The sequence below is a fragment of the Microtus pennsylvanicus genome, chromosome 4, assembly GCF_037038515.1.
Source record: "Microtus pennsylvanicus isolate mMicPen1 chromosome 4, mMicPen1.hap1, whole genome shotgun sequence".
Lineage (NCBI taxonomy): Eukaryota > Metazoa > Chordata > Mammalia > Rodentia > Cricetidae > Microtus > Microtus pennsylvanicus.
In genome coordinates, this window is record NC_134582.1 from 23617522 (window position 1) to 23739153 (window position 121632).

The following is a 121632-nucleotide window of genomic DNA, read 5'->3' on the forward strand; positions in this document are numbered from 1 at the left end:
CTGGCTGGACCCCAGCTCCTTCCTTCTGCTACAAGAGCGACCATCAGCAGGAGCTCCACATACATACAAGACCTCAGCAGAATACTGCAATGGGGACTTTTGCCTGAAGCTCCCCACGTGGTCACCCCTAATTCTCTGATCTCAAGGCCAGCCCTTTGTTCCCCCCTAGAAGCCTTGCAAACATCTTGGAAACTACTTTGATTTTTTTTCAACATTTCTCTACAAAACAATATAAGGAACAAGCGGAAAAGCTTAGCTGTTCCAGCCAGAACAACAGGGCCAAGGCCTGCCAATTCCACATAGGTTTAGGTATCTCCTGGGGTGGGTGGAAGAGGACGAGACTGGGGGAGGGGCCCTACACAGGGCTAGGAAGCAATAGACAGAACACAGTCTCCTGAAGGGGTTATCTGCCCAGGGCCTGGGTCTCAGCATGAACCAGTAGTGCCCTAGGGGATTAAAGACCTCCCACGTGACCTTAAAAATGGTCAAATATGCCTAACTCCAACCGAGGACTCTCCACTAAGTATCCACCAATACTCAGAACCAATATCAGGACTCAGGAACCCTTTGGTACACTCCTCCTGTTATAAATATGGAGACTTGGGTCAGTGAGTTTCACCTAAGGCGACTTCTAGGTTGCCATGAGTAATAAGCAGCTACTGGTGACTGACTCGGGACCAAGCTGTGTTTCTTTTGTTACTTGGATGCCCACAGCGAGGTAAGTCTTGCTGGAATCTTTATGCGTGAGAAATCTATGGGTTTGAAGTTTGGCCTAAGGCCACATAGTGGACAGAACTGGCTTCCAGACATCTTATCCCACTGTCTCTACATTCGTGACCTTCAGCATAAAGACTGAACCACAGTCTCTAGCTTCCCACACCAATAGAACCACATGGATACCAGGCCCCTTAGTCCAGAGACTGGGGCTCAACACAACCATCTATATTCTTGTTGGTTTTTCCACATGAAGCCCTTAGGACCATCAAGGTGTCCAGTTTTGTCTTCCCTCTGGTCTGTGGTCTTTGACTCTGGGTGGTTTGAAGAAAAATGGCGCCACAGGCCTATAGGGAGTGGCACTATTAGGAGGTGTGGCCATGTTGGAGTAGGTGTGACCTTACTGGAGGAAGTGTGTCACTGGGGGGGGGGCTTTGATGTTTCAGAAGCTCAAGCCAGGCCTAGTGGTTCACTGCCTCTTCCTGCTGCCTGCGGATCCCGGTGTAGAACTCTCAGGGACCTCTCCAGCACCGTGTCTGCCTGTGTGCTGCTGTGAGTCCCGATAATAACAGACTGAACTTCTGAAACTGTAAGCTACCCTAGGTAAGGTTTTCCTTTATAAGAGTTGCTGCGGTCATGGTGTCTCTTCACAGCAATGGAACACCGACTGAGCCCGCCTCCTTAGCTCTATGTACTTTACCTCCCTCCCACTCCAGTCACCTCAGACTGCCCTTTCTCCTTTCGCCTCCGAGTCACCTGACTGGGATGCTGCTCCTCGCTTGCCTTCGACAGTGATCATATTGTCACCCATCAACATGCTGTCTTTTCCCCTTTGACTCCGCAGCACGGTGCCTCCTGACAGAATAGATGCTCAGCTAAAGGCTGCTAAATAAATGAATTAAAACCAGTGCCTTCCAAAATCTCTCCTGTGTGGTGCTTATACAAATAATTTTATTAAACCTCCATATTCCAGAAATGTTCACCCAGGGACTGGTGGTTGGGAATGCATCCCACCTGGACCTTTTTTATGCATGACAGACACACAGCTACACAGTTGCCACTCAGTATCAACAGGGAATGGGTTTAATAGTGCCCAAAACCTTGCCTGCACAAGCCCTTTATATACAACGGCACAATGTGTATGTATAAGTGACACAATGTGTATATACAAGGCACAATGTGTACATATTAGCCTTGCACTCCATTCATTGTGCTTTCGGTAATCTTTAGGTCACCTATAATGCCCAATACAGACCAAGGCTCTACAAGGAGTTTTACACGTGAGAAGCAGTGACAAGAAAAGTCTAGACATATTCAACAAGAACACAACATACTTTTCCAAATATTTCCAACATATTTTCAAATCTTCAGAAGTCAGCTGAATCTCAGGTGGAGAATGCCAGCGGCATGTGCATGTGGTATCTCCATAGGATCCATTTGTGGGGTGATAACATAATCACCTCATGTGCTATATTATGTGTATTATATATCTTAGTCTAATATATATTTCCACATGTATGGTGTGTGTGACTGCAAATATTCCAGATACATTTTTCTCTAGTTTTCTTTTCTCATTTAATCTCATACTTCCAAACCAAGGCCCCTTTGTTCTACATGTTACTACACATTATTTTTCAAAAGTAAGAATAGAATTTCTTGCCCTTAGTGAAGCGCTCCCATAAGCAGAGTGGGGCAGTTGTTAGACTATGATCAGCCCTCCTGTGTTTCCATGCTGGCATCAAGGTCAGGGTGAATGAACACGCATTCACCAATGTACAGCAACGGCACCAGAACAGGAGGTGAGGAGCAGGCAGATACGACAGAGAAGAGTGTGAGATGTTTCAGGATGGGGATGGAGGAGAAAGATGGATACAAAAGAAAGGGCTTCAGCACTGTGTTACTTAATAGCAATGCATGGAGAGGAGGTGTGGGCAGAAGGTGATACAGGAGAGCTAGACACCACTCTGGTCAGGTCCAGGAGGTCAAGAGAGATGAGCACCTGTGAAGAGAAGCCATGGCACAGGCAGCCCCACCACAGCCTCAGCAGCCAAGGCGATGGCCATTAAAGCTTGCCCCAACTGGTATCCTCTTCCTCAGAGGCCAAGGCGATGGCCATTAAAGCTTGCCCAACTGGTACCCTCTTCCCTGTAATGAAGGCAGAAAAACTGTCTCCCAGTGATTTTTGTCATAGGGCTTTCCAACAAGTGGGAGCCTGTTTCCAAGTAGAACTTGTTTATGTCCATCTGGATCCTCAACGTTCAAAACAAACTTGCAAACAAAGGGCTCCCTGCCCTATAGCTGTCACCCCTGTGCTCTGGCCCAGAGGGAGCCATGGCTCTGCTTTGCTGATGACTTCCACAGCCGCAGATCACCACCCCCACTTCCCCCTGTGTCTTTCCTGCTGCCTCCGATTGTTGTGGACATCCTCCTAGGAACAGCTTTGGGACCTTTTGAAAGAAAAAAAAAAAAACCTTTCTTCCTAGATTTAGAACCATGAAGAGAAAATAATATTATTGCCCTCATAGAAGCTTCTTGGATTTTTTAGAGGGGTCCATGGTCCAGAGATCTCTTCTAAGGACTGAATTTGACAGCTTCCGTCAGGATATGTTGTTGAAAGAATCCCAGAGTAGGAGAACCAGCAGTTGAACTGCATGTCGCTAGAAAAGGCTAAGGTGTGAAAAGGTTCGACAGGGAGCTGTCTAGGAATGACAGGGCTGTCACTGAGCACAGGGGCAAGTGAAGGATGGCGCTAGTGATTAGTCTACATCACACCTCCATGCATCCCACTGTTTTATACAGTAATTCAAAAGGTAGCTTCTGTCATTGTACCCATTTCACAGATGAAGATTTGACACTCTTAGAGGCTGAGTCTCTTGTCTGAAGTCACGCAGCTAGGAAGTGATGGGCTAAAGACAGCTTGTAGGCTCCTAACAAGGCCACCATGTTTGTTGTTGTTACATTTTAATAAGCATAAATTAGGCTGAGAGAGTCAGCAGCCATAGGAATGTAAAGAGCCCCACCCTATTTCGGTCAGTTGTCACTCAAAAAATATTTGAAAACTAGCCATGAGAACTAATTGCTAAAAAATAACTTGAGGAACAGCTAGTCGACTGTGCAGAAGCTGAAGTGGCCTTATGTCACCAGGTCACGTACCTGCTGCCTTCCTCAGACATGAGAGAGCTTCAGGGTGAAGGTGCCTCGACCTTCCACAATTAGGGTTGTGTCAATTAGGTTGTGTCATAAGTCAACGGTCATTTTGTCAACAAATATTTGCTGACACCTATTTGCCAGGCCGTGGTGGTGGGAGTCTACTGAGAAGACCCCTTTTTTTTCCCCATAAAGTGAACATTTCTAGTGAGACAGAGGAGGTAAGCGATTATAACAAATTAATCTAGTGATCTCGGGAATCAAGAGAGTAATGGGTGGAGCAGGCACGAGTTGAAAGGATAAAGGGATCCCCGGCGTCTCATTCACTGGTCCGACCGCCCCATGCTCCAGTTCAGTAGGGATCTGCCCCAAACCATAGTGCACCCAGCTTGTCCTGAGCTAAGGAAGCGCTCTCCTCCCGCAAAGCCAGTTTCTCCTTCTAAGTCCCTTCCAATGATAACTTTCTTTTCCTGTATCGGTTCACCCTTTAGACTCAAGTCTACCACCCCGTATTGGCCCCAGGACATCAGAGTCCTATTTTTTTTCCGCCCACCACCCCCAGCACCCAAGCAGAAGCCCTGCAGGGCGGAGCCTCAGACACGCGCCGGCGCGTCCAGCAGGTGGCAGCAGCGAGCGGCCGCGCCCCCCGCGCTGCCAAGCCGCGAGCCCACATCATGGATGGCGAGCTCTCAGGTTTCGCCTGGCTCGCCCTGGCATCCCAGAACCCAGACGACCAGCGGGATTCATGAGCCGCTCTCAGGGGCCGGGGCAGGGGCCTCTGGCTCCCAAAGCTGGCCAAGAGGTGGGTCCCGGGGCGGGTCGCTGCTCCCGAGGCCGGGCGGGGACACTCTGCCCCCGCCCTGCCTCCCTGTGGTCCACACCCCCTTCGGGCTCCGCAGCCTGCCGGCTGGGATAACACGGGGTGCACGCGAGCCGGCGCTGCCAGCCCCTCTACTGCCCAGGGTTCGGGTCCCAGGTGCCGGGGACCGGGCACCCGAGTCCTCCTGGCCTGCCCCTCCTCCCTATTCACCTGCCCTACTCGTCCACTAGCCTTCAAGGCCAGCGACTCCAGCCCAGACGGCGAGGGACCAGCAGGGGGAGAGCGCACCTGAGGATATACAGCTGGTCCTGCTCTGCCTTTTCACCCCTAGGTGATGAGTGAGGCCAGAAGAACGCAAGATTTAAAAAGCAACCGGGGCCTCCGTATTGAATGAAAGACCCACAGCGAAGGCATCACCATGAACACGAGCAGTAAGTGGATCCTCCTCTCCTTTGCCATGGGAACAGGGGTGGGGGCGGGAGGTTCAGGAGCCTGCGCCCCGGCTGCCTGGAAAGAGGAAGGAAGCCGGTATCAGCGGGGACACCTGACCCCGGACTCTGTCCTTCGGGTGCTTTCAGAGCTCCTTGGCACAGGGAGAGAGCTTTGGGGGTCTGCCTTTTCCTGATGATTTTTGCTAATGTTTAATCGGCGGCGCCACTTGCCTCTGTCGGGAAAACTGCTGTCTCTTAGCTATGCCTGGAAAGGCCTAGGAAGCAGCAGTGTGGCCATTGTCTGACTGTGGTGGGCTCCCAGGAGACCTCCATGCCCACATCTGGAAATCCGTGGAGGCCCTACTTGTCCCGGGGAGAGCGGGGAAGCAGTGGGCGGGCCTGGGCGGACCTGGGATAGCAAAGAGCAATTTGATAAACAAATCCTCATGAAGTCACCTTTGAGTCTGGAAGAAAGATCCAGCTTCGGTTCCCTCAGTGGTCCAGGCTGACTGCCCACCTGCCTGGAGGCTGCTTAGCCTCCAGGAGAATGAGAGGAAGTGACAAGCCCTTTGAGGACCAGCTCTAGTAATTGCAGAGGTAATAACTGCCCTGCAGAGGCTGGACCAGACATTTTGCTCCTGGTTTGGGCCCTCGCTACTATGAAATGCTCTCAGCAACCCAGCAAGGGACAATCTACCTCCAATAACGTTCGCTCTAACCATGGGCTCTGGTTGAGTTAATGCGACCTGGGCAATACCTTAGGAGGATATAACTGAGCTCAAATGTCACTGTCCTGCTCTCTTGTCAACTTGCTTGCTGGGTTCATCCCAGCACCAAATACGACTATTCAAGGGAGGATTTCGGCATGCATTCCCAGTGGGGGGCTATGACTTTTGGGAATAGTCCCGACTCTACCTCTCAGAGTGCTCAGCTGCAAGACCGGGAGGGTTGAATCAGAGACCCCTCTGATCTAAGGACTGACAAGTTCTACAAAAGCAGTAAGGGGCAAGCAGGGGGAGTGGGTCAGCTCCTGAGTGAGACTATGTCCAGCCTAGACCCCTGTTTCCTGACCCTCCCTCCATTTCAAGGCCTTGGCACCGAGACGAGGAAAACAAAGCAGAGAGACTGGGATGGAAATGAAATGTATTTATTTACTACGTATTTGTGTGACTCACGTCTCCGCCGTCTTCCTTTGTGTATTACATAGCTGTGTTAGGCAAGTGAGCGAGGCTGGGCTCCCTTTCCCTCTTATAGCCAAAGAATTTTCCTCTTAGCTGACAGTCTGAAATGATGGCTTTGGCTTTGTACCAGATTTGGGGAGGGGGTGGGGGCAAGTCCTGTCTAACCTGTCACTATTGGAGGGCTATATGTTTGCATCTGTGTACTTCCAGAAAAATTAAGGTGTGGATTGCCTGCCACTCCTTCCTCTGTCTAGGGGGGAGTTTTATGTATGGGAGTCTTTCCCAGTAACTGATAGACAAGAAGGATGGATCATCTGTTTTCCCAGGAACTAAGAAAGGCAATAGAAACTGGCTCTGCCTTTTCCCTGTCTAGAATCCTGAGATGCTTGTTCTGTTAGCAGCTCTATTTCAGACTGGAAAAACAAAATACAAAACAGATTTTTCCCTCATTCTGTCCTTCCCTCCTTCAAAATAATGATCTACATAGTTAAATGCCATTTTTCTAATCAGGGAGTGTTAAGCTGGCAGAGGTCCTGGGACATAGGCAATAAAATGACCAGGACAGCCTTGGAAGCCCCAAGCACCCTATAGGGAGTAATGCTTAGTAGCTGGAGAACCCTGTGGGGAGACTCAGGGCCTGAGAACTGGACTTCATCATTGAACTCCATCCCAATAAAGAGAACCTACAGATGGAGAGAATATAAATAGACCTCATAGGAGTGACAGGGCCATAGGGCCACAGAGGCAGCGTGTTGGCAGGAGGCCCTGGGCTAGTCTGATGCGATCAAAAATGTTCCCCTTTGCGATGTGAAATAGCCTAATTCACACCGCTCCCAGAGTGTATCACTTCCAGTTAAAGGGGTCCTCACCCCCGTTACTAAACTGGGCCCTTCTCCTGCTGGCTCCACACCAACTCTCCCATGGAGGCTGGGAGATTGCTCCAGCTTTGTAGATGACATTTTGCTATTAATATCAGGCAATTCCAAGTCATTTAGTTAATGGTTGGATTCTGAAAGGTCCTGGATGTGAACTGTATTTGACAGTCAGTGGTTCAGGTGCCAACATCGAAGTTCGGGCAAACCATAACTTATTGCTCAACTCCTAAGCAATTCATCTGGAGAACGATCCTACAGGGCTGCGGCTTGGAGGCAACCAGAAGATCAGCTAGAGCCAGGTATTGTGGTGCCCGGCCTATAATCCCAGATTTATGGTGGCTGAGGCGGGAGGACTTCCCTAAATTCAAAGCTAGCCTGGGCTACCTGGCAAGTTCCAAGTCAGCCTGAATTACAAAGTGAGAAGGAGAGAGGAAATTGGTCAAGCACAGTCTGTACCAGTTCGGTTTGTCTTTTTTCCCTTAGGAACTATGTGATATTCAGCATGTTGTTTCATCTGAAAAAAAAAATTAGACTGGAATGGAGACTACATGGGAAAATTTTGTGTAAAATACTTTATGGAGGACTTTCCTGTGGGCACAGCTGTCATCATGTCAGCAAGAGGTGATCAGCCTGTCCTCTTTCTTCTGATCATCATTGGGATTGTTGTCACCACTAAATTGACTTTGGGACATTAGCGAGCAGATCACTTAGTCCCTCATACTTTTATCAGGAGCTGAGAAGCATAGCTGGAGGGTAAATCTGCAGGATGGCATGGACTGACAAGGAGATGCTTTATAAACGGGCATACATTGTGTTTATTAATAAGACAGTTGTTTCTCACGTGACACAACAGGACAGTGCCCAGCCAGTCATTACTCAGTGTGGATTTCAGCATTATCCGGATCCTTGCTTCTGACATGGTGATCAGCATTGGCAAGGCATTTGGAAGAAAAGTGATTCTGGGCTGGGGGATAGACCAAGGGGGTGCGTGCAACAGGTGGGCTCTGCCCTTAGAGCCAGTGAGGAAGAGGAAGGGGCTGCCTAGAGCTTTTCCACTCACAGTCCCTTTTCACCCAGGAAGCATTGCCTAGCTTCCAGGTGATTAGGTATGTGAAAGAGATAGAAAAATCAAGAAATCGGGGCTGAAGAGATGGCTCAGCAGTCGCTGCTTCTGCGGATTTGATTCCCCGCACCCACGTGGTGGCTCACATTCTCTGAGGATATGACACCCTCTTCTAGCTCTGTGGGCACTAGGTATTCACATGCTGTATATACATACATAAAAGCAAAACGCTCACACAATACAACAATAATATATTTATTATAAAATAAATTAAAAGTGATTTTTCCAAAGAAGTCAAATTTTCACTGCTAATAAATTATAAATAAATTTATTTTGAAACAATTCCTTGATATATAAATACTATAAATTTACCACATATTGAAGACTAAAATAAGTTTTCCTACTGCCATGATATGATTATTTATTTTCACACAATTAATTAAATCTTGGTTGACTATTTAATACAGCAGGGCATAAAATATCTTTAGCATTTTCAGAGTTTATCATGTATCAGTTTTATAATCATCAATTCTGAAAACGCCATCCCACATAAATATACAATACTAAATGACAGAAATATGTTTAGGGCCATCTCAGAAATTGCTGTAAATTCTGTCCTAATCCCAAGCCAAAATTTTATTTAACAATTTTTCATGAAAGTAAAGTCAATAAACCAAACAAACAAACAAAAAGAAAGTAAAGTCAGCAACACAAATAGCCCTTTTTAAAAGCAAATGTTCTACTGGGCAGTGGTGGTGAATGCAGGAGTATCTCTGTGAGTTTGAGGCCAGCCTGGTCTACAAAGTGAGTTCCAGGACAGCCAGGTCTACACAGAGAAACCCTGTCTCAAAAACAAACAAACAAAAAAAAAAAACCAAGTAACCAAGTGTTTTAACATAATGCAATCAAAAAATATACTAATTTGATACTTGCCTCCTGAGGAATGATAGTAAAATAGTATAAAAACTTTTGTTTCACATAATTAAACTATTATGTTTCTATAAGAGCAAAAAAAAAAACAAAGTCGGTAAGCACAGTGAAAACACTGCCGTGATAAACATGCAATGGTTCCAAAGCCCAGCTAAGGTGTTCCGGACAGTGTTCTTGGCACCATGTGGTGTGTTAGCACTCTCAGTGAAGAGACGGCACAGTGCGGTCACGTGACACAGCACAGCCTAGACCTGCCAGAAATGCCAAGTTCATTACCTGTTTGACTTTAGATTCTTCTGTGTCCGTTGAGTATTCAGGAACCTTTCACTACTGCCAAAGTTTTCACAACCCCGGCATTGTTCCCCAGCCCCATATAAATTGTAACCCACAGCTGAAACCCTCTATCCTAGGAGAGAGGCTTTGGCTTCTAGGGCTGGCTCCCTCGTCCAGCTCTCTTTCCTCCTACCCACGGCCAATCTAATTCCAGGGACCACTTGTCTTCTGCCCAACTGAGGCATCTCCTAATTGGTCTGTCCCACCCCCTCAGTCATTCCCCCATATTAACTGTCTGCAGCACCTTCTGCAGCATGGCACGGCATGCAATCGAGCCCACCCCTTCTCCACTACACCATTCTTTTGAGAGGGGGTGGTTTTTGGTGTTTGGTTTTTTTTGTTTTGGTTTGGTTTTTGTTGTTGTTGTTGTTGTTTTTGAGACAGGGTTTCTCTTTGTAGCCCTGGCTATCCTAGAACTTGCTTTGTAGACCAGGTTGGCCTTAAACTCAGAGAGATCCTCCTCTACCTCCTGAATGCTGGGATTAAGGGTGTGCACCACCACCACCCGGCTCTGTGTCCTTCTTATGCTTGCCTCTTTCATCCCTCTGAGAGCCCACTCTGTGACCCTCAGTGTCCAGTAAGTCCTCTCCACACCACACCAACCTCTCTGCCCGCTCCCATGCGTCACCCATCTGGCCTCTCCACCCTCCAAAGCTGCCAGGTTCTCCCTGGATCCCTCTGTGACCATGAAGGATGGTCAGTCTCAGAACCTGTTCTGTGTGCTTGCATGTGGTCCCTGCATGAGGCCCAGCTCTGCAAATACCTAATTCCACATGGGCTGTGGCATGCAGCCTGTGGCAGTGACACACTCTGGGGTTTCCATGAACCCAGAGCAATTGCTGTCACTGTCTACAGTCGTGGAGACCATCCATCAACGGTGCATGCTCAGGCAGCAGTAATCTGTTTTTCTCTGTTGAAGTTCTTGTGCTGATACCAGGAGTTCCCAAACTAGAAGAGACTGTGTTGACCCCAGCGTTCTTAAAGACCTGATCACCAGAGTCAGTTCCGTGCCCCATAAAATGCCATCTCGCTCACTGAGTGAGAGCTCTCGGAGCCCTTCTATGCCAAACGTAGGCATGGGTCACACTTAAGATGGAATGAGCCTCCTGCACACCACAGACAAAGCCCTCCATGCTCCTTCTCGGGGCCTGGCAGGCTACCAAAGTCACTTTTTCTCAGCAGTCTTTCTTTTGTTGGAAAGGGTATTCAGAAATTATTAACCCCACAAGAGTGTTACCGGCAAGAAGAAATTGAGCTTTGACATATAGATTCTTGGGTTCAAAGTCAGGATTATCATGTACTGGGTGATCTCAGACATAAGAGATTATGTCTAGAATGTGATTGGTAAGATACAAACGATTGGGGTTCTTGAGAGAACCAAATGAAATGCTCGTGAGTGTTGGGTCTCCGCGAACAGAGGTGAATCGGAAATTGGCCGTTGGGTAAAGCAAGGTTCTGAACTGATGGTGCCATAGTAGCCAGGCTCTTAGATTGGCATCAGATTATTTCATCATTACAATCACTAGTATGGGGTTTTGTATATAAATGAGCCATAACCTGCAGAAAGATTATTAACCTGGCATTGTACTGGGCTTAAGCTATAAAAGGCAGATAGGAAGTAAAAATCCTATGCAGTTGACACACATTGTCCTGGTTCGTGCGGGTTACAAGATAGAAGAAGTAGGAGAGAGATCTGTTGGAAACAATAACAAACAAACAAACAAAAAAGCAGCTGGGCTCTCAGCTTGGCTTCTGGCAGGGGATGGGGGCAATGTATAGTGAGTTTGAGAAAAAGCTTCTTCACAAATGTGTGGGAAACATGCAGAAAAATAAAAGACTCAGCAATGGCCTGGAGCTGAGAGGTTAGTTACAAGAGCCATTCCACAACCCCATCATGATGGCACCTGGCCTGAAGGGCAGAAGGAGCCAGAAGGTTCTGCTTGGTGCTGGGTGTGACTACTTAACAGGGCCTGCAACCCTTGGTTCCAAGAGAGCAACCACCCCAGTTCTAGAGAAGTAGCCAGGGGAACCAACACCATTCTGTCCTCTCTTGGGTTCACCCCAGTGGCCCAGTCCCACTAGAAGCCACAGGGAAAGAAAGATAACTGACAGACGTATAATAGCTACCCTCCCATAGCCACACAGGGCTCAAAGCCAGCTAAGAAGAGAGGCAGGAGACAAGAGCAGTCAGTGTGCAGACACCAGCACAGGGAGCAAGATATCCTTCCTCTGCCAATGCCACTGCTTGCACCAAAGAAAAGGAGCCATTCCCAACACAAATGCGGTAAGATGCCACTCAAGAAATTCCAAACCTAGAAAGAAAAATGTTCCCCAATCATGAAGCATTTGTTGATAATGATTACCTGAGGGGGCCTAGAGGAATAATGTAAATAAACCATTTTTTAAATCGTTCAAAATAACAGCACACATCTCTGAAAATCACAGTGTGGTTTCAAGAGCACTTGGCTTGTATAAAGGAGGTGATATCCGTTCTGGATCCCGACTTCCCTGTCTGGCAAATGTTTCATCTTGCTGAGATAGCATCTGCTCTAGTGAATGGTCAACCCCTGGCTCTCACCCAGCGTTCACCAGATTCCATTGTAAATGACCAGAAAACACCCAGAAGCCTGTAAGCACCTCCAGCTCTGGGTAGTTCGCTGATTAAATTGTCATCCTGCAGTTCTTAAGGGAACGCTGAACTGGAATTGTTGAGTTTAAATCCATCCCTACCCCTTACTTGCTGTGCGTGTCTATAAGTAAAATGCCTGCTTTCTACCCTAATTTCCCTTCTATGATGATAATCAAGAGGGCGTGGAGTATTAATAAGACTTCTCATGGCGTTGTTGGGAATTGTCAGTCTGGGGGTTAGAGTGATGGCTCAGCGAAGAAGGGCTCTTGTTGCTCTCAGGAGGATCTGGGTTCAGTTCCCAGCACCCGTGTGGTGGTTCAGAACCATCCTTAACTCCAGTTCTAGAGGATCTGATGCTTTCTTCTGGCCTCTGAGGACACTGGACACTCACATTGTGCATATACATACATGCAGGCAAGATACTCATATGCATCACATAAATAAATCTTTTTTTAAAGTAATAAATCCATCTGTAGTTGCAAATTGCTTGAAGTAATGTCCAGCACATACCAAGTAATTATAAAAAGAGTAAAAAGAGCCTATTAACTCGCTAGGGTTTTCATAGCCAAGTATATTACCTGCTGGGTGTTTTGAACAACAGAGACGTATTGTTTTACAGTTCTTGAGGCTGTGAGTCCAAAGTAAAGGTTTTACCACAGCAAGTTCCCTCTGATGATCTGAGACTCCAGATGTCTCCTGGCCTGTGCCTAGCTGTCTTCTTGTTCCTCTTCAGATCTTCCAAGTGAGTGTGTGTGTGTGTGTGTGTGTGTGTGTGTGTGTGTGTCCATGTATCCGTGTGCAGATTGCTCCTTCTGGTAAGAAGACAAGACACGCTGAATTAGGACCACCTTTGTGGCCTTATTTTAACTTGGTTATCTATATGAAGGCTATCTACAAATCGGACTGTGTTCTAAGAAACCACGTCTTGAGATCTTCAAGTCTGAATCAGGACGGAGGACACAAGTCAATCCCAGTGCCATGACTGTTGGGGCAAAGCCCCTCAAAAGGAAATATTCCCTGTGGGTATGTCTCCAAACTCCAAGCCCCCAGAGCTGGCACAGGATGCTGACAGTAATAAGAAATACTAGTGTTGCCTAAGTTATCTCTCCAGTTTTGATGTTTAAACACTCACTTTGCCGTTCCTGACCAGAAAGGGAGTCATCATGGGCTAGAAATAGTGCTCAGTTGGCAGTGCGTGTGTACATAGTGATGCTGTACACAGCAGGCTCTGGCTTGGATCCCTGTATAACCTGGGGGTGGAGGCCTGCGCCTTAATCACAACTCTCAGGAGGAGGAGGAGGAGGAAGGAAGATCAGAGGTTCGAGATCATCCTCAGCTACACAGCCACCAAGGCCAGCCTGAGCTACCTGTGATTCTGTCTTAGGAAAGAAAGAGGAGTGGGTACCTCATACAAGGGAGGACCAGAGGTGGCTGAGCATGCTCACACTCAGTTTGCTGCACACACATGACACACCCACTCAGGACATTATTCATCTTTGTTACTCCATAGTGTAAGGGAATTGACAGGCATGGTCTTGGTTTCCAGTTTGCGTAGCTCCTGGTAATGCCCAAAAGGAAATCAAAACTCAAAAGATATTTGTTAAAAGCTAGGTCTGCACCAAGCATGATTCTGGTAACCGACAATATATAAAGCCAGTGTGGCTCACTTTCATGGACTTTACAGTGAGGCCCCTGGCCGCCAACATGCAGTTTGCCCTGTACTGAGTGTTTAATAAATTTGAATTATTAGGTAACTCAAAATTGGGATTTCTAGTTTATCTTTAAAACAAAAGTAGAGCTGAGTGGTGGTGATGCACACTTCTAATCCCAGTGCTCAGGAGGCAGAGACATGGATATCTCTGAGTTCAAGGCCAGCAAAAAAAAAAGCCTAGAAGATTCCAATCCCTGTCCCCCACTCTGCAGCATGACCACAGTCAGTAGGATTTATACTGTAAGTATGCTGTATGTATATGAGTTTCTTTAGCCGCAGTCATCCCCAATCCCTAGAGTTGCCCCCGCTTCCTATTACTTAACAAAAATTTCTATGTTATGTTGCCACTATGGCACTTGAATTATAGCCCAGTCTAGTAAATTGGTCCATATAGCATCATAAGTGGAGAAGCACATCTTTGCTTGTAAAGTCACAGCTTCTCCATGAGGCTTATGGGAGGGTGTCCTGCCTGGAGTTGGTAGCCGATCATCCTGTCTCCTACTACCAGGTATTAAAGACCTTGAAGGGAACAGACCCCACTGTGGTCTTTATTTCCCTTGCTGACCTGTCCCAGGGGGTGGATTTCTTATCCCGTTAGATACATTTGAGGGAAGGCAGGGTACCCTGTCTCCTGGAGGTCAGATTTTGCTTCCAGGGAACGTGGTAGTGGAAAATAGAACCCAGAGCAAAGGAGACTATTTTGGATCAATGGTCCCCAGCGCTTGAAACAAGGTATCCTTCAAGTCTCGTTTCATGGCCGGTCCATTTTTGTTGTGACATAGAAAACATGCCTGGTCCATCTGAGGACAATCCTGTCGCAGTACGAGCTCTGTGTCAGCTCAGGAGGACACTGCCGGGAGCAAGTGCTGGGAGAGACAGGGATCTCCCATAGCTATCCAGAGCCTTTCTAGAATGCAACTTCCTCCCACCCCTCTGGGGAAGATCACAGAAAGCTAAGCACAGTGCCTGTTAGACACAGCAGCTCGAAAGACATCTAAGGAATGAATTGGTTAATGGAAAGCCCATGTTCTCTGCAAAACCCTTCAATAAAGATACACGACTGTGTCCTTTCTTAGTTGAATTCTCCCATCCTCAACCACCGAAATGCCCCTATCAAGGAAGGAGAGGCATCGAGGGGGGCTGGCCTCGGGCTCAGGGGGAGGCACAGAGCACTGTGGGCTGCTGGCGTATGTGTTCCAGGCTGTGTGGACTCCAAGAGATGAGAGCCATGCTCTGCGGAACCCTGGTTAGGCTCTGCCTCCAGACACATCATATTCAGCAAGGACAGTGATAACCATGTGCTCAGGAAGAAGTGGCCAAAAAGTGGAGGATGCAAAACCTGCTAGGGAGTAGGAAGACCTAGGCTCAGCATCGCATATCGGTCTGTGTCTACCTGAGAGTGCAGTTAACCCCTCAGATATCTCAGTGGAGCACCCGCCAGACAAAGGGCACACACAGGCAGGCCCCCTTCCCATTGCTGTGGGTTGCTGGGGCAGGATCCTGCTTCTGCGGCGGTGACCAGCTCCAGCCCCTCCTACCACCCCCCACTCCACCCTGGCAGAATCTTCCAGAGCTGCTTCCTTGGATCTGCTTGATTTTTGTGCAAAGCGAAGGTCTTTCTCCATGGGCTGCCATCACTTGCCCTCAGCGGCAGAGCCAATGAGGTGACTGCTTTGAGTAGTCTAATGACACAGTTGATCTATTTTAAGCACCTGAAGCGTACTCCACCAAGTGCCAATCTTCCTGCTGCGAGCCACTCTCAGCATGCAGGAGGGGGGGTGAGGGGGGGAGGGCTTGAGGTCTGCTCCTGCATTTTAAGATCCAGGAAACCGCCTAGGAATCCTGGCCCTGCTGTCCAAAGGGAGACGAAGGCATCCAGTGAATTATGGTATTTTCACAGTCAAAATGGAAGCCTTGCCTCTGATGTTGGGATTATGTGGCACTGGCACCTCAGGTGACCGTAAATCCCCCTTTCAAAGGGCACACACAGCCCCGGGACTGCCACACACATAAGAGGAGACCTAGGAGGCAGCTTTTCTGGAACAATGAGAAGCCCAACCTCCATCAGAGATGCCTCCTCCTCCCTCTCCTCCCCCTCCTCCCAACGAAGAGGTCTTCTTTCCTAACTGCAGCCTGAGTATTTTCTTCATGTTACTTTATTGAATCCTTACAACGCTGCCCTGAGTTCTGTCTCTAAGACAGGTCCCACGTTATGATGTATTCTGGCCATTCTGCACAGACAGACCTAGCACAATCTATAATGGTTATGTTCATTAGCTCACTGACTTCCTTTCTGTCTCTGGTCCCCTTGGAGAACTCCCATGATAGCTGGGTGACAGACCTCGCCGGCTTTGTTCTGCTTGCTCCTTGCCCCTAATTCAGTCTTAGAAGAGTACTGCTTGTACCAGCATATGTAGGACACAGGTTCATGGCTTCTCCTATGCTAACCCCCCGGGCCCTCGCAAAAATCCTGCATGGTAGATAACGTATATTATACTTAATTCACAGAAAGAGAAACTGGCTCAGACAATGAACAGCTGGCTCCAAACTCAGGCTTGAAACGGGCCACAGAGACTTGAGAAAAGATCAATTTAATATCCTTATTTTACATAAAAACGAAACTGAAGTTCACAAATAAAATCACCTGGACAAGGTTCCACAAGCTAGGAGGCAACCGTGCAGGTGTCAAGCCATGTCCATCTGGCTGAGGCCACCTTTCCTGCCTTCCTGTCCATCCTCTGCACCATCTTTCCCTGTTTTCTGTGATGCAAACCCCAGGGAATGCATGGATTGGAGGTCAGTCTTGCAGTTGGCTGTCCCGGGACTATTTGCTCCTTCACTCAGACAATAAACAAATCCCCAACCTATATGGCAACGATGTTTCAGGCAGCTGAGATACCCAGGACAGAGATCCCAACCAAAGATCATTTTCACCCTGCGTCTCCAAGGCACAGGCACTGGGGACTGTGCTGTCAGGGAACCCTTCAGGTGCAGAGAAACGAGAGATGTGAAGGCAAACCCAAGTCCCCTGAAAGGCTTTGGAGGGTAACATTCAATCTAGACTTTAAGGAGATGAACAAATTTGTGTTAGATCATGGGGAAGGAACAACATGGCTTATTTAGTTATTCCAATTGGCAAGAATCCCACAACCCCTTATTGCACAGCTCCTGAGTCCTGGGCCTTTGACTGGAATCTGGGCTGTAGGACAACATCAAAGGCCATGAGCATCTGGGGAAGGGTCAGGGGCACCAGCTGCTGTGTGCATGCAGTAGGAAACCTGAGTTGATACATAGGGTGAAATAAGGCTGGAGGGCTGGTAAGGCTCGGGTCCTTGAGAGTTTCGGGTGCCAGTTAAGGAGTATGTGTTACAGTTTACAGTCAGGGCGGAGACACAAGAGGGTTTGAGCTGAGTAGTGACAGGTCGGAGGCTGTGCATTATTTAAGAAGAACTCGTGGCAACACCTAACCGATAACACTGCAGAGCCCAGGGGGTTGGCAACATGCAGTGGTACAGCAGCTTCTGAGAGGGCGAGCTTGGAACTGTAGAGAGGTCGTGGCGCAGTCCCTCACCAGGCATTACTGTCTGCATCACGACTCTCGTGCCCAGCAGTGGATCTGATATCTGATTCTGCTGTCTGACACTGTGCAAATTGAGAAACTTTAAAAACTAGGTCACCGACCCAGTCGCCAAAGCTCGGTGGTAGTGAGTGCTTGAGCTACACCATTAGACAGGTAGCTCGGGTTCAGATTCCAGCGGCACTCTGCTTGAGGGCCACGTCACCTGCCCTGGCTCGCTTTATCTCTCCCTGCCCACACGTCAGTTTCCTCTCTAGAGAGGAGCAAGATGGGAGTGAAAGAACGGGTGTGAGATGCTTAGCATAGTGCCCGGCGTGTGGAAAACACTCCAAAAGATAGATAGTGAGAAAGTGATGAAATACAGTTGAATGTGTTGGGAGAAGTCCCGTTAAATATAAGAAGTAATCATCACATTGGACGAGCTATTGTGACACTGTCATGCCTTCATCATTCACTTTCTTGGGAAAGGGGATCAGGAGCATGTATTAATAACACAGGACTTAATTGTTAGCTAGTATCTAGGGACTTGGCTGTGGGAACTCCTTCAGCCAATAGCCTTTAAGATACCGGCCCACTTTGGGCGTGGTCTCTGCAGAGGAAAAGCAAGCGCTGGGAACTGGAGCGGAATCCAGCAGCCAAGGGGTTCCAGTTGCCAGTGCATGAGGATAGCAGATCGCTACCCTTACTGTGAGTTTATCCCCAGATAAATAAACCTTTGTTACACTCCATTTTGGGCTATTGTGGAACTCTTTTGTGCGCCAACAGGACTTTATTACATGTTAGATCCCATTCTGAACACTCCCCATAAATAGGCAGTTTTGTTTTTTTAATTGCAGCTATGAGTCAGTGGTCACATTGTATTTTGGGGGGAGGGATCAGTTTTGGTTTTTGAAGATTGGTTTTGGTTTGGTTTTCTCTGTGTGTACCCCTGGCTGTCCTGGGTAGACCAGGCTAGCCTTGAACTCACGAGATCTGCTTGCCTTTGCCCTCCTGAGTGCATATGCCACGACCACTTAGCGTCACAATGATTTTTAAGGTGAATTATTCATTTCATTAAGATTACTAAATTGAGATGATATAGGGACACCAGTGGCCATTTTATCTAGCAAAAGCAGGAAAAATGAAATCATAGCTGCGATCATATAGAAAAATCTATGAGTCCATCCATACCTCCCACCCCAGACCTCCCTGCTGTAAGAACCATCGAATTCTATTTTTGCTTCAGTTGCTTTCAGCTGGGTTCCTGTAGTCTACACCTGCGCAGACTCCAAACAAGGGAAGGGGGTTATAAGCCAGGTGCTTCACTCTTACAGACTTTCTTGTTCATCGCGCTCCTAGCCATCTTTAGGATAAAACCCTCTTCCATACAAACCCTGCTCGTGCCCACCCTTCTGAAGTGACTTTTTGCTTTCTGCTAACGTCTATTTCATTTGAATACTTTGATTCAGACATCTTTCTGGCTGCAACTCATTTTCTGTAGGTCAGTGTGGTTTGCCAGTGCATTCCTTCGCGTCCCCCTTGAATCCAAAGCTCCTCGAGGACAGGAGGCATGTGTTGCTCAGCTGTGCTTACACTTGCTCCCCATCTGCAGCCCTAGACCATGGGGGGACCAGGGAATCGCTTCCAGAGCTTGAGAGAACGCCTGTGCATGCTGGACTTCAGACACATGGCATCTGCTACCAGCATATCCGACATAGATAAGAGTGCTGGCACAGAGGGATTCAGAAATGGTTTTGACACTAAAAAGGAGGTCTCAGGTAACCTGCATGTGGCTGCATAGATGTGTGCGGTTGGATATTTGAAACTTGTATGCACGATATCCACAATAAAAAGTTTTTTTAAAAAACTGGATATGTATGCTGGCACACGCCTTTAATCTTAGCATTTGGGAGCAGAGGCAGGTGGAACTCTGTAAATTAGAGGCCAACCTGAACTACATAGTGAGTTCCTTGACAGCCAGAGTTACATGAGGCCCCGTTTCTTAGTCACTGTTCTATTGCTGCAAAGAGACACCATGACCAAGGCAAATATTATAAAAGAAGCATACAATTGGGGGCTTGCTTACAATTTCAGAGGTTTAATCCTTTGTCATCATGACAGGGAACATGGCAGCACACAGGCAGGTGCTGGAGCAGGAACTGAGAGCTACATCCTACTCCATAAGCAAGAGAGGAAGATCTGGGATTAGCATGGGCTTTTGAAACCTCAAAGTCCACCCCCCACGGCACACTTCCTCCAACAAGGCCACACCTCCCAACCTTCTAATCCTACCAAAAAGTTCCACTCCCTGGTGACTAAGCATTCAAATATATGAGCTGTTGTGGGGGATTATTCTTATTCAAACCACCACACCCCGTCTTAAAATAAATGTTAAAAATAAAATTAGAGGATATGAGAGACACAAAGACTGAAAGTTAAAAAACAAAATTAAATTCAAGGAGTCCTTCCAGCTGACAAGTCCGTCCATCCATCCCTGCTGCTATTATTACACAACCTCTGTTAACCAATGTGTAAAGATTAATTGAAAATATACCACAGACCTAAAGAAGATAAAATCTAAAATCATAAGACGTCTCAAGAAAGTATAGGTTAAGTATCTTATGACTCTGAAGTAGGCAGTGACTTCCTTGACCACTAAAATGAGTAAAAACAGGTAATAACCCACACAACAGATCCCAAAAGAATAAAGATAAGTGGCCAGCAGACCCTAAAAGGGAACTCAACATCATTGGTTTCTGGTGAAATACAGTTTAAAAGGTCCGTGTCCACCCACCCAGGCGGCTGGCATCTCTCATATGTTACTGGTGGAAATGCAAATAACAATCACTGTAGAGGATGGCATGAGGGTGTCATAAAAATTCAGACCACACCTACCTGTGATCCAGCAACACCTTTCTTAGCTGTGGGCTCATGAGAGATGAAAACACAGATCTGCAGGAAGATTTATGCAAGAATGTTCCTGGCATCTCCTTCGTAATAGCCCAAAGCTAAAAGCAACCCAAACGTTTGTCTGCACACAGTTAGATAAGCAGATCGGGATCCATTTATACAATAGATTATCACTTGCTAAGAAAAAGTCACAACCTGCTGATACAAGCCGCAACATGAATTAGTGGTAGAAACCGGTGAATAGGGAAGTCAGATATAAAAGTATAAATTGTCTGATTCCATTTATGTGAAGTTCAGGAGCAGACAGAATGCATCGTGGTAGGCAGAAATCATAACCTGGGAACCGGCAAGATTAATCAACACAGGCAGAAATCATAACAGAGATGTCACAATCAGTAAAAGGCTTGCCACGCAGCCTGAAGACTTGAGTTGAGAGATCAGCACTCGTGTTTTTAAAAAGAAAGAAAAGCCAGACACCACTGTATACACAGTTCTAATCCTGGCATTGGGCAGGCAGAGATAGGAGGATCCCTGGGACTCAATGAACAGCCAGTCCAGTCAAATGGGTGAGCTCTGGCCATGGTGGATAGCAATAGAGGAAGACACCAACCTCAACTTTTGACCTTTGCACTCTTGTGTACACATATGCGCATGTTTGCCTGCGTGCGTATGCGTGCACATCTATGAATACATGCCCGCAAAACAACATGCACATAAAGAAATCATAACAGAGTTTGCTTTTGATAAGGAAAAGAGTGACTGATTGCAAAAGGTCCCACAACAAATTATCAGGAGAGACGGAAATGCCCCTTACCTTGATCACGACTTTGCGTATTTACCAAAACTCTTGGTAAGATCTATGTGTTTAGAAATAATAAACTGTGCACAGTTTCAGTGTGGCACATGGTTATCCTCTTAGAATCTGATCCTAAAAACAGAACTGACTTCCCATCTCAGCTGTCCTGCTGAGCCTATCGGCGTGCTTGTCCTAAAGGGCTAGTTCAGCCAGAACACCTGTAGAAGTATTAGTGGTTGATATGCAAACCTTGAAGCATTATATATTTCAAGAGCCAATATATCTCCATGGCTCTGACACCCTAACCACACTGGTCTCCTAGACGTGAGCATGTCCCCTCCAGCCCCAGGTCCCTTGCGTGTGACTTTCCTCCAGCTGACGTGTTCCAGCCCCTGGCCTACAGCTGACTCCCTCCCATCTCTGTAGTCAGGCTGGAGTTCTTCCCCTCCCCCATTCCTCATTTCCTTCATTCCACTCCCCTCATTTTGTAAACCGTCTGCCTAATTACTTACTGTAGCTCTTTCTCATGTAATCATCAACTCCCTGTGCCCAGGAAACACAAGCGTTTCCCCAGTTCCCAGCACATAGAAATCGCCCAGTAAGTACTGATAAGTAATGACTTTCGTCAGTGTGCCTGACCCTTAGCGCATGGACTGTGGGATCTAACTGTGCTCAGAACTTCCTGCTTGGGGACCTCACTGGGGTTCCGTGGGTACCAGGAAAAGTGACACCAGAATAAATGTCACTTGAGGAAAGCTTTTCGTGTCTGCCAGGGGACTCTGAGAAATCTTTAGGACACCTTGACCTTGGGAAGGCTGAGACACTTTCCACGGACGACTGTGCTATATGTCTCCTCTATTGGCCTATGGCCTGAGAGTCCTTCATGTGGCCACAGGTGAAGAATCTAAAACACAAAGAGTCTGGCCATGTATGACTCGGGGAGGGTCCCCATCTTTAGTCCCTCTTCATCCCAATCCTGGTAATGGGCCAGGAGGAGTAAGTGGCAGTGGCAGGAGTCTATGTCCATATTCATGTTTTTACCCAGGACCTTTTGTTTTCTTTTCTTTTCTTTTCTTTTTTTTTGTACAAGGTTTCTCTGTGTTATAGCCCTAACTGTCCTGGAATTAGAATTCACTCTGTAGACCAGGCTGGCCTCGAACTCACAGAGATCCACCTGCCTCTGCCTCCCAAGTGCTGGGATTAAAGGCATGCACCACCACCGGCTGGTTATCCAGGACCTCTGGCCAATCGTGGGGCTCACCACCCTCATCTCTTCACGCCATGTATCTGTGTTGTCTGGATCTGACGCCACCGCCCTCCCTGAGCCTCTTTCTCCCCTTGACAAAACACAGGCCCAGAGAGTACCTTCAAAGCCAGAGCAGCTGGGCATCGAGCACAGCTAACCTGCCCAGGATGCCCTCAGATGCCTTCAGTCCTGCAGCTCAAATGAGCGTGTTGTTTTAGATGACCTCAGCATGTGTGACATCAGCACTATGGGGAAAATACTCCGTGGCTGGTAGCAAAGTCCACAGTGGATGTGAACATCAATAATGCTTTAGAGAACCTCCAAGGGCTTTGGACTAGGGGAGCGCCTCACCCTCTTTCCACCCACCTGCCCCGTAGCCACAATTCCGCTTGTCTTCGTGGCTGTCTCCCCTGAAATGAATATTCTTCCCAACACTTATGGTCAATAAACTGTTTTGTGAGTGTAATTTGGGACTTCTCTGTTACTCTTCTGAGAGTCTGTCCTGTGACAGTGAGTTTGGGCCTCTGGACTACATGTTAATTATTGTACCAGAACTTCTGGAGTTGACCCAGGACAGAATGCCTCTTTGGCTAGCAGGGAGGCTTTTGCTTTGGCTATGAATCTAGCTTAGAGAGGCAGAGCAAGTGAATGTATTTGGATGCTTTAGTGATGTGATCCCCTTTCTTGTCTGAACAATCCACTTAGCTGGGGTTTGAGAAGCAAGTGGCAATGAATTTCTTGGGCTTTGTTGACCTTAATATTGCCAATAATCAGCTTTGCTACCAATAGTGCCAGGAAAATTCTCCAACATTTTACAGGGCAGGATGACAGGAAGAGATCAATCTAAATGTATATTTTATGTAGGAATGTTGCTGGTTAAATGTACGAGGGCTGGGCTGGCATCAGGCACATTGCTTCAGTACCCTACACCTCAGCCTGCTCAGCCATGAAATGGGTGGGACAATCATCTCCTTACTGCTCTTTGGGCCAGAGACAATCACATGGCACAAAACATAAAGCCTTGAGTTGACCTTTGCTAGATATTAAGCAGATATTTTCTTCCCTTGACTGCTTGAGAAAGAGACAGAGGTCAGCAAAGATCTGAATTGATTTTATTAGTTCTGGTTATTGGTAGTGTTTCTCTTACCCATTAAAGTCTAGAACAACTCTGCCCACAAGCAAACAAAGCAAACCCAGTTTTATATTTGGGTTACAGGTGAATGAACCAAGTGGAGAAGAATCAGTCCACTGTGGATCTAATGTCATTACATACCACTGCCCTCATTGCAGGATTTCATAGTATTTCTGGGCCATGCGGCTGCTCACACATCCCAGTGTCTCCTTTGGAAAGTATGGTGTCTCTAACGAACTGATAACAAAATAGTCTCAGGATGGTACCCGTAGGGTGGAGGCTTAGCTGCTTCCCTTTGCGTCTCGAAGGGCAGCGAGTGAGCCAGACCAAAAAGAAAGAGCCCTTTCATCATGTCTGTCAGAGCAGGTGACTTGTCTTGGCAGGCAGGCTCAGAATGTCACCCTTCCGCTCCTTTTACAGCTCCCAGGTGAACGGTGTTGTCCCCAGGACTCACCGGCATTCGCATGGGGAAGAACATGCTGTGGCCCTGTCGGGAGAACTCGCGTGTTTTAGTTTTACTTTCCCTCTTGCTTGTGCTCTTGGTTCTCAGCAGCTGCTCCTGAGACCACTGTCTACTGACGGCAGTTGAGTGGGTTAGGTATGGCCTCCACCTGCGGAAAGCCGTCAGCCTCTGTGTGTTCCCCTGAATGTGGATCCGGGTAACCCAGAAGCACCTCCGTCATGCCTCTTTGGGCGTGAGGATCTGCCAGTGTGCAGAGGAAGCCAGATGCAATGAAAGGAAAGAAGGAAGTCCAGGGTGGGTGGCGGATGAAACCTGTCTGGGATGAAGATAAGGAGGCCAACCAGAGCCAGGAGTCGGATCAACATGGCCTTTAGGCTATGGCAAGGTGTCTCTAGCTGGGTCTCAGGGTAGAGTGAAGCCCCTGGATGAGAGTCTGAGGTGAGTATCATTGGATTTGGATTTTGAATGCCTCAGTTTGGCTGCTGTGCAGAGAATGAGTTGGGAGGGGCCAGTTAGGACCTGGGATCCCCCAGGCTAGGATGGGGCTGAAGGTAATGGGGTAAGTGCCTCCTATTCCAGAGCCATTGAACGGCTTGTTCCCTGCTAGCCTTTTTTTTTAAGATTTTACTTATCTTTATTTTGTGTGTGAGAGTGTTTTGTCAATGTGTGTGTTTGTGTATTTATTTTGTCAATGTGTGTGTGTGTGCGCGTGTGCTTGCTTGCACCTGTTGCTTAGTGAAATCAGAAGAGGGCATTGGATTCCCTAAAACTGTAGTTACAGTTGGGTTGTAAGGTTGTAAGTACTCTGTGCTGTGAGGCTCCGAACTGAAGCCAGGTCCTCTGCCACAGCCATCCGTCCAGCCCACCCTAGCAGCTTTGGTACCATCCATTTAAGATGATGATTTAGTCTGTATTAAATCGTTTACGAGCGCCGTCATAGTACACTACTGTATCCTGGGCGGCGCAAACAACTGAAGGTTATTTCCTCACAAACGTTGACACAGAAGTCCAAGGACGGGGTCAGGCAGGGATGGCTGCTATTGAGACCCTCTCTGTGACCTGCCAGGTGACTGCTGTCACATGTGTGCTCACAATCCTTTGTGAAGCCTGTGTCTTCACCTCCTCTAGTAAGGACACCGGTCATGTTGGATTAGAGTCTATGTCATGACTTCATTTTTGCTTACTCTTCTCCTTAAAAGTCTGAGATGCTGGTGGTTAGGAATTCAGTCTCTGAATGGGGTTGGGGTCGTGAGTCAGCCCACTGGCAGTTCCTCCTGATGGAGATAACCTTTAGTATTTCTGTTCTCCCTCCCCGTCCCACGCCGGTAACCACACCTGCAAAGTGAAGGTCCTATAACACTTTGATGGATTTCATTTGGGTTTTGGTCTTCCACCCGAATGGTGGTATGATTATTATAACCACGGGGATTTCCTGTGCTGGTTACTTCTTGGGAACAAATCTGTTGCATTTTACGTTTTCTGTGGCCTCAAGAAGCACCTGCTATCGGAAGCAGCTGTCAAGTTCATCCTGAGGGGGGAAAGAAATCTTTACCTCCTCATCTCACCTGTGACTTGTTTGGTGTATGACCAAGGAACACTCCAGGTCTACACACATTGCCTCCTCCAATGACTTAGAATCAGATGGTAAGATGAAACGCACGCACAAGCCACGGGCCTCTGTGTGAGCTGTGTCGGGGGTTTCAAAGCGTAATCTTCAGAGTCACCAAGTAATATTGTAGAGGGATTGGCTAGAGAAAGGCAGGTTCTCAGCCCTCATCGTAGAACAGCTGAACCAGAAACCCAGGGTGGAGCCCAGCAATCCGAGTTTTGACAAGACAGCTAGGAGTTTAGATGCCTGCTCAAGTCTGACGGCACAGCTTAGCCCGGAGAAACCCATGCCATGAGATTTCAAAGAAAAGTAGCTCATATGTGGAGTGGGGAATGAAAGGAAAACCAGAGACTATTTCTAGAAATATGGTACATATGAGAAAGGCCTCGAAGAGTGGGTAGGATTTTTATATTTATATGTAGAAGATCATATTTACTACAGCTGCCATCTGCATGTTTATGTATTTCTTTTTACAAAAGTAATTAGCAGCCTGGACTCTAACGGGAAAGATCTGCTAGCTGTCCCTTCCCTGCATTTTTACTGGCTCACTATGAATGGAGGCTTCCACCAGCATATGCTCCGTGACGGAAGTGGCGGTTGCAGTTGGGGGCACTTGGCTGGAGGCTTGCCAAGTTCCAAACACAGCTTGAACTGGGGGTAGGGACTCTAGCCCTATATCTGAGACAAAGTAATTCAAAGCATCTTTGAATCTCACAATGGGAAGGAGCTGCCAATGCTGTCTAGTCATTTAACCCAGCTAAATAACCTCTGAGTTGGCCTTGAAGGATGGGTGGAGCCAGGACACAGTATAGACGCATAACTATTTTACCAGACCACTGAATGACTCTGTAGAACAGTGGACAAACTCTGGCCTGCAGACCAGGTTCTCATCTCCCTCCTGTTTTTGCAGGCACTGTTTGCTTGGAATACAGTCACGTCTGCCCACTGATACTTTGGGCCATGCTGTTTTGTCCTATAACAGTACAAGTTCTTAATACTCTCTAAGTAACCAAAAACCCAGTTCAGACTACTTCAAGTGTCCATTGGTTTCTATATCTTTGAAGTTCAGAGAAGTCCAGTATGGAAAGCTGTGGGTTGGGATCCTCTGTGAGACAACTGCTGGGTCATGTCTATACTGTCATGTCTATACTGGGTCATGCCCATACTGGGTCATGTCTATACTGGGTCATGTCCATACTGGGTCATGTCTATACTGGGTCATGTCCATACTGGGTCATGTCCATACTGGGTCATGTCTATACTAGGTCATGTCCATACTGGGTCATGTCTATACTGGGTCATGTCCGTACTGGGTCATGTCTATACTGTCATGTCTATACTGGGTCATGTCCATACTGGGTCATGTCTGTACTGGGTCATGTCCATACTGGGTCATGTCTATACTGGGTCATGTCCATACTGGGTCATGTCTATACTGGGTCATGTCCATACTGGGTCATGTCCATACTGGGTCATGTCTATACTAGGTTATGTCCATACTGGGTCATGTCTATACTGGGTCATGTCCGTACTAGGGTCATGTCCGTACTGGGTCATGTCCATACTGGGTCATGTCCATACTGGGTCATGTCTATACTGTCTGTCTATACTGGGTCATGTCCATACTGGGTCATGTCCATACTGGGTCATGTCCGTACTGGGTCATGTCCATACTGGGTCATGTCCGTACTGGGTCATGTCCATACTGGGTCATGTCCATACTGGGTCATGTCCATACTGGGTCATGTCTATACTGTGTCATGTCCATACTTGGTCATGTCTGTACTGTGTCATGTCCATACTTGGTCATGTCCGTACGGGGTCATGTCTATAATGGGTGATGTCTATACTGGCTCCTGTCTATACTGGGTGATGTCTATACTGGCTCCTGTCTATACTGGCTCATGTCTATACTTCCTACTGTGAGGCTCCCTGGTCACTCACACAGCTTAACTCTCCAGACTTCACCACCCATGTCCTTTCTACTCCACCCAGTCCTCCCTGCAGAGAGCAGGTGTCTGTCTCCAACTGTCTTGTGAACACTAGACTTGAAGTCAAAAGTCCTGAGTTTGCCTCTAAACAGAGAAAATATGAGATGACGGGATACTGTGGAAATCAAAACAGAATTCTGAATGAATATAAGGGGTTGCTTTTATCCTCTTAGAATCAAAGCGTATTTAAGCTGGCAGAGGGCCATCTGTCATCCCATCCTCATACTGTAAGAAAAAAAAATCCATAAACCTGTTTTAGTTGGCTCATACTATATTCTTTTTTATTTTTGTTTGTTTGGTATTTGAGCCAAAATTTAAAAAAAAAAAAGAAGTAGCTAGGATTTTTACTTTAAAATCCAAGTTTCCAATTTCACTGAGCTGTGTCCCTAAAGGGCAGGAACCAGTTGAAACCTAGTAGGGACATGCCTTTAGGACAACAACCTGCTTCCCTTTATCTTGTCCTAGCCACATCACTCATGTGTCCCCGTTAGCCCTGAGTTCACGCTTCTTGGCTTGATGGAATCATGCATCTGATTCCCGACAATCTGGCTTCTCACCCTGTCAACGTTATAGTCCCCCAGCCTCAACCACATGTAGGAAGCACACAGCCCTGAGAGGCCTCCCATGTCTTCACAGGGCATCTCTGTCTTGGGGTCAGTTTCCTCTCTATGACCAAGTTACTTAGTGTGCAAAATAGCTAAGTGACTTACCACAGTTCTTTTGAACACTGAAGGGTTGGAAACAAAGCACTCAAGATGTCTATCTTTTTGCCCTCCCCTAATGGGAGTATGTTTGTTCCCACTTCCCTTCTTTACCCATGAACCCGCAACTTGATTTAAGATGGAGCTCATTTTTAAAGGGTTTTGACATCAAGCTGGAATCTCAACTGCCACATTCTCTTTTATTTTTCTTTCATTTTATTTTGGCTTTGTTTTTTGTTTGAGGGGGCTTTTGTTGGTTTTCAGTTTGTTTTAATTTGTGTTTGTTTGTTTGTTTGTCTGGTTGTTTGTTTTGAGACAGGGTTTCACTATATAGCTCTGCCATTCTGGAACTCACTATGAAGACCAGGCTGGCCTCAAACTTACAGAGATCTGCCTCCCTCTGCCTCCCAAGTGCTGAGACTAAAGGCGTGTGTCACTATACCCAGCTAACTTTCACATTCTAAAGAGAATAAGCACACTTTTCTATAGTGAGCTATATGATAAATACCTTGGACTTTGCAGATCACATGGTCCCTGCTCCTATTGTAATCTGAAAGCCACCATAAACGATGCACCAGTGAGTAGATGTGGTTATTGTGACACTTCATCTTAAGGTCAATTTTATTGGACTTAGAGAAGCCTGGATTAATAAAACACACCACTGGGTATGTTTGTAAGAGGATTTCCAGAGAGGGTTAAGTAAAAGTGAAAGACCCACCCTGACTGTGAGCCACACCATCCGATAGATGGGACGAAGAAGCCAGACACATGTTGCTTCCTGACTACCAGGAGGCAATCAGCTTCCTCCGCCACAGGCTTTGGCTTCCATAATCATCTACCTCACTACAAGCACACATAGCAATGGACTGAGCAAACCATGCACTCAAACCTCTGAAATAATAAGCCCCAAACAAGCCCTTCCTTCCTTAAGGTGTGTTAGGCAGTGTTTTGCATAAGCAATGACTGGTCTGATTTGTGTAGCTGTGTCCCATGAAACTGCTCACAAAGACAGACAGAGTTGACTTCATGCTGTGGAATCATTCAGTAGGCCCACAAAGTACAGGTTTGGGGCAGTCTCCCAATGCAACCCAGCTTCTATGGATTAAAGGATAAACTTGGACGGAGCATTTCCAAATAGCTTGCCATGGTTTCTTTGTGGGATTTTATCCCTCTAGCATCAAGACTCATATAGTGTTACCCTTTCTAAGATGTTGCAGGATCCCTGAGAGTCCCTGAGACCCTCTGCGAAGTCCAGAAAATCGGCATGATTTGTAAACTGACCTTAAGTTATTTTCTTCCCCATAGTAGAGGTTTCCAGAGGCAATGGTGTGGTGTGATCACCATTCTGGCAGCCAGTGGAATCTGTGCTTCTGCACTTCTGGTTTTTTTTTTCATTCCTCAGGTATGATTACTCACATGATAAGTATTTATATATACAGCTGATACAGACAAATGCTCTTTGGCATTGATGGGAAAGTTTAATTGTACAGAGAAGTCCAGGAACCTAAACTTCCCAGAACTGCTGCCATGGTAGGATTCCCACTACACTTTCGCTAGGCTTCAAAGCTCCACTCCATGTATGGTGTGATCTTCCAGATGCCCTCAACAAGAGCATCACCTTCTCCTGGGCAGGAACTAGGCTGATCACTGTGTTTCATGTTTGCACATGGTCGTGTACTAAGTAGGCTTGTCTTAATTTTTAAATCTTTATTGTACGTTACCATGTTCCAGATTTTATACTTGGCATGGAGACTAGAGAGCCAAGCTCAAAAGTTCCCTCTGCTTTTGGTATTAGAGAAGAGTCTTCTGGGAGACCTAGAGAGCAAACAAATAATCATCCGAGTACCTGCTGAGAATATCATCAAGAGAGAGTGCCTAGGACTATGAGAACCAATGGCACCGTTTACCTTGCTGAGGGGAGCCGGTGGACAGCATTGTCCCTGAGAATTGTGGGATGGAGTTCTATCTAAAACAGGATTTATTAACTTTGACCCTTACGGACATCTTAGACCAGATGGTTCCATGTTGAGAGGAGAAGGAGGAATTGCCTGTGCATTATGGATGGTTGCTAGTGCTAGGTGTCAATAACATACTGGCACACATCACAGTTTTGATAACCAAACATGTCTCCTGGCATTGCCAAATAACCCTGGCTGGGGGTTGTCCCTAGTTGAGAACTGGTGATCTAGAAGGGAGTGATGCCAGGAAGGTCACTGTGGTGAGTGATGCTCACAGCTGACATGGAGCTAGCAGCAATGGAGAGGAGGCTGATCCGGAGGTTGTCTATCTGCATGCAACTTGATAGTGGATAGACAATGGGGTAGACCAGGAAGTGTAAGGGATGACTTTTGTTTGCATAATGACACTAACAGGCTGACTGTGGGGCCTCAAGGTCCAGGACATGGCAGTGAGGGGAGCCACTTTGCTCTTCTCGCTACCAGCATAACGACCTGAGTTGTTCATCTTTGCCTGGTAAGGGGTGGCTACAATCACGAACCCAAAATACTCTTCTTTAAAGAAATGATAGCTTTATGGGTATAGGGATAAGTCATTAGAAGTCAGCTTAATACCATATCAATTTAGCAAAGTAATAGTAGTAGATTCTCCCTTTGAACCTTGAACCCGTCTAGACCCAGGTTCTCAGTGCATCTCTCAACCTTCATCAGAAAAGCTTCCTTTAGCAGATGGAGACCAACACAGAGACCTGCAACTGGTCGAGAATAAGACAAAGAATAAGACTGTGGCTTTCTGAGCCCTCAGTAGGACATCCATATTACACCCCTCACTTCCAGGGCTCGAAGGTCACTGCAGAAGAGGGGAAGGAAAGAGTCGTGGAGCCAGAGGCAGTGTATGAGTGTAAGGAAGCTCTGTTCTTACCAAACACAAGGGGGAGGTCGCCCAGACGAACTCACAGCAGTGTGACAGCAGGCACAAGACACCCAAAAGCTCAGACCAGACAAGAGACGGGAGGCAACCATGAAGTTTCACCTCTAGCAGAGGAGTCATTGACAGCTGATAGAAAAGTAAGAAAAAGTTAGTTTTCTTTAAGGATGTAAGTCAACCACACTGCAGTAGAAGGCCACATATCCCAGAGTGTATGGGTAGCACAAACTGGGCTCAATGGTTTGTTTTTAAATACCATATAAAGTTGGGTAGGTATGGAATGAAGAGATAGATCTTGTAGGAGTTGGGGGAGGGAATAAATATGCTCAAAATACGATGTATGAAGTTCTCAATGAATTAATAAAAATAATTTAAAACAGAAAAAGAAAGGATAACTTTAGAGAAGAAAAGCCATCTGCCGTGACTGAGAGAATGAAGTGTGTGTTTAATCTAGCATCAGTGGGACAGTATTTCAATGCCAGTTGAATTTTTTCAAACATTCATGGAAGTTGGCAAACATACTGCAGAAATATACTTTGTAATACCCAGGAGGAGGCTGGCACATTATCTGATAATGCTATTTGTGTCCTCGCCTTAGCGCCGAGGAATGCTTAGCTTTTCCTTCCAGTTACTAACTCAAGGGTTCTCATCCTCGGGTGAGCAAAGGGATGTCCAGAGAAGGCTTTTAGAATTGTGAAATCTTAGGTGGAGACCCATAATTGGTGATTTAACAATCCCCAGCATACCAGAAAATTCCACCGCAGGCGTTCGGCTGATCACTTCAGGAAATAATGTCTCGCAGTAAAAAGTGCCTTGGAAGAAACTGTTGTGGTTCCTATCCATCCTTGCCCTCTGTTCCAGGACACGTTTATCTCTTCCAGCTCTCCGGTTTCTATCCAGAACTGTTCTGACAAACGTTCCCCCATTGTTTAGATGCTCCCAGATCAGAGTCTTTTCAGGTTCTGTATTGTGCTTGCGGCAACAGATGCTGGGTCCTAGCTAGACTGGTCTTGACCACATAGACACATTTATTTCTATCACAGAAAGCAAATAGAGGGCCAAGGCGAGCTCATTGGAGGTTCTATCAATAAGGTTTCTGTCTGAAGTGGCTCGGAATTCAGCATGAACACACAGCTCCACCATTGCATATGGATAACACTATCCACTGGAGAAAACCTTCCCAGGGTCCAGTTCTATCCACCCAGCCTCCAAAAGACTCCTCTGGTGTCTCATTGGCCAGCAGCGCATCACCTGTCTTAGATCATTGGCAAAAGAAGTAAATTACTAGGATCCATTTTTCTCCGGTCAGGATTCCCTCCCCAAGATGAAAAGGTTGTCACCTTCTCTGAAAGCCATGTCAGCTCTGAGAAGGGTCCACGAAGAAAGAAGTTTACCAAGCGAAGGGGAGAAATGATGGCTGAGAAGGCAGCTGCTGGTCCCCTTTCTCTCTTCCAGAACCTTCTCCATCCTCCCCCACACTAGAGCCAGAGTTGAAGGCAAGTGGGAGTCGAGTCTATTTGGACCATCCCTGTGTCCTCACTTAAGCTGTGGGTCATGTTGCATCATGCACTCCAACATGAAGTGGCCCTAAAGTACCTACTCAGTTTAAATCGGTGACAAGTTATAGTTTGGATGGAAAACTAAATATTAGGACATAGTTAGCTAGTGCAGGGGACAAAACCCTGACTCAAACTCTCATCTTTCTATAGCGGGGGAAAAGGGCAGAGTGTACTGTATTGGTTTGTGTAATCAGAAAGTTAAGACACACAAGAGCTCCAGGTCCATAAAGATCCACAGACTCAAATAAAACACTCAGAAACCTGTTCACACTCAGTTCTGAGGCTGTCTCCAAGAGGAAACCTAACTCAGATGACAGCAAAAACCCTCACGACTGTCCCCTACTACTGCAACTAGGCAGGTGTCTCCCTTAAGAGCTCCTACAAGAAGAAAAAGTCAGAAGGGTTAGGTCATGTGCCTGTCATTAGGCTGGAAAGGGGCTAGCACCCTCTGCATGGGCGAGGTCCAGACCATTTGACCACTGTGTCTTGGGACAGGGTTGGTCCTACCCATATTCCATGAAATGGCTTCTTACAGGAAAGAGATTCCTTTGCCAGAAGAAGCTGAGAACAGATGCTGAGCAGGCAAAACAACAGATGTCCACTGTACTTTTGGGTGAAAAAAAAAGCTGTTTGCCGGGCATTATACCCAGAGTAAGCCACCACTGAGAGCCTCTCGCTCACACACAGAGAGATCAAACACTTCCTCCTGCCCCTCCATATTGCAAAAATTAAACTTGAAAATTGAAATGATCATTTGTTGCCCAGATTAAAATGGGAATTTTTGTCTGCTGGTGCAGTAAAACCTTCCTATTGTTTTCCTCATAAATGATATCTAAAAGAGTTTTCTCTTTTGTCTATTGCCTTTTGATCTTTGCCTTCTTTTTCTTGGCTGCTTATCATGTCTTGACTTCTTGGTCCCACAATCAAGGACCAGAAGTCTATTAATAACTATAAAAATGCCATTTCTTTCTGAGGGTCTGCAAAATGGCTCAACAGGGATGGGAGCTTGCCCTGCAAGTGTGGTGACCTGAGTTCGATCCTCAGCACCCATGTAAAGGCAGAAATAAGGAAACAGGAAACAACACCATAAAGTTGTCCTCTGACCATCATGTGCTCTCTGTGACGCCTGTGCCTTGGGACGCATGGGTGCACACACACACACACACACACACACACACACACACACAAATTAGTCAGATACTAATGCCATTTCTCCATGACAGTTTCCCCAGTTTTTCTCTTTCTCCTTCCTTCCCTTCCCAGTTAGAAATAATTAATAATCCTATCATGCCACATAGGTACAAGGCTCTACCTTAGAGGGTAGCTACTAGTGATGTGTCTTAGTCATTCAGATGATGAATACGACAGGAGTGCCTGCTATAGCAGGTAGTATGTCTGGTTCTCAGCCTTCCTAATGCTGTGACCCTTTAATGCTTCACGTTATGGTGACCCCCAACCATAAAATAATACTTCAGAACTATAATTTTGCCACTGTTATGAATTGTAATGTAAATATCTGACATGCAGGATATGACCTGTGAAAAGGTCATTTGACACTAAAAGAGGTTGAGAACTGCTGAACTAGATGACCCATTAGAGACAAAATCACCACCACTACCACCATAACATCATCACCATCACCACCACCACCATCATCACCACTACTATCATACCATCATCATTATCATCATCATTACCACCACCACCACCACTATCATCACCACCACCACCACCATCACCATCACCACAACCACCACCATCACCACCACCACCACCATCACCACCATCACCACCATCACCATCATCACCACCATCACCACTACTATCATACCATCATCATTATCATCATCATTACCACCACCACCACCACTATCATCACCACCACCACCACCATCACCATCACCACAACCACCACCATCACCACCACCACCACCATCACCACCATCACCACCATCACCATCATCACCACCATCACCACTACTATCATACCATCATCATTATCATCATCATTACCACCACCACCACCACTATCATCACCACCATTACCATCATCACCATCACCACAACCACCACCATCACCACCATCACCATCATCACCACCATCACCACCATCACCACTACTATCATACCATCATCATTATCACCATCATTACCACCAGCACTATCATCACCATCACCACCACCACCATCATCATCACCACCACCACCATCACCACCACCACCACCATCACCACCATCACCACCATCACCATCATCACCACCACCACCATCACCACCACTATCATACCATCATCATTACCACCACCATCACCATCATCACCACCATTACCATCATCACCACCATCACCACCATCACCACTACTATCATACCATCATCATTATCACCATCATTACCACCAGCACTATCATCACCATCACCACCATCACCACCACTATCATACCATCATCATTACCACCACCACCACCATCATCACCACCACCACCACCATCACCACCACCACCACCATCACCACCATCACCACCACCACCATCATCACCACCAACCACCACCATCACCACCATCACCACCATCATCACCACCACCACCATCATCACCACCAACCACCACCACCACCATCATCACGGCCATCATCACCACCACCATCACCACCATCACCACTACTATCATACCATCATCATTATCACCATCATTACCACCAGCACTATCATCACCATCACCACCACCACCATCACCACCACCACCATCACCACCATCACCACTACTATCATACCATCATCACCACCACCACCATCACCACCATCATCACCACCACTATCACCACTACCACTATCATCACTAACATCATACCACCATCATCACTGCCATCATCATCACCACCATCACCACCATCACCACCATCACCACCACCACCATCACCATCATCACCACCACTATCACCACTACCACTATCATCACTAACATCATACCGCCATCATCACCACCATCATCACTGCCATCATCATCACCACCATCATTATCACCACCATCATCACCATCATCATCACCACCATCACCAACCATCATATAATCACCACCATCATCATCACCACCATCAACAACACCACAATCACTATCACCATTACCATCACCACCATCATTATCATATACACCTTACTGTAGCCTGGAACTTCCTTTGGGGTAAAAAGTGTGTCCATATTTTATAGTTCCTCGATGTTTAACTTTTAGTAGTAGTGTCATCATTATGATTGTGTCAAGCTTTGGTTGCTATGGACATACTGCTTTCTGAGTCTTTCAAAAATTCTGAAAAGCAATACTATTATTCCACCTTACAGAAGTAGAAACTAAGGCTCAGGAACATGAAGCCCCTGGCTCACACTCACAACCTGGAAGAGACAAAGCCTAGATATGAGCCCTGGTTTGACAGGTTCTGTAGCCCAGTCTCTCTCCACACTTGCCCAGTAGGGAATGGAAACTGGCTTCTGTTTTTCTGCAAAGGCTGAGGTTTGTATCCACTACCTTGCATGCTAAACATAGGCTTCAGACGGGGATCTGTGACCATGTGAGCAAGGATGAACCTTCAAGGCCTATTCCTTGTGTCGACTGCTCCTAACCACGGGCAGATATCCTTGAGGCTTCAATTAGTTCCAATTCCATGGACTCCAGTCTCATAACCCTCTCGAAGGACCTTGGATGTCAGGCTCTTTGTTGGCAACATTATGAAGCTAGCTCTAAACCAGATGTCGAATAGAACAGCATAGACTGAAGAAAACATTCTATTTCTGTATTGTCCAGGATAGCAGCTTAGGAGTCTGTGTAGTTATGGAGCACTTGAACTGTCCAGTATAACTCAGAATTGAATGTTCATCTTCTTTGTCTTTTTTGCTTATTTATTATTTATTCATTTATTTATTTATTGGTTTTTGAGACAGGGTTTCTCTGTGTAACAGCCCTGGCTGTCTGTAACTCACTCTGTAGACCTGGCTGGCCTCGAACTCAGAGATCCACCTATTGTGCTTTTTGAGTCCTGGGATTAAAAGTGTGCTCCACCATTGCCTGGCTTGAATGTTAAATCTTAATGAATTGTCATTTAAATAGTCACATGGCCAAGGCTACCTACCACATTGGACAGCCTACCATCAGCTAGAATCATCTGGCTGTCTTCCAGCCTCTGACAACCCCTTAGCAGAGCTCAAAATCAATTTATTTGGTAGCAGACAGCATTTGAAATAAAATGGAATAAAATAGTGGGATAGAATTATTTTCTTTTTCAGAAAAGAAAAAGGAAATGTGAGCATGTATTATGTGTGCTAGGCTTTGATAGTGACACCTTGTTTCACAGATTTATATCCGGGGTCATGGCCCAAAAGAGTTTAAAAACAGCTTCCTGCCCCAGAGTAAAGTCACGGAAACCTTGATAGTAACAAGCTTATACGGTGATTCCTTCTCTAGCCTGGAGCTCTGCGAGACCTCATTGCAGAAATACTCTGTCCCTCTAGGTCCTACAGGCCTGGGAACAGCATGTGGCTTGTCTCAGACAGTAATAGAAAGTGACTTTGTGGTCATCTGCCTATATAGATGCAGAGACCCAAAATGATGGCCTACAGACAGAATATAGTTTCTGACCACAGTCCCTGGGACTCAGTAGTTTTATTTTTTCCTGCTTTAGATAGCTCGTCTCTTCAGTTGGGGTACCTTGGTTCAGTTTTGCCATCCCCATCAAACACCCCTAAAGGAACTGCATGTTGCAACCTGTACTTGCTATACATTCAATTATATAGAATGTGATAGGAAGCTGGGAGATCCCATGATGCAGCTGTTAACTTTATAGGTAGGCAAACAAGCCCCAGAAACGGGAAGGGAAATGCTGAGACTTCCCAGAGAAGCAGCAAAGGAACAGTTATCTGATGCAGAAGACAGAGGAATGATGGAGAGAGTGGAGAATGTTAGAGGATAGGAGGGGATGAGAAAGAAGGGGCTGGAAGAGGAGTTGGAAAGATGGTTAATACCCTCATAGCCAAGGCCTACAGCTAGGTTGGGCTTCTGTGGAGTAGGTGATGAGATTCTAGTGAACATCATGAAGGTCGTGAGGGGAGCATTGCAGGACTCCAAGCGTTTGGCCCAGGGTTTTGCCCACTGAAGAGAGCCTCAAAAAACACAGACATCTGAGAGTGGAGAGAGCTTAAAGTAGCTTCCATGATTCCAAAACTTGTGCCCTGCCCTCCGATGAAACATCCCTGGCCTGAAATTTAGTATTTTCCCCAAGTGGCCAGCGCAATGAGGACCATGGGCAACTTCTTCCCTTCTTGGAGGCTCATGGTTATATTTGTAAAGGGAGAGAATGTGGGTAGGGTGAGGCAGGAGCAGACTGGGGGGTGGGGGTAGAGGAACAGTGATCTGTTTTGACTGTCCTGGTTCTGAGTTCATCTACCTGGCTTCTCAGCTAGGGTCCGAACCCTGAGCCTTTGAGTGCCGACATTTCCAGAGGGTGGCTGGTGGTGGGGAGCCATGGTGATCTGGAAGACCTTAAACACAAACACCAGGCCACCAAATAAAGCATGTCTGGGGAGGCACGTCCAAGCCAAACAACAACTGGTCCAGGGAAATTCCCTGGATAACAACCAGGACAAAATCTATTTGCATTCTATGTGGGGGAGGAGGGAGGAACTTAGAAACTTCTAGGTATTTCTAGAAGATTCGATGTTTCTAGGCCCCTCCACTCTAATGAGAAAACCTTTAAGTCCAGGGGAACCAGTTTGCTAGCCGATATCCCCTAGGTTTCCCTACAGTGTATGGGAGTTTGATGGGCTGCCAGGGTCTCAGGAAGCAAACATTGTATAAATATTGAAGCCTTTGGCTCAGGGGCCAGGGAACTGAGTCACTCAGCACAAAGACAATTGCCAATTTCCTGAGGGCCTCCATTTTCCAACATGGTTCCCAGGGCCCCAGACAAAACCCAAATGGTATTTTTCAGATAAGCTGTGAAGTGAGCAGGCAGCTGGAAAAGGGGCTGCCAGGTTGAGACAACCACATTCTCCCCATTGAGAATGTCCAGGCAGGTCCAAAGTCCCGGTGACTCAGCAGGGAGAAGAGCATGACCCTTTCTTTTAGGGTGCCCTGGACAGGAGGTACTGCTGAGAACACCCCACCAAAGAGGGAGGGCAAAAGAGAAGAGTGGGCCTCTCTCTCCTGGACCTACAGATGCTGAGCGCACTCAGCTGCGGCCTTTGGGTGGTGGTTTCGGTCACATTAATCATCTGCTCTGGGCCTGGGAATTCCCTGTAGTGTCTGTCTCCTGGGTGGTTGTGAGAATTAAATGATACGATGCCGATGAAGGTTTAGCGATGATGATGGCACAATTAATGTTAGCCGCTTTATACAGACTTCTCTACTAACTAACTGTTACTGGGTGTTTGTGGAGGAGATGAGGGATAAGAGAGCTGGCATTGACTGATGGGAGCCTGCTCCAAAATGAAAAAAAAAAAAATCCCAAGGCTAGCAGAGACTTAGTACAGTCTCCCTTTCTCCATCCATCTTCCTTGCCTGTTCCCAGCCATTCTTACCCAGCTTTGGAGAGTTTGACCAAGATGGCCAAACAATATTTTTGAAGCACGGAGGGTTGGCACCTCCCTCCCCACCCCTATTCAGTGAACAAGGCCTCAGGGTCAGGAAGGGCTTCAGAAAGCAGAGCTGACAGAGATGTTTCCTGGCTTTAGAATTTCCAGAGCCTGTGCCTTCAGAAGAACAGAAGGGCTTTACTGCAAATTCAAATGTTCAACACAAAGCGTAAATTAGGGAGGACAGAAAGAGCTCCTATCTCAGAGTTAACAAGATTATTCCTCTGCCTGGGGGCCGGGAGGGGGCTCTCTGGGCAAGAAAGGAAAAGGCGCATCTAAACTGAGTCCTTAGAAGGAAACCCAGTGCCAGCCCTCTGGATAGAGCCCATGCTCACAGGCACCGCCGACAGCAGACAGGGAGGGGAGGCAGGAAGGGGCAAAGTAACTCAAATAGGCTTTCCACTTATGGCAAAAGAGACATAGATATTTATAGATAGATAGATAGATAGATAGATAGATAGATAGATAGATAGATAGATAGATAGATAGATAGATAGAGATAGACCTAATTCAAGTAGAGCCAAGGGGAATTGTGAGAAGTCACTGTGTCTCTGAGTGTGTGGCGGCCACTTGTGCCTCCTCACTCATGATGCTCACTGCCATGAAGCCCATTTCATGTCAGACACATGCTGACATGTGTCCTTCTGCTGTAACTGGCTGTGGCAGCAGCTGTCAGGGGCAGCCCGTCTGGCCAAGAGCTTGCCGCTCTGACATATGTACCGACAACACTCTCTGGAAGAAGGCAGTCACAGCTGTGAGGCATGCTGGCGAGCCTGGCAGCAGGGCTGCAGAGGGCATTCTGTTGCCTTTAAAGAGGCCTCACGTGTATCAGACTGTGCTCCCAACCTGCTGATCTGGGAAACTACGGCCAGGCCAGGACCATCTGTGGGGAGACCTGGGGAATTGAGAAGACTCGTGCCTCCACCCTGTTACAGAAGCCAGCACCTACAGGGTTCATCTTTCTCGAGGGCCAGCATGCACTCCTGCCAAGCTCTCTCAGCCTGAGCCAGGGAAACTCAGGACCGACATGCTCTGGCCTGAGAACGGCTGTCATGGCTGCTTCCTCCTCGGTTAAGGGTGCTGAATTACAGGAGTCTTACTCTATACCCTAGGATCCTCCAGTCGTTGTTTCTGGATTCTTTCTAAATGGCTTTTTAAGAGATTAAATAGCTGCTGTCAGAGGAAGTTAGACACCCTTTTAGCTGTTCATCCCCAGGGCTCCTGCAGAGAAGCCCCTGCCAGCAGACCATGGCTGCGGTCAGAGCCTGAGTTCCAGTTAGAGCCATACAGACTGGTCTTCTATTAACTGTGTGACGTTGGGCACGTAGCCCCAATTCTCTGGATCTCAGTTTCCTCATCCATACAATACGGGGAGTGGCATTCTTCCTTGAGTGAAGGAAACTCATTAGGAGGACCCGTGTAGCTTGGTGAGCACACTTCCTGACAGAGAGGAACCCCTCTGTGTTTTATCTGTTGCCCTGGCAAAGTTGACTTCTGCGTTTACCCTCCTGCTTCACCCTAGGCCTCTAAATCTTGGAAACTGGCCTGGTCACCTATGCCACACTAGACCTCAGCATGGCCATTAGCTTAGGATAAGTTCACCCTTTCTAAACTCTCTGACCAGCTTTCTAGAACCTGGGCTCTGGGCCAGCCGAGCTGACCTCTGGGTTTGCCTACTACGGTCCAGTTGTTCTAAAACGGACACTTCTTGCACCCTGAGGCAAGCCTCCATGGTTTGTGCAAAATTGACAAACCCCTCTCCCCTGGGCGGGCCTCAGCTTATTCATTTGCTCAGTGGTTCCATGAATCAGTTTGGTCTTTCTTCTATTCATTCATCAAATGAGATGATGAATCATCAAGATGGTGCTCATCATCAAGATGAGCATGTACTACACGCTCAGTGCTGCAAGGAAACTGGTAGACAAAAGCATGGCACTCGCCCCATGGGGCTCCCAAGGGCTCCCAAACCAGTGCATATGTGCGACCTCTCAGCCCCTTTTTGCACAAAAGGTCTGAGCGTTCTTCTCATGACACACACATGGCCTTCCGAGGTGATAAGAACACATCACTCACTTATTCTAAATAAGCACACACTACAAAGCCCAGGCTCTCTCTTCGGAGACAACAGACGTGCTCAAAATACGTTGCACAGGCAGATCTCGTCTCAGTCTCACAGCAGGAAGTGCCCGGTTCCTCATTCTTCTGTGGCCCACAGAGAGCCTTAGACGGAAGGCTCCGGGGAGGAGCTAGCGGTCAGCAACCAACAGCTTTATTTTGACAGCCATCAGGAAGGGACAGAAAGGAACCCTTGCTGGCTTTGTCGAGCAGGGGATTTAAGAACAATCTGAGCCAGGGTCAGTGGCTAGCTGATATGGGTAAATTTGGAAGAACAGATTCAAAGTAAGGATACAGGACTTGAGAGGACTTTGAAATTAGTTATTGCTTTTTGAGCCTAAGTAATTTGTCAAAGAGTACTCTGAGCACAGTCTAAGTTACTTAATACAAATGCTGAGTTCGTCCCATTCTAAAGATAGGAAAGTGAAGGCTCAACTTTGCAACTGACTGCAATCCAGAGCCCACCCTAGTCCACCCACACCCCAGCATCCAAACGTGCCCTGTGCTTTTCCTCTTTCAATGCAGAGATTAGTGCCTCTGTGACCTCATCTTAGGAAGTTAGATCATGCCCACAGGACTGTTTCAACTCTGAAATCAAACCCAATATCCCATTGTGAGTTACCAGATCCATTCCTATGCAAACCTCCTTCACCTTTCACACAGCCACTCAGCAACAAAGTGCGGGCTTCCACACTTGGGTCTCCTTGGTACTTAACTAGTACTTGAGAACACACTCAGGGTACTTTGGGTTCTAATGAAGTCAGCACGCTGCATGTGGCAGCTGCTGCATCCTGCACCCCGTCTAGGTGTGCATTTCTCTGGGCCCCAGGCCATCGCCAGCTCATTGCTGAAGCAGTGGGTTCTCTGCTTGATGCTTCACCTTGCAACCAGAAACTCAGCTGTTTTTATTACACTTTGAGCCAATTAGTCAAGCTGTTAGGCTGTCTCCAAGTCAATTTTGTTGCTCTTTTAATTATACTCCAGCATAGCAGAGGTGCCTCTAGTTTTTAAAGAGCATTCTAAAGACACTCTATTAAAATGTGAGAACATTTTTATCTCCAAGGTCAGGTGACCCTTGGGGAGAAGGAAGAAGAGATGGCACAGGTGGCCCATGGGTAGAAAGAACATAACTTCAGCTACAATGCTTATGAGGGAGACTGGGCCATTATCTGCTTTTAAAGAGACTAATAAATCTGATCACATAAAACAGAGTCTAGTTTAAATGTAAGACCATTTCGTGGAGAGGATGAAGTGTGGAAGAAGAGAAGCCCAGAAGCAGACCACAAAGGCAAAACCATTTGTTAATTAGAGCGAGCCTTATAAATCATGTTGTCTAAGATGCATGGTGGCCAAGAACAAGGCTGAGGCTGGAGAAGTCATATGATTGATCCAAAATTAGAAAGAAAGGGAAACAGAACCCGGGTCACTACCAGCCTGCTCAGAGAAAGGTGCAGAAAGGCATAAAAAGATAGCCAGGGAGGAAACACAGGTGCAGAATCCGATGCTGAATCCGGACTCACTGGAAACAAGCAGATGCTGATGAGAATAGAGTTGGGGACCCTCGTACACAGTTGGTGGGGATGTAAATTCCCTATACTCATCAGGGTGGAGGGTTCTCGAGAGTTAAAATTAGACTTGTTATATGACCCAGCAATACTTCTTATCAGTATATACTTGAAGGGATGTAAGTAGACATACAACAGACATGTCTGCACACTGCTGATCATCAGATAACTTTTCACTAGAGCCAAGTCAAAGAATCATTAACAGGTTAATGGATAAAGAAAATGTGATAGATAGATAGATGATAGATAGATAGATAGATAGATAGATAGATAGATAGATAGATAGATATAGATGTGTGTGTATATATATACAATGGCAGTTATTTCATTTCAACCATAAAAGAGAAGAAAATTGTGTCATCTGCATATATATGTATATATAATTTTTAATGTGTATGCCCCTCAATACATTTCTGTATACCACGTGCATGGAGTGCTCCTGGAGGTCAGAAGAGGGCATCAGATTCTGTGGAACTGGAGTTACAGATGGTTGTGAGCTACCTACAGTTGCTAGAAATGGAACCCTGGTCCTCTGGAAGAGCAGCCAGTGCTCTTAACCACTGAGCTGTCTCTCCAGGCCAAGAAAATCAGTGCTTTTTACACAGCTCAGAACCTATCATTTCCATATCAAATTCAGGGTGTGGGGGGGGGGCGCGCGCACGTGTAATTAGTCCCAATTACAAATTGTTTTTTTAATACAATTTTAAAACTTTTGGGGATAAAAAATGAATAATTTATATCAGGTGTGAGAGTGTACACCTTTAATCCCAGCACTCAGGAGACAGAGGCAAGAGGATCTCTGTGAGTTCTAGGCTAACCTCCAAACTTCATAGGAAGACTCTCTCTCTCTCTCTCAAAAAAAGAGAGAGAGAGTTTATGTCAAAGGTAGTATCTGTAAGATAATTTATATGAGCTGTTTTTGTATTGCCAGAACTCAACCAGGCTTAATTTCTTCTGCCTCACGTTGCATTTTTGGGTTTTTTTGTTTGTTTGGTTGGTTGGTTGTTTTTTTTTTTTTCGAGACAGGGTTTCTCTGTGATTTTGGAGCCTGTCCTGGAACTAGCTCTTGTAGACCAGGCTGGTCTCGAACTCACAAAGATCCGCCTGCCTCTGCCTCCCAAGTGCTGGGATTAAAGGCATGCACCACCACTGCCCGGCTTTCACATTGCATTTTTGAAACTGTTACTTGTACTGTCCAGTATGTTAGCCACTGGCCACCCATGGCTACTTATATGTAAGCTTATATTAATTAAAATTAACACAAAACTCAGTCATGCTAGCCACATTTCAGATGTCCAGCAGCTACATACAGCTGGCAACTAGTGTACTAGACAATGCAGATATCGGCTGTTGTCTGCCAGCCTGGCATACACCACTAGATAGCACTTTTTGAGGGCTGGCAACAGTGGTGACTGTCACCTAAATAATTCTAAAAGAAGTCAGAGGTTCCTAGAAGTATGTTGAGGGCATATCACATAATCTACATTGCCTAAACCTGGCAATGCCAGGGATTATATCACAAGCAAACAGAACTACTTTCCCAAAGGTTTGTCACCACCCTTAAATGATGCTCTCAAGGACAGGTTCCTTACGCCTGAGGTAGTTTGGGAATCTGTATGTAAATCAACTTGGAATCTAAAAGACCTTTACCCATAAAATCAATGTAATAAATCCTGTAAGTGCACCTCCCTACTTTATAGGTTTGAAAAGGTGGGGTGAGAGAATGACCAGGAGAAAATCAGCAAGTCAGATCCCATCGTTTGGGGGATGGGGAAGGTCAGTGACTGAACTTGTTGAGCGCATGCGTGCAAAGCGCCAGGTTCTGTCTGCTGGCATCACGATGAAAATCCAAATAAATCAGCGTTTGACAGGAGCTTCAGATGGGGGGGCGGGGTGTTCTCCACATGTCCCTATACACACCTACACAAAGAATATTGTTAGGTTCATTTCCTAATCTAATTAGCCAAAAAATACAAAATCTCACTGGAAATGAGATCGCTGCCAAGGCAGGGGCATCTGCGGCCTATCTCAGCCCAGCATCCCTGACCCCAGAGGTCTGTTGACCCTCCCTCGTATTGAAAAAAAGATCAAGTCACAGCACCCTTTTATAATCAGCCTCTATCGGCAACCTGGAAGAGCTCTCCCAGGGGTGCCTGGATTTCTGCTAATGATGTACTTAGAGACATCACACACTCTTAGAGCTTTGACCGTGCCCATCATCCCAGCAGCATCCAATCCTGGAGGTGGGGACAGAGGGACAGAGTGAAGTTCCAGCTTACAGTGGCCTGTTCTCCTCCTCCACCCCCTCTAATTTTCTCTCTTTTCATCAGGCTCAAGACTGAATTCTGGAGGACCAAGCTCACAAAGACACTTTTCTAAATTAGAAAAAAATGAATTGCTCTTGAATGGCGGTCCTTGAACTAGAAAAGAGATTAGATCAGAAGTCATAGATGAACACGTGTGCTGTGGGTCTGGCGGGGATTTGAGAGCCTTCCAAGCTTTCCTCACTCGTGGGGATGGCTGTACTATTTGTTCTTATTTCATTTTTCAGGCTCACAGCTTTGCTTCTCTTGGCAGGGGTATACCACCATGCTGCTCATATGAGTAGGATTTATATTTTCTCACGAGCCAGAGAGGAGGGGGGAGTGTAATATTTTCTAGGGGACTCTGAGCAGAAGTTAGAAAAGAAAGAGAAGGGCTTGGACTCAAGGGAATGTTTCATGAAATGTTCTAGGCGAGGAGAATTGTTTTGAGCTGTGGAGAGACGGTGGCCATGATTCCAGTCCATGTTTCCAGGACACACACACACCTGGGTGCATGCATGTGTGCACACAGACCGGAAGAAGGTGTCAAGCTCTCTGCAGCTGGAGCTACAGGAGGTTGAGAGCTGCATGCCGTGGGTGAAGTACTCCTAACCACTGAGTCATTTCTCAGCCTTTGGCAGGGCAGCAAATGCATTTTTTCCATGTTAACTCATTCAAATTTAGTTAATGATTTCTTTACCTGGCTAATGAATGCATTTCTTTGATTTATCAACTGAAGACAGAAAAGAAAAAATGAGTAATGGAGAGAGGCATTATGAAATTGAGCCAGGCATCTTGGTGATGCCTATAATCTTAGCACTTGAGAGGCAGAGGCAGAAAAATGATGAGTTCAAGGCCAGTGAAACTGTCTCTTTTTTTTAACAAAAAAAAATGATTTTTTTTTTCTTCCACCCTAGTTACCAAACCTCTGAGAGTCCAGTTTCAGGGTTAAGCAGCCAGGTCCTTGTTCTACAGCACACTTGTAATTCAGGACACTTGTAATTAGGAAAGACAGAGACCCTGTTCTCTTGTCATTAAAAAGAGAAGAGTGGATGAGATGAGTTGAAGAGATTATAGACCTCCTGATTATGAAACTAGCTTGAGGGTGGTGTGGGTAACACCAAATTTAGTTAGGGAAAATAACAGGTGCCAGATGCACCAGATAGAAACTGTCTTGGTTGTGCTGCCGTAACAAAGTCTTGGAGGCCATGACAACCATGATTTGTTCTTGCTCATGAGGGATGCATATGCATGGATCCAGACTCCAACATCTTGGACACCATCAACACCTCCTCCACTTATAGCCAGGTGAAGAGATCAGCAATATGCAAATCAAGTACTCTCCCCTCGAAGGAACACACACAATCTCCATGGAGATTCCATTGCCACAGTCACCATGTGCACTCTTCATGTGCCTAGAAGGCATCCAGACTCCAGTGGACAGACTACAACTGCACTTCCAAGAACCTTGGAAGGATGTGGTCTTTAGATCCCCTCTGTAGTTCAAGAGTCCAGGCAAACTGTAAGTTATAAACCCATGAAGTCTACGTGCATAAGTGGTATTTTCAGAACAAGGCTGAGCCTTCTAACAGAGTATGAGCAGATGGTTTTGAACTATGTCTCCAACTTTGGGTGGAAATAAAGGAACTGAATGATGTTTCATCAAAGACCACTAAGGCCACCTATAAGAGAGACTGGATTTCTCAAAGGCAAAGTTCTTTATCAGGTTACATCAGATGGCTGCAAATGGCATTTCAACCTGAGGTCTTATGGTCTAGGCAGGTACCTATTACGCAATTTCCAAGACTTTGGGGTGGTTAAATCAACTACATCTCATGGGAAGTAGATCTCAAAAGTAATCATGAGTAGGTCTAAACAGAAGATTAACTAACAGTGAGGAGATCTCTCCAGCACTACCCAGGGTTAGTAGTGGCACTTTGCAGAAATATGTTATATAAAACGGCTAAAGTGTTGTTACAACCATTTAGAAATCATTGGAAATTCTGCCTCAATCTATAGTCAAAATTGACTTAACAGTTTCTTTATGGAAGTTTTTTAAATGTTCTAACACCGTATAACCCAAAGATACTACTTACGTGCTCGGGCCTGACTGTTGGAAAGAAGCAGAAGTCTTTGCTTTCTGTAATTAAACTATTATGTTTCTATGAGAGGAGAAAGCCTTGTAGATCTGTAAAACCACTATAGTGCAAAGCATACCATGGTCTCAAATCTGAGCCAAGGTGTTTGAGGCAGCGTTCATTAGCACTGCAGAGAGGGAGGGCATGCGCAGGGGAAGTGCCCCTAGCATCTTTCCAAACCAAGCCTGCGGGAAAGTCCCACAGGGCAACACAGGTGAGCGCTGCCAGGAACAGCTAGATTCACAACACATCTGAGTTTGGATTAATTTTCTTTTCTTTGCTTCATGTTCAGAAGTCTTTTACTGTTGTCAGATTTTTTTTTCAACCCTCTCTGGCTCAGTTATCTGACCACATCTCAGGCTTTGATCCACAGTTTAAGGAGCTTGGCTGTACAGTAACAATAAAATATATAGTATAGCGAACACAGTCATTAGTATCATTGTCAAATATTCTGTACCGTACATGATCGTGTGCACTTTCCGGGGCTGGCAGTGCAGTGGGTCTGTTTACAGCAGTATCACACGCATGACTAACGCCTTGCTCTGAAGCGTCACTCCACCAGAGCATCATGGGGCAATAGGGCCTTTCCAGCTCCATCCTGATGCCAAGGGTCCCCTGTCAGGGATCTGACCTTGGCCCAGACTTTATGCAGCACGTGAGCACACTCTTTCCTCTTCTGTGTCTCTTCATTCAACAGTTGGGGTTCTATTGTCGCAAGGAAAGGCTATGTGCACGCCTGAGTCTTTGCCTGTTGGAGGGGGCTCAGGGACTCATCTCAGAGGCACTCAGTCCGGCATATACCATGTGCTGGGGACTTTTTTCCATCCGTCCTACTTCTTATTCTCCTAGTTAAGATTATGATGACTAATGACTGACTTTTCCAAGAATTAGAACCTCCTAGACTGTGATCTCTCCTTTCCTTTTCCAGTTCCTTACCAGCAGACTCCTTACAGTCCCCGGGGCAGCTCCAACGTCATCCAGTGCTACCGCTGCGGAGACACCTGCAAAGGAGAAGTGGTCCGCGTCCACAACAACCACTTCCACATCAGATGCTTCACCTGTCAAGGTAGGAGGCCCTGGCTCAGCTCCCTTGGCAGATTCTTGGCCCTTCCCTACCAGCCCATGCTTAGGGACGGGAATATAACAAGCTGTTGAGATAGCTGTAAAGGCCAACACTTTCCGCTGGGAATTCGCTCTTAAGTGGTGTGGAGCCCAAGGGGACGCTTGAGTGAGATTAGAGCTGGGTGGGTGGGTGGGTGGGTGGGTGTGAGGAGGTCCTGGCCTTCTCAGAGAAACAGAGGCCGGCCAGGAAAAAAAGACAATCCTTAGAGCTAACATCTGCATCTGAGAAGACTGCTGCTTGAGACTCTCAATCAGCTAGAGAGTGAATGAGAGGTTTAGCTACAGTGGATAAACCCAGTCTGGCTTTGAGATGTACAGCTATTCTATGACAGTATGGCGGTCCTCAGCAGAGAAGTCTAACGAAAAAAAAAAAAAGATTTGCCATTTGGAAACAGATGTTCTGTTGCTACCGCTTACCCACATAAAGCTGACTCACAGTGTCCTGCATCCTACGCCAAGGCTCGCTCAGCATTCCCAAACAGAGAGGATCACTGTAGCAGGAAGGGAGCGGGCTCATCTGAAAGAGAGTCCTGTCGCCCACAAGCCATGCTCCTCTCCAGGGGGCTGACAAACACCTCTCCTGAGGCACCTCCCATCTCTGCCTCCAGGCTGCCAAGTTCACAAAGCAGCCATGGCCCTGGCAGACCGCTTGCGAGCTTGACCCGGAACCTGGGACTTGCACCTGGTGATCCCAGGTTTATGTGCTGAAAGTTCAATGTGTGCTTTTTGTTCTCTGTCCTCTGTGACCGCACTTCAGATACTCGTAGCCAGGTCTTCCCATGACAAATTATATCACAGGTCCTCAAGCTGAGCCTCATCTGCAATGACTCCCTCCTGTGTCGTTATCGTGAGGCTTCCTCTTTGATCCACTCTAGGTCGTCAATGTTATTCTTAAATCATGATCCCCAGAATGCATCACAGTTCTCCAGGTCAGACAAATATAACAAGCACTGTGTTTCTGTCAATGGGACTCATACCGGCTTGATTTCTTAAGGACTTAATTCTTACCAGTAACTTATATGGAATATATGGTCAATGGAAACTTCCAGATCTCCCCTTATCAATAATTACCTCAGCCTCATGTATCCAACTGGGCTTTGTATTGAGATATATATATTTCATATTCTCCAATGTGTTTGTAGAGGCATATAGAGAATATGTCTTAATTTGTGCAATTTAAATTTTATACTTATATTGAGAACTGGCAAAGTCTTTAGTGCAGTTGAGCCATACAGTATTTTGGTGAGTGACTACTTTTACATCTCAGAAATTAGGGGCAGGACAGAAATTCAAAACAACAAAGATGTCCTAAGGGAGGGATGTGTCATGTGTCTCTGCAATGGATGTTCTGAAGAGAGTGTGAGCAGTTACCTTTTGCTCCTAACAAAATGTAACCGCGGACCGGACCAGTGCCTGCACATGGCTTCTCGCTTCCAGCAGGCTGGCCTGGCCTCCTTCATGTGGTGGTGTCAGATCTCCAAGCACAAGAGGATACACTTCAGTCATCAAGACCTTTCACACCCCAGCTTGGGCCATGCTTGTTAATGTCCTACTGTTGACAAAAACAAGCCAATAGCCAAGCCAGACTCAAGCTCCTGGAGAAACTTTGCCTCTTGTGGGGAAATCTGAAGCCTCAGATCTCAAGGGTGTGAATGCAGAGAAGGGACTCATTTGACCACATCCACAATCCCCAAAAGGCGGTATAGAGTCTCCTTTGACGAAGATTTCAAGGAGGAAAATAGACCATTATTTTTTCTGAATATTTCTAGGTCAGCTGCTTGGAGGTAAAACAAATGACAGGATTTGGGTTTCCTTCCCTAACAAGTAAGGAGATTCGCTGCCTTCAATAGGCAATTCTGAAATGTCTACCTAGTCCCCTTGCAACTCTCCCAACACGTTGTACTGTGCTGAGATAAAAGGAAGGAACCGGCAGAGGTCAGAAGCAGTCAGTGGAGCTGGTGGTGGAAGAGCCAGGGCCAGATTCCATCCCGACGATGGTTTGTGCAAAGCCTTGGGGACATCAAGCTTCAGTGGATCATAGAGAGAAACAGACCATGCTAGAGACACCAAAGCTGGGATATAATAGGAAACCATACAGCAGAGGTCCTGCCGAGGGCCTGCTCGCAGTGCATCATGGGAAAATGGCTCTCAAACAACAGCAAAGAGGATAGCAAGGAAGCTTGCCTACTGGATACAAGGGACTGAAATGTCTATGCAGCTGTTGAGAATCCATCCTTTACATGATTCATGGATGATACTCATACTGTATATACATTTTATCACTCAAAGTATATTTTTAGTTTCTATAAATAATTTTATTTTCAGTATGCCTTGGATAGAAATGAAAGCCCAACAGGTCCCTACAAAGCAAATTGAAAAGTGTTAATAAACACACAGAAACACACCAGAAAACTAACTCTAAGGCAAGGTGGTGCATGAAACTTCACAGGAGAGGGGCTTGACTAAAAGTAAGATGAATGCTAAGCGAGGAAAAAAAAGATCTAATAATGGGGGGAAAAATCTAAACAACCAAAAATCTCACCAACAGTTGAGCAGCCTAGCACCTGAGAGGTGGAGGCTTCAGATATCAGGCCAGAAACAAAACAACTACAAAATAAAACAAAAATCCAAAAGGAGAGGGTGAAGGCAAAGGACCAGGAGTTGGAGGTCATCTCGGCTACATTAAGTCTGGGGCCAGCTTCAGGGATATGAACCCTCTCAGAAGAGAACACTGAAAGCTGCAGCCAGGCACCTGTCAGTGAGGGTCTGCAGAAGGCCTCCTCTAGAGATTCAGGAATCCTTGGAGATTAGTGACATACCAATTCCGCCTTGTTACTCAGATGCCGAGCCTCCTTAACATTCCCAGAACTTCCAGGAGCCAGGGGGTATGGTTGTCGCGGGAAGACTCCCACCTGGACCCACACTCAGGCCCCATTAAAAGCAACTGTGTTCACTCGCCAGCAAGGAGACCTTCTTGGGTGGATGGAGAGGGCCCCGGTTCTCCATCCTTGTAGGCACTGGCAGTAAAATGACTAGTAAAAGGTAGAGCCAGAGGCTGAGCTGGGTAGGGTAGGAGGAGGGCTCAATTGTGAGCTAGCAGAGCCAGGCTGACCAGAATAAGATAGAACGCATGCTCCGTGGTGCCCTTCTGCTTCTATTTGTGCTCGCATCATTAGAACTAAGTCTCAACTTGCTCCTCCAGGTTGAGTCTGGTGGCCAGGACCTTGCAAGCCTCCCAGTCAGAGTAGGGGCGCACGCTGAAGAGTTTCTTCAGTAACTGGTCCTGCTCAAAGGTAGTATTGATGGCTTAGTATAGGAGAGGGCAGGGAATGCCGAGGTGCCTCCATCTTGACGGTAGATCAGTTCAGATGAATTCAGGTGTTTTCCAGGGTCAGAAATTTAAAACAAAGTTTCACACTTGACAAACAGGAAAAGCAAATAATAATCCTTTCAGAAGAAGCTCAGCTTTATGCCAGACCTCAAAGAATTAACATAGAAACATGAGTAACTCGGAGACAAAACTGCGAATCGTGGAGGAGAGAAATGAGAGAAACGGTGGAGACTAGACTGTTACATATTAGAATAGACATTATCTATGGCAGTCTAACAAAACTCCGCAGGGAAATATGAAAGATGCAGCCTACACGCATCAGAATGAAACCTCAGATCATCAAACATAAAGCGGTAATCCCAAAAGTAACCAGAAATCAGAGACGGATCATCTGCATCTGAATGGCGGATAGGGTGACAGTTGATGCTCTCATATCAACAAGCAAGCCGGAAAACAGTAGGATGTTCTTTCATGGAGTGGAAGAAAAAAATCATCAAAGTAGGGTAATGTATTCATAGAAACCATTGTTTTAGAACAAAGGCAGCCCAACATATAATGTCATACTTGCTGGTGGAAGACTAAAATTTTCCCTATATGATAAAAAACAAGATGGGAATGTCTGATCTCACCACTAATGCTCAATGAAATACTGGGTTAGGCAAAAAAAAATTAAATTCAAAAGGCATATAAATTGAGAAGAAAGGAGCTGGGGTGGTGGTTGCACAAGCCTTTAATCCCAGCACTTAGGAGGCAGAGGCAGGAGGATCTCTGTGAGTTTGAGGCCAGCCTGGTCTACAAGTGAGTTCCAGAATAGCCAGGATTGTTACATAGAGAAACCCTGTCTCAAAAACCAGAGAGAGAGAGAGAGAGAGAGAGAGAGAGAGAGAGAGAGAGAGAAGAAAGGATTGAAGGGGCATAAACGACCGGCAAATAGGATTTATCAGGATAGCTTTAATATCAGCTTTATTAAGGGGAAGAAGGGGAGAACTTACAAAACCAGGGTTTCAGTGACAAGCAGGAAATAAAAAGGGAAGGCGGGGAGCACACCCACCAGATTTATAGGTAAACATTCGCCTAAGGGGTACCCGCCCTTCAAAGAAGGTGATTGGCTGGGGCTTCCCCTACAAAGGATGAAAATGGTTTCTATTGCAGATAACATGATCTCATGTATAGCCAAACCTATGTGATGCATGAAAAAAAATTATTAGAAGTGATAAATAAAATGTTTCAGCACACCAGATCAATATTGCAAACCATTTGTGTGTCTATGCACTGGCAATGGATAATCTGAAAGTAAATTTGAGAGAGGTAGAGATGTAATAGCTCAGCAGTAGAGCGCTTGCCTAGCATGAGTTCAATTCCCGGCACTGCTAAAAACAAAATAAAGCTGAGGAAACAATTCAGACTGGTGAAATGTCCCAGTGGGCAAAGGCACTTGCCAACAGACCTGCCAATCTGAGTTCAATCCCTGGAACCCACATGGTGGAAGGAGAGCTGATTCCCATAAGGCGTTCTCTGACCTCCACACATGCACTGTGTCATGCATATGCACGCACATGCAACACACAATAAATACAGTTTTTAAAAATTCTGCTTACAATAGCAAATAGATACAAACAAATATAACAAAAAAATAAAAATTATGACAGCTTGAAAATGCGGAAGCACACAGAAAGCCATTCCGTCTTCATGAATTGGACTACAATGCTGCTAAGATAGCTCGAGTTCACCTGGGTCAACATAATAGAATGTCTAGTCCCCTCCAGTTGTCACAACAATACATTGACTGGGTGACTTAAAAACAGACATTTATTTTTTGACATTTCTGAAAAATTATTAGTATAAAATCAGGACATGTTGGGTTCTAATGAGGACTCCTCTTGACTTGGTAGCCACCATAGTAAGTCTCTCTGCATGGTAGAGAGAAGGTGGAAGGAGGGAGGGGAGAGAGCTCTTTATACAGGGACTAATACCACTGCTTACACAGGGCTCTACTCTCAAGGCCCCATCAAAACTAAACCTAATTATCCTACGGCAACTACACCCCCAGATGCCATCAGGGCAGAGGGTAAAGCTTCCGCATATGCACTTCGAGACAGCACAAATCAGTCCATAAAATTCACATCAATTTACAAAGAGCAAACAATGAAAATGAACACTGAGGACCCGCACTTCTCACTTTTCAAACTTGCCACGAATAAAGCTAATAACCGTGCAGTGTGGTGATAGCACAGGGCTTGGCATACCAATCGATAGAATAGAATCACGTGTCCAGAAATAAACCTTCATATGTATGGCCAGTTTATTTTCAACAAGGGTGCTAAAATAATTCAATAGAGAAAAACGGGTCTTTCTATAAACGGTTCCAGGAAAACTGAATATTCACAGACAAAAAAAAAGACAGAAAATAGACTGTTTCATACAAACATATAAAAATTAACTCAAAATTATTCAAAGACAAACATATGGGCTAAACTGTAAAATTTTAAAGAGATAATAGATGAATAAATCGTTGTGACCTTGAGCAGGGTACCAGCTTCTCAGACAATATAAAAAGGAGACTCAGCAGAGAAAAAAACAGGCAAATTAAACATCATCAAAGCTTAGTTTTATGCTCCAAAATACACCCCTGGTTTTTTTCTTTTTTGAGACAAGGTCTCATTTTGTAGCCCTGGCTATAACTCGCTATCTAGATAAAGCTGACCTCGAACTCACAGATATCCACCTGCCTCTGCCTCTCAAGAGCTGGGATTAAGGAGTAAGCAACCATGCCTGACTTAAGTACACCCTTAAGAATGTGAACAGATAATGCTGCTAAAATAGCTTGAATTTCAATTGGATCAACCTAATACAATGTCAAGTCACCTCCAGTTGTCACAACAATACCATTGACTGAGTTACTTAAAAACAGAAATTTTTTTTGACATTTCTGAAAAAATTAATAGTACAAAATCAGGACATGTTGGGCTTTAATGGGAACTCCTCCTGGCTTGCAGGAAGCCACCATATTAAGTCTCTCTGCATCGTAGAGAAAAGGTGGATAGGAAGGGAAGGAGAGAGAGCTCTTTATACAGGGACTAATACCACTCCTTACAGGGCCCAAATGGAAGAAAATAATTACTTATTAGATATCTACTCAAACACTTTGCTCAAGCTATGTAAGGAATTTTTATAATGTAATGATAAAAATGTTAACCCAGTGTCAAAATGGACCAAGGAAATGACATTTCTCCATAGAAGTTATACAAATATCCCATAAAAATGCCCAAGATCAGTAGAATCCAAAGGCAGCAAATCAAACCACAGTGCACACAAGTTCCCATACAAAGGATGGCTAAAATCAGACAATCCCAATACAAGTGTTGAGGAGGATGCAGAGACACTGTGACCCTTGGTACTGTTGGTGGGAATAGAAACAACTGTGCTGTCTTAGAGACTGTCTGACAGTTCCTCAGAAGGTTAAGTCAAGCCTAGAATTCAAAATTCCACTCCTGGGTGATTTTCATTTTAAGGAAAAATGAAAGCAGAGTCTGAGGAAATGATTGCCAAGAGTGAAGACGGGATCCCCCAACCCCATGTAAAATGCAGCTACTCCAAGTGGTGGCGAGATGGGAAGGGGAGACAGGTGGACTGCTAGGAGCTCATGCACCAGCTAGCCTGCCTTGTGCAGGCCAAACAAAAGCTAGAAGACAATTAAGGAGCAACAGCCAAGGTTGTGCTTTGACCACCACACCCGTGCCATACACACAGGGACTGATGTCCCCCACATACACAAACACATACACATGCGCACATACAAAAACAGGCGAAAATGTTTTCACTCAAAGTATTAGACATGATGTTCATAGCAGTACTACTCGTAGTGGTTGAACAAAAAAGGGACTATCAAATATCCATCAGCTGACGAACTCATAAATAAAATACATTTTGCCTATACAATAAGATATTACTCAGCAATAAAAAAAGGAATGAAATACATTCTCCAACCTTTGGAACATGCAGGAAAGACTACACAAATACATATTTCAATCTGCATATATGAAATAGTCAGAATAAGCAAGATTACTGAGTGGAAGCAGTTGAAGAAATGTAAGTACTGATTTTAATGGGTGTATGGAGTATTTTGGATGTGAAGAAAATACCAAATATACTAAAGTATACTAAATATGACTGAGTTATACATTTTAAATAGCTGAATTTTATAGTATGGAATTGTGTGTCATTAAGACTGCTCAAGGAACAGTTTTTGGCAAAAACTGGATTTGGTTTCAACAGATCCTCATGAACTGAAATTTTGGAGTGTGTTCTGTAGGCAGAAGGGAAGGGACCCTGAGATGGAAGAAAAGAGAGATGCAAGATGCAAAGCTTAGCAAAATCTTGATGGAAAATAGAAAATACTTTGCAGTGATAAGAGGAAAAGATATGATGTATAAAATACTTATGGTAGAAAGTGTTAAGTGGCAAAAGATAACAGCAATAGCCTTAAATAATCATAACAGGAAAAGAAATTTGAACATTAGTGAGCCAAATACCCCACTCTAAAAGTGAGAATGAGGGAAACAGCAGGAAGGAAGGAAGGAGTAGACAGAAAGCACAGGTGAAGAAAGCCGAAGTGAGTTCTCTACAAAAACAAGTTAAATAGACAACATGACTGAAAAGTCACTAATGTAGGAAGGAGAAATAGGCACATGTTAAAGTCAAGCACTAAGATGCTGTGTGTGCTGCCATAGTGGAAACACAATGTGCTCCCGACAGTTCAGAACAACAGATTGCAAAACCTGGGTTAAAAAACTGATCCTGTCAAAGCAAAACTTACTAAAAGTTACTTTAAAACAATGTTTAAAACTGAGTGATTCTGTAGCTCCCTAAGATACTGAACCACTGGAGCTGTAGTTAAAACCTCTTTGCAAAAGAAAAGGAGGGTCAGTAGCAAAGAACTGGATAAGTGGACTATCTTAAGTTTGCAAAGCTCTGACGAAGAGATGTATCAAGACAGTGGTAGTCAATGGTCAATTCTATCCCCACCCCAAACCATAAAAGTGCAATGAACCAAGCATCTATTGGCTCTTCTAGACTTAACTATCAAGCCACAGAAGTATAAAGAGGGGAACAGGTTAATCAGAGCCACAAGGTACAGCCACCAAAACCCAAACTTTAGCGACCTTCAGAGGACAGGTGACCCACTGGAAAGATGGCTCAGTGGTTTAGAGCACTAGTTGCTCTTGCAGACCAGAATTTGGTTCCCAGCACCTATACAACCATCTGTAACTCTAGTTCTGGAGGATCTGATGCCTCTTTTCACCTCTGAGGACACCAGGCATGCACGTGGTACACAGACATACATGCAAGCAGACCCATACATACAAAATAACATAAATGCATCAAAAAATAAATAAATTTAAGATGACAGTGCCATACTGGATAAATTATCAATATAAAGCAATTCTAGTATATTACATAAAGTTTTCGATGGAAATTAAGAGTCTGTTAAAATTGAATTCTTGGCAAAAGGTCTGTGATTGCCCACATCCCACCAGCCTTCACCATTTATTGTTAGTGTGTACGTTACTGACACACGGGGTCGTGGTCTAAGGACCCGTAGATAGGCCAGCAGAACTGAATATAGAACCAGAACAAAGCACACAAGGAAACAGGTCTGTTGCTGATCACTGGAGAACAATTAGGCTGCTTCATAAACAACACAGGCGTGATTAACTCTCCATGTGGGGGGAAACTGAATCCCTACCGTATAGCCCTCACTAATGTCGATCCCAGATGCGTGGACTGCAGCCATATGGAGAGCACAACCAAACTTCTGGAAATCAACATCGAGGCATCCTTTTAGGGCTTCGGAGTAGGGAAGCATTTCTTAAATGGGATACAGAGCGTTCAAGCCATAAAGAAAACAATGGGGAATTGACAGAGTAAAAACTGAGCTTGTGTGCCAGAGTCTCCTTGATAAAGCTCATGGCTGAGCATCTTCAGGACACATGTTGCTCTGGGTAATTTTAACAGTTAATTTGTTACAATATAGGATCACCTTAGAGGGGGTCACAGTGAGGATCTGTCTAGATCAGCTTGACCTGAGGCTATGTCTATGGGGTTTGTCTTGATTGTTAACTGACATGGATAGACCTACCCAGCATGTGGGAGACACCAATTCTTGGGTGGACCCTGTATAAGAGTGAAGAAAACTCACGGGCTACTTAGTCCTGGGTACTAAGCACAGGCAAGCTGGGAAAGGTGGGTGCATTTTGTTCTCTCTGCTCTTGGCTGTGGATGTGATTATGTTTGTGATGCTGCCTGAGTACCTGACTTGACTCCTCCACAGTGATGGACCATAACCTGGGGTTATAAGCTAAATAAACTCTTTCTCACACACACACAGCCCCGGGGGAAAAAAAATCTGAGGATGTGACTTCATCTGAAGACATAAAGTGAGAAGACCGGCACTACAGGTGTCAACGGTGGCAAATTGAAAGGGATTCATTTCTGAGCTAAAACACCGCTTAAAGCTTCAGTGGGTGAAAGATTTTAGCCTTTTTACCATGCAAGAAACACAAACGGCCCATAAACATAGGAAGGCATTCTCGAATTCACTAATCATCAGGAAAATGAAATTTAAAGTCACACTCTGATACCATTTCACATATGTTATGTTGAAAACTCAGGTCTCCCCAAGTATCTATTGGTAAAAATGAGGATCTATGGGATCTGCTGGTGGGAACATCGATTAGGAAAAAGAAGGGAAAACTAGAAGGCAGATAGCGAGGCTCCTAGCAGCAGTGTCGTAGGAGCAGCACTTGCCAAAGCTGGTTCTCAGCCATGCGACAGCCTCTGCAGCTGCATCCACCCTACGTGACTTCTACACAGCCCCCAGAGACTGAGCAGGCACAGGATACACGCAAAAGGGTCCAGCAGTGACAACATCAGACACAGGCTGTACTAAGTGACCTGTTATGTGTGGATAGATCATAAATGGTAGCCTACAAAGTAAAGGGTTAATAAAAACCCAATCAGTGACCTGCGGAAAGGGGGCGCTATCGGGGGATGGGGGGGCTACAGACAGGTTTCTCAGGTGCCAAGAATGTCCTAGTTCAGAAACTTGGGACAGGCGTGTGGGTACAAACTTGAATTATTCCTTAAACTGTACAGATGTATTTCTCCTCTGTGTTACATATTTCACAATTAAAATGTTTTAAATATTGAATTAAATTGCCCTCCAGGCCCTTCTAACTCTAATCTTGAAATTTCAGAAAATCTAGTCTTGACCGTCTTGATTTCTCTGTCAGAGTCCTAGACCCAGCATCTCCCTAGTAACAAGCTAATCCCTCACCTCACAAAGGAGCTACAGAAGAGGGAGGGACCTTAAAACTATGCAACACCTGAGAGGTACATTTCTCTTGGGCATCTGCTGTGGCTGTGCGTGAGAGAGACTTCCAGGCAGTGTGTCCACAGATAACATTCATGTGCATTTTCCACAAGCATTTTTAACTGGGTCATCTGCCTTTCTTACTGCCCAGCCATATGATCTGCTTTGATTTTGTGTTTATCTTTGAGTGGAGGAGAAAAAACAGAGTGTGTGAATCTCCCCAAGTAGAGGTCAGAGGTCATTTTCTACCTTGTTCATACATACTCCAGGCCAGCTGTCTATACCTCCCATTTCCCTGTAAGAGTGCTGGGGTTACAGATCCGCTCCATTGGGCTAGCTTCACATGAGTTCTGAGTATCCAAACTCAGGTCCTCCTGCCTGGGGAGCAGTAGCTTTACCCAGAGTCATCTCCCCAGACCCAAGTAGTTGTCTTTTTTTTTTTAAATCATCAGACTTTTACATGTGGTGTGTGTGTGTGTGTGCATGCGCATGCACACATAATGACTATCCAGGTGTACTCATTCTCACGTAGCCCGTGCCATGTGTGAGGCTCCACCTGGCCTCATCCGTACCTGCTGTGCCGCTCCTTTTTGCTCCTTGCCCCCCATCCCTACTCCCTACTGTATTTCCAGGAGTCCCTAAGATTCTTATCAACTTTTACATCCTTCCTACCAGAAACTTCCTCCTCAAGCTCCTTGGAGGAAATGAAGGAACTGATTGTTCCGAGTTTTCTCATGGCCTCCTGGTTTTCTCCACTGGGAGAGATGACTCTGGAGGTGGAGCTGGCAGAGAAAACAAAGGAGAAAAAAAAAAGAAGGGAAAAACAGGAGCTGTTTCCAATGAGGTAGTAAGCCATGACCCAACTAATTCCATGAAGCAATTGATCTACCACCTGCGTGCCCAGAACAGCCTGTGCTCTGCTTCTGCCTGCTCCCAAGGCCAGGTATTGTTTGAGAGGACGAATTTTCACGGTGCCTGAAAATTGAGCCCTTCCTGGCTTCCTGTCACCACTGTCTCCACCATCCGCCCAGCAAGACTTCAGACTAAATTCAAAATGCTCAGACACACAGCAAGCCCCAAGTCTTTCTCGTGGGCCCACAGGAGGTCAGTTCTAAATTGTCAGCCTTTTCAGTTGGCACAGAAATAAACTGAGGCCCCAGGAAGGAGAAGGCCAAGTTCATGGTCATCCAGAGACTTAGTGGCAAGGATGAGACTAGGGCCTGGTGATCTGATTCCCGGGTGAGCCCATCCCCCACTGTCTGTTAAGCCTGCTGCCAGCCTACAGAAGCAAGCAAACACTTGCGAGGCATGTTTGCTCACCTCTGAAAGGCTCTCCCATTTCCAGCCCGGCTCCTTTTGCAGAACTCTCAGTAATGAAATAGTGTTTGCTGAGGTGATGTCACCCATGAAAAGCTGGCTCCGCAGATCGACGGGCTTGGAAACTATTCTGTTAGTTTCCCTACCACTGGCCAGGCTTGAGAGAGCCGCCTTTTAGCCACCCAAATCCTCAGGGAACGGGTGCCAAAAGCCAGAGTACCTGCCGGGTACTATACAGAGAACTGTAACTCTTTAGGCTAGCTGTGTTGTCAAGGCCTTTTCCACCCAATGGCAGCCCATGTGGAAACCCAGGCTACCAGACAGTCTTCAGATAGGTGCAGACAAGGGGAACTAGACACGGGACCCAGGGGCCTGTCCAGTTACCTTCCTATGATTCCTGACTGACCCATTCTGCTTTTGGCTGAACTGGCATCTTCTTCTGCTTGCTATGGTTTCATTGTCTCTGAGACTCTTTCGTTTCCATGGAAGAAACAGCCTCTTTCCATAGCTTATCACGTTCGTTTCATAAATGAACTTCCTATTGAGGAATCTTATTCCCACACAGCAGATTCCTTTGATGGGGCTTGCTCCCCCATAAATTTGGTTGTTCGGATACCTATGCATCCACATGTTTTTCTCCTACCTAACTGCTCTTTATTTCCATACAGTGCCAGGCAGGAGAACACTTCCCAGTCAATATCGACTTGATTTCTCTGAGTCCCATGACCAAAGTGTGCGTTGTTTTCAGCAATAGGATGAGCCATCGAGTTCTGGTGGCTGACCAAGAGCAATGGCAAAAGCCAGCATTGTTTTGTGGCCTCTGGGATATCTCGCCTCACCCCTAGTACTCCCAACCCAGGAGCTATCCCACATATGCAGAATCTGAACTTCTTAAATGGGACTGTTGCCTTCCTCCCAGTGGGCTGAAACCATCTTTTCCTGTGTGCCTTCCCTTCACTCCCTCAGACTCTGCTGTGTCCCAGTCCCACCGGGTACATCTGTGCCTGGCGGCTTCCTGCGTCTGTGCTCTGTTGTATTTCATGTTGTCCGTGCTTCACGTGGACGCCACCTGAGCCAAGGGTCTTCTCATAGTTCCTCCCTCCACACTGACCCGGTTTCTTCCTTTTCCCCACTGTCCCTACCTACGCAATGGCCACATCACCCATAATGCATGGCACTGTCTCTCTGGAGACACATTTGCCTCTTTGCAGTTCAGGGATTGGGTATTTTGCATCCACGCCTAGAAACAAACCAACCCTGCTATTGTCTGCAGCAAGAACCAACCAGACACCTCACATTTGCCATCCCATTGCCAACCCAATTATCTCCTGTTAAGGATTTGGAGCTCTGGCAGTCTCCACATTGCTCTTGACCTGGTTGAGAGTCAGGCATATAGCAGTCTCCCAGAGGATTTTTTTTTTCAATGAGTGTTGCTTTCTCAGATTCATGATACCACCAGCTCCATGGCATGTTGAGAGTCCCAAGGCCTTGAAATTCAGTGTGTTGAAAAGACTGTACAATAGCCATGATCCCCAAGGAATATACATCAGTAGCAACTGAGTTGTGTGCAAACCCAGGCCTGGGAGTCCAAACCAGACTCACACATCTACCTCTGAAGAGCGCTATATGATCTGATACAGATGACCCAAAGGCCCGTGAGCTCTGACATGTCACCACCCTATGGCTCCTGATGATAAAGTCAGACACCAGCCTTTCCCCCAGGAAGGACCTTCTGCCTACTGATTCTCCCAGACTCAACCTGCACTGTTTCTTCCTTTGTTCCTCCAAGTGTGTGGTTGCGGCCTGGCCCAGTCGGGTTTCTTCTTCAAGAACCAGGAGTACATCTGCACCCAGGACTACCAGCAGCTCTACGGTACCCGCTGTGATAGCTGCCGGGACTTCATCACGGGTGAGGTCATCTCCGCGCTGGGCCGCACCTACCACCCTAAGTGCTTCGTGTGCAGCTTGTGCAGGTGAGTACCCCAGGGGACCAGGGATACTGGGTAGGCCCCAGAGGAGAGGAAGACATGGCCATCTCCAGGCAACTCAGGAGCATATAGGCCTTATACTAGGCCCTGGGTTTCTGGAAACTTGAGGATGGACTGCTCTGGTAGGGCCGCGGGTTTCAAAACGTCCGGCAGCTAGATGCCATCTTGTCTGATGTAAAGCACTGGTTTGACCTATGATGACAGCAGGAAAAGGATCCAAACACCATGATCAGCAGCATTTCATTTCCAAAAAAAAAAAAAAAAAACCCACCACCAAGGACCTTATCCCTCAGAAATTAGTCTGGAAGCCAAAAAGCTATCTGGCCCAGGCTTCTACACTCTCATCCTCAGGCAGCACAAGGGTGTCTGCCGATAGCCTTCCTCCATCCTCCCAACACTATCTCTGGCTGAAAGAATGACCCAGTATCTGGCCTCATCTGTGTAAGCCTCAGTAGTGGAGGTCAAATCCACTGCAGCCTCGTTGGTTTTGTGAAGATGACAGATAGGGTGTGTGCAGAACCTGTGGCCGGTGACCGGCCTGCGCTGTGCCTGCTTTTCCCACTGTGACAGCCTTCCAACCACTCTCAGGATGGCTCCTCTCTGCCCACTTCCCTGCCAGACAGCTCAACCACGTGTTAATTTAGCAATGCACACCAAGGCCCTGCCGCATGCCAAGCACCACATTAAGGAGATGGAAACAAAATGAAGGCAACCTCAGCCCTGCCCACAAATGTGTTAAAATTTAATGGCCATCTCTGATTAAGTCATAAGCAAAATATGATTTGAGTACATGTGTATTTTTATTTGGGAAAAGAAAGTATTGATTAATTATTTTCCCCTGTAAAATCATCACTGGTTAGTTGCCAAATAGAGTAACCAGTTAGAATTTCTGACTAATGGCTGTGTAAAAATCATAACAAATCAGAACAGTGAGGATATAATTACCCTAATTCCCACCCCAGATTTCGCTCCAAGTGTCCCAAGTTGTGGATAAAAAGACAAGTGGGGCCACTTGCTAGGACCTAAACTCAGAGCGCACACATGTGACAGGTACCCCACGCCTTATAAGCAAAAGCAGCCACTCAACTTCGTTGGCGGTACTGGAGATCTGTGAGTCCTTTGTCATTGGCTGGGCAGACAGATGTATGAGCTTGAGACCCCCTGCCTGGAGAAACTGAACAAACACAGAGGAGGAGGCGGGAGTGGTGTGTGGAGAATGATAATCTTCTCATTAGGAAGAGTGTTTTAAGAACTGTCCATATAGCGAAAAGGAGGAATTGGCAACTTTGGGGCCCACATGGTCTCTTGATACATAGAGACAGGACAAACACTTTGAGCAGGGGAGTTGCCTCTCCATTACAGCTGGGGAGCATGTGCTCACAGCCACAGTATGACTTACCGCTGTCACGTGATATAAATAGCCTAACGCATCATCCGGTTCTGGCCCCCTAGATCCTGAGTGCTTTAGCCAGACTGTCGTTCTGAATGGCACTTGCCATGCTGGATGCTTTAGAAAGCAAGCTACACATCTTAGAGAATACCCAAGCCCAGGCTTTGCCAGTCAGCAGTAGCCACCGGAACTTCAGGCAGGAGAAACCGACTCTCTTCCTCATTTCCTTGCAGGAAGCCTTTCCCGATTGGAGACAAGGTGACCTTCAGTGGTAAAGAATGTGTCTGCCAGACGTGCTCCCAGTCCATGACCAGCAGTAAGCCCATCAAGATCCGCGGACCAAGCCGTGAGTCCTCCCCACAGGCACCTGTCTATGAGCGCTGTCCTCCCAAGGACTCTGTCCTGAAGGGAAGCAGGGAAGGGTCCCACCCTCCATGGATACTGAAGCATGACCCAGTTAACATACAGCCCAGACACAGGCTCCACAGCACAACTCGGGGAAGACGGGTTACTTTGCTATATGTTGTGATGCCTGAGCCACCGGCCAGCTACTTGAGTAGCTCTTTTCCAGGACGAGCTGGGTTCGGTCGATCAGGTGTTTTGTTACCAGTAGTTCTTAATTTTTAGAAGCTCCATTAAGCAGTTGCAGTTAAAGCTCATGAAAGAAGTCAGGAATGCCCTGGAAATAAACCCTACAGGCCGTGCTGGTGCCTCGCGGAGTATGATTCCAAGACCACTGTGTCAGCCTTGTGGATCATCAGCTTGTGAAAAGACAGATTTCTGGGCTCATCTTGAACCTGAGAGAATGGAATCTGGTGCTATCATTCTGCGTGAGCTTTGTGGGTGATTCCTCAGCTGTTCCTAAGGTTGAGAATAACATCTTGTCATGAGAAAGGCATCCACCATGCCCACATAATGGTATATTTTATCCAGCCACAGATTTGAAGGGGAAGTATAGATTGAGAGTTGAGAGTGTGTCTTAGAGCAGTTCTACGCTACGCTGCACAGTCCACCCATTCAAGTGTGTGTAGTGGCCAGATGTTTACATCACTGTTCCTAGATGCCCTTAGAGAGCTGTGGACTGCCTGCCTGCACCCACAAGCACACACAGACCCAGCCCCCTGGTTCTCCTAAGCCACACTGAGCTCCAGTGATCTTTCATGTTATATGACACCCTGGCTGGCCCCATCAAGAGAATCAATGAAAACCCATTAGCCTCCTGTGCTGCATTACTGTGTGGGAACAGAGGCAGCCAGCCATGGCACCAGCACAGTCAGCATGCTGCAGATGCATCACACCAAGGAGGGTGAGCCAAGAAGCCTCCGCATCAGCAGCCCTCAGCTCCCAGGGGCTCCATTACAGTCCGCCTAGCCATAGCGGGCTGATGGGAGAGGCAAGGAATGGGCTCCCTCCCGTGCCTGCCCTTCCTTTCAGTGGAGTCAGATCCTTTCCTGGGATGTGATGCTCAGGGCTCTTCCTCCAGTGTCCTTGATGATACTCAAGAACGATCTATTGCGCTGGCCAGGTTTTCTCTTGAGGCGGCTGAGTGTGCACTCAGGTAGCCTTCATAACTCTTTGAAATAACGTTCCCATGCCAAAAAGACTGAAGCTTGGGGTAAGGGCTGTGGCTCTGTGGCTTGTCTTCTTTGGAGTCCAGAGGCCAGCGGTCCCAAGTGTGGAGTACAGAGGGAAGCAAGCTTGAGTTGTGAGGCTGCCAACCTTCTGCAGGAGACGAATGGTCTGGTAGCCTCCCTCAGACTTGATTTCCCCAGCTATGAAATAATAATGGGCTGCTTTACCATCCTCGCAGGGTGTTGTGCAAAGTGCTGTGTTCCTGCACAGGGATCAAGCTAACATAACTGTTTAGATGCCCCTTAGCATGACTACAAATCAGAGGGTTAATTAAAGGGGGAGATTCACCCTGAGTGTGGGCAGCAGCACCCTTTATGCTGGTGAATCCTTTAGGATGTCATCCTTTGAGATGACAAATGGCCCACCGTAACCAGGCTGAAACAACTCAAAACCACCAGCCAAAAGGACTCTTTTCTCCCTTAAATTGTTTTTCTCTGGTATTCGCTTACAGCAAGTAGAAAGGCTGGCTTCCTCCAAGTTTAATGTAGAAAACACATCAAAGGAGCATTGAGAATAAGATTCTTAGGTCCAGTGTCAATTCTCTCATGTGCACTGTGTGTTTCTGTGTGTGTGCACTGTGTGTGCACTGGGGTCTCGGACAAGAAACAGGCTTTCTCAACTGAGCGAACGTCTAATATGGGAACATTCTAAAAGAGATTTCTAACAAAGAGATCCTGAAATGTCTCCTCTATAATTTTGCAGATTGGGATAGTGAGAAAAATGCGGGAAAGTTAGGGAATAAAAAGAAAAAACAAGTGAGCACATGGGCAGCTTCCAGGGGAACCAAGGTCTTTGGCTTATCGCAGAAATAAAGGCCTTCACCCATGGATCCACAGAGATTTCCTTGAAGTATTTTCTCCCACGATAAATCACTGACTGTGCTACAAATGCATGGAATCCCTGACCAGAGGGCACAGAGAATGTCTCCTGAGCACCCAAGGAATAGAGAGAACTAAAGCCAGATCTGAACGATGGAGAAAAACAAACCAGGGGAAGGGAAATGGACAAAGAACTTAGTCTTTTCTCAAGCTATACGAGCGTGTGAAGTTTCATCTCTGCAGGGTGGATATGTTCTAGAAAAGCAAGAATAATGTTTACTCTGAGGAATATAGTCATGAACTGTCAAGAGGGAAAAATCAAGTTATCATATGGAAAAATAAAACCACCTCCTCATAGATCTCATAAAGAAGAATCGCTAGCAGGAGAAGCACCAGCACCAACATCCTCACAACCGCCATCAGCACCATCAGCACCACAGTCACCACATCACCATCACGGTCATTGTCATCATTAGCACAGGTACCATCACCAACAACTCCTCCATTACCACTATCCACCATCATCACTGCTGCTATTTCACCATCCCCACTTCCAGCCTTTATTCTATTGCCAGGCATTGTAATAAAGGAACAGTTAATATCTCATTTAGTCATTACACGTCCCTGAAGGCAGTAAGAGTAATTGTTTTAAAAGTAAGAAAACAGAGACTTGAAGATCATAAATGGCTTTTCTGAAGGAGCACCAGTGTGAAGGCATAAGATCTGGCTCTGAGACTATTCAAGACCCTCTAGCAAGAGTGTGTCTTTCTAAATGGAAAGCCCCTGTGTTCCTAGACAGGTTGCCTAAAGCAGGATGAGCAATTCCCGGTGACTCACGAGCCCACTTACTTTTGCTGACCTAAATGGATGATGATGTAGGCAACCAGACTAAAAATGGCTGCCCGGCATCTCTAGAGGCTTGGACACTAAAGTGAGAGATCTGAGAGGAACAGGTGGAGGCACTGTGCTTTCTGCCAGCTGAAGGCTGTAATTTTGGAATAGAGAGGAGTGGGCATCTGGCTCAGCAAAATCACCAAGGATAGGGAGTGACTCTCCCAACCCTGCTTATGGCTCCCAGAGAGGAATACCCATCAGTGGACAAGACTGAAAGAATGAAAAGGGAGAAAAAAAAAATCTCAGGAAACAGGAAGCCCTACAAGGGAAGACCAGCAGAGTAATAGAGAAAAAAAACCACAAATAAAGGGCATCCAAGAATCCTTAAAAGGAAGAAGCAGGGCTTCCCTTCAAAGGAGAATTACTCGGGCTTCAGATCAGAGATTTGGTAACACACAGGATGTGGGTGAAAAACACAAGAACTAGAACGACCTGTTACATGAGGCCTGCATTAGTTCTACTGACCTGGTCGTAGGGAAGACACTGAGAAGAGTAGGGCTGGAGAAGACTCTTGCCTGAGCTAGCTGCTCAACACCCGCTCCACCGGCTCTCAGCTCAGCCTCCAGCCACTCCCCTCCACATTGGATGTACCTTAGAGTGCTAAATTCATCTCAGGTGTGTCCCTATCGCTCAGATGGTACTTTTACTGGAATGTGGCCATTTCTGCAAACAGACAATTGTCAAGGACATCTTATTGAAGAGTCAGAGAGTTTTATTAATGGCTAACACAATGTCTATCACATAGCGTTCCCAAGTGACTGTGGATGACCATAGCAAGTGAAACAGAAGCCTGAAGGGTGAGGGAGAGACAGGCCATGTTTGCATTTTGTTATTTGAAGGAACCGTCATGGAGGAAAAGAGAAGAGTGTTCCTGGATATATATAAGTGACAGGGTCAAGCCCTAGCTCCATGGAAGGGAGACATCCTTGACAGCCATGCCTGCCCAAACTGACTCAAGAAGGGCTGAGTCTTCGGTGTGTAATAAAGCGTAAAATAAGCACCACCTGTCAAAGATAGATTCCTGACCTGGCTGAGACACTGGACCAAGTGCTCTATGAACTTGGAGCCCCTCTGTAATTGTTAGGTCCTCTTAAGGAGCCACAGAAACACAAGCGTCATATTTATGACCTAAAAAGTGTGACCAGATGCTGTCCGTCTGGACACAGAGGAGACACCTGACCTACCAAAGCCATTGAATTTTTAAACCTGCAGTTTTATTGGAGGGGATAATTTTATTAACAGAGAGACTTAGGCACAGATTCCAGAAAAGTGAAAGGGGGAGCTTAATCTCCAAGTGCCTTGTTCTCTAGCCTATCCGAAGGCTTAAAGCATTTTACAGTTGGGGACCGTCCCGCCCCTGCTTATGTTCAGGGATGTTGGAAATGGCGCTTGGCAGCCATGTGTTCAATGTTGTACAAATTGACTCTACACATGGGTCATCAAGTCCCAGACACTCCCCACAACCTTCTAAACACATCAACCCTTCCTAGACACACCAGCTCCTCTTCAGGGCCAGATTAAGGACTGTCTGTCTAGCCAGGCTCCCCCAAGTCTCTATGTGGCTTCTCCTTGTATGCTCCAAAGTGTGTGTGTGTGTGTGTGTGTGTGTCTTGTGATGCCAATAAGGAGGTCTGACCTCTGGCAAACTTGCCCAGTGACCATTTTCCTCTCCTAAAATGAACCCTCTGATCAACAAGACCTGAATTCCCAGGATTTCCCAATGACTTTGGATGCTGGCTCCACTTCCTGCCCCTCCCACCCCTCTTTACATTGACTGAACAATAGACAGACCAGACCACTGAACTCCAACCTACTTTCTCTTCCAGCTCTGGTTCCAGGGTGACAGTGACAGAGAGCAAAAACATATTTCTGGTTTGGGACAGGCTTTTCAGACACTGATTGTTGCATGCTGGGGAAAGATGAGCATGGTAAATTCGCTCCTTTCCCTGAGCACCGTGAGATCCAGTCATTCATATTTTCTTCAGCAAATATTCTTTGAGTTTCCACTCTGTGCCTAGCACAAGGCTAGGCAAGAAAATAGCTTCAGCACAAAACACAAGTATGGCCTTTCCCTAGTTAATTTTTTTTTACTTGTTGTGGTCAAATACTTGGCAAGTAACCATTTAATAAGGAAAGATTTCTTTTGGTTCATGACTCAGAGAATATAGCATCATGACCATCACGGCAGGGGAAACATGGCAGCGGGAGCAAGTCACAGCTGTGGCAGTGGGCATGCGCTCACACATCTCAGCAGACCAAACAGCAGAGAAAGAGAATGGAGGCGCTGGGACAGTGAACTTTCTCCTTTTCTCTTCTTTACCCAGTCTGGGATCCCAGCCCATAGGGTGGTATCAGTCACTCTCAGGGCAGCATCTCCCTCCCTCAATTCAAGCTCTGTAGAAATACCCTCACATCTAAATGTGGATCTCCATAGAGTTCTAAATCCAGTCAAGTTGACCGAGAAGAGGGGGCACCGCGTGGTCCTTACCTAAAGAGGAATGGAAAGATGCAGCCTGTCTCCAGAAACAGGGCTCTCAAATTCCACCATGCAGAGATCATGGTGAAATTAGATGGGGGCTGCAATGGAGCATGCGCCGGCTTCTCGGTGGTGCAAGTATGGCCCGCACTGGGGTGACGGCAGGGACAGCGAGCTTGGACGAATAGTGGTCATAATAGTGGTCATGGCGAGCAGTGGGGGCGCTTGTTCCCCACTCCTCGTTCCGTGGTCCTTTCCCACAGGCCAGAGCTCTGGCAACACTTCCTCTTGTCTGGTACGGTCTCTGGGTACTGGCAGCACCAGAGTGGGGGGAAATGGCATCCGGGGCTGGGTTCCCATGGCATGGGATGATGGCAGAAAGTCGAAGGGACCCAAGATGTCCTACTTTTGTCTTTGCAGACTGTGCTGGGTGCAAAGAGGAGATTAAGCATGGCCAGTCACTCCTGGCACTGGACAAGCAGTGGCATGTCAGCTGTTTCAAATGCCAGACCTGTAGTGTCATCCTCACTGGGGAGTACATTAGCAAGTGAGTATGGCTCCATCTCCCCCTCTCCCGAAGAATACCTGGGCCTCTGCAGCCTACAAGGCCTGACCCACTGTCCTCTCCTGAATCTCCAGCATCACCCTTCATCACATCCATTGGAAGCCACACAAGCCACATGGCCACACTCCTAGCCTCTTTCTACCTTAGGCCTTCCCATGTTGTTTCCTCTCCCATGATGCACTGGTGGTCCTCACCTGTGGCTCCTTCCCTTCCTTCTGTATGCCTCCAACTCAGAGATGACTCCACTCCATCACTTCCCACCTCCGTTCTTCCATTCCTACCCTCAGGCTGCCCAGTTTCTTACACAGGCTACCACCATTTATAATTATACATCTTCATGTGCGTGCCTTAGATGGCTCACCATTGACTGAGCTTTCACTATGCACAAAGAACTAACAGATGGCTTTGGATGGACTAGGACATTAAACCTCCAATGGGAGGCATGGTACACACCTTTGATCCTAGCACTAAGAGGCTGAGATAGGTGGATCTCTGTGAGTTCAAGGTCAGCCTAGTATACACAGTGAGTTCCAGGACAGCCAGAGTTATAATGGAGATTCCCCCCAACTCAAAAATAAAAACAAACAAACAAAGCTCTCATGGCACTGATACTCAAAGGAGTAAGCAATGTACACAGTGACAGTTCTACTCTCTGTCCCTCCCTGGTTGGGGACTTTGATATAGTTACTACTGATCCCCAACATTTAACACAATGTCTGACCTGAAGTCGACACAGTTATTGCATGGGTTTAACAGAGATGGTAGAGAAATAAAATTATCAGGTAAGAGGACTCAGCCGCCGGGACTTACACATAGCAACTTCGGACAAGCTCTCGTCAGGCTTCAGCACTGGTGACGACACAAAATATATTCAAATCCCCGAAGGCAACTGTGAGCAACCACCCTAGCACTTTGACACTTTCCGATCCCAGGAGATTGTGTTTTCTGTGGAGACACATTCACCAAGGGAGACAAGCTGTGGACAGGAAGAATTGGGACAGCAGGGGTCTGTGGGAAGAGCCTGTGGATAATAAGTGTCAGTCATGAGTGACCAAAAGCCCCACACAACACATTGGAAAGCAACAATTGGAGTTGTTTGACTCAGACATGGGAAGGTCTACTATAGGTGTATTAGCTTCTTAAAGATGTCTTCAGCACTACAGAGTCTCTCTCTCCTCCCCTACTCCCTTTCTCTCTCCATCCTTCCCTCCCTCCTCTGCTTTCCTCTCCATTAGATTTGTGCCCGGGTCGATGAAGTAGCAAAGAAAATCACCAACAGTGCCTGGGTTTTGATCATCAGTTCAGCAGGCCTAGTGAAGAGAGAGGCCTTTCTATAAAAACTGCCACAGAAGTCTGGTGACTCCCTCTGGGTTAGCTGCCTTACTTCACCTTTTCCTCTCAAACACTAACCAGGAGGGCAGAAGGGCCCAACCTCTAAGGCAGCCCTTTGTTGACACTTAGAAAGCTGGATAAGAAAGAGTTGCTTACAAAGGAAAAGTCCAGGAAGAGGAAATAGCTGCTGGCCAGACATACCCACCTGTGCCCAAGGTGCAAAGGGGGTTATTGATAGTCTGAGAAAGGAAGGGTCCCTTCTAACCAGCTGCAAGTGGCGTCTGGAGTCTGAGCCTTGTGGAAGGTTTGAGCTGGGCCTTGAAAGGGTGACTAAGATTCGAAACACAAAGACAAGCTTGGAGACAAAATCCCAGCCCATCCAGGGCAGGAGGGTGGGCGTGGGTTAAACACTTCCCTCCTCTTTGGGAACTCAAGTGTGTATACACAGGCGAAGCAGAGTGCCAGGCTGCAGAGGTGAGCTGAGCAAGTCACTGAGAGCCCTCGATGCCATCTCAGTAGATGGCAGACATTCCTCTCTAAGCATGCTGGGTAAGGAATGTCTGTGGGAAGTCACCAGCCAAGAGTCATTGGTTCTAAGTTAGAACTTTCTGGGGCAGTGAGGGCTTGTGCAGAACTCTGGAGCCCCAGCCTAGACTGCCAGCCTCCCTGGGCGTCGGCAGTCTGGCTCTGGGCCCCTCACCTGCTGCAGCCAAGTGGTAGGAGAGCCATGAAACTATTACAGTTGCTCAAGGCAGAAATCCTTCTGCCTAGGGGACCTTGGCCAAGGACTCAGCAGCTCCGAGTCTGACTGTGCTCATTTGTGAAAACAGGGTTAATAAGATGTTATGTTCCAAAGCTCTGTGTTCCATATCTAATAAGGACACAGTAAATGTGCTCTTTCCCATCTGCCTCTGTTTATAATCATGTAGATTTCCAATTCTCTAAGGCATCCCCAACCCAAGAATCTGAGTGAAGTTGTATCAGCATCTTTACCCAGATAGAAATTTTTTTTCTTTGCAGTTATTCACGCTTACATCCACAGAGTAAGAAACGTGGTTAGAGGTCAGGGAAATTGAAAGAGTCAGGGAGGTTTCATGGCTCACAGACAACGGCTACTTTAACTTCAGGCAATGCTAACACCTCGCTCCCATGAAGAGCTCAAGGTGGAGACAGAGAAATAGCCTGCCTGCTCTTTAGGCCTATCTGAGTCTGAGCCATGTTACCCTACCCCCAAAAGTGGGCAACGGTCTCCTTGAGGACTCTCACAGCCACCGTGGTGATTGCTGCCTTTCCTGAGTAGACAGTGAGCCAGGCAGGCACTGACTGAACCCTAGCATATACTGAGCCCATCTCATGAAAATGTGGGGAGAAATCAGACCACCTGAGTTTGAGCCTCAAGTGTAAACAGATCCTGAGTGACCTGGGGAAGTTACTTTCCTATTCCACACATGGGCTTGTTCCTTCAACACACTGGAAAATGAATAGGACCAACAACTTCCCTGGGCTGCCATAACCAGTAAATGACATGATCCGCGTGCATCAATCACTATCAAAGCAAGAAATGTCAGCTATTAGCCGTAGAGAACAGTGTAACAGGCCATAGCAGGGCTGGTGAGAGCCTTTATCAGTGAAGAAAAACACTTATCACAGGACGGGCACCTGAGTTCAATCCAAAAGCTGATTCCTGGAACTCATATGTAAAAGTAGAAAGAGAATAAACTCCACAGTTATGCTCTGACATCCACATGCCTACACACACACACACACACACACACACACACACACACACACACTGATAATAATAAATAATTCAAAAGAATAAGCCATGGCAATCTAACCTCTGTCTACTGAGTCCAAGCACTTGATAGGCACAGAGCATGAACACTACTTATGGGAGACTTTCTTGTGAAGCACTGGTCCATCAGGTCAACCAAGTGGTTCTCTCAGTTATGGATAAAATTTTTGGTTAAAGGAGAAACTCTTCTGGGTCTGTAAGAAATTGATCACATTACTACACCCTAGAAGGGAAACCAGGATGGGCTAAAAGGAAAAGGGAGACATGTCCCTTATGCTTTGAGAATGCTGTGCCATGTATGTGCAAGCATTTTATTTTCTACAGGAAATAAAGCGTGTCTTGAATAATTTTTCAAAAGAGTCCTTTGGGGAAAGAGAAGCAGGTGGGTCTGGATAACTCATGGGGGAGGGGAAGGGAAAAAAATAAAAGGCCACCCAAAACGACAACCCAGAGCAGTGGCTCCATCAGTGCCTAGGGACCTCACCCAATGCAGATTCCTATGGCTTTTCTTTCCCTGTAGATCTGAGAGGCAGTTTAATTTTGAAAAGCATTCCGAAGCTCCCAGTCTTGGCCCCTCACCGCAGACCAGGTCCTGACCGAGGACACCCTCCCCTCTCTACTCACTTCCCGTCAACTTCCTCTTGTAGGGATGGTGTTCCATATTGCGAGGCTGACTACCACTCCCAGTTCGGCATTAAATGTGAGACATGTGACCGGTACATCAGTGGCAGGGTCTTGGAGGTAAGTGAGGCTGAGTCACCACGTGTGAGCAGGATGACCTGTGACTTCAAAGAGTCATCACCAAAGAAGAGAAAGTCACCCCGTGTCCTTCCCTCCATTGCTTAAACCTCCCAGAGTTAGCTCACGGCATGGCCCTGACCAGATAGCCTTGCCAAGATATGAGAACCCCCAAAATAGAATGTGGACAGGATAATTCTTGGTTCAAAAACCGCTGTGGCGGGGAAATCGGCTGCTTCTTTGGATTCAGACTCAGACAGATTTCTAAGGAGTACCAATTAGGATTTTCCTCCTGACTCTACCTCGGGATGGAAGCCCTTTTTATGTTTTAACTGTTTGGTAATGTGTGCATTTAAGAACCAGCTTTGTCTAGCAGCTTGCTCTCTAAGCCCTTCTTTGGCTGGTCCATCGCCATGGCAACAGCTCTCCCCAGCCTCTGACGCACTGCTCTCTCTGCCAGTGACAGACAACCTACAGTCCTTTGCTGAGTCGTTGACCTTCCTATCCTTTCTTTCCACACCCTGTGGGGCTAGCTGCTACCTGCCCATATTTTGGGACCACCTACCTTGAAGGGTTCAGTGTAAAGGGAAAATAATGCCCTAAGGATAGGGACAATTGAGTTGTGGCATGTGTCTACTGCTAATTCGTCTCTGTAGGCCTCCACTTTGCATCTGATAGTGACTAAGGAGTGGCAGGCTGCCTCAGCCACTGTAGGCAGAATTATTAGCACTGCCAGTTGCTTGTGGTTACCATGAGGACCAAGTTGAAAAGGGTTCTACGGTCCCATGCGGGTCCAGCAGACAAGCACAGCAGTCGAGACAGGGCTGTGTGAGAAGGTGCACTGAAGCAGAGCTCTGGGGAGCAGAGGTCAGTGTAAGCAAAGCCAGCGGACAGGACAGGGAGAAAGACCAACATGGCCTTGAAAATAGAGGGTGGGAATACAGAGCATGTCACAGAGGGCCTATTTCCTGGGACTGTGTCCATCTTGTTTTATAGTAAGTGTAAGGGGGAGAACCTTTGGAGAACGTTAAAAAGGAGCAGTGTGATAAGGTGGCCTGTTTTTGAAACCTGCACTGCATGTGATATGGAAAATTAACTATAGGTAGTCGGAGAGAATCAAATAATCCAATGCAGTAAATTACTAAATGACTAGGCATCTCTAAGGACTAGTGAAGAGGGCTGAGCAGAGGGAACGGAAGCGCACAGGAAAGGTCACTGGGCCCAGGAATCCAGGGGTGTGAGGTACAAGAATAAAAAGTCTATGGATGATTCACTGGGCACTGGGGAGTTGTGGAGAGACTGGGCTGGAATGACCTGGTTAGAGCTGCACCTCACAGAAGGTAGCATGGTGCTCACAGGAAACCGGAAGAGATGCCACCAGGGAGCCCCTGCAACCAAGGGCAACCACCTTTGTCTCCAGCTCCATGGAAGCTGAAATTCAGTAGCTCGGCCACTGTGGACAACTTGAGAATTTGGGGACTGAGGAAGAAGCCAAAGTTGTGTCAAAGTGTTGAGTCTGGGTGACGAGAACCTTAGTATGGCATCTGCGGAACTAGAGATGGAAAAGAAGCCAGGTGATCCAGGCAGAACCGTGGTGAGCATTTGAGATGGGATGTGACTGAAATCCCAGGAAGGTTTCAAGAGGACAGACAGGAAGGTATATCAAAGCCCAGAAACAAAGCCTAAACCTGGAGAATCCTAGCACTCAGGATTGAATGATAGTATGAGAATAGTCAGGCTTTCCAAGACAGAGGAGAGAGATTGGCAGACTGGGAAAGGGCTACCACCAGCCTTGGGAAATGGCTGCCTGCGGGTGGCACAAAGACGTGGAGTTGTTGTCAGAAGAGAGATAATCAAGGAACTAGGAGGAGGGTCGAGGAACTGGCTCAGTTGGTAAAGTGTTTGCCTTTGAAACACAAGGGCCTGAGATCTCCGGAACATGTATGAAAAAGTTAGGAGCAGTAGTTCACACTTGCGGTCCCCATGCTGGGGAAGCAAGGACAGGCACATCCCTGGGCTTCACTGATCAGCCAGCCAAGCCTACTTGGCAAGTTTCAAGCCAGGGAAAGACCCTATCTCCAAAATCAAGGTGAAGGGATTGGCGGGATGGCTCATCCAGGCTCTTCTTCCAGAGGATCCAGGTTTGATTCCCAGTACTCAGATGGCAACTCACAACCATCTGTAACTCCAGTTCCAGGGGATCTGGTGCCTTCTGCTGGCCTGTGTGGGCACCAGGCATGAAAATGATACACAGATAGATACGCATGAAGGCAAAGAAGTCATGCACCTAAAATAAAAATATTTTTCAAAGGCTCTCCTCTGGCCTTCCCAAGGATGTGCATGCACGTGAACCAACACACATATGTAGATCTGCTTGTGCTTGTGCACACAGGGTAAGAGAGGGAAACTGAGAAACAGCGTAAAAGATGGAGCTTCAGGAAACATGGCGGGTCAGTTGGACTCTTGGTCAAAATGTAGAGAAGTTAAGGGATGAGGGGGCTGGGAAAGGCTGGTGCATGTGGTGAAATTTGGCCTTAAATAGTCATTGCTGACTGCTTCTGCATAACGGAGGAAGAAGCATTAGCAAGTTGTGAAGTCAATGGGGGGAAGACCACTAAAGCTGGATTCAAGAGAAGAAATTGATGCACATTAGGCTGCAGCTAGCAAGGTTTTCTAGTGGCCGCCTTTTGTTTCCCAGTGTGGCTGTCTCTCCTTTCAAGGCAGCTGTGACTAGATTCCCACTGACCCCATTCGTACTAGCTCCCTCAGCATGTTACTGACTTCCCCCCCCCCCTTTGCGCAGGAAAAGACATTTAGCAATCAGCTCTCCCAGCCTCCTTGTTTTACAGATGAAAAAAAAAATGGAGACCCAAGACTAGTGGTACCTTTCCAAGGTCAGAGGCAGAGATGGAGTCTGGGACTCCAGCCTCCTGGATCCCACAGTGGTGCCTAAGGCTCTCAGATACCCAGGGATCGGGAGAAAAAAAATCATGGATTTGAATTCTAATTTTACCATGTCTAGCCACGAAACCTTAAGCGAGTCTTTGTCAATAGCGTAGACTGTCATTTCTTTCCTAATGAGTATGTTAAGCAGGACTTTGTTTAGTTGGAAGGCAGAAGCCAGTCTCAAATCAGGGGGACTGAAAAGGACATGTGTCCATTCCCATAATAAGAATGTGGGCATCATTCTGGCTTTAGGCTTAGCTGGAGAATGAGGCTGATTAAGATCCCTTGAATCTTTGACCATCTTGGCTCCACATTCTTCTGCATTGCCTTTATTCTGAAGAGGATTCTGCTTTGCGCTTGGGGTTTTGGACACCAGTTGCTTAGGCTTATATCCTATCATATGGATATAGCTACATCCGGGGTGGTTAACAAAATGTTCTTTCTTAATGGTTCAGCGAACATCTGGGGGCTCTCTGGATAACTTCAGACCCTTCCCTGATCTCACTGCGCCCATAGAGTTGGAATCAGCTCATTGATGGGGCTCACACAATATAACCATACGGCTTGATAGCAGGAGGTCCAGCTGACCCAAGCTTCGTGCTATTTCTGGAAGATGGGCAAGGATGCTGGCTAGGCAGTAACCGCCAGTACAGGGCCAGCTTATTTCCAGGATACTGCAGACACTTCAAACTTTCTTGTCTTCTCATCCCAACATTCCCATTCTCTTCTGAGGCCATCTCGTGACTCCTTCCTTCTCTGGGGACAGAACGGCTGAGTGTCAATCCCGTTCCTCCTATGTCCTCAGCAAAAAGACCCACAGCTTGCTCTTGCTCCACTTCAGACCTCCACTGCCATGCTCAGTGCTCTCTAATATGACCTCCTTAGGGCTACCAACTCTTTGCTGCTTTTCCTCACTGCCTTCTTGGCTTCAGTTTGTTAGTGTGTAAAATGGCTCGTTGCATCTCTCTGCCTTTGTTCCCTTATGCTGGGCGAAGGCTGCCCTGGCAGCCTCCCATCTACCCCATTGTTTTCTAAGCCATCCAGGAACAAGGCTGCTGAGACAGGCCTGAAGTCTCTTTTCAGCTGGGGCAGGGTGGCGGGTGTGACATTTAAGAAGATGTGCATTCAGTATTGCAGAGCCACTATTGCCATGATGGAGGGAAAAATCAGGGCCCAAAACAGGCCCTATAATTGAAATGATAAGGAGACACTGTAGGAAGAGGCTACTAATTACGCTGATTATCCTTGTCATGGTGCAGGGGGATCGGCCCCACGACTTCCTTGCTTGGAAAAATAGCAGGCTCTTCCTGAAGTTTGAACACAGCTTACTCAACAACAACGACCATTTTCTCACTGGTGGGAGCCACAGAAACAACCAAGAATGGAGAAAGGGGACATTGAAAATTATTTTTCTTTTGTAGGAATCTGCCCTTTTCACGTTCTTGCTAAGTTTTGAGATAAAAGAGTTTCTCCTAAACAGACAAGCCCATCCCAAGAACCCCACCCCTAAGATGGTTTGCAGATAAGATTTCTTTACATGGTTGTGATTTTAGAACTAACATCAGACTAAGTGCTGGCTTAGAGAAGGGGGTTTCATGACCGCCCACAGTCATCCATTTACCTCATCCCTCCCCGAAAAATACCTGTGCTGTTACGGGGAAAAAAGAATTCATTCAAATCATGCTTCACCTTCCATCCAAGGCTCTGTGCTCCTCCTCCCATATGCAAATTCTAGATGTGTCACTAAAGGGCCCTTGCACATCAGGTCTTCTGGAATGAGATTCTAGTACCTAATGCAAAAGTGAGATGGGGGTAGGGTCAGGGGGTGACCTTGCTCCCTGTTTCCAGGGAGACCTTAAGCACAACGTTCTCCAAAAAAAAAAAGATTTCACTCATTTCCATTTTTAAATGAAATATTGGTCGGGAAGGAAAGTGAGAAAAAGGAATGTGTTTACTAAATCCAGGTTAGATAGGCCAGGCTCAGGCTGAGAAATCCAGGTACAGCATTCTAACCTAGGCGTTAGGAGCGCCCCAGCGGGTCCCGCTTCTCACGTAACATAATTTATGCACTGAGCCCATTAAAAAAAAATCTGTCCTTCTTAAGCTGTGCTCATAATTTTTGCCATGTTTGTAAACCTTATACACTCAGCCTTACCTAATACTTTAATCTGTCTTTAAGTTGACTCACTTAACAGACAACTGGTACAACGTAACAGGAGAAACAGAGCCGTTTGCCAATTGAAGGCAGCCCAAAATGAATATCGTTCTAGCCAGATTTTCTTGTTTGTAAAGACTCTAAGCCTCATGCTTGTTCTCATTCTTACACGAGTGTGTTTTAAATAATGCTACAGATGCATGGGTAGACACTGGTACATTTGCCTTGGTGAAATCAGACCTCAAAAACAGGATTGGAAAGGATCTATCTATCGACCTATCCATCTCTCCTCCTTCCTTATTCCGAGACAATGTTATTGAGCCTCAAGTTCACATGGTAGTACTTACAATCATTGTCAATATCATTAGTGTTAAGGACCCCCATACTCAGGAACATGCTGGCAGTCCTCAAATCAACACTTCCTCATGGGCAAGGAGGAGATGGGGAATAGTGTTCTCTGATTGCCCTGCCCATGTCTAGGAAAATCCCCTGAGCTTCCATCAAGATCCATGAAGAAACCACCAAGCTATCTGGGTAGACTCTCATATGGTTGTGGTTGCCCCCGGGCAGCCTCCCAACCGACCACAGAGCCCTGGAGAGAGACACCAAACCCACCAATGTTCCCAAAAAAGTGTTCACCCACCAGCCCCTACTGGACAGTGGCCTCAGTTCTGATGTTCTGCTCCGTATCCTGATTTCCACAGGCAGGAGGGAAACACTACCACCCCACCTGTGCCAGATGTGTGCGCTGCCACCAGATGTTCACCGAAGGGGAGGAGATGTATCTCACAGGTAAGCAAATCTGACCCTCGAAGGCATTCTGGTAGGCTCGTGGCTGGAAAAGAGATTGCCTCCTTCCTCTTCAGTGTTATCGCTGCTGTTGGCTTGCCTTCAAGATTGCAATTAATTCTCTCCTCTCTGGGTGGATGAGGGAAGTTGCCGGAATGATTAATATGAGGTGACATGTAATCTGCCTTCCATCCCCGTGTGCCTCCACCGGCTGCTCCACTGGCCTGCTTCCCTGGCAATCCTCTGAGCAAATTCTTCTGACTCCACGTGGGGGTGGGAGGTTGAGCTGGACAAGGCCAAGGGGTCAGAGGGGCAGGTGGGGGGGGGGATTCCCAGGCTACTGAGTTCACAGTTTCTACCTGTCCTGTTCCATCCCGTTTCAACTCGCCACATCTCAGAGTATCCTAGTGGGCCATTCCTCGGGGTTCCCAGGGTGAAAGGCACAGTGGCTTCCCCTCCTGGCTAGCCCTGGATTCCTGCTTCAGACACCCAGTTACCTTCAGATTCCACTCATCCCTCTGCCCTCGGTCCACCCCTGATCCCACTACATCACAGTGCTCTTGGCTCTGCTCTTCTGAAAGACCTTCCCAGTCCCCTCCCACCCCACTGGTTTGACACAATCACTTCAGCTTCTCATCTGAGTGAGGCCTTCTCACCAAGGCACCAAGCCTTGTATCTAGAACTTGAACAAAGCCACCGCCTATGCTGCCAAACTAACTTCACGTTAGCAATTGCTTCTGGGGCCCCTAACATGTGAAAGCTCTGTCTCATCACAACACTACAGCCCAAGGCAGGAACTAGGTATTACTCAATAATCCCACAAATGACTGTCAACCATGATAAAGGATGTTAAGGCAAGCTATCATGCCAAGGAAGTTCCCCTACGGAAGGGCCAAGAGCAGACCTCTTGGTGAGTGACTGGTACCTGGGGTGCTCATTTCTCTTTATATCACTGTTAGCAATGTGCCCAACAAGAACAACTTAAAGAGAGAAAAGATTTCTTTTCGCTCAAAGAATTTTTAGTCCATCACAACAAGGAAGGGTTCATGGCCATGGACTTTGTAGTGTAGGCTATTTATATCATGGTGAAGGAGGAAGCAGGGAGCAAGCAGGACCTGAACCAGGCTTCAGGCTCTGACTTTCAAAGGCCCACTTGTCGTGACCTACTTCTGCCAGCCAGGCCCCACCTCCTGAAGGTGCCCGTGCCTCCCACAGCACCCGGCTGAGAAACCAGCATTCCCAGTGTGAGCCCATGGTATAACATTTGAGATTCAAAACCTAACCGTTGATCCCACGATCTGTCAGGCTGCAAAACAAACTAACATAGACGGTGGCTCATCAATGACAGACGTGTGCTGCTCAGCGGTCTGGAGGCTGGCAAGTCCAAGATCAAAGCGCCCACAGATTTACTGTCTGTTGATGGCTTACTTTCATACCGGTACTAGCTTCTTGCTGTATCTTGACATGGTGAAGGGGACAAGGTGGTCCCTGAGGCCTATGTCATAAGTGTATTGGAAATTATGTTCTCACGATGCAGTCATTTCTCCAATGCCCCCCCCCATCCTCCTAATATTGTTACATGAGAGGATGAGTACAGCGGGGTCAGCGTTAGGGCTCAGAAGCAGGGAGAAGACTAACAATCCTTAGACAAGCCAGGAGGAACCAAGTACAAGCAAAGTGCAAGAGTCTGTGGGGACTGAGAAAGGAAAAGATTAAATTATGAATGACACTGAGAATATCGAGGGTGTTGGCTGAGTCACTAGATAATTCCTCGGTGTAAGAATTGTCTTGTACACTGTAGGGTATTTAGTAGCATCCCCGGTCCACACCCACAAGGTGCCAGTAATGTGCACTCTCCATTGTGACAATCAAAAGTGTCTCAGATACTGCCTAACATCCTAGGGGATAGGGAAGAGGGTGAAATCATCCCCAGCTGAGATCTGCTGGCCCATAGCTATTCAGCAGAAACTGGGCACGTTGGGCAGGGACTCCCATGTGGGACTCAGTGAAGAGGCCATTTCAAACACTCTGGGACTCTTAACTGCTTCCTTGAACATACCATCATTCGGGTGTTAGATGGGAGAGGATGCTGCTTTAAACTGGAAAACCACAGTCCTCATCGTATATATGGGGATACACCTAGAGAAAGGCAGAGACCTCTGTGAATCTGTGTGCAGGACGAAAAAAAACCTGGCCTGGGATTCCCTCCAGGCTCTCTCCACCTTCCTCCACAGGACTGAGACCCGGGCTGATATCCAGGTCTGGTCCCTGTGGCTCCCCATGAGCATCAACACCCTCCGCAATCCTGAGTGATTCCTGCTTCAGGACCCTGTATTGCCAGTCTGAGCACACCAACCACCACTAGGATGTAAAGTTTGCACTTGGGTTGAAAATCTGCTGTGCAGTGTTCCTTCCACCTTCTCAACCTCCCGGTGCTGAACCTGCCCTCACACCTACATTACCATCTGTGCACCACGGAGCAATCAGCATCTTTGTGCCTTCCTGCTTCAGTTCTAAATCCTTCTCTTCCCCACTTTGACCTAGATTGCTTCAGACTCGGTCCTGGCACTATTGCTTACTAATTTGTTTACCGTAGACAGACCTCTTGCCTCTCTGGACCTTGATTGTCTGACCTGTATGATAGGCTTCAAGCTGTCCCTGTAAGATACAAGTGTAGTAAATTCCTGGAGAGACAACTCTCTCTTTGTTCACATACCACCTGTATCTTCTGAGGCCTAGCACATGTCCAGTAGTGCTCCAACAGCTGGTGGGGCAGGAAGGAGCAACAAAGACAAAGGCCCTGCCCTCAGGGAGTTCCCAGCCAGGAGTTAGGAACTTTACCCCCAACTTCCCAAGGATACTGAAGGAGTTAAACAATGGAGTCAAGTCAACGGCTCTGTGTTTGTGAGAGAAAATGCACCATAGAACTTAAGGCAGAAATGCCTCCAGGAGGTGGGAGATATTCTTGGTCGTGAAGAAGAGCTGTCACCTTCTCAATAATTATCCCCATTCCTACCCTTCTGGCTCCTGGGAGAGTGGGAGTAATTGCAGGGTACGAGAGGACCTGCCTCCAGGGGTGCCGAGGGATCTGCCATGAGGGGGCTTGGGCCATGGGTGCTAGAGTCATAATGATGCTGGTTATGGGTGTCGTGTGTGGGTGGCAGCCATCAGGAGTTTCAGTTACCACCAGGAGCTGAGCCTAGAATACACTCACCGAGTAACAGCACCAGGACTCGAGAAATGGCAGTACAGGGGTGGAATGAGCCAGCGGAGAGGGAGCAGTCCTGAGTTCAAGGGTCAACACTTTTGCTAATGGGTCATGATCTTGAAGAGTGACTCTCTCCTCTGGTGTCTTTCCTCCCTTGTCAAGTGTGGCTGGTATCACTCTCTCATTGATCCATTCCGATGAAGGTCACACTACTCCAGGCTCTCTAGTGCGTGCCAAGCACTCTGCTTGGAGATGAGCAAGGCAGGCGTGTTTGGTGCCCTGATGGAGTTTATCGCCCGATGGGAGAGACTGGCATTGATCAAACAGAAGCAACAATATCAAAACTCTCTCTGAGGAGGAAGTTTGGGGATAATGGGAACATATCAGAAAACCAAGAGGTCAGGAGAGGCTCCACTGAAGAAAGGACATTTCAAGCCAGTATCCTGAGCATGAGTAAAGGGGAGGGGCGACCAAGAGGAGAGGCAGTGAGGGCAGCAGGGGTGAGGTCCCCAGATGGAAGCGAGCGCCCCATGGTGGCGAAACAGAGACAACCCATATACCTGGTACAGAAAGAACAGACATGCGCCTCAGGAGCACTGGAGGACAGAACGAATGAGACGGTGCTGAGAGCCTTGGTGTGGAGGTGGGCGGGACGGAGATACAGAATATTAGGGCCCACATTCTGGACTCTGTCTCGGGGTTCTGTAGCAGGGACAGGCTGGTTCTGGTAGATGATCCCCAGAGTGTCTTTTGTTCACTGCTCTGTGTTTTAATCACCGTTGATGGCTTTCCAATGGGCTTTACTTGGGAGATGTCTGACATCTGTGGGAGACTTCTGGGCCCCCTGGAGACTACAGTGTGTTTCCTTTTCTTTGTTTTAAGCTCTGTTGCACATTCTGGTTTTCAGCTATTTCTATAAAGAGGCCAGACTTCTAATCTGTTTGTTATCCAAACCCTTCATTTGGGCTTCCCCAGGAAATTAGGTCACTGGTTGTAGTGCAGCAGAATAAAGCTGAAATGCTTCAGGTTCAGGGCAGAACTTACACTGAGGTCTCCAAGGCCAGAGCCGCTGCAGATGGAGGCATTGCGCTGGGCTCTAAATGTGGTGTGCGTGCTCTTCTTCCTAAATACACCTCAATCCAGGACAGCGGGTGCAGTCTTTATCCAGCTTTCTAGCTGCACCCCGTGCATCTCCCTTCCCCATCGTGAAGATCTGAGGCAGCTGACACTGGAAAGCACAAGGCCAGCTCTTATCATTTGCATATTCAATGAATTCATTTTGAAATCCTGGGACAGACCCTACACTGCTAATGGAAGTACTGTAGCCAAGTATGAGTTCGCCAGTGTTAAACGTGAGGAACATGGCGATCATTGTGGGTCTGCTCACCCGTTCAGCATCTGTGCTGACAAGTACGCACTGGAGCTTCAGTGCCCTGCCCCATTCTGTCTGTTGACATGGAGACGTCAATACCAATCTGTGAAAAGGCAGAGTTTGAAGACAATGGGAATGTATTAAAAAGGCCTCTGACCTATTCTAACGAGGTGATCGAAAAACATTTACCTTGTAGTCATCCCCCCAGCCCCCCAATCAAGGACTCAGGATTAGGGAATTTGCAACACTGACCAGTCTGTCTATGAGGAACTAGTATGTCTAGTTCATCAAATCATTTTGCTTTATCTGTTACAAAAGTGTGTGTGTGTGTGTGTGTGTGTGCGTGTGTGTGTGTGTGTGTGTGCGTGTGTGTGTGTGTGTGTACTAGAAAACAGCCTCCAGTGACCTTCCTCACCTTGGTTTATTGTTTGTTTCATCAATTGGAGCAGATGCAACTGAGCAACGCTGTATATATGAAGGTCAAAGGACAGTGTTCAGGACCTGGTCCTCTCCTGGTTGAGGTGGGGTCTTTCTCCACTGAACTTCGTTGTCTACTCCAGGCTAGCCGGGCTATACACTTCTAGGTGATTCTCTGTCTCCACTTCCCATTTCAGCTTGGGGTTGCAGATGTGCGCACTGAGTGCATCCAACTTTTTTTTTTTTAATGTGGATTCCAGGTAGTGCAGTCAGGCTGTTGGGTTTGCAAGCACTTTTACCTGCTGTACCAAGTCACTAGCCCCGCATTGGCTTTCGAGTCAGGGTCTCTCACGGGCCTAGAACCGGCCAAGTCAGGGAAGGTGGCAGGTCATCGAGTTCCTGGAATCCGCCTTTTCCCGCCTCTCCAGCACTGGGATCACAAGTGTAAACCACTGTGTCTGGATTTTTCACGCTAGTTCTGGGACTCGAACTCAGGCCTCCGTGTTTGCACAGTGTATGCTTAGCCGACTGAGCCTTCTCTCCTTAGTTAGCCTTCTGAATACTGTGGATCTTCTGGAACTGCTTGCCAAATTCCACACATAGAAGTTCCTCTAGAAAGAAGGTCTATGTCTGTCCCCTGATTTTTGAGCAATGCCACGATCCAAAAATAAAGCTAAGAGCCTCCGTTGTGTTAATGCAAACCCCACAGATCCCGGGCTGCCTTCTCTGTGGAGCCGAGGCTATTTCAGACCACGCTCTTTTTAGTTCAGATGATACAAGGACCTGGTAGTGGGAGGCATGTCCCTGCACAGCTGGAGACGCAACTGACGGTTAGCAGAGGCCCCCGTTTCCTGACAGGTCACTCCGACAGGTGCACCAGGCCAGTAGATGTCCCACTAACAGCCTGCAGTTGTCTCCAACGGTGGCATACCAGCCCACATTCTTGATCTCCAAATCTCCTCCAACCACACTTGCTGAGGCAGAGTTGCCAATTGGGTGACTCTCTTCCACACTTCAGGGTTCTTCCTCTCAACTGGCTCTCTCTAGTGACAGTTTAGGTCGTAGGAGTTATGCTTCAAAACTTAAAAACTTATGTTTCCCCAACCCTGCTGTATAATTTTAGATTTTTCAAACATCTTTTTTCTTTTACTAAGTTGCTATTTCCTCAAGTCTGCCTGTACTAAGCGCATTTCCTTTTAGAGTACATTTTAATTTTTGATGAGATGTCTCTTTTTTTTTTCTTGAAGATTTTAAGGGTTACCTAACATCTTGACTCACAGGAAATATTGCGGTGTTGTATCTGAAGCATGTGTGTCCAAAGTCTGCTTCCAGCTTGTTCGGATCAGGTCGCCGCAAACTCAAAGTGATGTGACCATTTTCTCACCAGTTACATGTCACGTCTACTTCACAGCCAATTTGTTCATGTTGGTCAGAATCAGGTCCAGAGCAGCAATTTTCCCAGCTGCTTCCACTATTTTCTAAGAAACAAAATTGCCTCCGGGGCAAGGCAGGAATGTGTCAGATACTCGAGTCTGAGTCTGAAGAGACCTTTTATTAGTCTGGACTTTTCAGGTGGCAGAAACTCAACTCCAACCACGTTAGGCAGAAGTGGCATGATTGATAGGCTGCCAGGACTGAGAAACATCCAGAAGCAGCCTCATTGAGGAACCCTTGGGTGTCCCCAAACCAGTCATCTCTCCGCATCTTTTTGTGTTGACCTCATACTCTCCTGTCAGCTGGCAGAGAGGTGTCATTCCCATCTGAGCTCATCAGAGAAGTCCCAGAGGGGTTCTGATGACCTCATTTGGGCAAATGCCAGGCCCTTGCCAGGCTGGAAAGTCAAAGGTGAACAAACAGCTAAGACATCCAAATTCCTAGGACCTTGGCTTCACCACCACACAGGTCTGCTACGAGGATCAACTGCAGGAAGTGGGCTCAGTACACAGCCAGGTACTTCTGGCTCTGCCAGTCAGAGCTCATGACAAACTTCTAAAAGTGGCTGTGCCCTAGGGTGCAACACATTCATCAGTGCTGGGTTATGTCAATATTGCCATCGTGACATGAAGAGCACATGAAGGAGGCAAAGAGACGACTTAGTGGATAAGAGGTCTCACTACGCAAGCATGAGGACCCAGCACCCAGGTAAAAATCCAGACGTGGGTGTTTCTGCCTGAAACCCCAGCATAAAGACAGGCTCACTGCCAACCTAGTTGAAATGATGAGAGAAGCTATCTGTCTCAAGGGAATAAACTAGAGAAGACAGAAGAAGATATCCAATAGCCTCTTCTGGTCTCTACATATGCACGCATGGGTGTGCATGCCCACACACTCACACACAACCACATACACACACACACACACACACACACACACACACACACACACACAAAGGGGAAAAAGAGAAAGGAGGGGGAAAGAACACTTAGGAGGCTTGGGCAGGCAAATCATGAATTCAAGGCTACCTTGGACTACATAACAAGATCTTGTCTTAAAAAAAAAAAGAGCCAAAAAGAAAAGGCTTAAATTGTGCTCTGCATATTTTCTCAGTGCTAGCAACTTTATATCATCATTATTTTTTTTATTTAGATACTGATGTTGTCAAGAGGCTCTTGAGTATGCAGTGTGAGGCCCCAGGCCCAGGCACTCTCTAAATGTGTTATAATAATGAATGCTGGGGAGGGGGAAAGGTAAGAGAACTTCCTGTGCAAGTGTCTGAATTTGAATCCTCAGCGTCCACATTAAAAGATGGGCATGGTTGGGGAACAGAACCCAGGAGCTTGCTGATCAGCCAGCCTGGCTTACAAAGTAAGCTTCTCATTTGGTGAGAAACCCTGCCTCAAAGGAGTAAGACAGAGAGTGACAAAACACGATGCCCAACATTCTGTCTGGCCCTTGCATGTAACCTCACACGTGCACGCACACGCACACATGCTCACATGCATGCCCCACATACCACACACACACACATATGCACAGAGAGAGAAAGAAAGAGAGTCACAAATAACAACAATAGGGGTTAGAGAGATGGCTCAGTGATTAGCAGCACTTGTTGCCCTTACAGAGAAATTTATTCCCAGCTCCCATAGTGGCTCACAACCACCTGTAATTCCATTTTCAAGGGATCCAGTGCCCTCTTTTGTCCTTCACATGTACCATGCATACACATAGTACACATATATGCATGCAAGCAAAACATTCATGCAGACAGAAAAGGAAAAATAATAATAAATAATTTTTTTGCCCTGTCCATACCTTGGACCCCTTGGACCCACCTAATCTTCAAGGTGTCCTCCTCATAGCCTCCTCATAGCATCAATAAATCATAATAATAATAAGGAAAAATGGGAATACCTATTGCTTAGCATATATCCTAAGCATTCAGATTATTCTCATGACTGTTCACATCCCCTGAATCACTGGACCCTCGGTCCTTCTTTGTTCTTTGTTCCTTCCTGTTTGATGCCCTCTATGGTAACCATGTTTGTGGTTCTACCTCTGTCTCTTGATAAAGCCTCAAGACTATTTCCTCATGCCAAGAGGGTGCAGTGACAGCCACACCAGGCTTCTGTTCAGAAACGTCACCTATATAGCCAGTCATTTGTCTTTGTGTCCCCTCACTTGTTTGGGGGAGACATAAGCAGACATATATTCACCCCAGATTGGGAACTGATGACAGACAGAAGTATGGATACCACAAAAGTCTAAGTTGGTGAACCAGTGAATTTCACTGGGGTTCTTACAGGTGTATGGGTGAGGGGTTACTAACAGTGGCAGAGATGACTCAAAGACAGTTGCATCACCAAAAGCCACCTCTGCATGAGTGACAGCTCACAAAATCTCGAAATCTAGAGCAAACTGCCCAGCCTACAGATAGTTCTGCTGGTTGAAAAGGGTCTTCCCACTGGCTCTGTTGGCCTGAGCCTCTTCCAGGCAACTTGGCTGTCTATGAGTGTCTTTCAACAGCCCTTATTGCTTATATAAGCTTGAAGGCGGGGGAGAAACCTGTTAAATCTGATTAGTTTTAGAGACTTCCTGGAGCCATTGAGGTGTTGCTTCCTGGTATTAGGAGCTTCCCTTTAAAGTGGACTGTTTTCACAACACCTACAGCCCCTCACCTGCTGTGCTCTGGCTCACCCAGGCCTTGCTCCTGGGAGTCAAGGAATAAACCTCTTCCTCCTCCAATATATCTGGGAGTCCTTTCAGCTTACACAAACTAGTTAGCCCCTAGCAAAGTATTTTCGCATGGGAGAGAAGAGAAGAGATAATATCAACAATGATAAAAATTTATATGTAATGCCTACTATAAGCACATATCATTCCAGTGCATTCTCTCTCTCTCTCTCTCTCTCTCTCTCTCTCTCTCTCTCTCTCTCTCTCTCTCTCTCTTTCCCCCCCCCCCTGAGTGTGTGTCTGTGTGTGTGTGTATTCATTAATCCTTACAACAGACCTACAAGGTTGATATTATCAATTCCAACCTTGTAGATGGCAAACAAAGGCACAGAGAAGGACTGAATTGCTCTGGACAATGTAACCAGCGAAGCTGCAAGCAGCACAACCAGGATTCAAGCATCACAGGATACCCACATTAAATAATGCATTGCGTGCCCAGTGCCTGGGAAGACCTCTGACACCCAAGATGACGGCAGCAGTGATACTGCTCTACACAGCAGAGCCAAGGGACAAGCTTGCTCGCCACCCCAACACACACACACACACACAGAGAGAGAGAGAAAGACAGAGATAGAGACAGAGACTCTGCACCCTCATGGAAAGAGAAAGAATGAAGTGCCCCATAGTCTGCAGAAGCAATCAACTTCCTCTGGGGTTATGGGGCAAGGGTTTTCTTTTTTCTTGAGATAAAAATTCATGTAACATCAAAGTAATCATTTTAAAATATATATATACTTAAGAAGCTTTTGCCCATTCTCAATGCTGTACAACCATCATCTGTGTCTCTCTATCTCACCCCAAAAGAAATCCCCTATAAGCAGTTGTCATCCACTCGTTCACACCTGCCTATAAGTGCTTGGTATCCATTATGTAGATATGCTTTGTGTCTGCAGACTTTCCCCTCCTAAGTATGTGTGTATGTGTGTGTGTGTGTGAGCGCGCGCATATGAGTGCAGATGTCTAATGAAGGCCAGAGCAGCTGATCTCCTGAAACTGGAGTAACAGCTATGAACTGCCTGTGTGGATTCTAGGACCCAAACTCAGGTCCTCTGGAAAAGCAGCAAGTGCTCTTCACCACAGAGCCACCTCTCCAGCCCTGGATAAGGTTATTAATGGAGCAACTCTCAGGTCATTTCTGGGTCATCTCATGGAGGCAGTGCTGCTACCATGGAGGCAGAATGCCGAACAACCTCACCCTGCTGTGGTGATGAGCCGTCTGGAGAAGAAACCTGTTGAGGCAGAATTCCCTGCAGAATCAGAAACCTGAAACTCAGTCACCTTCATCGCCAAGTTAGACGGGCTGTGAGTTAGATCCTGGGAGGATCGTGGCAACCCACAGTGTCTAAAAACATTCAGATTTGAAAGTGTTTACACAGTGCTGACCCAGAACTCTGGACTCACTGGGTATTCTGTGAGACAACCACAGCAAATGCAGCTCTGATGTTTTAAAAGAGGCATTGGCAAGCTGAATGTCAAGGCCCAACAGAGAGGTGGGTGGGATCCTAGCATCCTGTCGGCCCCAGATGTTGCAGGTCTGGGGCCTGCTTAACTAGTCCTACTGGCTCTGCTAAGCATCCAAGTGGGCCTGAAGAATATACTGGATTTGGGTTTCCATCTGTAGTCAGTTGATGAGCCTATAACCTTCACAATTGGTTTCAACCACAAGCCTGGAACTGTGGGTGACAGTCTCAGAGAGTAAGAGAGGATGACTTGTTGGACCAGGAATCCAAGTAAAACATGTCCTGTTCACATAAGATGTTAGAGTTCTGTCTTGAACCATTGGTTTCTCTGTCCCATAGCATTCTTAAAACTTAGCTTGGAGTGCCGTATTGTGTTTAGCTAACTGGTTCTCACCTTTAGAGTCAAAAGTCACCTGAAGAGCTGTTGGATCTGATTCTCAACCCCACCTCCAAGAAATTGGTATCAGGGCCTCAGCCTGGTTGCCTGGGAATCTGCACCAGGTGATCAGACTTATGCTCCGTACGGTCAGACCTTGGCCAACCCTATCCTAGTGAAAGTTCTTGAACTCTAGCTGTCAAAATCAGAGGCTAGCTTGCTCTGTTTGCACAAATCTCCAAGCCCACCTCAGAGAATCCAAATGGCCTAACATTGAGTATCTTGCTTAGTTTTAAGTTTTATTGTTGTTGTGTTAGTTTGTGTGTGTGCACATGCATGCGTGTGCCTGTGTGTGCGTGCATGCGTGCGAATGTGGAGACTTGCCACAATGCACGTGCAGTCAGAGGACAACTTGTGGGAGCTGGTTCTCTCCTTCTACCATGTAAGCCCTGGGATCAGACTCAGGTCAACAGAACGGTGGCAACTGTCTTTGCAGGCTGAATGAATCATCCCATCGGCTCATTTTTCTGTAGTCATTCACTCCATAAGTATTTCTTGAGACTCTTTGGTCCCCGGAGGAACAAAGATAGGAATCTTTCTCTTTGTAGAATTTGCATTCACATGGGGATTATTGGACAGGTCAAGTGTTTGTTTTCTGTATATGGAGGGACCTACTACTGTAGAAACAAGACCTCTAAGGATTGAGAGGGTTGTTTAAAATCTGTCAGTGTGGTTGGCCTATGATGAATCCCTTCCACAATGCTGATGCTGAGCTCTTTCCTATTCAGTATGTATTAGAAAACTTGTGGGGGGGATGGGAGCTCGTTATCAATTGACCAAGAACGTTCAGTTCATGAGTTACTTTTCCTTCCCTGGGATTTTTGCCCTAAGTTCTTCTTGCAGACCTAATCAAAGCCTCTTCCCTCGGAGAGCTCGGAAATGCACACGGGCATGTTTCAGACTGCTATTCCCCCTTCTCTTCCCAGGGTGAAGACGCTACCTTAGGGACTGATTTTGTGTGCCCTCCCTGTTCTGATTACCACTCTTCTCTGAGCACCTTTCATATTATAACTGTAAAAATACCAACGGAGAATCCAATCAGTCATTCACATGAGCCAGACACTGTATTGGGGGGGAAAAAAGATCACCTCCTTCCCTAGTGACTTACTTAGGGTTACTATTGCTGAGATGAAACCCCATGATCAAAAGCAACTTGGGGAAGTAAGGATTTATTTCACTCACAGTTCCCCAAAATAGTTCATCATCTAAAGCAGTGAGGGTAGGAACTCAAACAGGGCAGGAACCTAGAGTGATGGGCTGATGCAAAGACCATGGAGGGGTGCTGCTTACTGACTTGCTCCTCATGGCTTGCTCAACCTGCTTATAGAACCCAGGACCACCAGCCCAGGAATGGCACCACCCACAATGGGCTGAGCTCTCCCACATCAATCACCAATCAAGAAAATGCCCTACAGGATTTTACCCATAGCCTAATCCTGTGGGGGCATCTTCTCACCTGGTGTCCTCTCTTTCCAGATGGCTCCAGCATGTGTCAAGTTAACCCAAAACTAGCCAGCACACTAGGTGTTTTCTTTCTGTTGAGGCCCTGCTCTTGATCTGGTGGCCAAGAGCATAAATGCTCAGGAGACCATAATTTCATACAAGTCTTCATAGGGAAAAAAATCATTTTTTTATGTTTACCTGAGTTTATTGCTAGCTACCAGCAATCCCCACCCCTTTTTTATTACTTTCTTTTATATATATGATATTCTGACAACTCACTACTTTTTTCATTTTCCAATTACATCTTCCTCCTGTCTTTTGATTCTTCCTCCTCCCTCTCAGTTCATATCTAAACTCGCCTTCCTGCATGCAGAGTAAAGCTAATTGCCATTTGTGGCTCAGTTTTACTCAGATCAGATACATCAGTGTCATGGAGTCAAAGTAAGAGCGACAATTTAGTCTGAACCCACACACGCTTCTGTCATTTGCCCCAGCCTGGACTTCTGCCTGTTTCGCCTTTCCTATTTGTCTTTCGCTTACTTTCATGACCTCATCAGACCTCCACGTCCACCTCAAGCATTTCCTACAGTGACCTGGAACATGTGTTTCCTGCCGTAGCCACAGTGGTAAACAACTCCTGGTGGACTGGGGAGCAACTCAGAGAGGAACCGGAAATGCTCTCTGTAATTTAAACTCCCCAAAGGAGAGATCACAACCCGGTGCTTGAGAGCAGACACACCCTGTGCTCACTGGCTCTAAGCCTCAGACCCAGAGTCCCTCTGCTGGGCTCTGATAACCATTGCATTTTACTTTAGACGGAATCAAACTTCTCTTGAATAATTAAACACATCCAAGAATACCAGCAGATACGAAGTGGGGCTTCCTATCCCACAAAAGACAAAACCAGCCCTAGAGGAAGAATTTTGGAGGTGAAGATGATCTCTAAGACCAAGTATTACCTTAGTGTTTACTCAGATGAAGAACCTGGACCCGGAGAGCAAGGCTATATTAGGGGCTGAGTAGAGAAAAGAACTTTGGACTCCAGATTTGGGGCTGATCCTCTCTCCTCTCCCCGGGGTCTGGTTATTTGATCTCACACCAGACCCGCATGCCTTCACCGATATTCCAGTCCTAGGAGCTCCAGGCAACAGCTATCATGGAAAGCATAACCTAGAAACAAAGTCAGACAAACAAATGCCAGCTGGGTGCTTCGGAATGGAGCCATTTGCTGGCGCCTTCCCTTCTAGGGCTGGTTACCAGAGGAGTGGCTCCAGAGGGATAATATGTTCCTATTTTTTCCCTTCTAATCCAGGACACCTGTCCCTTCTTTGGGGAATGTGCAACATTCGAGGCTTCGCAACATGTGACCAACCACCTGTTGTTCATGCCTTTCCAAATTGGCCTTTCCAAATTGGTTTGGAGCCAGCCAACTGGACCCCCACCCATTATAAAATGTGGGTATTAGCAACATTAGTGTGCTAAGTTTGAAGGGTCTCAAGCCTCCGAGGAATTATCAGGTCAAGACAATGCTCCCAAGCAGAATAGACACCATGACACCTCCTCCCCTTTAATGCAATAGCTCTGATAAGTCTTAATTCTCTCTTAAGTCTTTGAGGAGAAAAGAAAGCTGAGGTTAACCATGGCTTGTCATTTTCTTTCACCCCCACTGCCATTCATCCATTCAACAAATATTTATTGGCCACCTGCTCTGTGTCACTCACGGCTAGTCGTCTGTTCATCTTTGCACCCTGCAAACCCACGGGCTTCCACTAAAGGCAAACTCTATGCGGATGCTGTGGGAGACAGACCCGGGGATAAAGCTCAATCCTTGCCTAGAAGGTGCCATTGATATACTTAGGGGGACAAATTCACAAGCTAATATGACTTGAAACTGTATGTGTGAAGAGACCTCAGAGAACTATGGAGCCCCGAGGAGGAAAAAGTCATCCCCAGCTGACAGGTAAGGAAGTTCATGAGGATGCCGTGTAAACTTAGAGGCATAGGAGGATTTAGACACCCTGAAAAGCTGTGTGTATAGTCAAATTGGTACATCAATGGCTCTCCAAGACAACAGGAAGCTAAGAAAGCCGGGACACAAAGTTCTCCTCCTGACTGATGTGTGTGTAAGGTACACATACTGTCAAACTGAGGTAAAGTGGGGACTCTGGTCACTGTCAGCTTTGAGAGATCTGAGTCTGTTATTTTCCTGGTCCCTTTAGGTTCTGAGGTTTGGCACCCGATCTGCAAGCAGGCAGCCAGGGCCGAGAAGAAGCTCAAGGTAAGAGGCATGGTCTTCCATGCTACCTTTTGCCACAGGTTGGGAAAGCTCTGCTTTCATGCAGAGAGTACCAGTTAAATGTGTGTCGATTTCTGTGGGCTCCCTGATGGGAAGAGTTGCTTCAGGAAGCTTAGGTAGATTAAGATCTTGTACATGAAAGAACCTTGAAAACAATAAAGGACCTGATGCACGGAAGATTTGGAAGTGTATCTAGGGTGGGTGAGATTATAACCGTACCAATGCCGGCCAAGATGGCAGCCAATCTGAGGCGCTTATGCCATGGTTTTTCCCTAGCCTAGGGTTACTTATTAGCAATTATAGTTGCTATCAGCTCAGTAATTGACAGTTTGCAGAATGTCTTCATAGCTCCTCCCTGGCTGGTTTGCTTCAACCTCCTGAGGCAGAGGGGGGCAAGGAATTGTATCTCTACTTTGCCTGTGAGAAAAATCAAGTCTAAAGAGAGTCATTTGACAGTAATGATGCAGCCAGGCAGATGCAGAGTGTCCCCAGGCACACAGCAGACCAGCTGAGACCCTGGTCCCTCAGAATTTCTGCACTGTGACTAATGCCAGGAAGGCCTGTGAAGCTGAGTCCCTGGTACTGAAGGAGACGGGGTTTCCCAGACTGCAGGAAGAGGTTGAGCTCCTGGCTACTTCATGCTGCAGAAGAGGTTCCTAAGATGTGTGTTGGGGTCGGGGAGCAACATGAGCTCTAACATGTCTTTCTGTTGTCATCTCTGCTGTCAACTTGACCCCTTAAGAATCTCTTACATTACTAGAATCTTCTCAACAACAACAACAAAAAAACCCCACAGGTGCACAATTTCTGATCAGCTGATTAACCCTTCTCCTTTGCCATTTCATCCAGTTAATGGCAGAACTGGTCCTATTGATGTGTGATTTCTTTTCACCCATATGGGACTCCCCACTCTGTGTTTTCTAAGGCCTGCTCCCGTTAAAGTACAAGAAGACCTAGCTGTCATTTTTCTCAGTTTCCTGTCTGGAGAATTTCCCAAACCTGAGTTCTCCTTTAAAACCCTGAGACTTTTTGCTGCATCTGTGTGCCACCTCTTTAATGTCAGCACCCATTCCTTCTTTTCCTTCCTTTAAAGCAACTCAACTCACTTTCATTTAGCTGAGCTGATTTTAAAATAGAACCTTGTGGCTGCCACGGAGAGAGGAGTAACGCCGGTTATAAACACGATAAATTCAAGGATAATGAAATAGTTGTTGAAAAATGTCTTTAAAATGCTAGTTCAGGTTGCTGGCACGCTCTTTAATTCAAAGGGGAAATTAAGTGTTGTTGGGACAGCTGTTGATATGTGTTAGCACCACATCGAGAGTCCTCCTCCAGCTAATCAGGGGGCTTGAAACAAAGCGTTCTACTTCATCACTGTGCAGTGTGGTGTCACCAAGTGTTTCAACCTTCATTCATGTCCCCAGATCCACCTCTAGTTCTCATTCATTGCTTGGAGCCCCATTCAGAATGCTTGGAGATGGGTGGAAGCTGAGCAGTCCTGGAGACGACCATTTACCTTTTGCACATCAGGAATCTGAGATCTCTAAAATCACATGTATTTCCCCACTGGTCTTTGGTTCAATCTTGACTTTCCCGTTACCATACTCTCCGATGCACACTATTGGGGCTGGGAGCTGGCCATCCATCATGGCCACCGTGCAGAGGCAGACGTTTTAAGGTTTTCACTTAAGTTGATGTCAGTTTGCCAAGGGTCCACTGCACAGCATCAGCATGATTGCACAAGTATGTGAGCTTCCGTTTGCTTCTGCGTTGTTTACTAAGCTATCAAGGAATGAATACTAAGCAGTTTTATTCTTTTAAAATAAATACATTATTGGCTGAGATAACCCAAAATGAAGTTTTATGAACAACTCTCTATTTAAAATGACAGCTACAGATAACTAGAAAAAATTTCATATTCTGCCCGGCATCCTGAAGTTCTAGACCTGCTGGACCCCATTCACACGCAGACATTGGTTGAAGGGGCAGAGATGAAAGAGGAAGGACAGAGGTAGCCAGAGTGCTTCAACAGTCCCGCTAAAGCCCCACAAGAGCTGCATTCTCTACTGTCTTCTCCCTACCAAGTCTGAACTTCTGCTTCTCACCCCTCTTGTCTTCATCTCTCCCACAGCATAGACGGACATCTGAAACTTCCATCTCACCACCTGGGTCCAGCATTGGATCGCCTAACCGAGTCATCTGCGTATGTATCACTTCTTAGCAGCTGCGGGGCTTTGCTTACCCCTGACCTAGCACCTGAAATGTTTTTAAACCCATTTGGGCCGTGCCTGTTTTATTCTCGGTGGCATACCAAATCTTGAGGATACAGAGGGGATGGGGAGGACGTGGACATTGTTCTCAGACACGCAACCTAGTAAACCAAGAGCCACGGCGGTGGTTTAAAGGTCAAGACAGTGTAATGACAAAAGAAACCATCCTGCAATTCTAAAATAAATCTCAGGCACCTCCTCTCCTATTCCTTAACTGAGACCAGGCAAGACAGCAGCTAGGCGGTCAGAGTGGCAGGTAGAGGTGGAATAATATCAATATATAGGTAGTGTTGTTCAATAAAGAGATGGGAGAAGTGTCGATATGCAAAAAAGAGGTGGAGTTGCAACACTAAAGGAGGCCTTTCTAAACATCTGAGAAGCCCAGAAACAAAGTAGACCCCTTACACGTGTCTAAGCTCCCGCCTTCAGAACCATTCCCACAGGCAGAAGTGACAGGAGTTATCTAGATGGCCTCGGGGGTCCTGTGGTTATGTAATACGTGCGTTCATTCAGTGTGTGCTGAGCTTCCTGTCTGTGATGAGTACTGTGCTCTGTCCTGGAGAGGTGGTGATGGACAGATCTGCTACCCTCTTGACACTGGACATACAGGCCATGGATAATCAGTTGTAACTATGACGAGTAGCAGGAGATAAAGACACTGTGCGCTCTTAGGATGCTACCAGTGACGGAAGAGACCTGACCGTCTGGAGCCAGTTGAGAAAAGGCATCCCAGAGGCAGAAAGACTGAATAACAGAAGGAAGCCAAGGGAAGTGGGTGGCAGAACCAGGGAGTAATGAGATAAGCAGCATGGCTGGCCACAGGGCAAAAGAGCCAAGACCAAGAATGTGGGGGTATTGGACACAAAGGACCTGCCGCCAAGGATGGAGGCTCCACACATAATCCTCAAACCTGCCAGGCCAAGGTGGGCTTTGACACCATGGCAGGGTCATTCAGATTCACGTCCAGCTTCTTCCTTTGACCCCACACAAGGCCCATTAGTGACACTATTCCCTGTCCTTTCTTCTCCTGGACAAGAGAAAATAAGAAGAGTCAATGCTACGATTTCTATATTGGTCATCACTGCCATGTGGCTGCCACAGAGAACAAGCTACTTTTTTCCTTTCTTTTTTGTGGTACTGGGATCAACTTCAGGGCTTTGTGCATGCCAGACAGCTGTTGAGCCAGTAAGCTATTGAGCTCCATCCCCAGGTCAAGACAAGTGACTGTGATCACAGGCTGTACTCATTGCTAGAACATGTGAGAAACAGGCCCCTGGCACGGAGAATGACACCAATCACAGCAGAATCACAGGGCTTGTTTTGGGGATCGATAGTGTAAGAAAGTTATTGGCGAGTGTAAACTGGTCCCCAGAAGAGAGTTGGCTTGGTAAAGATGGCTGCAATTAGGAACATCTTTGCATTGTAGGGCTTAGCATCAGGCACTGTTTCAGAGTAGAGTTCAGACCGCAGCCTGTGACACCAGTTATGGGACATTTGTGCCTCGGTTTCCACATCTAAAGGATAGTATTTAGACTTCCTTCAGAGAGGTATTGTGGTATTTAGGAGGGATCATTCTGGTAAAGCCAGAGGCCTCACAAACAATGTTGCTCAATGGGTAACCTCTGGACCCATTCTTCTTCCCACGTCTACAGCTCTTCCCTTCGTGCCTAATGGTGCTTTTAGTAGACACTGGAGAGCGCTTGATCCTCTCGTGCCTTGGTTTTGTTCTCTCTCCTTCCTCTTCTCTCTCTTATCTTTCTCCTTCTTTCCTGCCTGTTTCCCTCTTCCCCAGGCTAAAGTGGATAATGAGATCCTTAATTACAAAGACCTGGCAGCTCTCCCCAAGGTTAAGTCCATCTACGAGGTGCAACGCCCTGACCTCATTTCCTACGAACCTCATTCCAGATACACCTCCGACGAGATGCTTGAGAGATGTGGCTATGGAGAGGTATTGCATCTTGCCCTCTCTGGGACTCTTGAAAGAGTCAAGGTGCTGCTGGGGTCCCCAGCCAACTTCATTATAGACAGCTTGGCTACCACAGTATTGGCCTCCAGACCCTCCTAACCTGGAATTTACAACTTGTAGATACCGAGAACTTTAATCCCAAAAAACCTGGCTTTAAATAAGGTACTAAATGTGTATTTCCATCATCTAATGGTGAGTAGCAGCACACCCTGTTGACAGGACTAGGCTCTTCATTCTTCCCAGTCCCCACCACGCCCTACTGAACCAGCATGCAAGCTGAGAGCCTAGAACTATGCTTTACTTAGGCTGTTGCTTTTCCTACAGCCGCGAAATCTTGCTGATACTCAAGCCCATGTCTCTGATCCCACACCAGGCTCAAAGGACAGTGACATTCCTAAACCCTGGTTAGGCATGTTCTCTCCGTTGTGAACTGTACTTAAAACCTCATGCCCAGAAAAGGACACATATTTATGAAGGTGCAGCATCAGATGGACTTAGAAACCGTTATATGACTGCTAGGTGTGGGGGTGCTCTGGAGAAGGCAGGAGAACTATCGCAGAATAGATACTGACTAGCCATGTTCCAAGAGATTTTCTCACCCCATTCTAGACCCTTGAGCTATAACAATTGTGCAGCAGGATCCTGGCCTGGGAGTAGGCTCCCAGGTACCTGTCCCAGCTCCACCGCTCGCTAGTTTGTGTCCTTGGGCAGCGACAGGGAAACCAACAAGGGCTGGGTTCCATTTGGTTGAAGAGCCCAGGGCTGAGTTTTGGCTCCTAAAAAGGGCCTGGAAAAGCGAACCAAGTATTTGCAGACTCCAGTTCTGAAGCTAGAGACCAGGACCCCTGGGTCAGAGCCAACCCCCAGATGGCTTTGGTTCACTCGCAGTGTCGTTCAGAAATGTAAATTAGCTGTCACCGTGTAAATGTTAGGAGATGTCACAGAAGCATCCGCCTTTCTTACTTGTCTTAGAAATTAAGAATCTGGTCAACGTTGAGTAGACATTCCAACATGGCTCTGCTCACAGCTGAAAACAGCAGCCCAGCTGGGTGGACTGAGTCTCCAGCTGCTGTCTCCAGCTTGCTAGGCCCCTTACCATGCCAGCCCCCCAGTTTGCAGCAGTGACCTGGGCCTTGCTCAGCCCTTAATGTGAATACTACTCCCCTAGACTTTGTCTTTGTGAACCACAGAGGAGATATGAACTAAAAAAGAGAGACGGGGAGGGTTGAGAAAATAGCTCTGAGCTCCAAGTCAGGGAACCTAGGTTCAGATCAAGACTAGCCATTTCCTGAGAGGCCTCGCGGGGCCCCGAGCTCTCCCATTAGGAAGGGAGTCTTCCTACCACTTTCCAGCAGTCTGGCATTCTTGAATTCCAAGTGAGGTGTCCTCTGGAGAGGGTCCCCAGGGGCAGCTGCAGACCTTCTCCTTAACGCCATTTTACCATTTAACCATGTCCTGTGCCTTCCTCTTGCCCTCCTCTCTACCTTCGCTCCCTCCGTGGCTGCCTTCAAATTCTTCGCTTTTAAAGTCGCTGGGAACATTATCTCCTTACTCCCAGGTAATTAATCTGATACATAATGTGTTTTAGAAATATATCAAAAGCAGTGTTTGTTTATGATAACCAAGAAGGACTCCCTGGTCAGCCATCTCCTGTACCACAGGGGCCTGATCCCTTAACCCAAAATGTTTCCCCCAAAAAAATCCCACGTGCCTATCAGACCCTTTATGTCTCTGGAATCGCCAGTCAGACTCCAGACACTGCCCATGGTTCTAACCAAGGGATCTGAGCAATGCATGAAGGCCTGAGAACTCTCTCCCACCCTCTGCAGGTTGTGTGATGACATAAGCCTCCAGATTCTGTAGCATGCCCCCCCACACACTAAAAGACTTGCACCACAGACCTTGCTCACAGCCCCACCTCCTCCCCCAGGACATCTATGAGAACCTGGACCTCCGGCAGAGACGGGCCTCCAGCCCAGGATACATCGATTCCCCCACCTACAGTCGGCAAGGCATGTCTCCCACCTTCTCCCGCTCACCTCATCACTATTACCGTTCAGGTAAGGCAAAGGAAGCCCCTATGAGAATTGAAGAGTCTGGACAGTGTGATTACTTCCTGTCTCCGGGCTTCGGGGCTTTCTGGAAGCCCGTGGCCCCTCTAGTGATTAGTGGACCTAGACTGAGTCCCTAAGATGGGTATGCCACACTGAGAAGCAGCAAGAACATAGGGAGGGAACTGCCAGGAGAGGGAGTGTCAGGCAGCCCAGTGACCCTGGTTAGAGGAAGTTGCCTCCATCTCATTCTTCAGCATGTACAACTACAAGAAGAAACACATAGCTCCAAGGCTGGGGTCTGGTCTTCACCTGAGGGCCCCACTCAGCCAGTTAAAGTATATACAGTCACCCTGAGGTAAGGGAAGTAACAAGCGTTTAAATGGAGAAAATGGGAGCCTGAGGGAGGAGCCTATGCAGGGTGGGGTGGGAGGATAAGCCGGTAAAGGTATCTTCTTGGCAGACTCAGACTTTGGGGTCAAATGAGGGGAAAGGTCAGCTCATTTCTGCCGACGTGGTACATGAACGCACAAGCTGCTTCCACTCTGGAGCTGAGCACGCTGGGACAGCCAGCCCACCCCACCTCTGCTGCCATCACCACTGCTTCCTTCAGTGCTGTCTCATTTAATGCCTGTTTTCTCTGTGCTTCTGTTCTCTCTGGGGACCACTGCCTGCATGCTCCAGGGCCTGAGAGTGGCCGGAGCTCTCCATACCATAGCCAGTTAGATGTGAGGTCCTCCACTCCAACCTCCTACCAGGCTCCCAAGCACTTTCACATCCCAGGTAGGCGCTGCCAGCCCGCCAGCCCCAGCATGAGTGCATGCTCCCTGGGGGTGCCAGATGCCTGAGCCACCACCTGCTTGATGCTGCTCAGGCACTGAGGAGAAGTCTGTTCCTGGGGGAGCCTTCCCTAATCAACCATCCATGCTAACTCATCCTTCCAGTCTTAACATACCTATGGGCTTTGGTCTCTTCTCCATATAACCAACCTTGATCAGGACCACAAGGAAGGGACAGGGAAGAGAGAAATGTCCAAGATTTGGCTTCTTACATTGCTGATTGACAGTAAAGACAAAATGGGGAAAGGTGCTTGCCTCCGGATTCTTTGGCTTGAACCACGACGCCTGTAAGCTGGTGGTCTGGGGTCCATCCCTTGGCTTCTCTGGGTAGCCAGATAGTATTCTGGTCCCTGAGGTTGCAATTGAGCTCACTCCAGCCCAGATCTTATCTTTGTAGTGAGTATACATAAATGTATTAAGAGAACCAGCTGCCTAGAAAGCTCAATTGTTAGTGTGATACTTGTAATGTGTGGATAGAGATGGTGCATGAATGAAAAAAAAAGTTAAAGGGTAATTGAAGATGTTAATAACTACTTTATATTTTATATTAATATACTTTAATATATAACATATAGTATATGGTATACCATATTAATATACTGTATTTTATAATAGATCATATAAACAGGGATAAAAAGCCCAGAGCATTGTACAAGAGCAGCTAGAGTAGGGGAGGTTTTGCTAGGTGAGGTGAGACGAAAGAGACTTGGTAGAGGAAGTGACATTAAAGTTGGTGATGTGACAATCCTAGAAGAAACACCCCAGGCAGAGGGAGCGGCAGGAATAAAGTCAGTGTGCCCAGAGGAGGTGAGAGGAAGCCAGAGGCCTGGTCTTGTAGGTGTGGCCTTATAGGAAACCCCACCGTGGATGTTGGAGTTGGCTTTCTATTGCTATGATAAAGACCATGACCGAAAGCAGCTAGGGAGAGAAAAGGGTTTATTTACAGGTTAGAGTCGATCCTACAGGTTATAATCAGTCATTGAGGAAAACCAAGACAAGAACTGAAGAGAGACCATAGAAGAATGCTGCTCACAAGCCTGCTCTACTAGGTTGCCCAGCTTCCTTTTTTATACAACACAATGCCATTTGCCCAGGTGTGATGTTGCCTACATTGGACTGGGTCCTCCAACATCAATCATTAATCGATAAAAGGCCCTCATGGGTTTGCCCACAGGCCAGTCCAATGGAGATAATGTCTCAACAGAGCTTCCCAGTTCCCAGATGTTGCTATCTTATATCAAGTTGACAAAACTCAACAAGCTCACTGGGTTACAATAGGGCCAGGTCTAGACCTGGCCTTCCAACTTTGTAGCCCCCACTCAGTCACCCTCAAGAACTTATCCTGTTGTTTCACTAACCCCATTCCCAACAGTTCCTGAGGGGCCCTGTATGTCTGACTCTAAGGGAGGGCAAGGTAGACAACTCTGCAGCTCCCTGAGGACTCTTGCACGGAGTGAAATGCAACCACTAGGGGGAGGAACAGGGCACACTTCCGGCACCAGGCCCTGCTTAGCCTTCCCCTACCTCCTGCATGCCCATCACTTAACCCACCTCCCTTTCCCTGGTACCATTTGTGTGCATCTGCCCTCTCTCCGGCTTTACTGGAACCTTTCAGGTGGGAGTGAAAGCTCAACTTTGGGAAAGGAAACCTGCCTGGGGGAAGATGGTGGCCTCTTGGGGAAAGTTGCTGACTGGCTCTCTCTTCTCAGATCAATTGACCAAGTGCTGTCTCCTCCCTGTCTCTCTCTCTTTCCTCCCCACTATTCCTTCCTGGTCTCTGGCAGCTGGAGAAAGTAACATCTACCGAAAACCCCCGATCTACAAACGGCATGGTATGGTCAGAGGCAGACAAAGTTTGGCCAAACACGGGGCGGGGGGGTTTATAACCAATACAGATGGCTCTGCTCAGGTTTCCAGGAATGAGACGATACAAGACCACAACATAGTCCTTCTTGCTACCCCCCCAATCCCTTGGGGTGACTTTGTGTGTCCATGTCATTTCAAAAGAACAAGGAATTATTCATGTCCCCTAAATCCTTTCTTACCACCCTCCCAACCTACCTTGCCTGCTCTCTACTGCTCTGAATTCTGTGATTAGAGCAATCCCGGGAAATGCCTGCGTCCCTATGAGAGCTGCACTCAGAATGCTGATAATTCAAATTGTTCATTAGAATTCTGTGAGAGGCATAGATTCCTATACCGAACTTGGGGCCTCTGCTTTAAGCTTTTCTGAGTGTAGATGGAAGCTCATAGATGAGAAAGGAACAGGAAAGCACTTCCTCCTTTCATATTTTGTTTCCCTGGTGCTGGAGGTCAACCCTGGGGCCTTGTGCATGCTAGTCAAGCATCCTACCTCTCGGCTGCTTCCCTGGGCCCCCATTCACTCATTTATTTGGTGCTTTTTAAACAATGGTCTGTGGAACACCTGTTCCTTGGAAACTAATTTTAAAAATACAGACTTGCTGGCTTCCTCCATGACCCAGACTCTTTAAAATGAGAAAGGCTGGTACACAGCTGAGGAGTCCTCTCTTAACTCCTGTACCCATGATTCTGCCTGAGCTCCAGGACCAAAGTCGCCCATGCTGGGACTTCCTGCGCTCATTAAGCCTCAGGTGACTGCGCACAGCTTTCCCTTTGGGGAGGCAGAGAACGACTGCTAGCCTTGGCTGCTGGCATTTGCTCACTGTTCTAGTGTGGTAACAGACAAGAGCATAGGCTTGGATTCGAGCTTGGAGATGGCAGGAACCATCCTGTACCCTGAGCCTAGCTAATCAGATAGATGGAGGAAGGGTCAGTGCAAGTACAAGTCGTGGCTCTGGCCACCAGAGGCCCTGGAGTTGGGGGCGAGGCAGAGTCTCGCTAAGAGACTTGCCTTAAACTTACTGTATAGCCCCAGGCTGGCTGGTTGTTCTAGACGTTCTTGATGGATAAAACTGCAGATATGCACCTCCATGATCTCACTATGATCCTGCATTTAAACAGTCATCTTCCGTTTTCAAAGCTGGTGGAACAGAGGCCCCACAGTGAGATGTAAGCCTGTTGTATCTGTGCATGTGGCTAGAAATAAAGGTGCTTCCAAAGATGGTTTGACCCTCCCAAAGAGCATTAGAAAAGGCCCCCTGAGAACCATGTTTCTTAGGACCTTTCAGGTTTTCTAAGAGGGTTCCAAAAGATAGCACCAAAGCAGGCTCAGGAGTCCAGGATGAAGGTGGCTGCCATCATTAAGACATGGCAAAAACACCACCAACCAACGGAAGGCGTTCAGGACTCAAGCTAAAGGACCAGGTGCAGCAGCAAGGGAGTGATGCACAGTCCTCAGCTGAATGAAAGCCCATTGATGCCAGGACCCTCTGCTCTGGTCCTCGGATCATAGACCTTGTCCCTGCTCTGGTCCTCGGATCACAGATCTTGCCTCCCTGTAGCTCTTCCTCAAAGGTTGGAGAGCCACGCTGGTTTCTCCAGCCCTGCTCTCTGTCCTGTCCGCCTGTCTGCAGTTTACTCCCACTGTAAAGTTACTGCCCTGTGAATACTGTTTCTGGAATAAGTACCCTGGTCACCTCTGCTACAGGATTACTTCCGGTGGAAGGATGCATGATGCCAGGGAGAACCTGAACTACCACACCGTCCTAGTACTTAGTTTAGAGATGCGGAAGCTGAGACAGAGAGAAGGGTAGTATTTACCCAGGACTGTGTTCAAATCAAGTGGCCTTAGCTGTAACCAGACCCCCACTCTCCTTACTCCCTGTCCAGGGCCCCTTCCTTTTCATGTAGCCTCCTCAAACAGGGCATGAAGACAGCGGACCTAACTCAAAAAGTTTCTTGGCCCTGCCTAGCAATTCCTTCCTCAATGTGGTTCAAAGCCACTATAAAGCAGGCTTCAAAGATTTCAGGAAGGAAAGGGCCAGGCTCATCCGGAAACTTTGAGTTTTACTCTGGAGGATATGGTTTTAATGTATACCATGAGATTCCGTGGAATGTGCAGGAAGAAGCCGCAGTCTAGTCAGTTCTAGTACACATTGGCTGGGTGGTCTTGATCAAGCCCTTTCCCGTCTCTGGCCTCAAATGTCAAATGAGGGGCTAGCCCAGGGCTTCTCCAGCTCAGGTGTTTCATGTCCCAGGCTCTCCTACCAGAGACCTCTAACCTTAAATAGCCCCTGCCTCCCGGGACTGGAGCTTGACAGAGACATAGAAGGGATGCTCCAAGCTGACACTCTGCCTTCTTGAAGTGCTGTCCTTGGGTCCTTTGCAGGTGATTTGTCCACAGCAACCAAGAGTAAGACAAGTGAAGACATCAGCCAGGCGTCCAAGTATAGTCCAGCCTACTCACCAGACCCCTACTATGCTTCAGAGTCCGAGTACTGGACCTACCACGGGTCCCCAAAAGGTAGTATTAACAGAGGCCCAAGGGCCGGTACTCTACCATCCATATGGGGAGCAGTCACCAACTCTTCCCACAATCATTTGTTGAGGATGCTGGGAGGGGATGTGACTGATTCTTACTCCTTCCACAGCGGGTGTTAGGTTCCAGCCCCAGACCCTCGGGGATACACTGGGGAGCAAAACACGAGTTCCTACAGTTAGGAAGGCAACCTAGTGTTTCAAGGTAGAAGATATAAACCTTCCAGATGCCATGACACCCCACCACACCCCAAGCTGTTCCTCTCTGTTGTGTGGAGGAATTCCCATCGATATCCACTTGGATGCAACATTTGACTTCACTAATGAATGCCCTTTCTAAACAGAGCTTTATACAAGCTCAGGGGTGGCTTCATTACCTCCTCAGCAGCCTCCACTTAGAGAAAGAGAATGACACAGATCAACCACAATAGGAGGGGGATAGCAGCAGTGAGGATGCCCATGTGAAACCGGGGAATGGAGGGAGGGAGGAGGAAGGGAGCCAAAGGGCTGAGCAGAGAGCATACACTGGAACTAATCTTGCCTGGCCTCTACAGTGCCCCGAGCCAGAAGGTTCTCGTCAGGAGAGGAGGAGGATTTTGATCGCAGCATGCACAAGGTGAGTGGGCTACGGCATCGAATCAAAGACTTAGACTAGTTTTTTTTTTCATTTGAAAGAACCAAGTTCAAACTCCTCTCAGAAGAAATGCATAGTTGTCAGGCAGTGGTGGCGCACGCCTTTAATCCCAGCACTCGGGAGGCAGAGGCAGGTGGATCTCTGTGAGTTCGAGGCCAGCCTGGTCTACAAGAGCTAGTTCCAGGACAGGCTCCAAAGCTACAGAGAAACCCTGTCTCAAAAAAAAAAAAAACTTCCACATGGTGTTTCCATTATGCTAATAAGCATGTGAGAGGTGACGCGAGCTCCAACATACAGGAAGAGTTGCATAGGATATATGTAAATACTATACCACTTTCTACAAGTAACGACTTCAGTGTATGAGGATTCTCATTGCCCTGGAGTCAGGGAGAGTTCCTAAAACAAATGCCCTGTGGCTACTGAAAGATGACTAGGCTTCAGAATAGTTAATTTTTAGGTTTTTAATTTCAAGTAAAATGGGGAGATGAACCAGTGGCTGCAGGCAGAGCAATGCGGTCTTGTCACCAGTTAGACCTGTTTGGGGACGCACCTTCAGAGCCTTACCCAGACCTCAGGACTATTCGGGGAGCAGAGATGAACTCACAGGAGTTCACAAGGAGAGAGAGTTCTGGAAGGGTCAGCAGAGGCTCCTGTCAGGCACAGTGGCTCAGTCATCCTTGATATTGCCCCATTGCCTCCTCCTAACTTCATGTTCCTCCCCGCTAGCTCCAGAGTGGGATTGGCCGGCTGATTCTGAAGGAAGAGATGAAGGCGCGGTCAAGTTCCTACGCGGATCCTTGGACCCCTCCACGGAGCTCCACCAGCAGCCGGGAGGCCCTGCACACCGCGGGCTATGACATGTCCCTCAATGGCTGTAAGCACTGCGCTGTCCTGGCATCTCTTGGCTGCTTGCTTTGGGCCAGGCCCCTGGGAGGCACAGTCACCACATCTAATTCCTCCCTGCAGTAAGAACCCTACATCTGAGCTAGGAAACCGAGGCACAGAAACCCAAAATCACCGAATTCGTAGAACTTGATCTCCCTTTCCCTGGGATTGTGTTGGACCATAGCCAACCCCCAGATTCCATCTTTTGATTTAATGAAGGGATCAGGAGAGGCCATGAAGGTAGCCCCAGTCTCTGTCACTTTCCTGACTCTTTTGCCATCCTCCTGAGCCTCTTCTGAGTGTGGAACACAGACTGGGCCAAGGGCTAGATGGGGCACCAAATGAAACCATGCTGTCCTGAGTAATCACACCCCCTCTTGGACCATCTGGAGCCTTGTCATATGAATGGCTTAAAAATACAGGGCCTCTTTTCTAGGTGATGAACCTCCCATCACTTAGAAGTAAACGAGCAGAACTTTGTCAAGTCCTTTCTCACACAGCTCCTTCCTGTCCTTGGAGAGGTGTACCCGCTCCTTCCTTTCTCACCTCTGTGGAGTTCAGTCCTACCAAGGCTGTCTCCAGACACTGCTTGCTGGGTGATAGAAGGCATTGTTGGTTAACCTATTGTGCTCCGGATCTTTGTAGACAACTCTACTGGTCCTTACAATCCACACAGTGTAGGAAACACTCACTCAATAGATGAGAGAAGTAGCATTTATCCACTTGCCTATGGCCAGAAAACCAGGAAGTGACTAAGCCATGGTCAGACCCGATTTGGAGGGAACCTAAAGTCACAAACTTTCACCTCTTCACCTTGCTAAACCTTGATTTTGGTTAGACTGAAGATGGCATGGAATGGTGAAAAAGTCAATTTTATGGAGTATTATGTGTGGGTTAGGGACTTGCTAAATACCTTTTTAAGAGAGAGAGTGTGTGTGTGTATGTGTGTGTTGTGTGTACACTTGAGTGCCGGTGCTCATGGAGGCCAGAGGCGTTGGATCCCCTGCATCTGGAATTACAGTTACTTGTGAGACCCCTGATGTGGGTAATGGGAACTGAACCTGGGTCCTCTGCAATAACAATGTATTCTATTAACCACTGAGCCATCTCTCCTGTTATTGTGCTAAGTATCTTACTGTGTTGTGTGATGTTGTCTTAGTTAGGGTTACTATTGCTGTGATGAAACGCCATGGCCAAAAGCAACTTGGGGAGGAAAAGGTTTATTTGGTTCAGGCTTCTACATCATAGTCCATCACTGAAGGAAGTCAGGGCAGGAACTCAAGCAAGAAAGGCAGGAGCTGATGCAGAGGCCATGGAAGGGTGCTGCTTACTGGCTTGTTCCTCATGGCTTTCTCAGCCTGCTTTCTTTTTTCTTTTTATTCATGACAGGGTTTCTCTGTAACTTTGGAGCCTGTCCTGGAACTAGCTCTTGTAGACCAGGCTGGCCTCGAACTCACAGAGATCCACCTGCCTCTGCTTCCTGAGTGCTGAGATTAAAGACATGCGCCACCACAGCCTGGCTCAGCCTGCTTTCTTAAAGACCCAGAACCACCAGCCCAGGAGTGGCACCACCCGCAGTGAGCCGGACCCTCCCCATCAATCACTAATTTAAAAAAAAAAAGTCCTACAGGCTTGCCTACAGACCATTCTTATAGAGGCATTTTCTCAATTGAGGTTCTCTCCTCTCGGATTACTCTGGCTTGTGTCAAGCTGACATAAAACTAGCCAGCACATATGCATTCTTCACAGTATCCCTACAAAGGCTAGACTGTCACTCTCATTTTACAAACAAGAAACTGAAGGATGGTTAAATAATTTGACTGATAGAATATATGAAGGGCAGAGAGCCTGTATGCACCGTTTCCCTGCCTGACCCACAGGGGGCGCTGGTTTCCATCTCTGGCTCTGGCTCTGCAGGGCGCCAAGACTGCTTCAAATTCACCTGTTGATTAGGCGTGCAACTGAGTGAAAAGGAATGGCCTAACCTGTGTGAGGCCCTGTCCTCCATCACCGGCACAATACATAAAAACGTATGGAAACAGTCATACATGCATACATACATGCATGCATGCATGTATACATACAGATCCCAGGTTCATCGATATAACAAATATCCCAGAGGATGTATTCCCTGACAGGTGCTAAGAACTGGGGCAGGTCGGGGGTTCAGCGGGGAGGATAGGAAGAGTGGTATTTAAATTCAACAGCAGGAAACTGGCTATCTGGAAAGGAGTGCTGACTGAGCTTCCCCCACTTCCTAGCAGCCAGAGTCTTTGAGTATGAAACCGTGTTTCTTTGTAAGCGATAAATGTCTCCACCGTGCCCGTCTGTACCCGTGAGCACTAATCTGGACTTTTCTCCCTTTGCAGCTCCTCGTTCACACTACCTGGCTGACAGCGGTATGTTCTGCCTGCCCCACCATAAGCCCCTGGGTCTTGTAAGGACAGAGCCATGGCAATCACAGCTCCCCATAGCTCTAATACAGAGTCCTAGTATAAGTTAGTCTGCCCATCGTCATTGTCGGATTGTGGGTCTCCACTTGGGGTACTCCCAAAGGGAAGGAAAGGTCATATGTCTCTTGTACCCACCTGGGAACCTGCCTTTCTGGTTCTGAGCTTAACTCCAATTCTGAGACCTGTGGTCAAAACACAAGCATCTGTCCTAAGAGGATAGATGTGTACAAACCAAGGCTAGAGCGTATAAAGAGGTGCTTCTGGTTGGCCTAGAATTCTGCTGGAGCAGGGTTCCCCAAGACAATCTGGGGAACTTGCAGAGAATTTGGCATCCCCTGGATCCCACCCCACTTCCCACTAGGTCGAGGGTAATATTGGTCAAATGTCCCCCAGGGAGAGTAACCTTGGCTCGGGGATCTGACCGTTGTTCTGGCTCCTTTTTAGATCCCCTCATCTCCAAATCTGCCTCACTGCCTGCCTACAGGAGAAACGGGCTACACAGGGTAAGGGCCGTGCTGGGAGCTTCTGCCCCAGATGCTCACACTCCAACCCCTATGGACTATACAGGGTAAGGGGGCCATGCTGGGAGCTTCTGCCCCAGATGCTAACACTGTAACCCCCAGGACGACCTGGAGAACCGAGAATAGGCTTTGGGGTGGACGTAGGGTTGCTGGAAGTGGTGGTAACTTCCCCCCTCCCCTCTGGTCACCCAGTAGAGAGAGGTCCCAGGGAGAATCTGGTGAAGAACTCTGTACCACACACTGGCTTTGCCAGTGCCAACTAACTTCACACCCCAGGCAAGGTCATCACTAATGTGAAACCCATTTTGTGGGTGGAGCAATAAAGGCAAAAAGAAGGGAGCTGCATGCTTCAGTTCTCTCACCCAGTGAGAGGGAGAGCCAGGATTCAAGCCTTCTGGGCTCTTGAGCAGTTCAGAAAACCTCCATTTAAATAGTGATCTAGTTAAAGACTGGAGGGGGGGGTCTGCCACTGAACAAGTGTTGGGGGCAGGACGCAGAGACAAGAATTGAGTTTTAAGCCCTGACTAAGAGCCACTGTTCCAGGTTCTGAGGGTCTCGACCCTACAGCGAAGGAAGTCACTATTCCTGTGAAGTTCACAGTTCTAGTTAGAAGATGAACAAGAAGTAAGAAAATGTAGCCGTTGGGTGGCTAGAGGTGCCAAATCGAGAAAAAATAGCCAGGGGGGTAGAAAGTTTATAAGACAGGAATAAATTTAAACAAAGGTCTGAGAGCAGTATGGGGAGGGACCTCGACACTTGAAGATCTGCAAGAGCCTTTTAGACACAGAGAAGTATAACACCTAAGTCCATGCTCCAGAGGAGAGCCTCGGTCCCAGGTCACGTGGCCAGAATGGAAAGAGGGAGGGCCGGAAGTCAGATGGAAATATCACTAGAAGCCATATATCTCAGGAAGGAACTTCAGAGGGGGCCTGTGAACCCAACTTGGATTTTTAGATGGATCTGTCTGTCAGCTGTGTAGAGTAAACACTGCAAGCAGGCAGGTCAAGAGTGGGAGCCGTAAACCTACTCATGGCTTAAGACCATCTTAGGGTGGGACCCGTAAAGCGGCAGGGCACCACTGGAGAGGATGGTATATACGGCCTTTGCCTACGGAAAAACCTGTCTTCAGTGCACTTGGATCAGCATTTATTCATTCAGCAGATTTACTCAAAGCCTCCTCCCACATGCCAGGTTCTTCTCGGAATGCTTGGAACCTGTAGTTGATCAAAACAGAAGATCTCTGTCCAGGGTCTGGGAAGACGGCTCAGTGGTTCAGAGCACAAGCTACTCTTGTAAAGGACCCAGGTTCGGTTCCAAGCATCTACACAGTTGCTCACAACTCTCTATAACTCCAGTTCCAGGGACTCCAAGGGCTTTTTCTAGCTTCCACGGGCACTAGTTACACACACACATGGCGCACGAACATACCTACAAGCCAAACACTCATATACACTTTTAAAACTTCCCTGTCTCTTCAGAGTTTATATTCTTGTAGGGGAAAACAAAGTATTAATAAGTAACAACAGGAAATAAATCCAATATATACAATGTTGGAAGACAGTATTATAAGAAAAGAAAACGGGTGAGCAGGATAAAGAAGGTTGAGATTTCATGGAAGGGGTGACTTCCAGTTGCTAATAGGGTTGTCTCTCAGGAAAGATCTTGTACTAAAGGGCCATTCCACTGAATTGGTGAACCTGTACTGGCTGCCCACTGCATGCTGGGACTAAATTGCAGGAAGAGCTACATTTCCCTAAGTTGAGACTGAGACCACTGAAAGAATCCCAAGAGTCCCGTGCCTCGGGCCTGCTCCACATTCTGGAGGTGAGCAAGTGCTTCTGGGAAGCAGTGAGCTTCTCAGGCCAGCCCAGCTCTTTGTTCCCTACAGACACCCAGCGCCGACCTCTTCCACTATGACAGCATGAACGCGGTCAACTGGGGCATGCGAGGTGAGCACTGCTGGCTGGAGCTGCAGGGGCAGGCCATCCCGAGACTTCCCAGAGACTCCCGATAGAGCACTGACTGTTGCTTGACCTGCAGACCATGGCTACCGGTTCTGTTCCCAGGATGGGCTCTGTCTAAATCCTGAGTTCCCACTCCCTGATGCTTCCACTCTCTCCTTTTCCTACTCTTCCCTCATCCTCTCTAGTCCCCAACCTTGGGTGCTTTCGAGGCCATCTGTCCCATCCGGGCTCTCAGAGCATCTGAAAGTGCTGATTGCCCTGTAGTACTGGGCTAACGCTTCCAGTCAGACATGGTAGAGGGAAACACAACTGTGCAGTGTTCCCAGAAAATCCCCCACGAGATTCTCTGCCAGGAAGACTCTCATGCCAGACTCCCCTGGCTGCTTGGAGTAGGCCCTGGCTTGAATGGCCATGACACGGCCTCCAAGGGCCCCTAGATGATGGAGATCATGTCCCCAGGCTCCATTACCTCAGATCCTTCCTCCTATTGCACCTCAAAAACTACTTTGCTCACAAAACCATTTCAAGAACAGCCAGCCCCTCCCACCTCCAGCCACCTACCATGCTCACACCAGCCCTGATGCTCCCCATGATAAACTCAGGAAGAGAGGGGTTCCCATAGCTTAGAGCAATCACTGTGTGAAGACCAGATCCACAGGACATTGAGACAGAAGCTGATATAGTGATATATAGCCCAGAGACAGGTTCTGGTTGGTACATGTCTCTTTTCTCTTTGCAGAATACAAGGTAAAGAACACATAGACCCTGGGGTCTCCAGGATTCTGGGAACCACTACCTTGGGGAGCAGCAAGAGGATGGCAGCACCATCTATGCAGGGAAGAAGCATAGATGAAAACCCTTTCAGGACTAACATTGTCTCCCCTCGGCCCATTGTCCCTGATTCTCCCTTAAGTCTTCTCTAACCCTTTCCCTGTCCCTAAAGACTCTAGGACCACCAGAGGGCCCAACTGGGCGGCTCAACAGCCACCAACTATTAGACACATTCAGAAGGCCTTGGGCCTGCATTAATGTGAAGTGCCACCACCAAGCTTATCTTTAGCAACGTTAGGACACTCTGGGGACCATGCCAACCCAAGGAGGGCAGACCCAGCCCTTCCTCCTGACTAAGTGTCTGGCCTTAGTGGATAGAAAAAGGAGCCCAGGGTCAAACTGAAGCTGGAAGAGACAAACTTACCACCCCACACACACCCAAGCGAGACATGCCCGCCTTTCTCCTTAGATCTACCCGTATGAGCTGCTGCTGGTGACTACAAGAGGAAGGAACCGGCTGCCAAAGGATGTGGACCGGACGCGCTTAGAGGTATGGACTAGCATGTCCAATTTGCCGATGTTGTAGCATGACCTTGTCATCTATAAAGTTCACACTCAAGAACCTGTTTTCTTTAAAAAAAAATCTCAAGAAAACTCTCCTAGTGTTTTAAGTTTAAAGTTTTGCATTAGGGCTCCGTTCATAGCAATTTCAGGGCACAGTCTGAACGTGTCTGGCACTGTACAACCCTGAGGAAGACGTTTGGGTTGAAGAGAACCCATAGTTGCCAGAGCCGACCCCACTTGGGGACAGAATAAGTCATTTAAGGACCCGTTGAAGCTTGTTGCAAGAACAGAGACTCGAGCAAGCTTCCACAGCCCAACTGCTGTGCCATTCTGAGCTGTCCCCTCTTCGGCTCAGTTGGTGCCTGTGGTGCACAGCTGCCAGTGTCCTCACCGGAGGTAGATGTTCTGTCTGCAGAACAGCAGCTAGGTCTGGGCCCTGTGCACTCAGGGCTGCCCTAGAGCCAGGTCTTGTGATGGGTGTGAGGAATGGGGCAAATGGCACTGCTTAGAGGACGAAAGCATAAGGAAGTCCCACGTTACAAACCCGAATTTTGCTTCTGCCATCACTAGGTGGGCAGCTTCAGCCAGATGATAACACAGCTGCAGCTGTGTGAATATGTCAGGCTAACGCTTCCCTCAAGCTTCCAAGAGGAGCAAATGAGGATATACATCAAGCCCTGGGCAGAGTTTGGCAATGCGCCAAGGATTAAGTGCTAGCTAGATGTTAGGATGCTGCTATTCAAAGCATGTCACTATTCCTACTTGCTTGACACGGACGTGCAGGAAGGGGTAGGTAAGGTTTGGATGGGAAGGGAGCATCATGAGCAGTTGAAACAGTATGAATAAAAAGTGCAGAGTGGCCCTGGGCATGGCACTGGATAGTACAGATCATTTAGCATGGAGTGCCCACCCCAGGCTACCTCTGACCTGGAACTTGAATTACCCTGTCTCATTATGTGTCCTTCCTGCCTTTCCATGGCTTTGACTCTTCCTACATGCCCTTCCCATCCTGTGACTGTCTCAGATCTTAGGGCCTTGCTCTACAGACCACAGTACCCAAATCCTTCCCAAGGCCTCTCCTAGGATGGATCACATGCCTGGTCCTCCAGCCTCCCCTTACCTTCCTCAAGCACAGTTCAACATATCTCACCCTCATTAATTTCAATCCCTCAGCCAGACCCTGAGTTTCCCATGGGAAAGACTGTCTGTCCTGCACCATGGGACCTGGTTAGGAAAGATGTCAGAACACATTTGTGGACTAGAACGCAGGCTTCCTAAAGAGGAAGTTTTGTGCTCTTCAGGAAGTGCACGAGAGCCAGCTTTGCTTTGATGCTTAGAAATTCACCCAGGGTAGAGGCAGAAGGGGTGGGGTGGGGGATGCCGCAAGTGAGCCACGAAGCTCTGTAAGTATACCCAGTTCTAACGTCCTGAGTTAGCAGCCCAAGAACCTTGGGTGATTTATTCACATCTTCCTAACAAGGGGCTTCAGGTGCCTGATGGTGCTGAAGGGGACAGCTCCCTGCCATCTCTAAAGAGCCGCTGAAGCATCTCCAGGGAGCTCCAGTTTCCCCAGCATCAGAACCACCCAGTGAGCATGCATCTCACATAGTTCTCACCCCAAACCAGATAAATCACAGCCTGGGGAATGAGCTCAGGTCAATCCACCATGGCTTTTAAATCGCCCAGGGATATCTAAAATGTAGTGCTGAGTTAGAAACACTGCCCCAGCCTCTGCACCAGCTCTGGACCCTAATGTGTCCTCAAGAAGTTCAGAGTCCAGAAGTTCATTTATCCAATAAATATTTATCATAACTCTGTTAAAGAGCTAGCAAGATAGCTTAGCGGGTAAAAATGCTGGCCACGCAAGCCAGGCAACCTGAGTTCAATCCCTAGAAAGAACAATCCCTCTAAACATGCTCTGTGACATGTGCACCCCCAGACACACATCACATATGTACACACAAAATAATAGCAAATTAAGTTTATAATTTAGAAGTTCATACTAGGTGCTAAATGTTGTTCTATGTATTTACCTGTGTCTGCGAATCAGAGACCCTGATCTCTTAGAGCTTGCATTCTTGTGTGAGAAAACAGACACTAAAGGACACAAATGAAAAACAAATGTGACTCTGTGCTAGCAGGTGATACGGGGAAGGGTAAAAAGCCAAAGAAGGACAGGACACGGAACTGGGAGTTAGGAGAAACGAGCTGTCGTTGCAAATAAACTGACGAGAGGAGGTCTCACCTGCTTATGTGACATCTGAGCAAGTTATCCATGCTTTTGTGAGCACTTTCTGGGCAGAGGAGACAGCCAGTACTGAGGCTTTAATACATAAGTGAGCTGTGTGTGGTAGAAGATATCAAGAGGTGAGTGAGGCTGGGACCACAGAGCACAGAAGATAAGAGGAGAAGGAAGTAACATCACAAGTGGGGATGGAGTCGTCTGTTTAACCGATTCTCAAAGAGCTCACACCGTGCGAAAAGTGAGCGAATCAGGCATGTCCATGAACTCTGTGCTCAAGAGTGAACTAGTTCACTCTTGCCATCCCAATGAAGTAGGTGCAGGAATAGTCCCTTCTTCTAGAACTGGAAACTGAGGCTTGGAAGGATTGCCCATTTGCCCAAGGCTATACATCCATGTCTAAAACTGTGCTAAAATATTAGCTCGCAGTGGCAATAAGTCAACAAACTGGCCAATTGTTGTGTGGCTGTATGCATAAATCTCACTGGGTGTCCTTCAATACCCAATGAAGATACTAAATGCTCAGAGAATCCAGGAAGCTTGCAGTCAAAAGATAGGCCATATATTTTCTTTTAAAATAAACTTTATTATAAAAAAACACACAGAATTGATCAGACCAAGTGTATACATCTCAGTGAGTTTCTGTACAGCTAGAATAGCCATTCTGAAGCTGTGGAGCTCCACGCTGGGTTGACACTTGGAATGCACTTACTTCCCTTTTAAACTTGATTTTAAATCTCATTTTGAAAATGTTTAGACCTCCAGGAAAAGTGTATGAATAGGAAAATGAACACCCACCTACCCTTCACCTAAATCTATCAATTCCTAATATTTTGCTACATTTTAAATGACATATACTTCTAAGTCTAAAGGCTTTTGACATGAGCCTTCAAGATTTCTGAGAACAGAGAAGAAGGGAAAATAGAAGGGAGGATGGGAACCTGCCGTGAAATGCAGAAGAGTGTTTGCTTATATGGCCAACTCATTTCCATACACGGAAAAGAAAGGACACTCCAGTGGGTAGAGAAATATAAGCAGTGAGGTTTCTTTTTTTCCATTCTCCTGATGAGAAGTCTGCTAAGTCATTTTTAAAAGTATCAATAAGAGTCAGCACACCCTGAATCCTTGGGTGTACCCCTTTTTTCTCCCAAAGGGGAGTTGGGTAGCATTAATCACATGTACTTATGGACATAGATACATGGAACATGAATTTATAAAGGGGAGGCCAATGTACAAATCGAGCTTGGATAAAGTCAACACCCAGCAGAGCTGGAAGCGAGGGAAGCCTCTACAGCCACCATGCATACCTCCAGAGGTCCCCCAGGAGGGCCTCCTGGCCCTCAATCCATTCATCATACACCACACAACTTCCTTGCTCTGACCCTGGGCCAGGCCCAGGGAACCTGCAGTGAAGTACAGAGACCTCTGAACCCACAACTCGCATCCTCATGCTGCCTGTGTTTCCTCCACACCATGCAGCGCCACCTGTCCCAGGAGGAGTTCTATCAAGTCTTTGGCATGACCATCTCTGAGTTCGAGAGACTTGCCCTCTGGAAGAGGAACGAACTGAAGAAGCAAGCCCGGCTGTTCTAGGCGTAGGCTCTATACATATAGATGCATTTATATAAAGATGTATGTAAATCTCTATCCTGACGCGCGATATAATCCTCTTGTATAATGGGACACAACATGCTGCCTGCCATGAGACTTGCTTTTCTGTACTGTCAGGCGAGCCCACATCGTCGAGGTATTTTTATGCTCCTTACTTCTCTTTTCTAAGTACTGTGGGACCTGGGAAGGGATTTGAAGGGACTCCATCCTTTTACTGGGATCCTTTTTGTACTGAAACATCTGTCCCACCTTGAGTCCCCAAGGTCTAACTCTCCTTTTGAAAGGTGCCTGGAGGGATCTCTACTCCCTGCTTCAGGACCATCTCCCAGTCTCCAGGGCTGATGCTGACCTTCCAGTTTTCACTGTGGTCACAAATGGGCCCTCCGGTGGAAAGGCCGCCGTGATCCACCCAAATCAGTGAGCACCTCGGAGGCCTCTTGAAGAATTTTCTCCACACCTCCAAATAGGAGCTAAGCGCTCTGTGGGGTGATGCAGTTAGATATGTGGGCCTCGAATCCATTCCTTACATCAGTACAGAGTGGATGGGCCCTGGCCTCTCCTCAGCGCAGCAACCCCTCCTCCTTCAACCCTTGGTCCTGACCACACTCCCCCGTGCAAATCTAGAATTCATGGTAGGAAAAGGAAAACGGCACTTCCCTTCCCCCTACCACCTCCAACTGGCTCCTCTCCCTGCCCCACAGTGGTTCCAGCACACACTCCCACCCTTCCCCCTTTATAGGAGAGGCCATTGTTGCAGCCTGTACTCTTCAGCCTTATTACAGTCTATGTGCCTGATGACCTACACACCACAGGGCTAATGTTCCCACCATAGCTCCAGCAAGCATCCAAGATAGACACCCCCGCCCCTGTCCATGGAAAATAGGCCACAGCCCAAAGAAAAATCTTGGCCTATGCTACTGGTCCCTCCCTAGGTGGCAATGCATTCATATTGGACCCGCACACACACCCATCCCCTTGGGTCTGCTACAACATTGGTTGCATCTCCCAGGGGAAGCTTTTAGAAGCGTTGGATGTTGAGGGGATTCCAGAATGAGGCCCTGCTCATGCTCTGCCCCAGAGACCTCAGGGACTGGACTCTCTCTTCCTGCGACAGGTGAAAACAGAACCTTCTCTCACCACCCCTGCTACCATTCTGAGCTGTTTACTGGTAGCCGCTCTTCCTTCTTGGAGATGCCTGCGTCACACTCTTTGGGGGTCATAGAAGAAAGATGGAGAAGTGTTAAAAAGACAAGGATGGTGCTCGAAATGCTGGTGATGTGGCATAGCAAATGTACAGCTGACTGCAGCAAACCCTTCCTGGGCACCTGCTGAATGCTGAGCACGGAGTGGGGGAGGGGGGAGGGGCACTGGGATGAATCAAAGAGGGCCCCAGTGTCAGGGGCACGCCTAGTAATAGGAGTCCTGGTAAGACGTACCAGACATATCGGATGCAAGGCAGAGAGTGACGGACGGAGGCCTGAGAAAGGATGTGTGACGTGACGTTGCTGAAGGTGTGTGCAGCCGGTGCAGACCGAGGAAGCTTCTAGACGAGATTGCGTGTGCGCAAAACCAGGAAGGATCTGAGGAATCTGCGAGTTGGAAGGGTGACAGGGTGGAGGGATTATGAAGGAAGTCTAATGTACTCTCATTAAAAAAAAAAATGTCACCTCCCTGCAACTCCTCTTTTTGGCCAATGTCTTTCAACTTTCCTGACCCATTAGAAACGTCCCCAGCCAGATGCAATCATTGAGATTGCCTCATTGTCACTGGTTAACGACTTGGGAGATTGAAGGGCTTTTGTTATTGTTGTTGGATATTTTTGTTTCCCATAAAAGCACATCATTTCAACCCAAACCCATGTCCTCTTGTCTTTTGGAGTGGGGGGGAGGAGTGAGTAGCTGGCATAGGAACAAGCTGACTATGCACAAAAGTAACTAAGGACCAGGACTGGAGTCACTGAAGTTCTTAAGGCAAAAAAAACCTTAATTCAGTGGTTCTCAGCCTCCCTAATGCGATGACTCCTTAATACAGTTTCCTCGTGTTATGATGACCCCCAACCATAAAATTATCTAACTGCTACTTCATAACTGTAATTTTGCTACTGTTATGAATTGTAAATATCTGCTATACAGGGTATCTGATACAGGACCCCTGTGAAAGGGTCGTCCGACAACCCCTAAAGAGGTCAAGAACCACAGGTTGAGAACCACTGCCTTAGTTCAATCAATAAACTTTAGAGGAAAAGAAATCCAGGGATGGCAGTACACGCTTGCTATCCCAGTTCTGGGGAGGTGGGCACCATTGGATACCTACAGCTCCTGTGCTAGCCAGCCTTGCCTGATTGGCAAGTCCCAAGTCCTGCTGAGAGAGCCCTGTCCCAAAACACAAGGTAGAAGCATCTGACTAACAACACCCGAGGTTGTCTTCTGTCCTCCATATATGTACCATGCGCACACACACACAAACAGACAGGGTCAACAACATGTGGCTTGTTCTTTGCAGAATGCAGGGTACTTGAGATAGCAGAGGGGGTTTCAGTCACAAATAAGACTCTGTAACCAAGGTCGTGTTAAATACCACCAGTGTGCCTATGCAAAGGACTAAAGGCACATCCTCTCTTTTAGGCCTCTTAGCAACCCAACAGGTAGCCATAGTTAACACCCCCATCTCACAGATGGAACCACTTTGAAGATACATAATTACTACCAGGAGGGCCAGGAGTCCTCTTGGCCTGTCTAACTGGACAGACCAGCTTCCCATTCCTAGCAAGTAAGTCCCTTTTACCTGCAAGTCCAAACTGCCTTCTTAAAAGTGGCTCGGATAGTAAGAGCAACCCGAAACCCAGGATGCAAGATCTCTGAACTCAGCAGCTCAGCAATGCCATCTAGAGTCAGATTCTTTGTGCCCCTCCAATCCCATCATCCTTTCTATCCTGGCATTTATCCTCTGCCAGTGTGTCCCCTAGACACCAAGGATCGGCTGTGATCCTAGGCGTCTCCTCGCACAACCGTATTTTAAAGACAGGAAAGAAATTTCCCTCCATGTGTCTAATTTAACAAGGAAAATGTTCCCAGAGCTCCTGAGTTGGCTTCTGCTCCGGCCTTGCCCGTTGGCACTAGGGAGCACACCTATGTGTTTAGCACAGCGGAGGCGAGGACATTTAGGTTTGGCATTTTTAGCCACCACCACAGTGAGGCTCAGGCCCTACTGAATAGAAAGATGAAAAAGGGGATAGCCATGACCCATGAGTGAGGGCTAGAGTTTGGGCCACACTATGCCATTGAAGAGACTCGATGCACACTGCCAAGGACCCTGAGATGGCCTGCAGCAGTTTCATTTAACCAAGTATTTCATAAACTAACTCTGCATCGACTCTTTAAGAAGCATAGACTTACTGCGCTTCTTCTATTTTAAGCTGCCCACTCTGCTCACATTTTGACATCTCTGAAGACAGGATGCAGGGGTTAGGGAGACAGCTCGGTGGTAAAGAGCAGTTGCTGAGCAATCATGAGGGACCAGAATTTGGGTCCCAGTCCTTGTGTAACAAACTGAGCATCCAAAGCACCTGCGACCAGCCTGGGGAGG

The 121632-nt window shown here is 47.1% G+C and overlaps 1 protein-coding gene across 14 annotated transcripts; it reads left to right on the forward strand.

The window, feature by feature from the left end:
- Positions 1-4472: 4472 nt before the first annotated feature.
- On the forward strand, positions 4473-119901 carry Ablim3 (actin binding LIM protein family member 3). 14 transcript variants are annotated; one of them, XR_012910275.1, is made up of 23 exons: positions 4473-4663; positions 4912-5112; positions 48345-48482; positions 62348-62531; positions 64170-64282; positions 70177-70303; positions 74096-74189; positions 79992-80079; positions 94802-94860; positions 97010-97081; positions 98941-99096; positions 100643-100672; positions 101045-101174; positions 101850-101948; positions 103789-103836; positions 106254-106388; positions 106957-107018; positions 107763-107910; positions 110291-110320; positions 110819-110877; positions 112784-112844; positions 114100-114180; positions 117916-119901. XR_012910275.1 is itself a non-coding variant. In XM_075968503.1 (23 exons), exons 2-23 carry the CDS (start codon positions 5100-5102, stop codon positions 118027-118029), a joined length of 2049 nt encoding a protein of 682 aa, XP_075824618.1. In that variant the 5' UTR covers positions 4473-4663; positions 4912-5099; the 3' UTR covers positions 118030-119901. The 14 variants fall into 14 exon arrangements, 8 of the variants coding, with proteins under 8 accessions (XP_075824618.1, XP_075824621.1, XP_075824620.1 ...); XM_075968503.1 differs by having other exon boundaries at positions 112784-112858; positions 114106-114180; XR_012910276.1 differs by having other exon boundaries at positions 4501-4663; positions 5013-5112.
- Positions 119902-121632: the final 1731 nt, after the last annotated feature.

Coding starts and splice junctions, on each gene's coding strand:
- Ablim3 (XM_075968503.1), top strand. Junction 99,097..100,642: donor AGAGATGTGGCTATGGAGAG/GTATTGCATCTT, acceptor TCGCTTTTAAAG/TCGCTGGGAACATTATCTCC. Junction 101,949..103,788: donor CAAGCACTTTCACATCCCAG/GTAGGCGCTGCC, acceptor GGTCTCTGGCAG/CTGGAGAAAGTAACATCTAC.